Below are 144,179 nucleotides of genomic sequence, written 5' to 3'. Positions count from 1 at the left end.
CAATAAATAACTGAGTGTATAGGCCGTCTTTTTCTGACAACACTTATCTATAGTTTACTGTGAAAATCGTCTGTTTATAGGAGATTATGAGGGAAAACATGTGTAATTTAGCGGTGCACCTACCAAACATTATTCAACTGACTATTACACAAATTAAGCCTGGGTAATTCTACAACTGCAAGGGTTCTATGAGTGTATCACTTCATAACACCATGAGTACTACCCGTGTGATTACAGAACCAATAAGGCACTGCCTAGGACCACTGAGGCTTCAGTGACTGCCGAGGCCCACCCTGCATATTTAAGTAAAGCCCCGGAGGGTGGCGATCCCCGGACTTCAGTTGGCCTGGAACCCCCCCCCCTCCCCCCGGAACAACTAGTAAACAATGCCCTGAAGGTGGCGGTCCCATAGGCTGCGAAATGTCTCTGTGCCCTCCTGTGCCTAATTTAAATGTAACATTAAGATCCCCAGTCCTACAGAGACCCCGCAGTATAATAACAGGATTGGCCACAGAACATTACCCACCAGGGGCCATATTTAAATGAACGGGTGAGACTCCGCATTTTTACCATCTGGATCCGCTCTATTAAAGCGATACAAGGTTTTCCTCCTCTCGCTTCAACTAGTCAAACAAGAATTTGCTATCACAGGGTGGAAGCCATGCACCTGCCCTCTAATAGCAAAAACACATGTCCTGAGGATGCACACCCCGGGACATTGTATGAGCTGCGCCTTGGAAGTCGCGCTTCCTAGGACCATGATGCATTGGTTAGTATAAACGCATACTAACACTACTTACACACGTGTAGTACAGTGGCCAGGGTGTAGTGAAAAGGCAGAGGAAGCGCAAAATCTAAAAAATTAAATCTTACCTGGGATTGGATGACATAGTTCAATGAGCCGTCGACCGTGGGATGAGTAGAAACAGCTACACGGAGAAAACAGGTCTTCAGCACAAGGCAAGCAATTTTGAAATATTGGTGAGTGCTGCCTTCTTTTTCCCCTTCTCCTGCTCGTCGCCAAATTTATGTAGTGAAGAGGCAGAGAGCAGTGGATCTGATAAGTAGATTTATTACAGGAAAACAAGACACCTTAATCAGCCACCAACAGGAGCAGACAGCAAGGCAACCATCTTCTCCAGCACCGTGTACAAACTCCCCAAGGTTCCCCTCATGACAGCCCTACATTCTAACATTACATATTTACGGGGGCGCTAGAGGGCGCACTGCAGCATGGCCGCACTGCCGTGAGGCTCCTGCAGCCCGGAGCTTTCATCCGGCCAGTTATCCTTCGGATCATCGCCGACCCCAGATCTGACCCGAGATTCTGCCTTGGGGGACTGTAATCTACACTCGGCTCGATTTTCACGCCGATCGGTGGTTCCGATCCGGAGTTCGTGGCCCCTGAGGAATCACCGCCTGTTGCTTTGGAGACCTGGCGCTCCGCTGTCCGGCGTCCCGGACTACTCCAGCCCGCTGCTTGTCACGTGGGGAGAAGGCCTGTCCCCTCCCCCCTCGGGGACTTTCCTTTGCTGCCTGCATGGCCGCGACCGGCGGCGGCGCCTGTGGCTGGCGATCGTGAGCAGGGGTGAAGCGGCGACATCGCGGGGGTCCGCTGGGCTGTCCCTGTGAAGATCTGACGGGAGCGTGGATATCGCCCCTGAGTGGACTACCGGCCATCACACGGAGGGGAGTGGCGGGGCATGCATGCCTGCTCGTGCCCCCTTCTATGGTCTACCCCTGGGCGCCTGCGGACGGCGTGCTGTGCACTGAGGTGATCTGCTGCTGGTGAGAGGACTTTATCTGATTGCTCTACGGGGGGGCTGTTTGCTCGCTCATTTGGCACCATTGTGTTTGGCATACTTGTGGAGCCTGCTATACTCGTCTGTTGGCGGCGTGCCCCCGCGGACTACATGGTCGCTCCCTGCTGTGTTACAACACTCGCTTTGGCGTAAGGTCTGTGGGCGCTATTAACGCAGGTACCACAGCGGACCTAGACTTTTGCTTCTTGGCGCCCTTTTCCACCGCAGCGGCCGTTGTATTGCGGAGCCGGCCGTGTTAGGCTACGCGGCGAGCCCCTTCCGATGGTTTGCACGGCGCTAGCGCCATTCACATACCACAGCCCATGGCTGTCCCCTGCTGTGCCTGATCTGCCCCGTGGTCCTGGTTTGCACCACTCTGGCCCCTGCGGAACACAGTTGGGGCTGACTCCTACACGCAGTCACTGTTTGCGGACTGTGAGTGGCACAGCCCTCTCTCCTTCGAGGTGTGGTGGACAGGGTCATCGCTGGACCCCTCTGGACTACATCCTGCTATCCTTACAGTGGCTGCTCTTTTGGCAGTATCGACCTGGTGAGTCTGTACTGTGACTACTGGTGGTTTTGTACGGCGGTGTGCACTCTCCGACCCACTTTTGACATTGTTTACGTGGCGTCCCCTGCTGAGTGCATCGCTGGGTTGACCGTGGCCTTGCTTTCGAGATTCAGCCCTCAGGCCTCCCTGCTTACGACATTGGTGCGTGTGTTGTGTGTACCACCATGGGCAAACCTGATAATAAGCAACCTAAGCTCTCCTTTGACTCGGCGACCTCCAGAAGGGGCACCCGCCTGGTACAGGAGGCTGGAACCTCGCGATCTCCTCCTCCGACTGCCGCTGATGCTGTTATGCAACCGGCCACCCCTGATTTCCAGCAGATGATGCAGGAGATGCGGCAAGGCTTCGCCACCATTGTGGACAAGGTGGACAAACTATCCTCCCGCATGGACGCGGTGGTACAGAAACTTGATGTCCATGAGGAGCGCCTGACCACGGCGGAACAGCGTATCTCCGATCACGACGACACTGCGGCCACTCATACCACTCAGTTGGCGCGGATGGACAATATCCTACGTGTAATAGCCGCTAAGAACGAGGAGTTGGAGGCGAGAAGTCGGCGCAACAACATTCGCGTAGTAGGTGTGCCGGAGTCTACGAATGTTGGAAAGATGGAAACGTATGTGGAGAGGCTCTTGGTTGGGTCGGTTGGGGCCGAATCCTTTTCGACCCAGTTTATTGTGGAACGGGCGCACCGCTCGCTTGGACCGCGACCGGCCCCTGGTGCGGCCCCACGCCCTATCATTGCTCGCCTCCTGAACTATCGGGATCGTGATGCTGCTCTTCATGCGGCCCGCACTTCCCGCTCACTTTCCTTCGAGGGGGTCAATTTCACGATATACCCTGACTTCACTCCGATGGTGCAGGAACAACGGCGAAAATTCTTGGCGGTTACGAAGAAGCTTCGGGACCTCCAGGTGGACTACGCTTTGCTCTACCCGGCGAAATTAAGGATCACTCATCAGGCGAAGCAGACTTTTTTCACGAATCCGCAGCAGGCGGAAGACTTTGTGAAGTGGCTGCAGAGGGAACGTGCTGCTGCTGACCGCCAGGATGGGATGGGACAGAATGATCGTCAATCGGCGGGGGAGGAGGAAGACCCCTGATCAGGTTTTTGATGGCATGATGACTGTGTTGAACGCTTCCTATTGACATTGTTTCACCTGCCGCTGCCTGCTGCTTCTCCGAAGCGTGTGAAATTGTGGGTTGATGGGCGGTCCTCTGTGCCTTTCCGAGAGGCTGAATGGTGTGACTGTTGGGTTGGCGTTGGCTGAGGTTGTGTTTCTATTCTTGCTCCGGGCACCCACCCTACCACTGTGCCTGCCTTGTATCTTTGCCTCATCGGCTGGGAGGGCGGCATAGTGTGAGGGGGTGGTGAAGTGCACCTCTGGTGGGCACCCCCAACGGGAATTCCCCTACTATGTTCACACTTAACCTTGTTGTGCGGATGGTGTTTTGGATGTATGGATGGATGCCTGGGGTGTGGGGAGGGGGGGTGGCAGGGGGTCCTGACAGGTTGGGGTTGGTCAGGTGGGCGGTGGGAGGTAGGGACTTTTTGGTGCCTGTACGTTCACTTGTTGGATGCGATGCGCTCTGGATGTTCTCGTATGGCGCTGCATGCCTGTTGCACGGTTGTGCGTTGTCCGGTTTTGGGAGGGGGGGATTGGTTCTGGGGTTGGAAGACGGCGTGGCTGATTGTGTTTTTCATGTTACATGGTGGGGTAAGGGTGTGGCGGCTACAGCCTCCTATGATGGCTCGTGTGGTGTGCCTGTGGCGGGTGTGCGGGGTTCTTTGACACGTATACCCTATGAGTAATGGCGGTCGCAGTGTTGGATAAGATATCGATTCTTTCTTGGAATGTGCGTGGGCTCAATGATGCCAGGAAATGCCGAAATGTGTTGCAGTATCTTGACCGACATGTCATACAGGTGGCACTTTTACAGGAAACGCATCTGGGCCGGTCACCGACATATGCGTTTGGTGGGAGGTGGGCCACTGTGAGGAAGTTCTCATCGTACTCCTCTTATGCAAGGGGAGTTGCAATATTGATTAAAAAATCACTTGCCTTCCAGGAGTTGGGATCACACTTGGACTCTGATGGACGATATGTACTGTTGTGGGGGAGGATTGGACAGCTCACTGTGCTTTTTGTGAATTGTTATGCACCGAATGTTGATAATCCAGCTTTTTTTCTTACACTGTGGGGTCATGTGCTGGCTGTTGATGCTTCTCATATTGTGTGGGGGGGGATTTTAATTTGGCAATGGTGGCTCTTGAGGACAGATCGGAGGGGAGTCATCAGTACAATATACAAGCCAGGGATGTCTTGCGGGGCATTGTGGAAGAGGCAGGGCTGGTGGACAGCTGGCGATATGTACACCCCACTGTTAAGGAGGGCACTCATTTCACGACACAGGCCCGTACCTGGGCGAGGCTGGATTATATCTTCCTTTCCAGGGGGCTAGTGGCAGGATTGCATGGGGTGACGCACCTCCCCAGGACCTTCTCTGATCACTGTCCGGTTCGGGTTGTGGTGTCGGTACCTGGACTACACCGACCGCGTCCGCCTTGGAGGCTATTCCCATCGGCCCTACTGGACCCCATCTTTAAGGCGGAGTTGGGTGAGGAGATAGAGGCTTTCTTTCCGAGGAATAAGGGGTCTGTGGACAGTGTGGAGGTAATATGGGAGGCATTCAAGGTTACGATTCGGGGGCTCACTATCTCCAAGAGCTGTGGGGTACTCAGGACTATTGTCCGTACACTTGCTGATTTAGAAGCCGACCTAAAACGACTAGAGAATGGTCTACTTGCTAGCCCTGACCCTGATCTCATGCGCCAGTTTAGGAGTAAACTATCGGAATACGAGGAAGAAGCGGCCAGGGAAGCGAAACATAGGGGAAAATACTGGGTAGCTAGACGGTATTGTGAGGGTGAGAGGCCGGGGAAGGTCCTGGCGGCCTTACGAGACACCAGAGGCATAGCTCAGATGTCTTGGAACTGGGCTTGGCTGATGGCACTCGCTGCACGGACTCGGAGACTATACGGGACACATTTCTGCAACACTATACACACTTATACACTTCCCAGCACTCCGGAGATGTGAGATATGGGGGATTTTTGGATGAGCTGTCGCTTTGCTGGCTCTCTGATGATCACAGGGCTTTTCTGGGTAGGCCCCTGGAGGTCGACGAGGTCAGGAGTGCCATCATGTCGCTTAATAATGGCAAGGCTACAGGCCTAGATGGTCTCCCCGCCGAATTTTATAAGTGTTACGTAGATATTATGGCTCCGGTGTTGCGGGAGGTTTTCGAGGAATCCCTTGAAGTGGGGCGCCTGCCAGGGTCTATGAGGGAAGTTGCTATCATCTCTTTACTCAAACCCGGAAAGGATCCTCTTGATGTGGGCTCCTATAGGCCTCTTTCACTGCTTAACTGCGATGTTAAAATCTTGGCCAAGGTATTGGCGGTGCGTCTCTCTGAACTCATGCCCATTATAGTGCTGCCTGACCAGTCAGGTTTTGTGCCTGGACGGGCGACCTCCCATAATCTGTGTACATTATTCTCCTTGATCCCGACCATTTCCCCGGAGCTCCCGGTGGCTGCTGTTTTTCTAGACGCGACAAAGGCGTTCGATTCGGTAGAATGGGGTTATTTAATTGACGTCCTGTGCAGGATGGGCTTCCCCAGAATATTTATCTCGTGGGTTAAATTACTCTACACTGACCCTATGGCCAGAGTGATTGTAAATGGTGTGTTGTCCTCCCCTTTCCCGATCACGAGAGGGACCAGGCAGGGGTGTCCACTCTCCCCCCTCTTGTTCGCTATTGCTATAGAGCCTCTTGCATGTAGGATACGGCAATTGCATCAACAGAGTGCGTTTAATTGCCTTCAGCTGCAGATTGGCATATCCATGTACGCTGATGATGTTACCCTCTATGTGAAAGACCCACAGTCGAATCTTAATGCGTTATTACGTGAGTTTGTTGTCTTTGGTGGTGTATCTGGGGTTCATATCAATTGGCAGAAATACCAATTCTTTCCACTCACTGCAGCGGTCCACCGGTTCCCACTTGACTACCCCCTGGAATGGTGCGACTCCGACCTGCGATATTTGGGTATTGTTGTGTCACTGCTCAAGGAGGAGACACTACGGCTTAATTACGGTGTGGCTATAACTAACTTGGCAGATAGCATCACGAGGTGGAGTTCTTTGCCATTATCTATGGCGGGCAGGGCATCTCTCATCAAGATGGTGGTGTTACCTCGCTTCCTGTATTTGTTTCAAAACATTCCGTATTATCCTGGGGCTTTTTTTTTCTCACGTCTCCGCTCAGAGTTGCTTCGGTTGTTCTGGGGGGTAAACAGCCACGAGTGGCGTGGTCTACGCTGACGCTGCCTTACGTCGATGGGGGCTTTGACGTCCCTGAGTTTGAACTTTATTATGTCAGCGCTCAAGCGCACTTCGCCTACCACTGGATGCGCCCCACGCCGTTCATGCCTCAGGTGGCCGCCGAACAGTGGGTCGCTCACCCTCTCCCATTGGAGGGCATGGTCCTGGGTCGTGTTGAGGACATTGACACACACCAAACGACGGTCACCTGCACTGTTGATGCCTGGAAGCGCATCGCAAAGGTGCTGGATGTTGCTTTTCTTTACTCACCTGCGTTGCCTTTGATGTATCACCCTGCCCTGTCTCTTCTGCAGGAAGCTGGTTTCCGACGCCTGTGCAGTCGTCTTGCGATTCACACCTGGGGTGACCTGTTTCGTGAGGGCACCTTCCGTACCCTGGAGCAATTCTTCGGGGATGGGGCGTACTCCCCACTTGATATGTTTTACTATGTCCGGCTGCGCCAGGGCCTGAGATCACTGTTGCCTGAGTTCCCCGGAGAGCCGGGGGTGACCCTGCCACTTCATGAGTTGTTGCTTTCTGATGGACGTCACTTGGTGTCTCGATTGTATAGTGCCATCAGGAGACAACGTGCTGTCTCGCCTGGGCGAGCGCGGACCCAGTGGGATGCTGAGCTAGGCATTTCCATTTCTGATGACCAATGGAAGTATTGTTGTGGTGTAACCGCCAACATCTCCTCTAGTTGCCGCCTAAAGATCATACACTACAAATTCATACAGCGTTTTTACTACACCCCGGCTAGGAAGCTCAGGTTCCGACTAGCGGAGGATGACAGGTGCACTCGTTGTCATGCGACGGGTGCTGATTTTCTCCACTTGGCGTGGGTATGTGGGGTGATTTCGGAGTACTGGGTGCGGGTTCATGATGCTCTTCAGACTATGACCGACAATGGAGTGCCATTTGACCCTCTGGTCCTGTTGTTGGGTTATACCAGGGCGGTGCCGGCGATGTATCGTAGGTTTGTGGATGTCACTCTGCTGCTGGCGAAGAGGCGTGTGGCCTGCTGCTGGGGAAGGGGCAGGATACCGCAGTTCGATGACTGGCTGAGAGATGTCATTTATTGTCAGGACCAATATAATGTTTACGCAGAATTGATGCCTATGCGCTGCAGGCCCAGAGACTTTTGGAGTCCACTGCAGGTGTACCTTCTTACCAGGGCTGTGCAGGATTCTGATTCGGACAGTGCTGATCGGGTTGGGGTGGGTTAATGTGGATTAGTTTGTTGGAATTGTACGTTTTTCTGCCACTTGCCCAGTCCACGTGATGTGAAGGTCCCTATGTATGCACTGCGGCCTCTCTCGATGTGTGGAGTATGTTATGACCGTAGACGGGGGAACGGGGCTTTACTGCCCTTTCTCTTGGGATGCAGCTTATGATGCCTTGCCTCGGGGGCCACTGTGCTGTGCGTATGTGCCCGCGGCCCTGCCACTGCTCCCCCCTTTGGACCGATATTTGCTTGCTGTCCGTATTATTGGTATGTTTATATGCTCTGCAATGGTGTGTCACATACCAGGCCACTACTGTTGCCGTGTCCTTATCTCTGCCCACTGGACTTCCCCATCTGGATATGACACCTGGACACTTTCTGTATGCCGCTGCACTCCATCACACCTGTATCATTATATGCTTTGTATGTATGTCATTGATGATCTCATGCTTGTCTTCCACCACTTGTTACGAATAAAGGTTTAAAAAAAAAAAAAAAAAAAAAACTTAAAACATTACATATTTACATTCTAGTAGAATTACATACTAACATTATACTATGACTTACATTCGAATACTACACAGAGCACATGACTTTACAGCAGTGAGTTCACGATTTAGGATCACAGTTTAATCCCCGAGTCTTCAGACCAGTAGGGGTGACTACTTCGCTTCCCACACCCTATCTATACTGCTATTATAAAGGAAGAACTTTGAACCTTTGAGGTGGGTAAACTTGGGAACATCAGCGCCAATCCACACACCCGATACATCGTTGTAATCGTCAGGGTGTGCAGATGGACATAGGCTATATAAACGTCATAAATATACGTTATTTAAAAAATTTACCGAAAAAAAGAAAGTAGTCCCTTGGAAGAAGCGCCGGCCGCGACATGCGTGCCCGACGTGAGGAGCGCGGGGAGGAGCGGCGTCCAGGAGCGCGAGGAGGACCGGCAAACATGGCGCGGGGAGGAGCGGTGAGGAGCGGCGGACAGGCGGGGAGGAGCAGTGAGCGGCAGATGAGGTAGGTTATTTATTTATTTATTTAGGAGCGGTGAGCGGCAGAAAAATGAAGCAAAAATGAAAATCGTGAGCAAGAGGAAGCAAACGGAGCATTACAAAAGTGAGCCAAACGGTGCATTACAGGAGGAAAAAGTTACATGTGCAGGTTCCAAAAGCGTAAAGAAGTAAACATAGAGGTATAATTCTGCAATATATGGAGGAAGGCTCCGGGGGACCCACCGACAACGTCGGGGCGGGCGGGGGCCCTGAAGCCTAATTGCTCCCGGACAACGTCGGGATGGGCTGCTACAAAAGCGTACAAAGTAAACATAGAGGTATAATACTGCAATATATGGAGGAAGGCTCCGGGGGACCCACGGACAACGTTGGACCGGGCGGGGGCCCTGAAGCCTAAATGCTCCCGGACAACGTCGGGACGGGCTGCTAGTATACTATATACGCATACTACCACTACTTACACAGTTATACTACCGTGGCTAGTATCCTACAGCATCCAGAGCCCATCACTTTTTCTTCCCGACTCTTCACACCGGTAGGCGTGAGTACTTCGCTTCCCGCTTCCGGTATACTATAAACGCACGGTAGTGGCCAGTAGTTCGCTTCCCACTCCCTGTATGGTATAAACGCCTACCAACACTACTTGCACATGTATACTACAGTGCCCAGAGTCCATCCCTTTACACCAATTACCTCAGTTTCATCCCCAAGTCTTCACAACGTATGCTACAAAGACCAGACCACATCACTTTACAGCAATAAGCTCACGGTTTAGGCTCTCGGTTTCATACACAAGTGTTGCACCATATCATATCAGCATCATGTCACTCTGAGCAACAACGCACTTTCAGACCGGTAAGAGTGACTACTTCGCTTCGCACTCCTCCACCGAGATTACAGTGCTCCTACCCTCCTTTCCAACTTTTTTCGCCCTTTTTTACCCTTACTCACTTCAACTGAATCACAAAATGACGGCCAACACTTCCTAGTTGCAACCGCTCTCAGCCAATAAGCAGCAAGCTCGTGCTTATAACTCCTCAGCCAATCAGATGGCAGAATTCCCAAAAATCGATATCTGTAAATTTCAATATTTCTCAAAAACTACTGAACGAATTTACACCAAATAAACAAAAGCGTGCTTTTTAAACCCCTTTTTTCTCGGCCCCCTTGACGAATCAAAATTTCATGAAGATTCAACAAAGAACGCCAAAGTTATAAGCAACACAAAAAAAGTTTATCCTATTGAAACTCGGGCCTAACTATAACTACCTACTGGCGACCACCAGTAGGTAATATATATATATATATATATATATATATATATATATCAAAGAAGTTGCCTCCAAGATGAAGCCACAAACTAATCCTTTTATTCGTGAAATGCAGGACAAACATACATGTATGTAAATGTAAATGTAAATGTATAGGCATTTATATAGCGCACTACTTACCCGTAGGGTCCCAAGGCGCTTGGACCGCTGCGAAACCCTTCCTGGCTTCCCTGAGAGATGGTCCCTTAATGGGTATCTCCAGGGTGAGACCAGGCATCCCCGGCGGTCTGGTGGGGCCGTTAGTGAAGATGAGGCAAGCTAATGCCCAGAGTTGCCGAGTGTGATCGCTGATCAGAGTGGGCACCGAGGCGAGAGAATTATCGAGTCCGCTGACCCTGGTCCAGAAACCTGCCGCGCCGGGAATCGAACCCTGGTCCCGGGCCGTCCTCTGCTCTCGGGTCTGCCGCCTCTAACCAGTGAGCCACACTACCTTCTTCTTGCTTCTTTTGCAAATGTCTCGAGCCAAAAAGCGTTTCGAGCGTAATACCGCAGCTGTTTGTCCTGCATTTCACTAATAAAAGGACTAACTTACCGTGGTTGTGGCTTCATCTTGGAGGCAACTTCTTTGTTCTGTGTTAAGCGGCGTGCCATGCCGCGATGGAGCCCCACTGCTATCATGGCAGGCCTACAGTGACGAGAATCAAAGACACTATGGGGGTGGTGAGTCAGCTTCGTGGGTGGTGTATGGGCAGGATAAAATTCCAGACAACTTCAATGCAGCCCACTTGGGTATTTATTTTTTAACATTTCGGGGTAAGTCATGCAACCCACTTGGGACAATATCCTGTTATGCACCACAACTACCAGCATTCCTAGTGCAGACGCCCACTGAGGCGGTACATTTAAGTTGCACTGTAGGTGTGTATGCTGCCTTTCCCCTTCTGCCTGTGAATAAGAGTGGTGTTACGCTCAAAACGCGTTTGGCTCGAGAAATTCGCAAAAGAAACAGCCGGTCTGTTTGTCCTGCATTTCACGAATATAAGAATTAACTTACTGTGGTTGTGTCTTCATCTTGGAGGTAACTTCTTTGCTCTGTGTTAAGCGGCGTGCCCTGCCGCGATGGAGCCCCACTGCTATCATGGCTGGCCTACAGCGACGAGAATCAAATACGCTGTGGGGGCGGTGAGTCCTCTTATTGGATGGTATATGGGCAGGATGAAATTCCAGACAACTTCAATGCAGCCCACTTGGGTATTTATTTTTGAACATTTCGGGGCAGGGCATGCAACCCACTTGGGACAATATCCTGTTATGCACCACAACTACCAGCATTCCTAGCGCAGACGCCCACTGAGGCGGGGCATTTAAGTTGCGCTGTTGGTGCGCACGCTGCCTTTCCCCTTCTGCCAGAGAACTATAACAGTGTTACGCTCGAAACGCGTTTGGCTCGAGACAGTTGCAAAAGAAGCAACTGGTCTGTTTGTCCTGCATTTCACGAATAAAAGGATTAACTTACCGTGGTTGTGGCTTCATCTTGGAGGCAACTTCTTTGTTTTAGATATATGTATATATATATATATATATATATATATATACTAGCTTAACCGTCGCGCGTTGCTGCGATCTCAGAAGAAAGGAAAATAAAGGAAACTCGTTATGATAACAATAAATGTACATTGTGTCATTGTTATTGAAACGTATTCATTTTATTTTTGAAAACATTTCTAAGTGTGGCTTGAGCAGTGCGTCCTCGATTGGCTTCCAATCTTGATTCTGGTTGCTCTCCTGTTTCATTCGAGCGGGCTTGAGCAGTGCGTAATTGATTGTTTTCCAATCTTGATTCTCGTTGCTATCCAGTTTCATTCGAGCGGGCTTGAGCAGTGCATAAGCGATCTGTTTCCAATCTTGATTCTCGTTGCTTGTTCGTTTGAGAAGATCGGGCTTGAGCAGTGCGTACTCGATCGGCTTCCAATCTTGATTCTCGTTGCTCGTTTGTTTGAGAATTACAGGCTTGAGCAGTGTGTATTCGAACAGCTTCTAATCTTGCTTCCCGTTGCTCGTCTGTTTCTGAAGCTCATAATGCCTTTTTCTTTCGTGCTTCTGATGTAAATTGACCAATTAATTTCCGTTTGGGGCTCATAACTGCCGACGATGTTCGCAAATTTGCTGTCTATTTCAGTATTCGAAAGATTATGAGGGCCCGGGGGCCGATTTTTGAAAATAATTTTGGACAGAAACCTTCACGGGAGTGTACCCAACAACTTCCCAAAGTTTCATGGCGATCGGATGAATGGTGTAGTAATGCATAAAGGACAAACAGACATACTTTCGTATATATATATATATATATTTATTTATATACCAATAACATAAAATCTAATAAAAGAAACACCCCATTAAAGTGAGTGTAACAGTAGGGAAAGTGTTGGATAGCAGAGGGGTAAAATTACTATTCCCACTACAGTGAGTGCAGCAGTAGGGAAAGTGTTGGATAGCGGAGGAGTAAAAATTACTATTCCCACTCCAATAAGTGCAAGAGTAGGGAAAGTGTTGGATATCGAAGGGGTAAAAATTACCATTAACACTCCAGTGAGTGCAACAATAGGGAAAGTGTTGGATAGCGGAGGGAAAACATTTACTAATCCCACTCCAGTCAGTGCAACAGTAGGGAAAGTGTTGCATAGCGGAGGGGTAAAAATTACTACTCTCACTTTAGTGAGTGCAACAATAGGAAAAGTGTTGGATAGCGGAGGGGTAAAAATGTATTATTCCCACTCGAGTCAATTCAAAATTAAAAACAAACAAAATATTTCAAAAAATAAAAAACAAAATAAGGAAAATATAAATATGTTAAAATGTCAATACAAATATATTTTATATGAATAAAAAAAACATATATTAATGTTAAATACATATGACAAATACCTACAAATATTTAGAAACAAAACATTAATTATTACATACATTTAGTATTTTTATTTCCTACCTTATAACACCACACAATTCACAACTCACTCCTAAATTATTTTTAAAATGTAATTCCATAATTAACATAATTAATTACCAATGAATATTATTAATTAATAAAAAATAAACTTCCCACACTTTATACCTATAATCATCACAACCCCCAGCTAAAATTAAACTGTAAAAATATTAATTACAGAATTAAAACTTATTTTCAATTAAAAACCTAATAGTATTTAATTACAAAGTAAGTAAAGTTAATTTACGTCCTACCCTTATAAAAGTAAAACCCACATACACAAAAATAAACAATTACCCGAATTAAATATCAATTAATTAAGATTAATGATTAACTAATTATTCATTATTTACACATAAATTTCTTCCCACCCTTCACCCCTATGAACCCTACAACCTGCACCTAAAATTAATTACACAATTACCATAATTAATTGTCAAGTAATTAATGTTAATTAACAACTAATTATTAATTAATTAAAAATAAATTACTTGCCACCCTTTACATGCACCTAAAATATACCTCAAAAATGTAAAAACACAATTAACATTATACAATCTCAATTAAATAGATAATAATACATTGAAAATATTCCTTAATTTATTATAATTAAATTACTCCCTACCCTATATCTGTATACACCTGCAACGGAACTGAAAAACACAAAAGTTAATAAAAATAAAATTAATAACTGCAATAAATTTGACTTATTCAAAAACATAAACAATACTTATAGCTAAAATACATCACATACATTTAACCCCTTCCACACTCATGACGAGCTGGGCTCGTCATGGTGTAGCCTCCTCGTACACTCATGACGAGCCCAGCTCGTCATGAAACAATGTAAAACAACAAATTCCAGCACAGATGGGGAAAACGCATAGCAGCCATGGAGTTAAAATATATACTAAAATACATAACACTAATAAAAATATCGATATTTTAAACTATATTTTTGCAAATGATATTAATAACTTATATTTTTTAAATCGATATTACTTACCTTTAAATCGATATTCTTGACAAAGATATTCTTGCACTCAATATTTCCATTCCATTCAATATTCTTTCTCATTACTGTCAATGACCTTGTAGCAAACTCTCATACTTCCTCTGGTTCTCAGAAATGGGCCTGAGGTCCAGCTACCATCCGATCCTCCTGGCATTCAATTTCCATCATGTAAGAACATTCTCCTCCCACGTCCGACTGAGACGATACAAGTGTCTCAACTTCGGCCTCTCTAGCGCTATCGGAGTGATCCAGGATTTCATCAGACGAGTGTTGGCCTGACTCCAGGAAATCCTAAATGTCAGTGATAACATATTGGTCCAAGCGCCCACCCTTGAGGAACCTCCACAGACTGAGAACTGTATTCATCCACCTCCAGGACTGCAGGCTCACTCTGAATCAAAGGGAATATGAGTTTGTCAAAGCAGAGAAGTGCTTCTTCGGCTACCACTTCTTCACCAAAGGGGTAATCGCTGACCCAGCCAAGATTCACAACATCTAGTCTGCACCATTGTTGACTACCGTCACTAGTGTCAGGCGTTTTGTAGGCATGGTCACCTACTGCGGCTGTTTCATGCCGAACCGAACCCTGCCCAAGGGTCGCTCTGTGAACTCAAAAAGATGTCGACCCCCTGGTAATGGCGTGATGGGCAAGAACAATCCTTTCAGGCCGCTGTCAGAGAATGCCACCCTTGCATATTTTGATCCGAGCAGAGACACTGAGTTATCAGTAGATGCCAGTCCGACTGGCCTAGGAGCTGTTCTGTCCCAGAAGCAGCAATGTAGGGAGTGGGCCCCATTGCCTACGCTAGCCGCGCACTAACCCCTAGCGAGCAAAGATACATCCAAATCAAAGAAGAGTCCATTGCAATCCATTGGGTTTGTCGCACTTTCCACATATACCTGTACAGCTAGCCGTTCACATTAAAACACCAACCACAAACCACTGATTCCACTGTTCAAGGGGTCTGCGTCAAAGCTTCCACTCCGAATTAAAAAGTGGATCCTCCAGCTACAAGAATACCACTGCAAGATCACTCCGCGCTGGCCCCAAGTCCATGGGGAAGTCGAGAGGTTCATGAGGACCATCACTAATGCAATGCAGAAAGGCAAAAACCCCAAACGCATTGTAGAGTAGTGGGTGCTAGTAAAGGACCAGCACCAGAGAGCCATCCGGGACACGGTAACCAGAGTCCCGCGGATGAGTACTAGCATCAGAACTTCAATAGCCCAGATGAAGAGACCAAGGTATCATTATTTCATCCAGGGAGCTCGGAAGCCTCCTAGTGCTCCAGTTCTGGTCCCGGGCTTCCAACACAGTCGTTCACTGCTGAAGCCGAAAGGGGAAAAGAAGGGACACCAGGCAAAAGGAGCCACTAGAGACCCCTCACACCGGCACTAGAGTTGCGGGCGTGGCCTACCCAGGTATAATCTACAGAGGAACCCCACTCTGTACCTGAAATTCCAGGACCATCTGATGGACCCGTAATAGAAGAAAACAGATTGAAGCTCCCAACAATGTTACAGCCAGTATCCTTTGTCCTAGATGGGCATGTATACCATTTGCATCTTAATGTTTGTATTACAGTTTTTATTTTGCTCTGGGTAAAAAGAGTAATGTAATGTTGCAGGCTGAGGAGTGTTCCTATTTGTAACCTCAGCCTCAGAGCAAGTTGAGCCTAAGGTCATGCTACCAGAGGGTTTAAATAAATGGGATGGACAGTTTATCAGCAGTAAATAACGAGAATGTATGCATGGCCCTTCTTCCTGCGCTCCACTCCTGTTCACATTGTCCAAGCATGGGCTACAGGCACTACCGCACCCTTGGACATAACAAGTGCCACCTGACTTGTATTTTATTGGAACTGTCAGTAACTACACATTGCTAGCTGGTACTAAGTAATATTCACTGTTCTCTCCTAGACAGAGTCTGTTCCACCCAGTACTCACCTTTAAGCCCGACCCCGGTGTCAAGGCTGTCTGGCACTGGATGCTGTACAATTGAGTAGTAGGAGTACAATGTGGTTATTCAACAACAAGGAAACACTGACTGTCACTTGAGTCACTTTTACTTTGTATATTAACTACATCCAATGCAATGCATGGCATCATTCATTAATCATATATCTGTCTTGCTCTTCTCTTTGGCTGTCGGATCAGAGATGCAGAGCCTTCTGAAATTGATGCCGAGTTTACTTTACTTTTGGATGCCTGCTCAAGTTCTGACAGTGAAGAGTTGTGGGTGCCTGCAGACAGAGGCGGTAGCCTTAGGACAGTGATGAGTTTCATCTTGGAAACAAAACAGAAGATGGCTATAGTCATGTACGTTTAACTTTTTATGGAGGGACTGTTAGAGGATACATTATTGTACTATTATCCATCTCCATCCAATGTCTGGCTTGATGGAAATGTATTTAGGGCGAGTCGAGAAGATGGAGCAGGACTCTGAGGAGTGGAGTGGACAGTTAAATGCACAGACGTGCAACTTCAATAGATACATAAAAATAGGCGACGGTGGTGATGGATTTGTTGTGGTTTGATTTGAACCAGAAAGGCAGATATACCCATGCATACAAATAAAGGAAGGAAGAAAGTAACAATTTGAAACCCTAGTTGTCAGGGAAGAGGAGCTCGTCATCAAACTCTGGTGGTTCGGACAGAAGTAGGTCATGTAACCCACTACTTATGTCTTCGCAGTCGCTCTCCTCTTCCTGCTGTGATGCACGTATTTTATAGTCCGGTGGTATGAAGTGCTGATTCATTTTGATCATGGTTAACCTCTCCACGCTTTTGGGCGAGAGACTGGTCCTTTTCACAGTTACAATGGCACCAGCAGCACTGAAAACACGCTCAGAAGAGACACTTGCGACAGGGCAAGCCAGATACTTTATCGCCAGCCTGCTGAGCACTGGCCATTGGCTTCTTTTCCCATACCAATACACCAATGGGCTATGCTCCATGAAGACCTCTATTGTGTCATTCAGATAGGCCTGGAACATCCACTCAATGTTCAGGGGTGCTCTGATTTGCTTGGCCTCTTTTGACTTTGCATCAGCAACGGACTTAGCCATCCCTCTCCGTAGAAACCAATCAGTTATCATTTGGTTTGCTGTGACTGATGGATCTGATCATGTTGGTGCTGTTGTTGTTGTTATTGTTATTGGTAGTGTTTGTGACTGCTGTAAAGCAAACGCACTGCTGTCATGCTCTGAAGTAGAACTTGACTGTACTTGCTCTGGCCTGGGGTGGCACTGGCAGGCGTCTAATTGAGAGCTGTTCATTTTCTAAATCAGTGCCTTCCTCAGCTATTAAAGTTTTGTACTTGGCAACATCCACTTCTGAAAAAGGAATTACTGCATTGCTGTTCAGAAATGATTTGTACCGTGGATCCAAAATTGTGGCAGTAATGTAATGTCGATGTGACACAATCTTATTTTGAATCCTTGTATTTTCAGATAAGCGAACGGCTAAGGCGTTCGCCAAATAACATGCGTCTACTTTGTCTTCCACACCTTCGTACGTTTCAGACACCTCCTTCAGCTATTGCTCTAGCATGTACAATAATGGGTTAGCTTGGCCCATAGTACAGTCCTCCCTTCTGACTGCATGTGTGAAGACCTCAAAAGGAAGTAGCATCTCTGTCAGGCATTTAATGAGGTTGCATTGCCCCATCTCAACGGTCATGGCTTTCACAGTAGGATCCCCTAATCTTCTTGCCATGACATAAGCATTAAGTGGTATGTACTGCTCAAACAGACGATCAAGCATGTAATAAGTTGAGTTCCAATGTGTTGGCACCTCCTGGATGAGTGCTTTGACTGGCATTTTATGCTTACGTTGAATGACCCTCAGCTGCTTCCGGGCTTTAAAAGAATGGTTGAAATGTGTGCATATTCTTCTGCAGGTAGTCAATAAATTGCTGACTTTGCTTTCATATTTTAGGAAGTCTTGAACAACAATGTTATTGCAGTGTGCCAAACATGGGACCCTGAAATAGCTTCCATCTTTCATGGCCTTAACTACATTACTGCCATTGTCCGTGGCAACAAAACCAATTTTAAGCCTTCTTGGTCGCAGTCACTCAAAGACTGTTAAACTCATCCAAAATGTTTCCAGCAGTATGAGATTTCTCCATAGCAAACATGGCTACAGTTGCATGTTTGCGAGTGTCATAAGAAATCTCAGCAGTGTCAACGCCTGCAGATATCTTTTCTCTAACACCCGAAAAAGAGATACAGTGTGCAGTATGCAGTGATGCACATGTAATCAGTGGCTTGGCAACTGGTCCACATGTCTGTTGTCAGAAGGATACTCTGAACAGCACTCTGTTTTAAGGCTTTTCCAAGCAATTCCAGCACGTCGTGATTTAGTGCTGGAACAACAAATCTGGCGAAATAGTAGCGGCTGGGAACTTTCCATTTTGGGCAGATGGTTGTCACAAATTCCAGAAAACCCACCCTTTCAACCAAAGGAAAAGGGAGTAGGTCCAGCGCTAACATTTTAGCCAGCTTTGCATTATACAAATGTGCTATTGGGTGGTTGCGTTCGTACTGTCCCTCCTGTCTAGTAAACATGCTAAGAATGGTACGCTGCATGGTCTTTCTTTCTGTTCGGCTCGACGCTGCACTTTTTTGCATCGCAGTACTCCTTGGTGTCTCAGGCTGACTCTTACTCATGTGCCACTGAGATGTTGCTTATGCTGAGAATGTGGGCGGTACCACTGCAGTCCTGGGGACAGGGCTACTTTGTGTACCACTACCAGAGAGAATGTATCCCTCCTCTTCTTCGTCCTGTTCCACCGTAGGACCTTCTACTCCTTTATCCCCACCAACAGCAATGGTTCCAGTTTTTATGCGACAAAGGTGGTCCTCCCAGATGATTGCGTGGTGTTTTTTCAGATGGGTCATTTGGTCTCCGGTACCATAGTTTGTACCAAGCTTACCAAGCTTACCACGGCTAACAGAGGTATGACAAATGGAGCATATAGCACTGTTCTCCTCCTTTACGCTAACCGTAAAGAAGTCCCACACTGGGGACTTAACTTTTGTCTCCTGCTAGAGGTGCCACTTCCAATGCTGGATGAGCTGGAGGGTGTCTGTTGAATTTGACTCTGTGGCTGTGCAGTACAACTACCTACTTCTGCTGAGGTGGTGCTTGTGCTGGCTATTGGACGCTGCCGGTCCTTTGCTAATGTAAATATGGAAGCTGGAGGTCGTGTTGGTGTTGCCTGTGTTGGAGGTTTGTGTGCTACAGCCCTAGTTTCACTCGCAGTCGCAGCCATTCTGAATAGGTTAATGATGTTGGTCTCCATGTCCTTGTGCCGGGAGAGATCTTCATGATAACTGGATCTTCATCATCATTATCATTATCCTGCTGTTCTACATCATCCTCCATAAGTCTAAGGCTTTCTGGAACCTTCCTTTTCCCTAGCCTGGTCTTGGGATGTGTCTCCCTCTCATGCTCAGATTGTTGTCGCTCCCAAGTGAGCTCTAGATCATCAGAAGGGATGCTTGGCGAAGAACTCATTTTCTAACCCTCCTTTTCCTTGCTGGGGATTTGGGAGACAATGGATCTCCTGAATGAGTGGCTTTCTCTTCTTCTTCCTCTGCATGAGGCTCAATTTCCTGAACTGCCCCTACTTCGGGAGGAACAACAACTACTATTGCGGGTGGTGGTTGCGGTTGTTGGTGTTCACCACTTATCTGCTGTGTTCCTTCATGCGTTGATTGTGTACTACTTTGAGATAGGCCAGGCTCAGCAACCCTGCTTTCGACCATTAGATTGGCAACCTCTTCCACACTCACCTGCTTGGGCCTGGGTTGGTGGGTTGGGCCCACTGATGCGGAGGTGCTGCCCCCAGCTTGCCCCCCGGACACCGCTGCTGCAGGCATACTTTTTGGTTTTCCAAAAAAGGTTTTGGGGTCAACACCAGACTTAAGTGTCACTTCCTTCTTCTGTTCTTCCTGCTTCTCAGCAACGTTCTTGATCTTGGAGGACCAGGTACCTGCTTTCTTTGGGCCCATCTTCTACAGATGTCAGCAGCACTCAGTTGCACAAGTTGCAGAGATGTCTGGGTACAACAGCAGGACGTCTGTCTGGCAGTACAACGGGCGATGATGACAGACATCTCCTCCTCAGGCTTTTGTGCACCTACAAGCAAAGAAGGCAGAAGAACATCAGTCAAACGTGGAATTTGTTGTGATTAATTTTAATTACTACTAGTGTACACTTAGTAAGAGTAAGAATAGCGAAGAACTAAAATACAAATGTAGTGGAAGTGGAACCTGTTTGTCCTTAATTTGTGCATCATGTGGGATGGATGTAGCATCAGGGACCTGCAGCTGGCAATGGGGATGGAAGCAGTAAGCCAAGAGGAACAATGGAAAGACACACAGGCCTATGTGACAAAAACAAAACAGCACACTACTATTACCACCACAAAATGGCCCCCAGTCACATGGTCACTCATCATCACAGGCACAAGGGTAAGGCCCGGAAAACAATGATCTCAAGCAGGCCTATATCCCTATATGGCCAGACAAAGGAGGATGCCTGTTACACATCACAGCTTTAATGCAAAAGAGAAAATACACATGGCTAAAAAGGTTAGAAAGGACACAACAACACATACACACGCAACAAAGGCATTTATTAACACACATCCAAAAAGTTAACTACACCCCAAAAACCACATTTTGGAAATCAGTCCAATGCCATCCATGCCCTATGTCATGGCACCAGGTTCTCCTCGGGGTCAGATCGATGCTTTGTGTGGTCCATCTCTCGACAGCCCCAGGTCCAGATAGTATAAATCCTCTCAGACTAGTGGGATGGTCAAGTGAGGGAAGGAAAGGGTAGGAACAGCAGGGAGGGAGACCTAAGAGTAAATGAGAGAGAAAAACAGTTTTACCATAAGGTTCAGTTCCTCCTTATTCTGAACAATCATAGACTATTAAATTAATAGGTAGGTGTCTATAGATGTTTTATAACTACCTATAAAATAAGATAAGGATAGCTGAATATGGGATGAGACCAGAGGGTAAACACCAGGTATCAGCATGAACCTATATCGTGGAGATAAATAAAAAATGCAAAGATTCGACTGTGATTCATAGGTTAGGTAGTGTGACATGTAAGGAGTATACCTGACTTAGACTCATGCTAGTCCTTCTCTAAACTTTGACAGCTTAGCCCAGGATACCCTCCAAGATCTCCCCTAGAAATAAGAGTTAACACAAGTCCTGTGTTACTAAGAAATCCGAAAAGTCAGACTTTTGTATTCAGATGAAATGATAATACTGGACATATAAAGCTTGAGCTCTCTTCTGTAGTCACTTGAATGATGAAGCAATATTACCCCTGGATTCATGAAGCTAGGAGAGGAGAAATAAATCCTGAATAGACAATTCCCACTATTACTTCATGGCAGAATGAGCTGTTAACATAACTCAAGAGTCTTAGTGCATTGATTCAGACCGGCTATGTTGACCTTTGGGAATCCCAAAAAAAACAGGTTACAACAATCCGCTTCTGTATCGTGGTTTATAACCACCAGTGATTCCTCCCGCAGGAGAACACACAATGAATGAGTCTCGCCAACAGGAGGAAGGGAAAACAGAACCCTCTTGCGTTTCCTCCTGCAAGAGACCGCCAGAGAAAAGCGTGTCTCGCCAACGGGGGAAAGCAGAGTTAGTAATATCCCGGCAACTTCCGAGATACTGGCAATGAACAAAGTACAAGGCAGGAGCTGGTGCATGTGCACCCTTACCGCCAGGAACCTTCAGGGTTAACTAACGGCTGGAATAATCGGCGTCTTCTCTAAAGCGCCCTCCATTCATGTACCGGTCTGATGAAAGCATGTCTCGGACCGTGATGACATCAGTGGGCTCGTCATTTGCCTGATGGGAGTGACGGGAAATGTAGTCTTTCCCCGGAATACCGTTTAATACACACGATCCGCTCTAAACAGACCGATGAGCCCTGATACCTTAAATGATGTTTAACTTCAACAGACAACATAGAAACAGTGACATCAAGCACCCCGGTGAGTACCTCTGGGAGTCTGGGACCCCTGTCAGAATAGGCCACAAGTTTGGAGGCCTATGGCAAAAGCACAGTGGAAGGTCGCACAAAATGTCCGCCACCACATGGCCTGGCCGCCCACAACAACATGAAAAGAAAGAGAAGACAGACAATGCAGGCCTATGGCATAAGCACAATGCTTGGCTTCACAAAATGGCCGCCACCCACATGGTCAGCCCACCCAAAACAAGAAAGTACATACAAAGGACAGGAACAGGAAGTTGGAGTCTCTGGGGATCTTCCTTCCTCTTTTAAAAAAAATTTGAAAACAGAAAAATGACTTCATGCTCCAAAAACTACAGCCAAATGACAACCCGAGGAGTTTTTTTTAGTAAATTGAACACAATCATCATTTTCGAGAAGGTTTTATGAAGCTCGAGACATATTGCTCGCCAGATTGCAAATTCGGCGTGTTCGGCATCGCGAACTGTAAAAAAAGTCGTTATCGCGTGCGCAAACACGCAGATTGTGGGCGCAAAGAATACAAAAATTGTAAGTTTGCATCGTCGAGCCGTGCAAAGTTACCAAAAGTATGCGAGCTGAACTCCTAGGGTTACCTACTGGCAGAAAAGCCCTATTTATTTAACAAACATCCAAAAACTGAGATTCCACCCCAACAAACACATTTTGCAAATCAATCCAAAGCCATCCATGCCATACATGATGTTAAAAATTAAACAAACACCACAAAAACAGTTGTTTACTTTCATGCACCCATGATGACTGATGATGAGTACCTCTGGGCCTCCTGACAGAGTAGGCCACAAGCTTCAAGGCCTATGGCAAAAGCACAGTGGCTGGTCCCACAAAATGGCCGCCACCACATGGCCAGGCCACCCACAGAAAGTACATACAATGAACTCAAGCAGGCCTACACTAAGTATATGAACTCCTAGGGTTGCCTATTGGCTGAAAAGCTCCTATTTAATTAACACACACCCAAAAAGTGAAATTCCACTCTAAAAAACAGTTTGAATTTCAATCCAATACCATCCATGATGTTTAAAAACTTGAGATTCAACAGGCACCACAGAAACATGGTGGGACCCATGGGTACCTCTGGTCCTACTGGCTGAAATTTTAAAGAAATACAACTTGGCCCCTCATGAAAGTACAGGCTTCCCACAACAATCATCTTTAAAAAGGATGAAAAGCCCAGAAAACTGTAGATAAAAAAAACTCTGTCAAACAAACATGTACACCAATTCTCCAACTTACTTGTAAAATAAAATTTCAAATCCAAAAGTCCTCAATAAATCCAATCCAATGATATGATGCAGCAGACATACACAAAAAGTCATCCTTCCAGCTACAAATCTAAATGAAAGTGAAGAGCACATGGACAAAGCACTGGGAGGAGCCTGCTGGACAGGAACAGGAACTTGGAGACTCAGGGGCACTTCCTTCCTTTTGAAAAAAAAAAGATTAGAAAACAAGAGGACTACAGCCAAATCACAATCTGAGGGGTTTTTCTGAGCAAAATGATCATTTTCGAGAAGGTTTTATCGTGCTCGAGAGATATTCTGTGCCAGGTTGTAGTTTCTGCATGTTTGGAAACGCGATCTACCAACATTGCGCTGGAAGGAAGATAGCGCATCCGAATGACGTGTTTGCGCGTCCGAATGATGTGGTCGCGTTCGCACAGATCGTGGATTGTGCGGCCGGATTCCAAACCTCGTGGCGCATGTGACCGCAAGAGAAAATCGAGTCGGCGAACGCAGAATCACAGTAAGCCGTTACCGCGCACGCGAGAACGCATATTGAGCATGCGAGGAAGAAAAACAACTACCTACGCGGTAGCTTGCGAAGTATTCGACAACTTTGCGCTCTATGCGAAGCGCGAAGTTGCCGAAACTTCGCAAACTCCGCGAACGGAGCGTAGTTCACCGCCCAGGCCTAGTTGGAACCTCTTGGATAGTAGCCAGATTTGGTCGTCTGCTACATCTTTGGAGTCCACTCGGCCTACTACTTATGATTGGCCACATGATGTGGTTTTACTAGGTCGATGGACATGAACCTGTTCTCCTTTCTTCCTGCAAGGGGCGGCAGTAACACTCTTCTTGATCCGTGGATTGCTAAGACAGGTACTGGTTGTCTGTATGAAGGCCCAGATTCCTTCTTATCCGCAATCTTTTCTCTGACTAGATCCCCAATCTTTGGAATCCAGGCATGCCTTGCTGGGACGTGTGGTTGGCTTTCAGTGGTCGTTGGCTTCTGTAATGTGTTGCTTTGACTTCTCCTTGTTTCATTTAAGTCCTGCAAAACAGCCAAACGGTCTTTGATATCCAAAGGTTTTTGTTCTACCACTGAAGTATGACGATCAAGGTCCTGGACAATCATTCTAGTACCAAAAAGTATTTCATATGGAGTGATTCCACCCAGAGAACTTCTTGGCAGATTATTTAGACTACGTTGGACACTTATTAGATGTTTGACCCACCCGTCACCCGAGCCTAATACCCTGGCTGTTATCGATTGCTTTATGTCCTGTTTTTTTCTCTCCACTACAGAATTTCCCTCAGTCGGAATGGACTACAATACCGCAATGCAAGGCCCAGATTGGCCATGGCCTCCTTGTAAGCTTTGGAGCTAAACGCAGGACCCTGGTCAGAATGTAGAGTGCCGACTGCGTATGTGCCGATAAAGACTCGCAAATCTTTTATAACAGTTCGGGGGTCAGCCGAGCGCTGAGGTCACATCCAAATGAATCTTGAGCATGAATCCACTGCGACCACGATATATTTATAGTTGTCATCCCTCTGTAAGGGACCGCAGTGGTCCAGGTAAACGCAGGCTAATGGTTTATCTGATATTAACAGGAGTGTGCATGCAGGACGTTTCACAGTAGAAAATGTCATCTTGTGGCAGATTTCACATTCCAAAACATAGTTTCTGGTCTGTTTCCTCATGCGCAGCCACCAGTATCTTTGTTTTAATAACGACACTGTGGCAGAAACACCTGCGTGTGCAGAGGCGAGCCCTTCGTGTGCTGCTAAGATTAGTCCTAATCTATATTCCATGTTTGGAATTACTCTATCAAAAACTCCAGGGATTCGAGCAAAAGGAACATTATTTGCATCAGTTATATACGAGTATTTGAGTGGAAAGCCTTTTGGTAATGTTTTACCGCTGTCTTTGTTGGAAGCAACGACAGCCTGCATTATTTCGCTGTCTATTTTTGTTTTTGAATGAGTGATTGCAGCTACGGAAGCCGTTTGCACAGCTGCCTTCGCGGCTACATCAGCCAATGAATTCCCTGCAACGTGAACGCCATTACGTTGATGACTCAGTGTATGGCTCACATGAGTCTTTTGTAGTTCTTTTTGTAGCTGAACTTCATGTTCCCAAAGCAATTTATGCTTGATTGTGCCACCTTTTGCATCTTTGAAACTGTTTTGAATCCAGTTCTGGAAGTATTCATTGTAAGATTGAACGCAGTAATAAGAATCGCACACTATGAGTGTGGGGAATTCGGGATCGGTATTTTCAAGCGCCATCTTGAATGCTTATAGTTCAGCTCACTGAGCTGTACAGTCTCCAAGAGACTGCGTTTTTGAGTCCATAGGTCGGAATTTACCATTGCGCCAGCAACCTTTAACGATCGCACACGCAGCACTATAAGCTTGTTTACCCCCAATTGCGGGCTGTGCTGATCCGTCTGTATAATTTATACATTTGTATTGTTCCAGAGGCAGAATCTTAGTGGGCAGAGGGCATTCTTGTTCGTATTGTACAAATTCTTGAGTTTTCAAGTAGTGGTCAAAAACGTACTCAACGTCTGTTGCAGCAGGAGAATTAACCCATTGTATCCATCTTGGAGTTAAAGCTTTTGCATTCGGGATGCTTGCTTTTGTTACTGCCTCTAAGGCAGGTACATGAGTAACAACCATAATGCGTTTTCCCTGTGCGAGGGCTCTCACTTTTGCTACTGCAGTTTGAACCGCTGTCTGAATTTTTTCTGTAGAAGTGAATTTCATTTCAGCTTGTGTGTACAAGTGTGATTTATAAGCTATTGGTACTTTTTCTCCCTCATTAAAGGTTAAGTACGTGAATCCGCATCTTCCTGGAATGATTCGGATTACAAGGTTGCGTAGGTTTACGCGTGTTTGTAAATGTGTTGTTGCTAACATGTCTGTTTGCACTGAACGCAACATTTCTGTGTGTTTTTGAGTCCAATTAGTTGTTTTGAAATCAGGTTTGATTAATTCGTAGAGAGGTTTAACCCTTTCAGCGTAATTTAGAATGTGTGTTCTCCCGAAATTTAGGAAACCTAGAATTGACTAAGTTTTTCAGCATTTTTTGAGGTTGGAGCAGTGCACACTTTTCTAAAAAGTTGGCTGCCAGATTTTTGCCTTCACTTGATAATTCGTATCCTAGAAAAAGGATATTGAGGTGGGCAATTCTTGATTTCTTAAAGTTGAATTTATACCCTTCAGAGGCGAATCCAAGTATAATGGTATTCACTCTGTTCAAGTGCCTGTCCAAGTCATCGTCTGTTTGATAGATGTCATTGACATAAGATAATGCCTCATCATTATACGTTTGCAGTAACTCTGTTACTCTAGCTGAAAAAAACCCCGGGCTATTCTTGAATCCCTGGGGGAGACAACAGAAGTGACGCTGTGTCCCCACAATTGAGAAAGCTGATCCTTCAATATTTTGCGAGCTATGGCAACCTCCGCTGCGCTGTCCAGCATTGTCTGGGCCCACTCCCCGTTCTTGAGTTGTGTCCTCAAGATCCTCGGCATGTCTGATTTTCAGACCTGCTACCTTCTTTTTTGTGAATTGGGTTTTCTTATTTTTTGGAACGTGTTGATCATCTTTGGACTTCATGCGTTCTTCCTTGTCTTTTGACCGTCCTCTTCTTTACGATTTCTGTGAGGACGTCTGAAAGGTACGAGAGGAACGTGTATCAGTTTCTTGATATCTATCAGGTTTTTTCAAATTCTCCCTGTTCCTGAGGTTATACCTCTTTTCAGAGGGCTCCTTTTGAGGAGACCTTCCTTGGGACTGAGAACGCTTCTCTTTAGAAGTTTGTTTAGTATTCTCCCGCTTCTTTTTGGGAACAGTGAGAGTGTTTTTAATAAAGACCTTTACAGGACACTCTGTTAGTTGGGGCTTAACTGGTTTCCCACCCAAACTATCTCTACCTAGTTCTTCATAGGATTTTTCAATTATTCTGGTCAGTTCATATGGTTGCTCAGTTACATCAAATTCTCTTAATTTTTAGCGGATTGCCACGGATGCTACCTCACCTTTAATATTAGCTAATATTATAGCTGAGACCTGTTTAAAATCTCTCAGTAGTTTCATACCCAGATTTAAAGCAGGCTCTGCCCCGTATTCATTTTGAATCTGTTTCAGGACATCTGGTATTACCGCCATAGACGGAACACCATGTGTTTTTGTGTAGATTGCAGCAAAGACTGTACCCCAAGTGTCACAATCCTCCAGGTGTGGTGTGATCCCCATTGGTAAACATATTGTTAAAATCCTGTGTTTCTCATGAGGTGTAGTATCGGGAAATACTGCCTCGATTTGAGTAATGTTTTTAGCTATCCAGAATGGAATTTGTTCCCTTTTTGCGAGCAGCCTATGGTGTGATTTTATTTGTGTTCTCCTGGTAAGGGGTTTGTTGTGGAATCCTTATAAGAGGTTGGACTGTTAGAGTCCGTATGACATATTGAACCAGTTGTCTATGCATTTTGATTAGTTGAACTAATAGTTCTGCGTCTGACATTTCTTCAATGCCAGGATGTGGTGTATAGCTGGCTAGTACCGGCCATGTTGCTCCTGGTCGACCTAGTGGACCGAGCCTGGTAATGTGATTTTGATGTTGTAGGGCGCCTTTAAAGCAGGTAAGTTAGTGGAATTTCAACATCCTCAAAAAAGAGTTTATTCCGTTGAATGTTCCTCTACTTTGTAGAAGTGAAACACATATGATACTGGATTTGCTAGTGGAGAAGTGTGGCTCACTGGTTAGAGGAGGCAGACCTGGAAGCAGAGGTCAGCCCGGGACCAGGGTTCAATTCCCGGCTCGGCGCAGTCTTGAGTCCTAAAATGTCCATGGACTCGACAATTCTCGCTCCAGTGCCTACTCGATTCACGGGTTCACACTCTGCGACTCTGGGCAATAGCTTGCTTAATCTCCACAACGGCCCCTCGCGGCGGGATGCCTGTCTTTCACCTTGCGGATACCCTGCTGGGGTTATCTCACAGGGGAATACCAGGACGGGTTCCCTAAGCAAGCGCTTAGAAACCGCTCGGTGATTTGCGCTATATAAATTCCTGTACATTTACATTTACATCTGCTTCAGGGAAGAAAATCCATGAAAAAATACCTCTGTCCATGTGCCTCTATGACAAAAATTACCCTGCCACCACTTGGTGATAGCGGTACAAAAGGGTGGTGATGGACGGAGCATCTGAACCAATCAAAAACTCACACCAAGTCAACAGATCTGGGTTTAATCCATCACCGTTCTTTAGCCCACTCTGCCACCCCAGTTCAGACATGGCCATATGCAAACCACTTGGTGATAGGCCATTTGTTATAAGCTTTATAGTGATGGTTTTCCTTAAGTTTTATGGGATGATTATAGCATCCGGGTCGTCTTGTTGAAAACCTGTAACGTCTAAGTCCGGTTGGGTTGCAGTTGCTGCAGCTCCACCAGTTACGTTAGTGCCGTCGTTATTCGACATTGTTTAATGAAAGTTTGCAGAGCAAGTTTCAAGGAAACAAAGATAAGGTGCACAATATTTTGGAACACTGTATCCTTCAATGTTGAACAAACCAAAAACTAATACATAGGATTTTCGTCCTACTCAGTTATGGCGGATATTATCCCTTTACCCACTCCAGACGTCCATTGAAGTATTTTAAGGGAGAAAGGGGTCTCTGTGGAAAGCACGACTGAGTTACTCTAGTATCTAGCGTTAAATTAGTGCCTTACCAAACGTTGGGCGCCATGTAGTGTAGTTCCTATATTCCCAATAGGCTCTGCGCATTGGAATAATATATCCTATAGATTTGACGTAGGACTTATGTCTACTAGGTCTCTATCGAATATATTAAACTTAATTGTGAGTGCCAGCTAGCTCAGAGGTCATTAGAAACGTTCTCAAATTCACAAGAAGGGATTAGTTTCTGACAAACGCATAAACATGACAACTTTGTTTCCCCAAGAATAAACATATCTTCAGAGTTGTGGAAACAATAGATAGATATTTCACTCATGCATGCTTCGTTTCATCAGAGGTGTAGAAAAATAGAGAGACAGGCGTTTTCAATAAAAAAGGTTTTACTGAACAGTCTTCTTTCTCATGCAAGATAAGTGAACTCCTACAATCGTAATGCAGACTGCAAAGTATAATGCGTACAGCGAGGATAGTATTATAAAATAATGCTGTAAAAGCAGTGTATGGTTTCTAAGCCATAACCATTTTAACAATGGTTAAAAGACTTCAACAGGTGCTTCTAAAATACGCCTACCCCAATGTACCTAACCTGAGTCTAGTACGCGGGAAGAAATAAGTGTGGTGTAGCATAGGTTTAGTTTCTTTGCCAAGAATCTATCCAAGATTTCTCTTAGGGTCTAATCAGCTCCATACCTTAGTTTAGAATAAAGGAGGTCTGGTATCTCTGTCTCGGTACTCGATTTCCTAACACCCCACAAGGGGAGCTTGAAAACACTGGAGCTGGATTCTCGGCAAGAGAAAGGACAGCTTCTCGGTCAGTGCGTCAGCTGGAGGGTCGGCTTCGTCGGCACTTGCTGTAGTGAGCTGTGTCGGGCAAGTAGATAGTTGAACTGCTCCGAACCACTGTGTCCTTGCTAGAGCAAGTGAAGGCATATTTATACCTTAAAGGTGCCTAGTTTGACGTAAAGTCAGGTATAATAACGTCAGTGAAGAACCCCAAGGGAATGGTAGTTCTTTGTAAACACCATGAGTTCTTGGGCAAATCAATACTCAAGCAAGGGGATGTCCCTGGCTGCTTAAGCCGATTTTCCAAGAAATCATTGTGACTTTTTGGTATGGTTGGAAGTAGCCATGCCTGTATTTGGACTGCGTGGGCTATGTCTAAATATGGGTATGATTTCTATGCCTATATTAGGGCAATGTGAATTGTAGATTTATAAGGGCATGAATCTGGAAAATTCACTAGGTGCCTAAAACGCCACACAACAGGACTCTACCCTCATCTGCGTGAGTGCCCGGTGCGAGGGAAGTAATGCTCGTTGTCTGGAAAATTCAACCACTACTCAAAGGTGTGCCCATCCACACCCCCATGTCGGGGCATAAATTAAATGCAGTCAATGTGGTGAGAGCCATTTAAGGCCCACTTCTGATAATATTGCAGTTGAGGTCTCTGGCTCACGGTGGCTCTTCAAGATGGACTTAAAAGCTGGATACCATCAAACCATGCCTGCCTGGGTCCAGGCAAATCTCCACTTTATCCAACCATGTAGGCCTCTGACAATACAAGCATATATGTTTTGGCATATGCAGCGTAATGGAGCTATTCCAAGATGTCATTAGGGGTGAATTAGCAGGGGTTCCAGGCATGCTCAATGTAAGTGGTGACATATTGGTTCATGCACACTCCATCGAGGAACATCTAACCCATCTGCGAGCAATATTTTGCTGCCTGCAGGACAATGGGCTCACTCTAAACTGCGACAAATATGAGTTCCTGCAGACTGAAATCAGTTCCTTTGGGTACTGTTTTTCTGAACACTGGGTCATGCATGTAGGAGAGTAGGATCCGCTTACTATGGTTACCCCCAATTTATGCTGGTGTTTCACTGTTTTTCGACTTTAGTATGGCTGGGGTCCTGCTAACCAGGACCCCAGCCTAGCTGCTTCCTCTCTAAATTGATTGCATGTACATTAGGTACACTCCAGATTGGTTACTGGGTTACCCTTGTGAGTCCCTAGAATATGGTACCTTAGCTACTAAGGGCATAGGTACCCCAGAGGCCTACAAGGGGCTGAAGCATGCACTATGCCACCCCTGGGAAGCCTTCCAAAATGACACCACAGGTCTTCTACAGCCTGGGTAAGGTGGTGCATGCACCCCTTACTAAGATATAGGCTACCTAGATCTACCTTAAATAACAGACACATATAAACCTATAAGTCACTCCTATGGCAGGCCTTAACAATCCTGAAGGCAGAGTGCTTGCTTTTGTGTGAGAGGGTGCCCAAGCATGAGCTGAGCCCCTCTGCAGCTTTCGGAATCACTTCTCTGTAGCTGTTCTGTGATACAGCCATACCATATACTCTTAAGTGCATTATAACCTCGCGGTAAATGCTAATGGCTGCATCAAAACATGTCGTGTTTGGTGTCAAACACTTTGGAATCCTACCCCAACCGCCAGTCCTGGCGGCGGGGGTAGATTTCCACCCTTCTAGAGGGAGAAGACATGTGCACACTTACTTAAAAGGTAATAGTTTAAAAGAGCCCTGGCATCACAAAATGTATGCCACAGACACGGGTCTGACCTCCTGCTGCTGGATGAAACTCCAGCAGGGGAGGCTTGGACAATAGGTTTCTTGTCACAGGGAGGTGTAACCACCTCCCAGACAGGCTTTAGTGTATTGGGGCTGGGTGGGTGCATTCACAGAATGCTTTTTCAGACAGTGCTGGGGGCACACTTGGTGTCCCTGTGCATACCCCAGTTCAAACCGGTTGCAGGGGCACTCAGCCACTGCTCTGGCGCTAAACTGGACAAAGGGAAAGGAGTGTAACCACCCCTACCCTGGGTCCTCCCATAGGTGGGACCCTGGAGTAAGTCCAACCCCTAAACTTAGTATAAGTATAGGAACCCAGTCCTTAGGACTTCAGATTACCCTGGACGAAACTCTGCAACATATATCCTGGAACTTCGACATTCTATTTCGACTAGAAGACAGAAGAATCTCCCTTTGGGTCAAGGAGTGACTACCCTGTTAAAACAGGCACCAATGAAGCATCTTGCTGATCTGCATTTCCAAGGCTCCCGCTGCAACCCGAAGGTTTTGCGACACATGACATGGACTTCCAGACATCTCAGGCCGACACGAGATCCCAGCAAAGCTGAGACCTAAAGCCATCACAAGAGACGTGGGACCGGAACTCCTGGACACTGTGCACATTTGCTTGTGCATTGACTTCCCGAGCTTTCCCGAAGTTGTGCATTGGGCTTCTCGTAGTCCAAGCCCTGAGCACCTTCTCCACCGAAGATTCTGGGCCTACACTCCACGAGTGTTCCATGGGCCCGCTTCTAGCATTTCTGCTTGATGCCCCTTCGCAGTCCCTGGTCTATCGACTGGTCGGACTAAGTGTAATCTGTCGAGAGTATCGCAAACCGCCGGTTTGCGATACTCTCGACAGATTACACTTTGTCCGAGATCTGATATAAATTGTGAACTCTTCACGACACTGAAGTACCTATATTGACATAGTGAACATATTATATTCACTCTTTTAAATCTTGGCGACACTATCGAATATATATGGTATATTTTGCTTGGACAGACTATCAGCAACCTAGCATTTGCCCTGTAGAAGTCTGTGGTCTATACCACTATAGACGAAACACGTGTTGGCGGCTAGTCCTTATGAGAAGATTACTATTGAAATAAAATGAAGAAATGAAGGGATCACTGAAATAATATCGAGGGACAAAATATCGACTTGCCAAAATATCGTGGACAAAATATCGACAGTCAAAATATCGAGTTTGTATCTACAAACAGGTAAGTACAAAAATATCGAGTACAAAATATCGTTAACAATAATATAGATGTAAAAAATATCGACTTTATTAAAAACAGTGTTAAATTAAATTAATATTAAATTGTAATTACTAAAATATACTTAAAACTACTTAAATTAAATTATAATAATTAAATAATAAATGAAAATAATAAAAATAATTTTTTACAATCTTATTTGTTGACCCTGAACCCTAAAAATACCCCTTTACCCAAAAACCCCAAACTGACCCTGAACCCTAAAAATACCCCTTTACCCAAAAACCCAAAACTGACCCTGAACCCTAAAAATACCCCTTTACCCAAAAACTGAAAACTGACCCTGAACCCTAAAAATGCCCCTTTACCCAAAAACTGAAAACTGACCCTGAACCCTAAAAATACCCCTTTACCCAAGAACTGAAAACTGACCCTGAACCCTAAAAATAGCCCTTTACCCATGAACTAAAAACTGACCCTGAACCCTAAAAATACCCCTTTACCCATGAACTGAAAACTGACCCTGAACCCTAAAAATACCCCTTTACCCTAAAACTGAAAACTGACCCTGAACCCTAAAAATGCCCCTTTACCCAAAAACTGAAAACTGACCCTGAACCCCAAAAATACCCCTTTACCCTAAAACTGAAAACTGACTCTGAACCCTAAAAATGCTCCTTTACCCAAAATGTATCAATATTATTTAATTACCAATTAATTATTAATTAACAATAACAATAAAGTAAATATATTAGAACATTAGCTGTAATTATTTTAATAATTAATATTATTTTTTCCAAATTAATTACTTAAAAATAACACAAAATTATATATATTAAAAATTTACTCTAATTAATGTAATTAACTAATTACAATTAATTAATTAACAATTAATTACTAATACAAAATATGTTCAGAATTATATTAATTAATTAACTAATTAATATTAATTAATTATCAATTAATTATTAATTAAAAATATTAACAAACATATATTAATTAATTAATTATTATTAAATTACTTCCCACCCTATTCCCCTATAAACCCACAACCCGCTACAGAATTACATTACGCAATTATTATAAAACCAAAATTCATTTAATAAAATATTTTATAACATTAACACACACTTCACACATATTATTACATAAAAATACACTATAAAATATTATATATTATTAAAAATTCGATATTTTTGCTATCTATATTTTATACAGTCGATATTACTTCACTTACCTAAAAAACGATATTTTTGTAGTCGATATTATGTCCAGTCGATATTTTGTCCAGTCTATATTTAAAACTCGATATTATGTCCAGTCGATATTTTGGAGTCGATATTTTGTCTGTACACCGAAATGAAGATCACTCTACTTATGAATTTTTGAAGACACCTCATTGATTGTGTTTTATTAGCTCAGGATATAGTTTGTTTGTTAATGGAGATTTGCGGCTCTGTTTAGACACTGCACATGTCCCCTGAGGGTCCCCTGTGTCACTACCTTGGGTGGTTCCTGGTGGCATCAGCGGTTCTAAAAGCTCTAGGCCTTGTATCTATGTCAGACGAGGTTTTAATACCACTTTCTTAGTATATGGTTTGTGATGCCTCTAGGGCTAATCATATATTGTGCTAATTTACTGTGTGTTGAATACGTTTATTTGTATACTTTTGCCACTAGAGACTAGGGGGATGTGTTTAGAATAAATACATATATTTTATATATACCTGGTGTGCTTTTACTTTTATTTGGTCCTGTCATGAGATTATAGACTGGTAAAACAAGCTGCTTCCCATTCCTTCAAGACGTAACCTGAAGGCTGCTCTCCACAGCTAGAAAAACAAAGAGAGGAGTACCATCATGGGAAAGTCAGAATGAGATTCCTAATGTGGTGATAGGATGACAAAAGGAAAGGATTTATCCTTTTGTTAAAAACCCCTCACTCACCAACCTAGTGGTGACATGCTTCATCATCGGGGTCCACCCTAGCGGCCTAACGTCAAGTACTATACTACATGGGACAATACTAAAAGAGTATGTAACACGTAACATGGCACCGAAAGGGTTTATTAGTTACCAACGCTCCCCGCATCTTTCTGGATGACCCTGAGTTCAGAAAAGATTGGGCCCTCATAGCATGGCACTGTACACACGACTGGATCATGCGGTGGTTTGCACGGCTCTGTCGGCAGTCATGACTACGGCTGCCCGCGACCTCCGCAGGGGGCCACCCTAAACGGGCGGCCCCTTTAGTGCCATTTGGCACTTCCCCACCCCCACTAATAATGCAGGACTCGAGAAGGAGTCCCCTTACCAGACGCGTCACTTCCGGCACGCAGAGGAGGTGGGGAGGTATTTATGCCTCTATGTTGAGTAACAGGTAACAATGTGATCCCTGCCGAGCAAACCAAGGTTCTTATGGTCAGAGGTACAACATACATCCGTTCACTCCAGCCTCACTGAAAATATTCTGTTATTCTGTTAGCAGAGGTATAGAATGGGACGTCTTGCGCCAGGGTGTGGACATTGCACGGGCGACACAGCAGATAGTCTGCTGTCAGACGAGGGTGCTTGCGGGCTATAAGGCCAGGCAATGTAGCAGAACCAATTTTAAAGACCCCTCTCCCCCACCGGACTGCCAGAGAATGTGAGTGCAGTACAATTTGCAATGTTACAGGGTAGATACAGGCCCATAAAGGGGCAGAAGGGTACATTGCAGGTAGCTCCATAAATTAGAGTGGGGGCAAGACCTATAGACGATGTGCACCGGTAGACGCAATAGGATGGTGTTAAGATCAAAAATCTTGCAGCAGCAAGTTTGCCAGGTGGCATGCGTCAGTTGGTTAGGCCAGAATGTGTGGAGTGGCTCCAAGAGCGGCTGGAAATGTGTTTGGAGCACCATCGCTGACAATTCCTGAGCACACACTGCACCTCGGCCCTGTAGGTAAGGCCATATGCTCACATTCGGCTTATCTTGTGGGAGGCAATTTTCCCTGGAATAACCAAGTACTAGGTCATTATCTGTGATGAGGATACAGGATCACCGCTGGTTAGAAGGTATGTGTGTATCTGTGTTCGAGCGTTAGTTAAGCAAGCCTGGTAGGTGGCGTACGTTGTCACTACAAATGTTTGCTGTGACTGCAATAGCATGCGCTATGCGAACAGTCTTGTTCGCCAGGTTTATTAATCGCAAAGGGCTGTGCACATTTCTTGTCAACGTCAACAAAGTAGGTGCACTCTGCTTCCAGGGAGGGTTACGGGTCGCTTCAGTGATGCACAAAATGCCCCATCCGCATAGCCAGAGTATATAGGCTGGTTGTGGAAGCAGTCTTCTAAGCAGTGTGCTGCTGTTCCATAAATTAGGGAAGCAGGTGTTAGGAAGCACAAAATGCTAGAAGAACTTCAACTACAGGTTGCAGGAGGTGGGAGCCACATCAGCTTGAAGGAATATAGCGATGTTTAAGAGTAGAGCTCCCTCCTGGGAGGCCATCACATCCTTGCAGGTCATACGAGGCACTGGTACATTCCCAGAGAAGGATAAACCACTCCATGCACAAGTTTGCAGAGCAAGGGGCTTTGGCTGCATCAGGCATGAGCTATGCCGGGCAAACATCAAAGGTTATTTTGACAAAATTGGGGTGCATTTGGCACAGGTGGGCTTGTATCTGTTCCTACTGGACATGAAGGAGGCCTGGGAAATTGCAGGTTGCAGTGAGAAAGGAAATGTTTTGGTGGGGGGCTCTTTAGGCGACGGTGACCGCCTCCAGAGCTGTGGGGGAGTTACAGGGCGATCTGGAAGCATATCGTTATAAAAGGGTACCTCTGTAAGAGCACAATAGGGGTGCCAGAGCCAAATCCCAGGAGCCTCAGGGGAGAGTCCTGGAGTAATTACGTTGGCGCCCCGTTAGTCCTTCGGGCGGTTGTGGGCCTGAGCAACCAGGGGCTTGCCTTGCTACGCTCCGCCCTGAAAGGGGCGTGAGTAATAAGGGACCAATGTGTCACTTGATCCAGTAAGGGGATCACCCCCATAAAGGTAGCGCTGATTGGTTTCTCCACTGTGCTTGGCTCATCAGGCGGGCGGGGCAGCATAGGTTGCTACAGCTGCCTGCCCTTGGTTCGCCCATAAGATAACCTACCATATTTCATACTTTTGTATGGAATAAGCCTGCAGCAATATTTTTCCCAAACAAAAGTTATGTTGTGTATTTATTTATGCATGCATACTCTGTTGTGGTGTGGGTGGGGTGTATTGCCATAATGGGACTATTTAAAGATACAAGTATTTTTAACTTCAAAATTAAAAAGACCTGATCGTTTGCATCGTCGGACCTCCAAATAAAAGAGCTAAAAATATTTATGCAGTTTTGTAAAAATCTTGTTTTTCAGACTGAATACAACCTGCCTGGATGGAAAGTTTGGCGATCGGGTGAGTTGTAATGGAACACTCAACTTGGTATATCGCAACAATGGCAAAATAAGCAGAACAAGCATTTGCAATGCAATGGGTCTTGCATTTGCGACAGTTTTAGTATTGCGAATGACAATGCCTTTTATTTATGTTTTAAAAAGCAAGACGTAAATAAAAGGCATTGCCATTTACAATGCCAATAGCCCAAACTCTCACAACTGCGAGACCTATTGTATTGCCAATGCTTGTTTACATAACTGCTGGCAATCATGCACTGAAGGGATCATGGCTGATAATCTTGCATAGGGCGGCTACTAATGCAATTTTGCCTTACGTTTGCTACAAAAATAACAATGGTAGCTTTGCATCATTTTCTTTGAACATAAGTAGCTTTTAACGAAAGGGTTGAAGACTCCCGTCCCGATGTATTGCATACATAATTGTATGAATGTTCGGGTTAAGAGTTACCCCATTGGACCTAATACCACCCCAGGAACTGGGGTTATTACAATTTACAAAGGTGAAATTTGGATATCCCACAAACCCTTAAGAGCCTAAAAGAAAGATGTACATATTTTACAACTGTAAATACTTTAAATCACAAGAAGAAGAACAATATCAACGTCTCATCAAAAGACAACTTGGAAAGGCCATATTTTCAGATGGGGAATTTAAAAAATATAGCCATGCTTTACTAGAATGTCCTATTTTTCAGCGCACGCTAAGAAGAGATTAAATTGTTCATCAACAGCAGGAAAACGTGCATCGTACAAACATGGGTCCATAATGAAGACAGAAAACAAACATTTATTTATTGATTGTAGGCTGATTTTGCTCTTAAACGCTCGGAAAATTCAGGAGTCCCTTTCTGAGCATGCGCAGGGGACCTCTATTCCTGCTGCGGTCATGCGTAATAGGAAATATCTGGAGTTCCCTTTTGTTCTTGCGGGGCCTTGTCGCAGGAAGAGAGCTGTGCTATAGGGACTGAGCCATACTCCTCCTCACCGACTTCATAGTCACAGCTCAGACACTGCTATTACACTTGGTCAAGATAAATATAGCGAGGCGACTAGACGAGAGATGTTCCAGCAAACCCTAGTGAAGGTAAGTTGCGCCTTGTACGTAGTAATATCCCGCGGCTGGTGCTCGGGTTCCAAAAATTGGTGTTGTTAGTAGTTGTTGAAAGGAAACAGGTGGAACAAGAATTTGTTTCAGTTTTACACATTCTTCCTATATAATTGAATACAGCAAGCGTCACAGCAAACTTTTCTTTAGCCCACTGGCATTCGGTGGCATAGCACGGTACAGCTCCAAAGCATGGCAGATACGAAACGGGAACCGGCTACGAAGGAGTTTAAGAAATAGAACCAGGAGCATTTAATTTCAAGAGGCCAGTTGATAATCCTTCCCAATAAACACAAAATAAAACACCCGCTCCCTCCAAAACCCCAAAGTAAACCACCCCTCCCCCCAAAGGTCAAAAATAAAATACCCCTCCCTCCAAAACGTCCAAATAAAAACAACACTAACCACAAAATAAAACACAACCCCTACACTTACATGCATTACACATATCCAATAAAATAAAATAAACCAGCACTTGCCCACGAGCTGCACATCCTCCTTGATGTTCAACTCCGATGCATGAAGAGCTCACCTACTCAATCCAGACGCTGCTCTCATGCTGCTAACTAGCACGAGAGAAGCGCCTGGATTGGATGGAGCGGGCTGGCATGAAGAGCTCCCCATCTCAAGTCCAGAAGCTGCCCTCATGCTGCTAACCAGCGTGAGAGAAGCGCCTGGATTGGATGGAGCGGGCTGGCATGAAGAGCTCCCCATCTCAAGTCCAGAAGCTGCCCTCATGCTGCTAACCAGCGTGAGAGAAGCGCCTGGATTGGATGGAGCGGGCTGGCCGGACACTCCTTCAGGCCTTGAAGGCATGTGCCTTGGTCTCCACATAGCTGTCTTTAGACAGCTGGGTGGAGAGCTTCACAGTGTGCATGTCACTTTGGCTGGTGCAAAACAACCGGCAGAAGTTACATGCGTCCTTTGGAGCGTCCAGTCCGCCCTGCTGCAGTCCTCCATGCCCAGCATGTCTCTGGGCTGGCACTACGCAGTGCCTACTGCGCCGGTAAAAATAAAATGGCAATTCAATTTTTTCATAGCCATTTTATTTATTCCTGCTTGGCTTGCAGCTGAAGTGGGGGTGATGCTCCCCTGCTCTCAAGAAGAAACCGCCTCTGTTTAATTTTCTAGTTAACTATCATTGAAGTGGAGGGAGGTTTAAAGAGGAGAGAACTGTCAAAGCCATATTTTGCTTTACAAACCGCCTTCTGACTATATAACATATGTTTAATTTAAATGTTAGATATTACTTTATTTATAGTTTTCAAACTATATATAACTATAACAAGCATTGGCAAAACCAGTAGGACTGGCTTGCATTTTCATTTGTAAGCCGGACCTGTTGGCCTTGTCGGTGCTTGTTAGAAATACATTTGAATTGACAAATTAACAAAAGGTGCGTGTGCTGTAACAGAAGTGCATTTTGATTGGCCATGTATAGCACAATAAGCAACAAAGTTGTTATTGGTATTGTGAGGCTATGGTACCAATAAGTTTTGCTTCAACTGTGTGGTGCTGCTGTATGCAAATGAAGGCATTCTCAAATGCGCTCAATCACTAGGATTATATAATTCCTTTTGATTGATTTATTAAAGGTAATGTAGATTATCACTCATTTGTTTAGGATTACACCATTAGTCAGCATAAGTTTGTGAATGCCTCGCCTCAAGCCAAGTTCCAGCGTTTATGTCTGCTCTCCACACCTCTCATTCTCTAATAAATGTTTCATTATGAATTTCCATCATTCTGAGGTTTTTTATTTGAATGTATCTTAGTAGTGGTTGTGTAGAAAAATGGTTTCTTACATAATGCATAACCATGCTTATATAAGTAGTGTCAATTGCAATTTTATCCAGTTTCCTAAATGCATGAAGCAAAACATACAGATCTACTGCAAAACTAAAACTCATTTAGGTAGCCAAAGTTGCCCTGGTCCACTCACAAGAACACCAGGCAGTGTTGGCGTGTGCATTGTATTTAACCACATGCCACCCCCACCAAAATACTTCAAGAAAATATGCTGAATCAAAAATAGAAAAACCAATTAGAGTTTGTGAATCCAGATGCTCAGTTTGCGATTATCTCTATGAGCCTATTTGTAATATCCACATCTTGTCATTATTTTTACAAAGTGAAGATATCAGCACAGCTGTATTTATTGATTGACTTTTAAATAGCACTTGACATCACCTGCTTAAAGTAGCACTGGTAGGTACACAATGCTGAATGGTATATCCTGGTACGACAAGATGAGTGATATCCTACGCTACTGCCTAGATAAAGGTGGAGAATCAGTGGTGCTCAGTTGATTATTGGTACTACCAGAAATCACGTATGGGATGGAACCAGTGGTCTCTCTAGTTTCTTGCCTCTGTGTACAGCAATAAAGGTGCTTCGTACACACAACTTAATATGCAAGCACTTGCGGTGTGCAGGCTACTAAAATCACTGGCATAGTAAGTGTACCGTAGGGCATAATGCAAACAAGAATCAAATGATTACCGCGCCGCCCACAGCTCTGGGTTGGTATTTAAAAGACACCCATTTTTGGGGCACAAAGAGCTCTTTTCACTCCTGTGCATGGATGCCCCTGCATCTGGTGCCATAATAATTCTACCTCCCTACCTCGAGACCTTTGGTCCCGACCCCTACGCACAATTGCTACTGGGATTTACCCATGACTACCATCAACATTATATACACATTAATGCAACAAATGATTTACTTGAGGTTGAACATTTATTTCGACATCAAGGCAGATAAAATCTTTATATTGGAAATATTGCACTTTTGTTTGTTCCATAGCTATTTTCTGTGGAACAATCAATTTTTTCTACAGCAGAAAGGCACTTCAATGGGCTTTGCCGGGCCCCCGGCGTATGCCAATACCTACATGGCAAAATTTGAGTTTGACAACATTTTCAAAGACCAAGAATGGATTACTTGCATTAGATTGTTTTGCAGGTTTATAGATGATATTTTCATCATATGGACAGGCGACAGACAGAATCTTGAGAGAAAACCCGTACAGTTGAACACGTATGATGAAAACATACAATTTACTCATGACATAAGTGACTCCCAAATATCGTTTTTGGATGTTCTAGTAAAGATCAAAGATCAAATAATAATTACATCTCTCTACAGAAAGGAGACTGATGTTAATAATGCTCTTAAATATCAAAGCTTTCATCCTCCAAGCTTGAAGAAAAATCTTCCTTTTTCCCAATTCATGAGATTGAAGCGTATATGTTCTGACAAAGATGATTTGGAAGCTCAATTGAACATTCAAGCACAAATGTATGAGGAAAGAGGTTATCCTATCAACATCATTGAACAGGCAAACAAACGAATTCACGCCATGGAACGGAAAAACCTGTTAATTCAGAAACCAAAGGAAAAGAAAGAAAGGCATGTATTTGTATCCAAATTCAATACTAGCACCCAAAAAATTAAGAACATAATCAATCGTCACTGGGTTCTTTTGGAAAAAGAATCAGATTTTGTAGGTTTATTCAATGTTAAACCCTTGTTCGCTTTCACAAGGTCTAAGAATCTCAAAGAGATCTTGACATTTTCCACTCACAAAAAAGGAACTACAGTCAGTAGAGGAATGAAAACATGTGTAAATTGTCTGCATTGCAGCAATGTCATCATTGGAAACATCATACATCATCCCTTGTCAGGCAAAGAAATTGTACTACATCACAATTCAGATTGTAACTCCATGAACCTGATTTATTACATAAAATGTCCCTGCGGGAAAGTCTACGTAGGTAAGACAGAGAGAAAATTAAAAGTGCGCATTTCAGAACACAAGAGTACCATAAGGAATAAAAATAAGAAGAGTAGTATAGCGTCCCATTGGACACAAGAAAGACATAGTATATCCCAATTACAGTTCTCAGTGTTAGAACAGGTAGTTCTCCCTGAGGGTGTGGATCGCACCAGATCCCTCCTTCAGCGAGAAATATTTTGGATAAAAAAACTGGGTACCCAAGAGCCGAAAGGATTAAATGAACGGATTGATTTATCCTGCTTCTTGTAAATTAGCTCATTATTGTGGTTATCTGTTGATCAGTACTCATGTATATACACTGTACACTTAGTTGATATGCTGTATTGAGAACTTTGAAAATTTTCAACCAACATGCAAGTTCATCACCATTTCCCCACACTTTCACGTTTTTATGGTGTTAGCATAGTGTTTTAGTAGCATTCAGGTGCAAGGTCATTGTTCTCGAGTTGGTCGATGACGGCCGGGCACGTCAGAATTTTTAATTTATGGATTGCAACCTGCAGTGTGGTTTAGAAAGTGACGTTTATTATATACAGCATTTAAATGTGTCTCGAGTGTTTAGCAGCTCGTACTTTAGCCTTCTAATACCATTTAATAATGGCGGCCGTTGGTAAGCCTGAAGAGTAGTCCGTCGTTCCTGTCAGCACTTAACCCCCGGCAGTAGTTCTAACGCACACGCGGAGTTCGCGGAGTAATCTCAAACGGAGGCACGGGCCGGCGGAGTTGTGTAGTTTGCTCTTGAAAGACACAGTAAGAGTGTTTGATTGTAGATGCCGTGTGCGTTCGAACCGGTGCTTAGAGCGGATGTCTGATTTTACAGTCTGCTCGATATTGTCGTTATAGGGTTCACGATTGTTGATTCCCTTCGGGTGGTGTTAAACACGGATCTCCAGCAACAGGCACTGAATTATACAAGTCCTTCGGTAAGTTCTGAAGGCATAGCCACTACATGTTTGTTGCATCATAAAACTAGAGGCACTTTTTCAATGTAGGGTCTTTTTTACAGAATTGGCTCCTATTTTACAGGTCACAAGAGTACTATATAGGATGGAACAAGTAAGCTGACATTAGGATATTTGGTTTGTTTTGAGCACAGAGGTGAAGGGTATTTTCACGGGTTAAGTACACACTACAGAGTCATAACACACTCCATAAAAGCATGTTCTCCTTTTGAAAAAAGTAGATACATTGTATGCTCCAGTTGGTATATAATGCTCATTGCCGTGTGATATTGTTGTTTTTTAGATGGCACTTGCTCCTGATGAAGGGTCCTGTGAGACCCGAAATGCATAGAGCATCTTTAAGAAAACACTGAAGAAACTGTCAGAAAAAAAATATTTTTTTATGTACAAATGACTTTATGACACGTATTGCATTTAATTTGTGCTTCATGATTTAACAATAATTTAAACTAGCGAATATTTATGGTGTCGAAATAAATGTTCAACCTCAAGTAAATCATTTGTTGCATTAATGTGTATATAATGTTGATGGTAGTCATGGGTAAATCCCATTAGCAATTGTGCGTAGGGGTTGGGACCGAAGGTCTCGAGGTAGGGAGGTTAGGTTTTGGACATGGAAAGGACAAACGTGTCACCCTTGCAGCACGCTGAATGAGTAAAGTTTAAATTGTGTGAATATACAAAGCTTAAAGCATAAAGCAAAATAGAAGGTAGTGCATCTCTAATACTTAAATAAAGCCATAATAATTCTACCCATAATTCCTCTCTATTTGTTATCTCCATTCCACTCTTATCTCCTCCTTGCACCTTTTCATATCCCTGTCTAATTCCGCTCACTCTCCTAGATTGCTCTTATCGCCTTTCTCCCTTTTTAAAATAATTTTTTTATCTCCGTGTTCTTCCTTACACCCCCACTGTTCTTTCTCTTATTCCGCTCTGCCCCACTTTTCCCTCATTCTGTCTCCTCTCTTCAATCCACATCTATTCTTCTCTCTCCAACAACGTTTCTCTAATCTCCCTGTCCTCTCTCGTTCCACTGTTACTCTATTAAATCTATATCTTGACTATGCTCCTCTCTCATCTTGTTCCTCTCCTTGGCTCTGACCTCCTTGTTTCTTACCTCTTGGTGTACCTATCTCCTTTTGGTTTTATCATCTTTTCTTTCTTTCTCTCCCTATTTCCTCTAATTCCCTTCACTCCCATTTTGTTTCTTTTCCTCTCCCTTTCTTGCTTATTCACTTCTTCCTTTTCCTGTCTCACTTCCATAGCCCATCCTCTCCATACATCCCTCCTTTTTTTGTCTCTACCCTGAAATCTTCCCTCTCTCTCACACTCCCAAAGTGTCCTTTCTCTACATCTTTCTATTGTCTGTCCTTCCTACTGTTATACTCTCCCATCACCTTTGTGTGTTTGATGTAATGCACTAAGTGGCCAAGAGTATGCCCAGATGTGGGCCCCTTGCTCACTGTGCCACTGGAACCATGCTGTACCTGAATAAACAGCCCCATTCAGTTCGAAACCGGTCATGGATTGCTCATGTTCTGGTTCATGGAGGGCCTGGAGTGGGCTGTTCCTCTTGGAACATGTTTAAGACTGAATTGCATATGGCTGGTTCCAAACTGATGGTCCATGATGGGCAAAAGAAGAATAGGTTAGAATGCGGCCCCAAGTGACTGCCAGTAGTTAAACGTAATGCAGGCATTTCTCCTATCACCTTTTGTGTTTCTGATGTTATAGAATCTGCAGCCAGTGCAGAGAAAACTTGGCCTCTCTAATGTCTGGGCCGTGGAGCCTTTGCACTGGATGCAGTAAAAATAGCTACGCCCCTGACTAAAATCACATGCTACATTACAGGTGGCACTCACTGTCTCCTCTGCCCCGTTTGTCTAACCTCCTCTAGAATCCTCAAAAGGTAATGGGGCAGGCAGCCTTGGCCGGGCCAGGGGCCACCACCATTGCTACCAATTACGTGGCCCGCATCCACACCTCACCACTTGTGATGGCTGTAGGACAGGAACACTGGTGTGGTTATTTGGTCCTCTTGTGTGTATATATATGGTGCTTAATACTCTTTCCTTCTGATTCTGGGCACCCATTTGGACTGCATGTTTGATAAGGTTATTGGATGTAGTGTATCCTATGTGGGAGATGTTGGGTGAGGGGCATGAAGTTCAAAGAAATGATTCAAACATGCTTCTGTGAACATTGCTGCAGATAAATACGAGGTGCATAGGAGAGAGTAAAAATTGACCTACCATTTTGATAAAACATTAATGTGTAGTTAAGTAAATTGGCACAGCAAAATTTGTAGTCAACCCCATAAATTTTAGATGTTTGCAAATTTTATGGTTTAGCATCCTTAAAGAACCATAACTAAATGATAGCTGTTGGAGTAAGTTTAGACCTTATTTACAGTCTGGATCATGTCCACAGAAGTCTGGTATTCTCAATGCGAGGCTCAAACCATTTTTCTCTCATGCTTCAGGGGCCCCTTCCTTCTCATTGGCATCTTCATTGCCTTCTGATTTTATACACATTATAGCAACATTTGCTCTGCATTGGTCATATGCTTACATTACTTGCAGTAAGAACACAAATCATCCTCATGATATTGACAAGTACCCGTTTAGAGAATCTGATCCAGATTTCTTAATACTTTGTGGTGAGTTTGCATCACAAAAGGGACCCAAACCCAGCACACAGTGTTGTGGTGGGATTTACTTTCCAACACAAATCATGATTTGTGTAGGAGAGTTGCCCACTGTAACGCAAAGTAGCACCATGCCCTAAATTGTGCTACTTTGCATCAAGGGGTGCATATGTGGCAAATGGGCAATCCCATGCAACCACCCATGGGTTTTGAGGCAAATCCCCATCTAATAATATTTGTAGACTGGGATTTGAGCCCAAAATTGATTTCTCCTGAAGGCAACAGTGGAGTAACTTTTAAAAGTCTCTATATTTGTCAAACTTTGCAAGTGTGATAAACTATACAGCACACATACAGTGGGAAAAGGCTTAAAGGATATTTTTTGTACTGGAAGGATTCCATTCCAGTACAAAAACTATACTTGACAGAACCCTTACATCTTTATACTAAGGTAAAGACCACAGGAATTATAACATTTGCCGCTGTGGCCTTTTCTGCATGAGTATTGTATGGGGTTGCCCCATGTGCCACATAATCCACCGTCTGCTGTATAATTTGCATATTTTAACCCCAAAAAATGGTTTCGCAAAGGTTGAAAGGTCACCTTTCTGTTGCTTATTGTTGTATTTGGGTGGTAAATTAGTGCTACTGAGGTGAAACATTTGCTCAGTTAGTGTGAAATGTCAAAATAATAAAGTAATACAATCACAAAATGTGCAGCATTACGCCTCATAACTTGGCTTTTCTTGAGGCATAATTCAACCCTGATGCATAATTTGGTCCTCTCCTATCGCATAATTCCATTGTCCCTGACTATGGTGGGAGGCAGAGGTGGGTGAACCAACAAATTAACTGGGACAGCTGAGCCATGAGTAATCTCTGGCTTTAAGAACCCGTACACGAGAATGAAAATATATGGCATGTCAATCATGCAGCACAGATTATGTTAGAATATAGTAAAATATCTTCAAGATTCTAAAAAGTAAAATGTGGAAGCACCTCACCTTGGTACATCAGATTATGAGTGAAGTATTTATTAAAAGTAGGAGTTTTTAAACATGAACTGAAAAACGTTCCCCCCTAATGACAATACTATTAGTGAACTAAAAGGCAAGTCAGGGATCATGTGTACCCTATATGTGTCCTAGGTTATAATTATGAGGGAGCAAGTACATAGGCCATTAAATCAAGCAAAAGGGTTGTTTTGTACAGTGCAAAGGAGAATTGGTGTAAAGTATTTGCCTATTCCTTAAGGTGAAAGTTTCATTTTTACCCAGTTTTTTTAGCAACGTCCACCATAAAGTATTGGGGTGCTTTACTTGAGCATAAAGACTGGAACCTGTTTCCCCTGTTCCAGTCAGCAGCTCTGGCCATTTTCCCACATCCACAACTTCGCATTTCAGTGTGAAACACAATCACACGTTTTTTTCACAATGCCTGCTATGGGCCTTTTGAAACACTGCTCTTAAAAGAAGAAGCCCCTTTTTTATTTAATTAATTTACTGGGCCTCTTGATGAGCCGCCTGACACAGAAATGGAAGGTTTCACGCTTTCCTTTGTTATGTATCTTGGTCCTCGAGGGGAGAGATTGCTCCCAGAGAGTTTATGGGCACAAGAAGAAGCAAGGCTGCACGTGTCAGCTTAGAGGGAACATAAGATGGAACGTGTTGTGACTAGTCTTGGTTACTATACATCCTCCCCAGAGTTCCAAGTCCCTGCTGCTCAGTCAGTGAGTGAGGTCCTTGGATGGTTGCAATGTTAAGAGTGTTTGTGCTTGGATGAGTGGACAGTTGGATTGAGAAGGGCTGAGCAGCAGGACGCTGCTCCTGGTGGGGCTTTACCTGATTTACTTGTAACCTGATCTGAACCTAATAAACCTACATCTTTTGTAACCTACAAGACTACATATTTGATTGTAACAGAACATGTAGTTAAGTAGAAGAGATGTTGAGATTTTATTATGTTAGTTATGTTATATTTGCTAGATCATCGACTGTTAATAGATATTGAGCTGCATGGAAGGCTGGCCTGCTCGGTGTATGGAATAAAGAAACAACACATTTTTAGAGGAACTAACCAAATACACTTTGCTTCCCATATGTCCTTGCTTTAATACTGAAGTTAAAAAAAAGAACACACTCAATCATGAAAATGCATTTTGGAAAAGTAATGTAATCTGAGTACTCTTCATTGAGACACCATAGGTCATATTTTTTATTATGTGGGTTCAAAATAGGAGTGGGTGAAGTTTTAATTTTCACCGTTGAGATATGGTAAATTTGACAAACTTTGCACTTCATATAGCTTGCGTTGTTTGATAAGTTCCTGTGGTCTACGCAGCTTAATTTTGTGGTTGAAGTCTCCTCCTAAAATATATTTTTAGAGCATTCTCCCATGATAAGTGGGGACTTTCCTCCACAATTCGTATTTATTTTAAAAACTGTTTGAAGTGCCCATTGATTAACTTCAACATGTTGCAGAGTAAACCCCCTCACAACTTCCCACTTCCTTAATTTAAACAAAAATAACATCTTGATCAGACTTGGAGTTAGGAATCTTGTAGGTCTAAGCAAAGTGAACATGTGCTGTCCCCACATCCTCCTTTTGGATTATATTTTATCTTTTTGTACATTAACTAGTGATTGTCTGTCAGAATATCTGCATTAGAAATATCGACTGACAGGTCTATCTTGTCCCAGATATTGTTCACCAAATTTGGCTCCCTTGGGTTAGATTTTGTATTATTAATTTGATTACGGAGAAATGTTTGTAAACTATACCTATCACACAATCAAGGGTCAACAAGCTTTGCAAATGCAATAGGTCTCGCATTAGGAAAGTTTGAGCTATTGGTCTTATAAATGACTATTTTTTTATTTATGTGTTGTTTTTTAAAATAGCTAAGTTAATAGCCTTGTCATTTACAATGCCAATAGTTATAACTTTTGCAAATGTGACACCTATAGCATTTGTAATGCAACATGTTTTGTATTTACGTGACTTAGATGTATCGATATTAAAAATAACAATGGCTTTTAATTTTTTTAAATAATTAATACTTAAATAATTTATTTAATTAGTAATGTCAATAGCTTAAACTTTTCTAAATAACTTTTGTGAAGATTATGTTCAGTGTTTTTTATTGTGACGAAAATCCAAGAACAGAAGTGAAATATTAACATCGTAATAAAGCTTGAAAACAGCTTGAAACATTGAAAGACCATATTTGAACCAGTGATGCGGTGGTGGTGCTGAGTGGGAGATGGGGAGAGGGAGAAAAAGGAGAGCAGGGAGAGGGAGAGGGTAAAGAGAGGGAGAGAGGAGAGAGAGAGGAGAGAGAGAGGGGAGAGAGGAGAGAGAGAGGGGGAGAGAGGAGAGAGAGAGACGTAGACGGGGAGAGAGGCGGAGACGTGGAGAGAGGAGAGGGAAGAGAAGAGAGGGAAAGGGAGAGAGGGAGAGGGAAGTGAGGGAAAGGGAGAGAGGGAAAGGGAGGGCCAGCAGTGCCAGCCTAACTACAAAGTGGCTGCTGCACTTCTTAGCATCAGACATTCTGCCTTAATTTCCATTTCTTCTGCACTCTGGAAATTACGCAGAAATTGTCAATCTTAATGAACGTTCCAAAATATCTAAAAATCTGCTGTAAATTTCCCTAAAAATAAAACACTTATATATAATTCAAAAACACCCAAAATCTGCAGAAACTAAAAAAATCGGCATTGTACTCAATTTTAGCTGCAGATTTAGACTGCCAGGTTCATCTAGCGGGGAATTTCACCTGCCCGAGCGACTAGTGTAGGCCTTCTATTTCCAACATGGCATAGGCACTAATTATGTGTTCTGGATGGATCAATTTTGACCTCTCTAATGTAAAGACGTTCCTGCAGTGGCCTTCTAATTCAATTACACAATTATGTTTATAAATATCCAAACCAGGTGACAAAAGATAGATAAAATACTGAAATTATTCAAAACATATACAAATTTATTTTTTCTCTTTTTATCTTTTAGTTCATATAAGTTCTGTTATCAATCAGAAATCACAAGACAAACATTTTTCAATTCATATCAAAAATTTCAAGACAGGTACAGTTGAGTCATAAATATCTGCAACAAAAAAATATAAAACATACAACATACAGAATTATTTAGTAATACCCCTTGGTAACACCCATATCTCTCAACACACTCACGTGCTAACAATCATACCACACTCAAACTACAAACTAAGATGGTGAAAGGAACTGAATTAATATTTAGCAAGATGGCAATGCTAAAAAATGGGCCAAGATGTGACTTAAGGCTCCCGCAGCAGGTCTACGCGCGTTTCGGCAGCTTTAAGCCGCCTTCATCAGGACCTTTTTCATCATGACTGTGCAGATACCAAGGGATCTGAAAAAAATATATATATATATTTACAAAAAATAATAACCATATTGTCACCACCAAAACGTTTAGACAAGTTAATTTTGTAGCAAAACAGCAGGAGCTCAACAACATGACCACAGCGGGAAGGGATCTAAATTCAACAAGACCTAAGTCTACTAGAGAATGAGACCAAGCCTAATACATTTACCTAAAGTCCTAGAAGTGTTGGTATATCTAGGACTGAGCATTTGGTACAATACTAATTGTTATGTTAATCAAGGAGGTAAGTCAATGATCCTAAATTATCATTCAGTAAAAGTAAGAAGAGAGAGTCTCGAACCTCAAACTTTGCCCTCAATTAATCACCTTAGTTCAACCATAGGACATAGCCCTTGAGCTTACCAGTCGCATCACACAGCAATAGAATCACCAAAGACGTCTTCAGTGTATATAAGGGGACAGGACGTCCTATGCCGCCAGTAAGTAACTGCAGGGAAGAGATATCTCATATTTTATCTTAGATCAACATTAGGGGTAAAGCTCATTACAACCACTAGAGTGGAATCCATATCTACTGAAGCTCAGAAGCTACCAAAGGTAAATACCTTTTTTTTAACGTTTGAGAAACTTGTTAAATATTTGTGAAGAGCACAGATTCGCAGCTTATTCACAGAAGGTTGTGGTCAGGGGGAGGCTTAGGGCTTCGACGGTCAGCTGGCATGTTTTACACCATTGTCTGTAATAATAAAAGAAATTTATAGTAAATGATCTATTTAGACTCTCTACCATACAGTGGCCCTGTCTAAACTGGCACAGATTCGACAAGTACATCCTAGTGTAAAGCATAGTCTTACTTCAATGTACGAGGGGAGTCCTTTATATATAGGGCCACTGTATGGTAGAGAGTCTAAATAGATAATTTTTTATTATATAATTTTTGTGCACTCTGCCCCTCATTGACACTCATTGAGGTTAAAATAACCAACGTGCTTATCAAAAACACTCCCGCTCCTTCCCGGCTGGAAAGTTGTAGCCCACATTGGGTACCTTGCGGTCCCTTTGTGCTTGGCGGAACCCGATGAAGAAGCATGTAACCCTTGGGTGAGTGAGGGTTTTCGTCCAAATAAAAGATATGCCCACCTTTATATGGTATTTATAGTTGTCCTACATGTGTGAGTTAGATGTAAACTATACTTGTCATACATTTTTTTGTCAAATTTTGAGCACAGGTGTTTTGTACTACCACAAAATAGGGACATGTCCAACTTCCGGTAAGAACAAGCATTTCCAATGCAGCGGTTTCGCCTTTGCAAAAGTTAGAGCTATTGGCATTGTAAATGACAATTTTTTTATTTATGTGTTGGTTTTGAAAACTGATAAATAAATGACATTGTCATTTACAATGGCAATAGCTGAGCATTGATGTGCGCGTGCTCACACTGCTCACTTCTCACTAGTGGAGAAGTTACGGCATGAGGTCATGCCAGGTAAGCGTTGTAGGGTAAGGGGAATCCTTTAAAGAGAGTCATTTTCTCTCTGGATTTCCCTTCTTTTTTTTAAACTAAGGAGCAGCAACATTGTCTTGGTCATTTTCTTGGTGTCACCAGGGCTTTAAGTCGAAGTTTTTCCAATATTATATGCAACCCATAGTTGCTGCTTATTTATATTACGACTATTGACAAAGTCAATAGTCTCAACTTGTTGTAGATATGTTACTTTTATCATATATCTGGATGTAATGACAGAAACCGCAAAATACAGGCCGGGCGGCACAATATACTATTAAGCACAGACTTTTAGTTTACATGTTTTTAAGCCACGCCCATAATTCTATTGGCCACGCCCTTTTGAGCGACCCCTAGTTTTTTTAATCCCACTTATAGACTAGCCTACATGATTTACTTCTTGCCCCCACCCCCACAAAGCAAACACTTAACATCTAACTTTAGGGACCTCTAATAAAAAAGTGTAAGGTTCTGCACCCTTCATCAGAAAAGTGCAGATTGCAGCAATCCGATCTCTTAGCTTTCTCAATGGCTGTTTTACACTTACTATCAGTTAGCTTCTGCACATGTGCCACATGTACTCAAAAATAGTATGCCCAGGTGTCTCATATGTACTGAGTGACTTTGTCCACAGGTCTGCAGTGTATCTGTAATCAGCATGTTCACAACTGTTGCTTGTGGAGGTAGAGACCATGTCCATATAGGTCACAGGTGGGCAGTGACTCAGTGATCTATGGTGACAGCGAACTGTTGAAATTTACCAGTGTGTATAAATGACCTGCCACACATGTGCTGTGCTTACACTGGCCATGTGCATTGGTTCTGCAGAGTCAGTGTACCTGCTTATCTCCATTCTTGGCTGAAACCCTAGCACACAAGTCCTGTGTATACACAAAGCCTGGTGTTAACATACACTCCATATAGAGAAATAGCCCCTAATGCATGTGACCTTTGTAGAGAGAGTGAACCTATGTGTGCGTGTCCTATGATGAGGGAGTGCCTGCGTGTGCTTTGCAGGTGCCTTTTTATCTAGAACATGGGGACAGTGTGGAAAGATGAGCTGCATACTTTATATTCAGTAACACTAAGCTACTCTGCCCCAACAATCTGTGCCCATGTTCACTCATACCCAGGTGTTAGCAGTGGCTTCATTTGCACATCTTATGTAGGCAGTGACCCAATATACATGGCATATGTATAATCAGTAATCCTTTGCAAATATGTCCGACATACAATCATCAGTCCTGTACACTTGCGTCCTGTATAGAAATTGATCATGTGACAGTGATGCTGTGCATAAGTGCCACATACAGAAACCGTGACCTTGTGCACATGTCCCCATACAGTACAGATGACTCCCAATCCTGAGGCAGCCTTGAAAGCTCCTAGGATGTCTGCGATGTCACTCAAGGCAAATGTTTGTCTGATATATACCGAAACATCATCTGCATAAAGAGGGACTCACCTTTCTTTAAGCATATGCCGAAGGTTCTTCTTGATTGACAAAGGGGATACGCGAGGAGCTCTATCTCCAGCACAAAAATGTAATAGCAAAACAGGGCACCCCTGGCGCGTGCCAAGGCAGACAGGGAAGGAGTCCGAGATCAAATTACAAATTTTAAAACCCTAGCTGGCGGCTAAGAATTTCGAAATTTGTGAAATTCAACATCTTACCTTCTAGGTCCATCATATGAAGGACAGTAAATAGGTATTCCAAGTCCATCTTGTTGAAAACCATTCATAGGTCTAATACTAAACAGGCCAAATAGGACCAGAATGTGGGTTCCTCTGCTAGAAGACTTTGTAGTCTTCGTAGGTTAAGGGACGTGGATTGGATATGCTGGGTATGAAACCATTTGGGTCGTGGTGAACAAGAACAGGCATAAGTTCCAGTAGTTGTGTCAAAGGTTCAAATCTAAAAACAACAGTTGATAGACAGAATGCAGAACAATGTCATACATTCACCCCAGTACAGAGATCTGGGCCTAAATCCATCGTTTTTTTGCTCACCACACCACCCCAGTTCAGACATGGCCATATGCAAATCAGCCTTGACCCTGTGCCTCATGGGAACAGTCCAGCCCGAACTGCCAAGCCATGTCTTCCATGGGGCCGGAATCAATGCAAAAACAACAGTTGATGGACAGAATGCAGAACAGGCCTCTGGAGTCCAGCTAGCCTGGTTGAAGATGGCTGATAGCCAGAAACCGGTTCTAGGATGCTTGATTCCGGTCCAGGGAAGACATGGCTTTTATTTACAACAGTCGATACTGCAGACATCGAGAAGGCAGTCTGTCCTCACTGTTCTCGAATATATGTTTGCCTGACCTAAGATGGCGCTTATGTAAATACTACCGGATATGCAGGATATATCCAATGACGAGAGTAAAAAGGTTTGATCATCAGGAAGTAGTCCGTCCTCTTTGCTTCACATTATGTGTTTGACTTACTCAAGATGGCGCCCATGAAAGCACCTTTGGCAGCCACTTATGTTCTAATTAATTGGCGTGCACACACAAAATTTCCAAATAAATAAAGTGTTTTTGGAAGCCGAGTGTTCCCAGTATGACTGAACACCGCTAAATCGATGGTTCCGCTTGAGGTCTCCGTATCGAATAGCAAAGGTATGGCTATATATATAGGGCACACACTACTATGACTACACTTGCGAGATTTTTAGAGAGACAAACAACTCTGAAGATGAATTTGTTAAGCACATATTCTTTGAACTCACTCTCGTTATAGAGACCATATATGAATTTTGGAATCTCTGAAAGTATGGAGTGAATATTCGCGAATTTGAGCAGCACACTGTTTAACAACTTTTAACACTTTCTCAAGTAAGCGGTATTCATACTATCGTTTCTTTAGTTGCATAAGACACTTATTTAGAAAACCTAAAGTATTTCTCACATATACAACAAGTAACTGATTCTCTTTCATCAATAGAGTACCTGCATTGAACAACAACAGGTGCTTGTGCAATATAAGACCACCTTTGTGTTTTTTAAGTAAGTGTTTGCCTTCTAATATATATCGTTATTATTAGGTTAAGTAAGATATATCGCACTGCATATATGTTACGGCTATGTATATTGTTTGCCTATAGGAAGCAATTTACTATCTATATGGCAAGTCGTCATCAAGAATAATCCTTCGATACTGGTAGCTGTTGACCACCCTTATTATCTTTAGTAATTTTATTTTGTACTCCCTGTAGTATAAACTGTTAAGGTGATATTGTCAAGTAGTATTTTTGTTAGAAGCCCCCTTTTTTTTTTTTTTTGTGTTCAAAGGTTTTTTATTTGGAGCTGCAAGAAATACAACAGTACAAAAGACCAGTTCGTGAACTTACATACATTGCTATAATGAAATCATAAATAAAAAAGAATTAAGAAGCCCCTTTTTTTATCCTATAGTTACGCATTCTGTTTGTCCACAGAAAATAATTTATTATCTACGAGGCATCAAACCATTTGATAGGTGTAGTCGTCCTGCGAGTCTCTCACTATCAAGTACCTTATAAGGAATGCCCATATATTTCAGAATTTTGCAGTAAGTATAGTTCTATATATAAGTAATCTTGCAATTTTAGATTCAATAGGATAGAGCTAACAGAATTCTAAAAAGAGGTTTCTTTATTTATTATTATCTTTGCAGCTGTCCTAAAATTCTTCAAATATCTTAAACAGTCCTAATCAAGCTGAGGGATGCTCTGCACGTGAATGTAAGTTAGATTACATAGACATGTACATAATGCCTAATCCAATCCATAAAAATGAAGGATTGTTATTGACATTTAATTTAAGATATAGAAGGAGGATTTGTTCACATATGATTATATGCAGTACTAGCAGCCCGTCCGACGTTGTCCGGGTATGAATTGCTGCCGGCCAGTAGAATATTGTTTTGTAGGATTGCGTTTAGATAGCATTTCTTATCTGTGACAGGCCTGTGAAACGCTCCGATTCACAGTGCACTGCTGATGCACTTAAGAGTGCGCGTTCAGTAGTGTGGGAACTCGAGTTTCCCTACTTTATTTTTCCTTGCAATATTATATAGCGCGAACTCGACAACATGGCATGAGCTCAATTTACATTACAGAAGAACACATTAATTTGTGGTAGGCACGGGTGACGAAGCAATTTGCCTGGAATCACAGTATATGTTGAGCTGATGCCGAGATTTGAACATAGCTCCCCAGCTTTAAAGTTCACAATTCTAGAACTTGTAGCGGGAGGTGTGTCTAAAAGTGTATGTCGGTGCTGGCCATCAATGAGAGAGACCTGTGCATTTTTCAAATGGGTGGTGAAAAAATATGAGTATGTTGCTGGAGATGTGGGCCGCCGTGCCACCAATGTACTTACCGGGGGAGGGTAAACGCCCATTATTCTGCAACTTTCTTTCCGCATACCATCACTCCGCATACTTTCATTACGAAAGTACCATGACTCCGCAATGGCATTATAACGCATGGCATTACATTTTATATGCTTTTACCACGCATACATTTGCATGAATGGTAAAAGCATGTTTTTTTTTATGTTTGGATATGGTAAGTATGGGTATAGGGGTATATGTTTTGGGGTACTGAGGTATATGTTTTGGGGTTTTTGAGTATTTTAAAGGTTCAGATATAGTTTTGGGTTATGGGGTACAGGGGTAGTTTTAGGGTTTAGGGATAGGTATGTGTTTTGGGGTACAGGGGTATTTTTAGGGTTCTGGGCTAGGTTTGCGTTTTGGGGTACAGGGTTATTTTTCGGGTTCAGGCGTAGGTTTGGGTTTTAGGGTACAGGGGTATTTTTAGGGTTCAGGGCCAGGTTTGGGTTTTGGGGCACAGGGGTATTTTAGGGTTCAGGGGTAGGTTTGGGTTTTTGGGTACAGGGTTATTTTTAGGGTTCAGGGGTAGGTTTGCGTTTTGAGGTACAGGGGTATTTATAGGGTTCAGGGCTAGGTTTGGGTTTTGGGGTACAGGGGTATTAGGGCTTAGGGAAAGGTTTGGGTTTTGGGGTACAGGGTATATTTATAAGGTTAAAATAGGTTAGTGTTTAAGGGTGTTGGGGTATTTTAAGGAGTAAGGGTGGGTTATTATGATTATGGGGTGCAGAGGTATTTAAAGGGAGCAGGGTGGGATTAGCACACGATATGAGACATGGCACGAAGGGCGGAACGTACCACACGCCCCCAGCGTTTGTCACGCCCCAGCACACGCCCACAGCACAAGGCAGACACGCCCACAAGGGACTACTTTGCTGGCACGGTTCTTTTACCTTTTAAATGTATATGGTGGGCGTTTGCATAGCCTATGTCCTTCTGCTGCAACTGCCCTTTCCAACGCTGTATTGGGTGTTGTGATTGGTGCTGTGGTTCCTGAGATTACCCGCCTCAAAGGTTTGGGCTAACTCTTTATTATATTAGCATGGACTGGGCCGTTATGATCACTATTATTCTTATTGTTTTAATTTTACAGTCTATTGATCTCTTGCATGTTTTCTGCTAACAAATGTTTCCTATACTTTTTCTTTACTTCTTTATAGTTTTTAGGCTTTGTGACACCGATAAGTAAGATTGTATTATGGTTTAAAGACTGTTCTTGTATATATTATAGATGGATTGAATATGTAAAGGTTGTTCTTTGCTGTATTTGCTGCACTATACATACCTGTTTATGAATTGTCACCATATTACCTTTTTTCTTTAATCTGTAGATATTCTATGAAATGTATTCTATAGTTGCTATAATCATGCTTACTTTCTGACATTGGAATTAGCCGTTACTATTTATATTTAGGTGAAATTGCTGAAAATTCAATTGTTGACCAAAATTCCAGGTGTATATATATGTATATAGTGCCCGATTCACAGAACTAACTTAAGACAAAATCCTAAACTTACTACCATTTTGGTATTCACAGAAGGCACTTACTCATTTTGGTATTCAAAGAAGACACTTACTCATTTCGGTATTCACTGAAGTTAACTTTAGGATTCCTAAATGACTTCTGTGAATACCGAAAGTCTTAAAATTAGGATTGATTGTGGGAGTGTGGTTCGGCCTTCGGGGCTCGGGGCTCGAGCTAATGGGGGAGGAGGGCTCAGGGATATCATTCGCCACAACACACAGTATGACATAATAGAGATCAGGCATGTCTGAAAAAAACTACCCAACTCCCACACTCAGGGCAGCAGAGTAGGGTCTGGCTGCTCAAACCGTATACCTGCTGAGTTTATGCCTCCTTAATTACCTATACTTTGTGTTTGGATTTCTCTGCCCTGACTTCTGAGTCCCTGTGCAGTTAAGTATACATTTCACTGTGGGTGTGACACAGGGGAGCGGCTTTTAAAAGTATCAGGCTTACTCCAAAAAGGATTGGATTAGGGAGAAGTACTGGGGTTTAGGAAGAGAAGGCGAGGGGTTTAGGGATGGACGTCACCTACCACGTAAGAGTAAACCAATTGCTTTATTTCACTGGTGGAGACGTACATTCAGAGTTTGTGAGTCCCAAAAAGTGGTAAACTTATTTCAAAGTGTAAATTACTCAAAACTGTAAGATACCTTTGTGAACAGGCCCAGGTTTAAGATTATCTTGGACACTTTTTCATTGTCTACATTTACATTTTTTTATCTGTTGTATGCTTTATTTCCCATTGCCCAAGCGTTCTTATGTGACAGAATCTGAATCTTATGAAGAGATTTTTGTAGACTGGTTTAATATTCATCACAGATAATTTCCATGTAGCAATGCAATGCGCAATGTTGTGCATAAATACACTTTTCCTTCCTTTAGCAAAAATAAGTATGCCAACTTTGAGCAGTTTGATTGTGCGTCTTTGCAGCTCGCTTAGAAAATCTCAAGTATTGTGCTATATTAAAAAAATTAGTCCCTCCATTTTAAAATACCAAGCCACACCATTAAGAAAGTTGATGCACAGCTATGTGCTTGTGCAGTAGGTCTGGCTTTGGCAAGCTGCTGTGATAGTTATTGTTTAGGTCTCGCTGAATCAATGCGTGAGCATTGTTCGGCGAGATTTTAGTAGGCTTCCAAAAAGTTTCCCCAAACTGCGGATTCGGTACAGTTCATGTGAGCCAGGCGCGTGCACATCAAACATCATCGGCCTCGTCATCATACTTCAAAGGAATGTGCTCCCCCGCCCCACTTCAAACTTCAAAGGAAAGCGCACCCTGCCCTCCGCTTCAGACTTCAAAGTAATGCACTCCCCCGCCACAGCAATGCCGAGAGCTTGTTGCTTTATTGCTCTCACTTGAGGCCTTGTTCTGGCAAGTTTAAAACGTCTTTAAGAAAATACAATACATTTTCTCCATTTGCGTCCCGTCCATGATAAAGACGCAATTTTATTTTTGCTAATTAAACGTTCTCCGCAGCCATATGCAAATCTGTATTGGTCCTGCTTCAGTATGAACAGCATAACATGAATTGTCAGGCCATGCCCACCCTGAGCTAGAAAACACCCATGGAATGGCTGATTTCACCCTCACTGGGCCGCCTTAGTGAGGTAATGTAACATCTTAGTCACTCCTTCCTCTCTTCATGCTCTCTCATTTGTTCTCACATCCTTTCTCTCTCTCTCTCCCCTCCCCTTCCTCCCCTTCCTCCCTCTAACCTTCACTTAATTTCTTACTCACTTGATAGGTGCTTAACTCTGATCATGAATTTCCACTCTAGAGTTTCCAATTACTGAGGTTTGAGGTGGTTTGGGCAAGCATATTATGCCTCTAATCAACATCAAATACCTGCCTCCGTGCAAGTACCAACCCTCTCATCACTTAACTACTTATTAATCCGGGATGGATGGAAACATTGTGCTTAATACGTTTCTTTTGCACTGCACAATTAATTATGATTATATTGAGAAAGTTAGTCCACTGGCCCAAACCTTTTGATATTCTCAAAAGTTGACCACTTAAAAAGTAGTAAGGCTTGAGCTCACAGGTATTCAATGAATAATAGCCTGTCACCATAAACCTTATTGTGAGGTACACTGCATGGATGTTAGAACTTTCCATCGGAGATTAATTAAAAAAAAGTGAATACTGTTAACTTTCATCACGTTGGTTTATTGGTACAGACCTTTTCCAAAGAATGAGATCCCCCTACATGAAACATTTAGCAGGGTACAATATAAAGGGACTTCCCACAAGTCCTCCTCAAAACTCGATATCTGGCACAGAAGTGAATCCCTTCCCTTAAAGTACATTTAAAACGATAACAGCAAGAAAAGTGCAAGGAGTTGAACCGAAAATACATGGAAAGATTCAACCTAATGTTGCTATGGTTCCCGTACGAAAGATTGTGCCATCGGGTTTCAATGCCCTTTGTTTTTACTTATTTCCACTGTATAATTTGCCTTTCATGCCGAGGTATTCCGAAGTCATGGTAATTATAACAATTTAAAGGATTCCTAACAGTCCTGCTGCTTTATACAGTAAATATTTATTGTCGCTATCCTGCTCAGTGGTACCTGTTTTAGCGAGCCTGGCAGGATGAAAGTCTTCACTACGCCCTCCAGGATTGAGACCTGTGACCCCTCGTGCACACACATGACTGTCACAGATTCCGTAGTCTGCTGTCATTCTGCACGTGTTTTATCTACCGCCGGAAACTGCCAAAGGCTTCCAGCCTGCACAGCTATAAACTTGAAATACTAATAAAACGAGTTACCCTTCCAGGAACCATGGCTCAGTTTTAATTTTCCAAACATTGGAGTCCACTAAATCTTCATTAGACAATTAAGCACGCTCGGAGATGGGTAGGTGCACGTTGAAGCTGATTATGCTGTCACTCATCTGTAGTCTTTCCATTTAGGATTGTGTCTTGGTCTGTTATGTTATGCTAAGTGTGTAGTGCATTGTCACAATTTGTACGGTCCCAAAGCACTTTAGAACCTAGGCGTCTTTTACGTTTCCGGGGTTCTTGACGAGCAACGTTAGTAGTCTGGTGATTGTTGTTTGGTTGGTAGTTGTATTTAGCAATGCTGTAAGATTGTGCTCGATTAACATATTCTTTAGGTAAGCAATATACTCGGTGTCAAACTTTAACAAACTGGTTCCTTCTTTACTGGACCGTTAAAACATACCTAGTTAATTTGAAATTGCACTAAAGGTTTCTATACTGTACGTTAGTTCTATTGATGGGGAAGATATGGGACTTTTAAAAAATCTTAATTGTTTGCAGAGGTGCAAAAGTGTTTATTTTCTCTCACTCAAAAATTACGCAAAATATGGTTTGCCAGTATCTTGAATGAAAACTGCTTATGAGGGCGTACCTTAAATACAAAAGACACAGAATCTACAGGCATGCGACTGATTTAAGCAGAAAATGTCTTTGGCGCGGTTTACCGGTCGTGGTCACGTTTTCTGAGTGAACCAATCTGCTGCAGGGTGAAAAACATGCAACATTGCATAATGCGAATTGTTCCAATTTTGTTTATTTAACCACAGCTATAAACAATTGTGCACAGGCCACATTTTTGCCTACTTTATAGTGAGTTGATGGCATAATAAGACTTTGGTTTAGTGCTTTAAATATATTTCATAATGGAGTATTCTGTTCCATTTGTTTTGAATATAAGATAATTGTCCAATATTTAATAAGAAATACGATTGTTTTAAATGTACTTCAGTTTACAGTAACATGCTAATAAAGGCACACATATCACTCGATCATCTAGTGTTACCGCCATTTCTGATTTGAAAGAACAGTATTCATTTACTGCTTTCTGTTCTGTCTGAAGGAGAGAAGAGCCACAATTACACTTTATCCATGTGTTTCGTCTCTCCTAGATTCTTTCCCAATTCTAGCACCCATATCTTATCAACTAGATTCTGTAATTTTCATTTTTCTAGTGCTAGTTATTTAAAAATTGGAACATTGCATTTTATTTTGACTTCTTTCTGTCAGCATTAAAGAAATGGCTGTAGAATTAAGCTACAAGCATTGCCTCTAAAATGTTACTCAAGCTAGCATTTCATTCATTTGAAAAAAATAAGTTAGATACTTATATTGGTATGACAAATAGTACAACATATTGTACATATATATCTTCGTTACCAGAGATGCTTGGGGAGACCAGGGCATTTGTTCCTTCCAAATACTGACTCAAAAATATTGTGTGACGAAAATCCTGTGGACAGAATATCTTGACTGAAAAATTTCATAGCCAAAAATATTGAAGTTTAAGAAATGGTTTACTGTTTCGGTTATTATATTGTTTTATTGCATTGTATTATGTTATGTTTCATTTTTCTTTATTATAACAGCACTTTATTACTTTTATTAAAGGCTCGTAATACACCCGACACAAGTTCCAGCAGAAAATCCATTATACATTGCTAGTATTTACCCCAGTTCAACCTATTTTGCCCCTTGGATCACCCACAGATGCAGCCTCCAGCCCCTTAAGTGAATTCGTGTACATGGGGAGTGATTTACCTGGGTTCTGAAGATCTTTGAGATGCCTCCCTAGCTAATGGGCCCATAAGTAGCTGAGCCTCCAGAAGGATATATTCTGGAGGTTCAGCTAGCGCCTCCATGTACCATGAGAGCACATGACAGAGTTGGAGGTATTGATGAAATTGTGCTTTGTGGAGGGAGAAGTCTGTTTGAAGGTCTTGAAAGGATTTCATGTGGTCACCCACCTAAATGTCACCCAATTGGAAAATGCCGTTGTTGTCCCAACCTATGAACCCTTGAGACGTGTCACACAATCCAGCTATCTGCCAATCCATAGGGGGTCTTCTGCGTCACTCGCTGGTCCCATCCTGTCCATCGTGAGGCAGCTCTCCATGTCATGTGCCTTAAAGCATGCCCACAAGATTATCGAAGCTGATCAATGAAACCTTTACTCTAAAGCCGGGATCTGCTCACCCCAGCAAAGACAAAGTTATTTACCTCTAAGGTGTGCGGTGCCCAGTAATAGAGAATTCTAGCTATCGCTAGACCCCTTGATAAGTGAATCAGACATACTTATCAAAGGAGATCCTAGGTGGTTAATTGGCCCAAAAGCAATTTCCGAGTCAGAGAAGTTATTTTTACTTCAGAAATATTCCTTTGTATGCTGTTTAAACTATTACTTTATGTACTGTTTTGGATTATGTGGTGTGTTCGGATTTGGGTGTGTTTTGTGATTTTTATTTGTACAGTGTATATAGGTGTTGCTTATGTTAAATCTTTAATGCTTGATATTATTTTTATTTTTTACTTGTTTTATTATTATTCTCGGTTTATTGTGAAATGTGTTTTGTTTAGTTTTGTTTTAAAAATAGTTTAATTATAATTTAGTAAATATTGCTTTTTATGGCTGTTTTTTTTAAAATATATAAATCGTTTGTTTTTAGTATAATACCCCAGCTGATTATTTTTACCATTTATTCCTAGAAGTAGTCACAGACTTTTCTTGTGTCACTAGATGGGCCTATACTGTACTTCCGTTACAGCCCCTTGGCAGATTACCATTTGCAAACACATCTAAATGATGTCATGAAAATGTGTAGTATTCTTTCGTGAATAAAATGTATTTGTTTTGTAAAACATTAGGATATGCTTGGTGAAAGTCTAAGTGTGATAAGATATGGGGCCGTATTATACAAGTGCCACAAGGGCACAACGGTTGTTTGCACCTGCTTTGCACACCGCCAGGGGTGCTTTGGTATCACAGAAGGGGTCGCAGATGCTTGTGCTGCCCCTCCTGAAATTCCGAGACCACTGGTGCACATAAAGCTCCAGCGCTATCTTCAGAGGGCATTCCCTCAATTGAATGGGGGCGTGCCCTAGGCAAATGAGGGAACCTCTCTGCCTCTGCTCCCGCACCGTATTACAGACAGGCGCAGAGGCAAATAAGGTCTCACTGACAGTGCACCATCTGAAAGGTGGCGCACTGTCAATGCGCACTCTGCAGCGGGTAAAGAGGGTCCTACTGACCCCCCAGACATCCCCTTGCAGGCAGGCAGTAACTCTCTGCACCTGCCTGCAAGGGGATCTTTAATCCCAGTTCAAAGTGCAGGCGGGTAGTCACCTGCACTGTGAAAACACGGAGCGGCTTTAAAGCAGCTGCTCTGTTTTTCACCTAAATACTCTTCCTCAGGGGCAGCGCGAGTTATTTTCATCATAATACGGCAAATTTTCATTGTTTGCTACGGACACACCTTTTTTAAAGGTGCACCCAGCACAAGTAATGAAAATGCATTTTTTGTGTAATATGGCCCATGATGTATGATAAGTATACCACAGAATGTGTTGCACAATCTTCCCACACCCTCCTCACTCCTGTAGCTATAAGAGCTGTGTTTATATGTTCTTATCCACTAAAGACTGTTCTTGAAAAAAGGAAGAGCAGAAGAAAAAGCAGGAAAGAAAATTTAAAAATATTGAAATTTAAATGAACATATCCTATCTGATGTATCACTAAATGATATTGATGACTACATTGTACACCTTTGTGTTTCAGGCACCGGTGAGGTTCCGTGATGTTGTTGCCTGTTTCTCTGAAGAGGAGTGGAAGCTTTTACATGAATGGCAGAATGAACTTTATAATAATGTGATGAAGGAGATTCATCAAGTCCTGATTTCTCTTGGTAAAAGGATCTCTTTTATGATTGTAAACTGAGATTTCTCCAGTTTGCCTACAGGTTTGCTTTGTTAGACAGTATGAGATAGTATAGTTTGTTTAATTAACTTTTCAGTTAACCAGTAAAAGTTAAGTAGTAAAAATGTTATACAGTTATCTCTGCCTTTTCCGGTGTCTGTCAGGGGTGTGGGATTTTATAAATTATCTACTTGTCCAGGGGACGGGAGGCTTAATGTAATTATTCTGTCAAAAATGTGCTTCCCCAATTTGGTGCCATGCAGAGAGGTGACAAAATATGGTTGCATTCTCATTATATGAAAGCTCTTTAAATATCTTCTTTGAGTATGCTGGTTCTCATGTTATATCAGGGTTTGAAGTCCAGCAAAGGTTTGACTTTGCCAACTTTCTGTGGAATATATTGGCCCCTAGTGAGAGAAGCAGAATTCCTATATGGAATTACAGTCAATCATGTGTGGGCTGTTGTTCCTGAACCTGGATTTAGCTGGTGTGAGAAAAATGGACCTAAGTGTAGCAGCCAGTAAAAGCACTTTGGGTACTGGCTGCAGGCAACCTGGATCCATGTTCCTGGCCCATGAAACATAGAGTACATGTAATGCTACTCCATGCCAGATTACATTTTTCCCTGTCCTCCCCACCCACTCCACCATTTGCCCAACCCACTCCACTATCCTCCCCCTGCCTTGCAGCAGCCCCCATTCATGTTTATGGCCTGCCCACAGAAAGCGGTAAACGAGCGATAATACCCACAGAAAAGAAAATACGGTGCGGAATTCTACCCAGTAAAGCAAGGGCTACATGGTTATGTCCCATTACATGGGGATAAACTCGTAATTGTGTGGTACTGATACAGTGTAACTGCACCGTGCCAATTGTTATGGGTGAGGGTGTGGATTTACTTCTAAGCCATTACCTTGCAACTTGTATTCGGTGCCATACATAGGCTTAAAGTGGTAGTTCCAGGATTGAAACTCGCTATAAGTATGTGCATATCCACTAACGTATATGTTTAAGGGTGTTTATCGGCTACTCCTGCCTCTTCCACAGTGGAAAAATTTAGACATTTACTCCTGACAAAGGCAGGAGTAAAATGTTTTTCGTGGTGGGCAAAAGGGGGTGTAGGGAAAGTAAATTTGCAATTGTTCAGCATTTTTTTTACATGAGCATAATTGCTCATGAGAAAATGTATCTCACAATGGGTTGCTAGGAATTTTGTATCCAGACCTGCTTTTATAAACATTGCGAATTCCCGAAAGTTGTAAATCTGCACAAAATGACTATACTTGCGTGCTCTTAACCCCTTCCATGCGGCCGCGATTCCCCTGGTGTGCTGTAAACAACACGAACAGGGCGGGCCGTGACGAACCCCAGCCGTCATCAGCACACGAGCACCGTAGTGCATGACGGCTGGGGTTCGTCATCAGCATGGAAGGGGTTAAGGTAGCTTTCTTTTTAAAAAATGAAAAAAAAAATTGGAATGCATCAAGGTTTTTACAGAATTATGTCTCAGAGAAATAATATGTTAAAGATTCACAATCATTGTGCAGGTTTTTTTTCAAGTTGCCTTTTGTGATTACATTTTATGTTTGAAACTAATCACCAATGTTGCTTTCATGTTTCAGCATGTATTTGTAAACAAGAGGGAGCAATCTAGGAGCATTATAAGTAGCTTCAAATAGTAACAAGCATTTGCAATGCAATAGGTCTCGCATTAGGAAAGTGTGAGCTATTGGTATTGTAAATGACAATTTTTTTAATGAAAATATATAAATTAATAGCATTGTTATTCACAAAGCCAATAGCTTACACTTTCCTAATGCAAGTCATATTGGCTATGGCAATGCTTGTTGGTAGCAAGCAAGGACAGTGCTGTTGTGGTGCGGAGTGATGATGTGGTTGGGCTGAGTGATGTGATGGTGTATTAGAGTGATGTGGTGGTGTAATAGAGTGATGTGATGGTGTATTAGAGTGATGTGGTGGTGTCCCCGAGTGATGTGGTGGTGTCCCCGAGTGATGTGGTGGTGTCCGCGAGTGATGTGGTGCTGTCCCCGAGTGATGTGGTGGTGTCCCGAGTGATGTGGTGGTGTCCCGAGTGATGTGGTGGTGTCCCGAAGTGATGTGGTGGTGTTCCTGAGTGATGTGGTGGTGTTCCTGAGTGATGTGGTGGTGTCCCCGAGTGATGTGGTGTCCCCGAGTGATGTGGTGGTGTCACTGAGTGATGTGGTGGTGTCCCTGAGTGGTGCCCCTGAGTGATGTGGTGGTGTCCCTGAGTGATGTGGTGGTGTTCCTGAGTGATGATGTGGTGTTCCTGAGTGATGATGTGGTGTCCCTGAGTGATGTGGTGGTGTTCCTGAGTGATGTGGTGGTGTCCCTGAGTGATATGGTGGTGTCCCTGAGTGATGTGGTGGTCCCCCTGAGTGATGTGGTGGTGTCCCCGGGTGATGTGGTGGTGTCCCCGAGTGATGTGGTGGTGTCCCCGAGTGATGTGGTGGTGTCCCCGAGTGATGAGGTGGTGCCTCTGAGTGATGTGGTGGTGTCCCTGAGTGATGTGGTGGTGTTCCCGAGTGATGTGGTGGTGTTCCTGAGTGATGTGGTGGTGTCCCCGAGTGATGTGGTGGTGTCCCCGAGTGATGTGGTGGTGTCCCTGGGTGATGTGGTGGTGTCCCTGAGTGATGTGGTGGTGCTCCTGAGTGATGTGGTGGTGTTCCTGAGTGATGTGGTGGTGTCCCCGAGTGATGAGGTGGTGTCCCCGAGTGATGTGGTGGTGTTCCCGAGTGATGTAGCGGTGTCCCTGAGTGATGTGGCGGTGTCCCTGAGTGATGTGGTGGTGCCACTGAGTGGTGTCCCTGAGTGATGTGGTGGTGTCCCCGAGTGATGTGGTGGTGTCCCCGAGTGATGTGGTGGTATCCCCGAGTGATGTGGTGGTGTCCCCGAGTGATGTGGTGGTGTCCCTCAGTGATTTGGTGGTGTTCCTGAGTGATGTGGTGGTGTTACTGAGTGATGTGGTGGTGTCCCTGAGTGATGTGGTGGTGTCCCTAAGGGATGTGGTGGTGTCCCTGAATAATGTGGTGGTGTCCCTGAGTAATGTGGTGGTGTCCCTGAGTAATGTGGTGGTGTCCCTGAGTGATGTGGTGGTGTTCCTGAGTGATGATGTGGTGTGTGAGGTTGAGGGTGTGAGGGTGTGAGGGGTGTGGGGGTGAGTGAGGGTGTGTTAGGGTGAGTGAGAGTGTGTGAGGGTGAGGGAGGGTGACGGGGTGAGGGTGTTGGGGGTGAGGATGAGATTGTGTGAGGGTGAGGGTGTGTGAGGGTGTGTGAGGGTGAGGAGGTGTGAGGGGGTGTGAAGGTGAGAGAGGGTGAGAGGGTTGTGAGGGTGAGGGGGTGACGGTGAGTGAGGGTGTGTGGGGGTGTGAGGGTGAGTGAGGGTGAGAGGGTTGTGAGGGTGAGAGGGTGTGACGGTGTGAGGGTGAGAGGGTGTGTGAGGGTGAGGAGGTGTGAGGGTGAGGGTCCGAAGTAAATGGTGGCAGGGCAGACATCATAAGACAGAGAGAAGAGACAGTCTGGTGACTGCGTTGGTCAGTTTAAGAATCAGGAGGGGCAGAGTCAGCACAGTCTGCGAGGGATCAGCGTGTCTAGAGGCAAAGCAAAGCGGATGTAGCATTGTAGCTAGCAAGTCCTGTGTTTTCAAGCTGAGTGTCCCTAGAGAGATGGAAACACAGCAACAGCATTTGAGGAGCAAGGCTACTGTAAACAAGCACGGTAGGCTTTCACTTTAGTCTAGAAACAAGCTCTCGGCATTGCTGTGGCGGGGGAGCGGCAGCCTTTGAAGTCTGATGCTGAGGCACAGACAAATGGTGGTGTGTTATGTGGCTGGCGATGGTGTGCACGCGCATAGATCACATGAACTGTATGCGATCCGCACCCGTTTTGGTAGACTTTTCTTTTCCGCTTACTATAATCTCGCCGGAGCAATGCGCAAGCGCATTGGCTCAGGCGAGACCTACAAATTTGCAAACCTGTGTACTCAAACCACTGTCGGTGATGCAAGCTGAGCTCACAGTTCGCTGCATCTCCTTAGAGCACTCACCTCAATGGTAAAGGCATTTAAATTAATAAATCATACATACAAGTTTGAACAAATTAAGTTCAAGGATAGACATCTTGCCTTGGTGGCAGGCAGTCTTCTTTCACAGGCCACAAATTCGTACTGAGGAACTGTAAACTGGCAGCCAAAGGAGTTGTGCTACAGTATTTGGGCCTACCTATCCCATGGACAAAACAAAAATAAACATTTGTCCTTGACCCCAAACAGTATGTCCTGGGTGATACTAATTCCATGCCCTTGGTCTGCTCTCGCTGGAGGGTCCTGCCTAAAGCAGAATCCTGTGCCCGTCAAAATATTTCGGTGTGTTCCATGAAATGTAAACTAACAGATTTTATCTAATTTAAATATAGTACTTTCTATGGCTGAGATACCAATCCAAATGTTTTAAAGTGTTTACAAGCTAAACTCAATAACAACAAATGAAGAGGCAACCTAAGGCCATTGTTCAATAACAGGAAAACTTATACAAATGTTATTCAAAGTATGGGCTCTGGTTTGAAGGAGTTAGCTATAATATATGTTTAAAATGTCTTAGCCATTGGAGGAAGTCGCACTGCAAATGGCTGGCGAGGATATCTGCATCCATGTCCTTTGTCTGTGTATGGAAAACTGGACACCACAGTGGATCCTGCATTTTAGTTTCCACCAAAAAGAATCCAAAAACCCACCAACCTAACAGGACCAGGGTACTATGATAGATCAAAAGATGAAGGCGGGAGACCAAGACATGTCCTTTTGAGTTACTAGGCCTACTGGAACTTTGGTAGTCCATACCTTATTTATAACTCTTCACACACACATACAAGCCCACACACACAACCTCCCCACACACAACTACACACACACACACACACACACGCACACACACAACCACACACACACAACCAAACACACACACAACCAAACACACACACACCCACAACCTCACACCCACAACCTCACACCCACAACCACACACCCAGAACCACACCCAGAACCACACACACAACCACACACACACAACCACACTCAACCACACACACAACCCCAAACACAACACACAACCACACACACAACCCCACACAACTCCCAACACAACACACACAACCACACACAACACACACACAACCACAACACACACAAACCCACACACAGAACACCACACACACAACCCCACACACACAACCCCACACATACAACCCCACACACACAACCCCACACACAACAACACACACATCTATCTATCTATCTATCTATCTATCTATCTATCTATCTATCTATCTATCTATCTATCTATCTATCTATCTGTCTATCTATCTATCTGTCTATCTGTCTATCTGTCTATCTGTCTATCTGTCTATCTGTCTGTCTGTCTGTCTGGTCTGTCTGTCTGTCTGTCTGTCTGTCTGTCTATCTGTCTGTCTGTCTATCTGTCTGTCTGTCTGTCTGTCTGTCTGTCTGTCTGTCTGGTCTGTCTGGTCTGTCGGGTCTGTCTGGTCTGTCGGGTCTGTCTGGTCTGTCTGTCTGTCTGTCTGTCTGTCTGTCTGTCTGTCTGTCTGTCTGTCTGTCTGTCTGTCTGTCTGTCTGTCTGTCGCCCTCACTCATCTGTCTATCTATCTATCGCCCTCACTCTATTCATCTAGCTATCGCCTTCACTCTATTCATCTAGCTATCACCTTCACTCTATTCATCTAGCTATCACCTTCACTCTATTCATCTAGCTATCACCTTCACTCTATTCATCTAGCTATCACCTTCACTCTATTCATCTAGCTATCACCTTCACTCTATTCATCTAGCTATCACCTTCACTCTATTCATCTAGCTATCACCTTCACTCTATTCATCTAGCTATCACCTTCACTCTATTCATCTAGCTATCACCTTCACTCTATTCATCTAGCTATCACCTTCACTCCATCTGTCTATCGCACTCACTCTATCCATCTATCGCATCACCACAGCATCACTCAGCACCACCACAGAATGACTCAGGGGCACCACTGAATCAATCTGTGCAACCATTCAACAACAACTGGTTCAAATAAGTTCTCTCAATGTTTCAAGCTTTATTACAAATGTCACAAAAAGATGTTAATATTTCACTTCTGTTCTTGGATTTTCGTCACAATAAAATACACTGAACATAATGTTCACAAAAGTTATTTACAAAAGTTAAAGCTATTGCCATTATAAATTACAATAACTTTTATTTAAGTATTAATTATTTAAAAAAATTAAAAGCCATTGTTATTTGTAATATCAATACATCTAAGGCACGTAAATACAACACATATTGCATTACAAATGCTATAGGTGTCACATTTGCGAAAGTTAAAACTATTGGCATTGCAAATGACAAAGCTATTAATTTCGCTATTTTCAAAACCAACACATAAATAAAATATTTGTCATTTACAATACCAATAGCTCAAACTTTCCTAATGCGAGACCTATTGCATTGCAAATGCTTGTTTTTATTTCCACCCATTTTAAATCGATGATTCAGAGTGTGACGTACTGTTTGCAAATTATGCGTGCATAATGTTTGCCACCTTTAGTAAAACCGTGGTCTGCGTCCCAGCTCTGTCAAGAATTTCTGGCTAGATCACTTGTACCACTGCTGTTAGACTTTGCAATTGCAAGTTTTTGTATGTATAGGCCTTTTGGTGAGATTTGTATCTGACCTCTCAGGACTCTAATTCATGCATGTTTACGTGTTCTTGCCATATCATTAATTTAGTTACACACCATGTGGGAGTTGTATAATTATAATTACGGTTGGAGATGTACATAAATTACCAATTTCTGTTTCTTTTCAAAACAGGACCTCTTATTGCCAACTCCATCTTTTCATTAAAAGTGAAAGAAGAGGAAGATGTCTGTCCACTAAAGAATCGGAGTGCAAGGAGAAAGTCCACGGTCACTGTTCCCACAAGTGAGTGAGAAGTACTGACATGCTTAAGAAGAGAACTGAAAGAAAAGGTTGAGGCCTTCTCACCATGGTTTACATAGGCACACATACGTAGAACTGCATCAATACTTATATCAACACTCATATTCACAGTTCAGCTGTAAACTCACATGCAAAAATAGACACCATTAGCATTGACATGTACCATGACCCTTTAGTTTGATAACCTAGGTGAATCTGATGTCACCGCATAGTCTCAGCATAGCATCTGCATAGATTCAGTATGACGTTGTCAGTGCATTTGCATAGACTGTTTTGACATACTCCACATACTCAAAGCATGACTGAAGATTGTCCATGGCTTGGTCTTAGCAGGGTCTTAGCATGACTTCAGCATGACCTTATCATGGTGTTAGCTTGGTCTCAGCATGATGTTGGCATGGTCTTTACATCGGCTCTTGCATGAACTCTGCAGGGCCTCAGAGGGCACTGGCCAAAAGTTCAGCTACTGTGTGTCACTTTGGCTAGTGTCCTCCTATGGGAGGTGAGGGAATGGGAAAGTTATTCTCAAACACCAAATTATCTAATGATTAGATTTGAGTAGGGTCGTGACTATGCCTTTCTTCCATTGAGTGGGACGGAAACAGTAGAAAGAGGGAGATGGAAGAGGTCAGTAAGATAAGAAATATAGGCCAGGGCTTAGGAGTGAAAAACTAAGACTAGTCGGATGTCTAGTGAGCTGGACTTTACCTTCTGGATGATATCTGCTATCTCCACAATAGAGATAGTAGAGAAAGAATACCATTTGTGACCAATAGTTATTTGCAGTGCAGAATCAACTGTTGCAGGAAAGTCTGATTGATTGGTAAATATTTTCAGCTTTAGATATAAGAAGCTCTGCTCACTGATCCTAACATTCCTTTGAGACAGACGAGGTTTTTTAAAGCTAGTGATAGGCTGAATTTTTTTTTCGAATACAAACTGTTGTTTCAATTACCTTTGTTTGTTGTTGATTGAAAAGCATGTATCACACTTGGGGGAGTGAGAAGCTCTGATGATAGGGTACCCTCAGGCTCCCAAATAAAGTACAGTCTAAACAATCTCGGAGGGTTAACCTTATCCTCTATACTCTACCTGCTACTGGGGGTGGTTAGTGAATCTTGGCATCTCAAAGATTTATTTTTATCGGATCCTCCCCCAATGGTGCTACCCATGGCATGCTTCATCATTGTATCCTTATCCACTGCACCTAGTGTGAGTGGGTGGGCTCAACCCACTTTGTTAGCGGAGCACTTTTATAAGACAGTTTGTATTTGTTAAAATTGCCTGCTGGATCCTCTTGTCTATCAGCCTGATTCATCAACGGGCCGTTTTGCGAGCCCCTAATAGCGAATCATAGCGATTCGCTATTAAGGCCTCGCAAAACGGTAATCATGTAGGAATCGCATAATAAAATGCGATTCCTACTGATTCCTTATTTGTGATTAGCAAATTGCTAATCGCAAATAAGGAATAACTCGCCATTCATTCCTATGGGCCAAAAGGCCCATAGGAATGAATGGGGAGTATTCCTTATTTGCGATTAGCAATTAGCTAATGGCAAATAAGATTGCGATTTGAAGGGTGCCAGGGGTGTCCAAAGGACACCCTGTAGCACCCCTCAAATGAAATTTCACACAGGTGTTGCACACACACATGTCCAAAGGACATGTGTGTATGTAACATGCAACTCAGAAAAATGCATTTAAATGCATTTTTCTGACTTTTCGCAATTTACCGCGAGGTCTGACCTCGCGGTAAATTGCGGCAAGAAATTGCGAATTCGCAAATTTAAATTGGATGTTGAATTGCATTTAAGGAATCTCTAATAGAGATTCCTTAAATGTAATTCCAATTAGCGATTTTTGCATTTGGGATGCTGAATCCCAAATGCAAAAATCGCTCTCGCAAAGGGCCGGATTCTCAGAATCCGGCCCCTTGCGAGCGCAATTTAGGTTCATGAATCGGGCGGTATGTTTTTAATCTCAGAGCCTTTGGCAAGTTTAAAAACAGAATGGTGTAACTGGATATCATAGCCCAAAACATCAAATTGGGGTTGATATTTTTCAGCCTCTCTATGTGCCTCTAAGGGTCAAAGGGCTATCTTCAGGACCAAGACAAATCCAATCCCTACTTTTCTCTACTTGGTATGTCCAACTTTCTAGTCTCTTAGTGGCGTGACACCATCACACAGAAATAGAAGCATGCACGCCAATACAGACCAATCTGAAAATTTTCCTCTATATTATTTAAAATTCTAGAAGAAGAGATCACTTATCTCATATTTTCACACTGTTCATGTAATAATGCCCCTTTCATAGTGCAACATCATGCTATGTGTGTACGTCGAGGCATGCATACATGTGAGATTACCTCCGCTGTCAAGATCATAATTTGTCACACAAACATTTAGCAGCACTTAAAAACACGGCACATGTTGTAAAGAAAAATAAAGTAGTATAATGCGCACACACGTGCTCAAAACAGCCTTCACTGTGACTTACACTTAACGTAGATTGTGTTTAGCTCCATAAGACCTAGGAGGAGGGCGATTGCTGTAGTCACACTCTACGGAAACAAATACAGTAATGGTTATGTAGATGGTTCTCAGGTTAACCGCACTTGTTGGGCTCTGCAGTTAACGCTGCCTGCACCAGCGCTCCTAACCCCGCCCGAGATTGCCGACGGGAGCCCCTCCTGCTTAAGCAGATATAAGGGAGGGGGTCCGCAAGGGAAAAGCGATTTGCATTCCAACAGGGATCCCGCCAGGCCTCCTGTACTTCCTTGACCACTGACCTGCCATAACTTGATTCCATGCCGAATGGGAAACATTCCTGTTTTCTTCTCCTGTGCGTCTTTGAGGCGTTCTCCACTTCCGGGTTCTTAAGTTCTCTTCCGGGACTTCAAATATCTAGGAGCCCCCTTGCCGGCTGGCAACATTGTTTCTTTTGGGTTTCTGCTGCTCTTTGTAACCCTTCGTTTCCTGGCTGTCTGCCTCTGAAAAATAGAAAAAGGAAGGTGTAGTATTCTTGCATCTTGTTTATATGTTATACATGCTTTCTCCACTACCAGTCCAGCTTGTAGAATGTTGCAGCTATGATGTGCAAGAGAATATTGGGATTCTGTGGGCTGAGGTCTTCAGTTGACATTGGGCTGAGCATCATGCTGGATGCTCCTGGTGGGGTTATACCATCTTATCTGCATATCTTCAAATAAACATCTTTGCATCATCTTTGTGTGGGACCTGATTACTACATTATTTATGGCGACGATCGATCAACGAACCTACCACTTTTACTGATGAAGTGCAACTAGACTCAAGCAAGTAAGCAAAAGATACCTGTCAAGAAAGAAACCTATGGAAAAAAAGCGTAAATAAAGAAAGAATAACCTGACAAGCAAGAGAGAGGTCACAGCTGTATGCCCCACCAGAGTCCACTACACCGGACAGCTCAAGAACAGGCGTGCTACATCATCTGGCAATTAGTCAACAAGCTACAAAAAGAAACGTTTGCAGACTTAAAGAAAAGAAGGTAAACAGGGGCTGTGTGTGTGATTTTGCCACCTGTTAAGGGTTAAAAAGTAGTTTTTGGGCGGAAGGCATCCACTTTACAAATTGTGACTGTACATTTAAATAGACTGTCAACCCATGATCAAAGAATAAATGGAAGCGTGTGAAGTAAGGAAAAAGATGTAACTAAAGAACCTGAGCATAACTAAAGGCGAGTGCTTTATCCTGGCTGAAACAGTTAAAATTTATCACAGATAAATACTACAATAGCTCGAGCAGCCAAGTGTAAAGAGAATGAGCAAGCTCAGTGGCAAGGAAACTGTCATTGTATACATATCTCGAGCAAACAAGCGTGAAAGAAATGAGAGGCTAACCTGAAAGGGAACTCGAGCTATCAAGCATGAAAGTAATGGCTATGTGGAAAGGAAATTTTCATTTCATGTTTTTCACTATTTATAAACAATCCTCATGCTGCAAGTAATGAAGTGATGATTCTACTTAGTTTTTGCCGTTACTGAACAAAGGGGTGAGTTATTTGTCTTACGACACACAAACTGTTACATATGCCGGATTCCAGAATTTCAGCTTAACTTTGTGGAAAAAATATTTAGCAAATTTGAGTCCGGATTTCTTTATTTGATATTTTTCCTTAAGCCCAATTGGAAATAACAGTTACTCTTTGGATTCAAATATGAAATTGGCTCGCGCACCTCACCTTGTCAGTTGCTTCAGCCCTGAGTCTCTCATGACGTCTTCGTGTTTTCACGAGTAGTATTCTTGCATCTTGTTTATATGTTATACATGCTTTCTCCACTACCAGTCCAGGTTGTAGAATGTTGCAGCTATGATGCTCAAGAGAATGTTGGGATTCTGTGGGATAAGGTCTTCAGTTGACATTGGGCTGAGCATCATGCTGGATGCTCCTGGTGGGGTTATACCATCTTATCTGCATATCTTCAAATAAACATCTTTACATCATCTTTGTGTGGGACCTGATTACTACAGAAGGTATTTAAATCATTCTAGTTTAGTTTGTCTGCAGAGTACTCTTTTGTTTTGTTGCAGCACTCTCACACTTATCTGATTGCTGTGTTCCTTTGTTTGATTGAGAGGAGTGGTTCTTGTTCTCCTCTTGTTGTGTCAAGTCTCTTCCTGCTACAAAATAAAGATACTTGTGGGAGGGCAGGCTTGATAAACAGGCGAGGAGGCTGAAGAATAGGTTTAAAGGAAGGTTTATTAATAAGTGGTAAAGAAGTTGAAGGTTGTTGAGTTATTGGTTTTGGATGTTTTACAGCGTCATCCGAGTCCGACGAGGATGAGGAAGTCCGGTCTTCGGTTTGTCCTTGATTGTGGTGTGTTCCCCGGAGGCTCATAGAAAAACAAAGAAATGAAAGGAGCCGTTAGAATAATGTATTGCTGTTTCAAAAAAAATCGTAACGCTATAACATCATAGCATACAAGTGTCCCTAAGCGTTTGGAGACCAGTCCCACCACTTAAAGTAAAGGTTGAAAAAGAGGACAAGAATAGGTGTTTCTACCACACCCAAAATGGTATCATAACTGTTATCAGCTAGTGTTCGATTAAAAAAGAAGGGTATAGGAGCGGACCGTTCCTACGGTAACATGGGATTTAAACTAAGGCAGCGTTTCCTTCACAAAGAACTCAGAGATATCACTTTGTTGGACGCTACCCACACCCGTTCGTTTACCACCCTCTCCCGTCTATTCCCAGTTTACAATCACTAACCTGGCTCCGCCGTAACTCTCCTGAGTCACGGCCGCTCTCCAGCCACCTCCGGACACCACCAATCTTCGGACCACGTCTCGTCTTCGTCCTCGGTGGTTCCTGATGTCCAGGTCTTCTTTTGGTCGAGTTCTGCGTCTTTTTCCTGCTTTAAACTGGGTCCCGCGTTTTCCTGCTTGCACTCGGGTCCCGCGTCTTCCCGCTTGAAACCGGGTCCCGCGTCTTCCTGCTTGTGTTCGGGTCCCGTGTCTTCCCGCTTGAAACCGGGTCCCGTGTCTTCCTGCTTGTGTTCGGGTCCCGCGTCTTCCTTCCACGCTGTCCTGGTTCCACCGACTTCCTCCCCGTAACAGTTATTCCACTCCTCTCTTATTGGCCCTGGGTAACTGCTTCCGGTGTTCGAGGGAGGGACTTCCGGGTTGTGTCCCCGTTCGTATCCCTGCGAAGACAGATGAGAAGAGCCTGGATACCGTAGTTGAAAGGGTCTGGTAGGCAATCTCTCACATCCCCTTTCCCTTGCTGTCTTTCTTCTAAGGGGAAGCCTTTCTTGTGGATATCTGGACAAATTGTCTGCATTTCCTTGCTCTTGTCCTTTCCTATGTCGAGTCTGAAATCTGTATGGTTGCAAAGAGAGAAACCACCTCAGCACTCTCTCGTTGTGTCCTTTGTTTCGAGCTAACCATTCTAATGGTGCGTGGTCTGTGAACAGAGTGAATTCTCTTCCTTCTAAATAATACCGTAATGTCTCGATAGCCCATTTGATGGCGAGGGCTTCTTTTTCGATTGTGGCATAGTTCTTTTCTCGAGGAAAAAGCTTGCAGCTAATATATAAAATAGGCTTCTCTCCTTGTGGTGTTTCTTGCGATAGTACAGCACCTATTCCTTGATCAGAAGCGTCCGTTTGTAATATAAACGGTCGTGAGTAGTCGGGACTAATCAGAACAGTGTCTGACGTTAAAGATTGTTTTAGAGCTTCAAAGGACTGTTGGACAGGCCTAGGGGGGCATTGCAGAACTTGTTCGGTGTTACACTGTTTTTGTAACAAATCAGTCAGTGGAGCTGCCAACTGTGAAAATCGTGGAATGAACCTTCTATAAAAACCTAGTAAACCCAAGAACGCTCGTAAATCTTTCTTTGTCTTGGGGAAAGGAATGTGGGAAATGGCCGACGATTTTGAGGGTTGTGGTCGTATGACTCCTTCTCCCAACAGATAACCCAAATACTTAACAGTTTGAGCTGCCAAGTGACTTTTGGCCGGGTTAATCTTTAAACCTTGTGACCCTAGGGTTTGTACAACTGTAGCGAGATGTTCTAAATGCTGTTCCCACGTATCACTATATATGATGATGTCATCAATATATGCTCCAGCAAATCCATCATATGGTCTTAGAATTGTGTTCATGGCCCGCTGAAACGTGGCAGGGGCTCCATGTAAGCCAAAAGGTAACATCCTAAATTGGTACAACCCATCTGGTGTGGAAAAGGCTGTTTTTTCCCTGTCTTCTCTTTTCAATGGTATCTGCCAATACCCTTTGCACAAGTCCAAAGTGCTGATGTATTTAGCTCTTCCTATTCTTTCGACCATTTCATCCACTCGAGGAAGTGGGTAGGTATCGAATTCGGAGATTTTATTCACTTCTCTAAAGTCAATGCAAAATCTAATGGAGCCATCAGGTTTTGGCACAAGTACAATGGGAGAATTCCATTCACTTTTGGATGGTTCTATAATTCCCATTTGCAACATCTTTTGTACCTCCTCTCTTATCGTCTGTCTCCTCGCTTCAGGTATCCGATAGGGTCGTAATCTAACTTTCTTGCCTGGGGCTGTTCTTATGGCATGTTCAATTAGATTGGTCATGCCTGGAGTATTGGAAAAGACGGATTCATGAGACTGCAACGCCTCCACTAACTCCTCGGATAAAGATCCTGGTAAGTCTGGATCGATACACTGTTTGAAAAGAGGCTTTTGAATATCAACGGAATGAACTGCTACCGGTGCTGGACCTTCCCATTTCTTAAGCAAGTTCACATGATATATCTGAGAGATTTTTTTGTTACTGTCTACCTCTATACGATATGTTACGGGTGTAACCTGTTGTAATACGGGATAGGGACCCTGCCATTGTCCTAAAAATTTCTGATCGGAGGAGGACATCATGAGTAATACCAGGTCTCCAACCTGGAAAGTTCTTAGTTTGGCTTTTTTGTCATATTGTGTCTTTTGCGCGTTCTGTGCCTCCTCTAAATTGTTTCGGACAATTTCTCGCATTTGACTCAAATGTGTTTTTAGATTCGCTACATATTCGGGTAAGGGCTTAGTATTGTCATGTTCAGTCTCCCATTGCTCTCGAGCCATATCCAAGAAAGTGCGAGGTTTATGGCCGTAGAGTAACTCAAAGGGAGAGTACCCGGTACTCTTTTGTTCCTTACACCTGATGGCAAAAAGAGCCAAAGGAAGAATGTCTTCCCATTTTCTGCTTTCTAGGTCTAACAGCTTCTTCAGAGTTGTTTTAATAGTAGCATTATATCTTTCTACCAAACCGTCTGTCTGTGGATGGTAGGCAGATGTTCGGATTTGATGTATCCCTAACTGTTTGCACACGTCTTTCATCAGTTTGGAAACAAAAGGAGTTCCCTGATCCGTTAGGATCTCTTTGGGAAACCCTACTCGGGGAAAAAACTCCAATCATGGCTTTAGCTACATTAGTTGTGTCAGGACGACGGAGAGGTATAGCCTCAGGGAATCTAGTGGCATAGTCAACAATCACTAGTACATATCTGTAACCACTTCGAGAAGGTAATAGAGGACCGATTATATCCATGCCCACCCGACTGAATGGATCATTGATAATGGGCAGTGGTAATAATGGTGCCCGAGGAGGATGATATCGACTATGTCGTTGACAAATGGGACATTCTCTACAGTATTTTTTTACATGCTGATAAATTCCTGGCCAGTAAAAATTGTCCAAAATGGTTTTCTCTGTCTTATCTGCCCCAAAATGTCCTCCCAATAAGTGACTATGGGCTAAGTATAGCACTTTTTCTCGAAAAGGTTCTGGTACTAACAACTGCGATCTTTGTTCATGACCCTTCCTATATAATAATCCCTTTTTATTAAAAAAAAGGACCTACATGTGTTGGATCCTCTTCATCGAGGGCGTTCTTCCACGCTTCTTGCAGTACAGGATCCTCTCGTTGTGCAGCATGAAAATTGCGATCTGTTTCCCAGGGATTTTCCACGGGAATGGTTGGCATTACCAGGGGTGGCTTTCCTTTTTCCGCCCTTCTCTGATTTCGGCTTTTTCGGGGTTTGGAAGGTGGCCATTCTTTTTCAGCATCTGTGGAAAAAGGAGCTGTAGCCAGCCACTCTCTTGTTTCTTCCGCACCTGTTTCTTGTAATAACTGGGGTAGTTTTTCGTAATCGTTGCCAAGAATAGCCTGTTCTGGAAGTCGTGGTATTAAACCCACGGTCAAAGACGTACCCTGATCTTGGGGATGCTGAATTAAGACCTTGGCAGTCGGATACGGTTTGGTGTCTCCATGTACACACTTGATAGCCACCATGCCGTCAATGGGTCCTATGCGGTCTCCCAAGTCTTGTGGTCGGAACACACTATGTAAGCAGCCTGTATCAGCTAAAGCGGTAAGGGGTTGTCCGTTAACTGAGACCGTACATTTGTATGGAGGCAATTTCTTATGGGGAGGGGAACAATAATAATTGCGTGCTAACCCGATTTCCATGGGTTCTTCTCTTTGAGGACAAAACCGGGCTATATGGCCCATTCCTCCACATTGGAAACATTGAGGCCCGGTCTGAGGAGGTCTGTTGAGAGGAATACTGGGTATGGGTATTGTAGGCGTACCTGGAACAAGAGCAAGAGGTTCAGGTTTCTTGGGTAAAAGGGGTCTGGCCGGTCTGTGAAGTGAATGTCCCACCGGTTTCCCTGCGTCCTCTTTCCCTTTCTGAAAGTCCTGAGCCCTACTATATGCACTGGCTATTTCAACTGCGGTTTCTAGAGTGAGGTTTGCCTGTTGCCGAACCCATCGCTGGATGGGAGGATGCAGAGAAGTTAAGTATTGTTCTAAATATATCTTTGCCATAATCCCATCCTTATCTGTAGTGGTTGGCTTCAACCAACGATCTGCCATGTCCTTCACCCTAAAATAGAGTGCACGAGGAGTTTCTTGTGGTCCCTCTTTCATTTGCCGTAGCTTGATTAGATATGTTTCGTCATCAATTCCCAGTCTTTCCAAAATACATTTTTTTATATCTGCATAGGGAACCGTTCCCTGAAGTGTGGCAGCTTGATAAACGGCCTGTAAGTCACCTGACAGCAGGGGACCCAAATATTGTCCCCATTTATCCGGGGGCCATGAGGCTGCGTTGGCCATGCGCTCGAAGTTACTAAAGAAAAAATCTGGGTCCTCTCCTGCTACATACCGCTGGAGTACTACCGAGGGTAAGGTTGTAGGACCTCTTTGTTGACTAAGTTCCGCGGTCAACTTGTCCACAACGGTTCCCTGTGTTTGTTCCTGGTCAGCGAGTACTTTTTGTAACTTCCCTCAATCTTCCTCTACGACCGTTAGGAATCGTTCCATTACTTTTCCCAAATGTTCTTGGTTTTCAGCCATTTTGGCTAAGGCGGCCTCCATTTCGCCTTCAAATCCCACTTCTGACACCACTTATGGGAGGGCAGGCTTGATAAACAGGCGAGGAGGCTGAAGAATAGGTTTAAAGGAAGGTTTATTAATAAGTGGTAAAGAAGTTGAAGGTTGTTGAGTTATTGGTTTTGGATGTTTTACAGCGTCATCCGAGTCCGACGAGGATGATGAAGTCCGGTCTTCGGTTTGTCCTTGATTGTGGTGTGTTCCCCGGAGGCTCATAGAAAAACAAAGAAATGAAAGGAGCCGTTAGAATAATGTATTGCTGTTTCAAAAAAAATCGTAACGCTATAACATCATAGCATACAAGTGTACCTAAGCGTTTGGAGACCAGTCCCACCACTTAAAGTAAAGGTTGAAAAAGAGGACAAGAATAGGTGTTTCTACCACACCCAAAATGGTATCATAACTGTTATCAGCTAGTGTTCGATTAGAAAAGAAGGGTATAGGAGCGGACCGTTCCTACGGTAACATGGGATTTAAACTAAGGCAGCGTTTCCTTCACAAAGAACTCAGAGATATCACTTTGTTGGACGCTACCCACACCCGTTCGTTTACCACCCTCTCCCGTCTATTCCCAGTTTACAATCACTAACCTGGCTCCGCCGTAACTCTCCTGAGTCACGGCCGCTCTCCAGCCACCTCCGGACACCACCAATCTTCGGACCACGTCTCGTCTTCGTCCTCGGTGGTTCCTGATGTCCAGGTCTTCTTTTGGTCGAGTTCTGCGTCTTTTTCCTGCTTTAAACTGGGTCCCGCGTTTTCCTGCTTGCACTCGGGTCCCGCGTCTTCCCGCTTGAAACCGGGTCCCGCGTCTTCCTGCTTGTGTTCGGGTCCCGCGTCTTCCCGCTTGAAACCGGGTCCCGCGTCTTCCTGCTTGTGTTCGGGTCCGGCGTCTTCCTTCCACGCTGTCCTGGTTCCACCGACTTCCTCCCCGTAACGGTTATTCCACTCCTCTCTTATTGGCCCTGGGTAACTGCTTCCGGTGTTCGAGGGAGGGACTTCCGGGTTGTGTCCCCGTTCGTATCCCTGCGAAGACAGATGAGAGGAGCCTGGATACCGAAGTAGAAGGGGTCTGGTAGGCAATCTCTCACAATACTGTATTAGAACCACATATAGTTCATGTACTTAGTTAGACCCTGCACCTTTTGCTATATTTTTTATCCTTGTTTTCTCCTGACTAGGGAAATTATTTTTTTGGTTTTTCCCTAACTCAGGCGTACTGGATGATTTTTTCTAAGGGTCTCTTGATCTCCGAAGATGATTCTTATTTAGGTTGGCATGCTTTATATTCCATCCTTGTTTGTGGTTAAACTCCTGCAGTCATTATAGATAATATGTTTGTATTTATGTACTAGATATCTTATGTGTATCCTACATTCTAGTTGAGAATTTTCTCTGCATATGAATAACACATCATTTAACAGGTATACTATCAGAGTAGTTGATTGAGATATATATATATATATATATATATATATATATATATATATATATATATATATATATATATATATATATATACATATACAGCCAGTAACTTGTATAACAGGAAAGACCTTACCTTGTGTCTTTTCCATTAGGAGCTTTGGTGACACCACAGTGGACAATCCAGTGGATTCTACCCCTTCTTCCTTTCCTAGTTTTGCCTCCCCTTCTTCCCCACCTTCTCTCTTTTGCTTTGACCTGGTTGGGCGAAGGTGGTGGGTGAGGGAAGCTGAGATCTCTCAGTACCATTCTTAATGGCCCCTCTTCACATATGTGCCAGAGACTTATTTCGTCAAAGGAAATCGTCCTGCCATTAACCTACTTGGGGTTCTTGAGCCTTGAATCTGTCCGGCTCCGTGCCAAAGGATCTTTAAGTACCTTGCATGTTGCCGAGGAGGTCTTGATGTGTTTCTCTGTTTCAGGACCTAGCGTGTACAGCGCATTACGTCACGCTCTTTCTGCGTCTGCTGAGGGTCGTGGTTCTGTCTTTCAGTGTGTAGCAGGTTGGGAGGTGTAGTCCTTACCTGGGTACTTTTTTTTATTCATTATAATATGTTAGTGATGTCTGGAGTGCGCTTTTTTCTCAGGGGAGTGCTCATTGATCAGAAACAATGAATATTACAAGCTGAATTATTTTATTTGAAGTACCTATCGTGGAGTCATACACGTAAGTGGTGTTTTGGTAATAAATGCAGTGCGCTGTGTTTCATCAAAGGGTTCACCTCTCCAGGTTGTAGACAGAGCCCTGCCACACTTGGGGCCAAATTACTCCCCATAGACGTGCAATGTGTTTGTAGGACGAGTGCTCTCTCAAATTCAAATGCATTTTTCATAAAGGTCATTCTGGCACACTTAACTACAATCTTCCAGGGGCTGGAGTATGTCCATGCTGTGCTTTCCCAAGGAGCCTTCTTTTATGCGTATTAGTGGGTCTTTGTTGTCTCTAATGTATGTCTCTATTTCCTGCACCAGTGGTTTTAGTAAAAAAGTCACAACATGTGGACAGATGTTCAGGTTCAAATACAGATCCTGTGCCTGCCTGCATTGGCCTGCCTGGAGGAGGATCGTGTTTTTTGTGAATTTTGGGAGACTGGATGTGCATGTCTTGCCCATTGTTGATTCCCCCTGCCTTGGCCCACCATGCCTTACATGGCAGACCAAGGCAGGGCTAATCAGTGGCTGTAGCCATCGCCTAAATAGCAATGAGATACCATTACTGCTCCTTAGGGAGGTGATATGCTGATCTAGATCCAGTCGGGGCTCCACAGACAGAAACCTGGGGATTCCTCCACCTCAAAATAGGGCAGTGAATCTGCAATATCAAGGACAAGAGTCCACCAATTTATGGCAGAGCTCCCACTCCACTAAACACTAAATCACCCTCTAGTTCTTAAGTCAGAGTGGTAACGGGTGACCTCCAAATTATATCTATAGTGAGGCTTAAGTAATGGTGATGGTTGAACACCCTACTTCCTGCATACAGAGGACCCATTCAAAATGTTTATGCGTGGACCTCATCCTCCCTTCAGAATGAGGCATGATTGAAAATGGTACTGTGTGATCACCACACTCAGTCAGTACAGAGGCCTAAGTCAGAGAAGCAATTATCTGGCACCATGACACAGAGCCCTAAGTTACATAACTGTAAGCTGTCACGGTTAGTCTTTCAAACCAAGGCCCAATTGAAAATGGTGATTGTTTGGCCCATGCTTTCTGCATAGATCTACTTCAGAATGGTAAATGGTTTGTGCCAAGCTCCATCCGTGCAAGGTTCTAAGTCCGATTGGAATGAATGGCCATGCGGATAGCTTGCCACAAAGATTAAGCCCAAATCTGCCTGGTTAAAGATGCGCTCTCTGTATTCTGTCATATACGGATGTTTATGTCCGGATTGGTGATGGGTATGCTGTATGCTCCCCCACATACTGAGGTTTAAGTCCGAATGGTGATGGGTATTCTATGTGCCCTCATCCTCACTCACCAATTAAATTAGATTGTTCCTTAAAAGCAATTGAAGGAAAACTTCTGCATTGGCCAGTACAGTCAGTCAGCTGCAAAAACAGGCCAACCTTCTAAGAATAGATTGCAGAATTAAACATACACTATATTTACTCTCAATGACTTTAACAAATCTTCGTATGGTTCATGTGAAATCACTGCTAAGCAGAGTCCATAAGTGTAGCATGTTTACTATGGAAATAAAAAGATAGTATTAATTATATCATATAATATTCTAAATTGTGGTTATGTGTCTTTATTTGCAGGTGATATACATTCGAATTCAGATGTGTCATTAGGACTAAACCACGATAAAACCCAATACCAGCTGGGACCTGTGGACTCGGGCAAAAGGGAAAGCAACAATTGTCTCATCATAGGTCAGAAAGCATAGAAGGGAGACCTGTTTACTTTTAAAACAATGTCTAACTTTGAGACTTATCATGTGCTTTACTCGGAAATCTTTCATGACATGTAAAGAAAAACGGTGGCGTTCTGGAGAGTATGGGGCCAAGAATAGTTTGTAAAATAAAAAAAAACATGTTATGAATATGTTTAGTTCTGCAAGATGGAAGAAATGATGTATGTCATACCTGAATCAAAAGCTTTTGAGATCGAGACGCTAGATTAGTCCAAAATAATGAATCCTCTAATGTATGTGGAGGTGAACTAATGTACCCAAAAGGACAACTACATCTTTTGAAATTGCTGTCTGATAGAATTCTGAAAGTTTTTAATTCTTGTCCATAAGTGTAGCATGTTTACTATGGAAATAAAAATATAGTATTAATTATGTCCTATAATATTCTAAATTGTGGTTATTTGTCTCTATTTGCAGGTGATATAAATTCGAATTCAGATGTGTCATTAGGACTAAACCACGATAAAACCCAATACCAGCTGGGACCTGTGGACTCGGGCAGAAGGGAAAGCAACAATTGTCTCATCACAGGTCAGAAAGCATAGAAGGGAGACCTGTTTACTTTTAAAACAATGTCTAACTTTGAGACTTATCATGTGCTTTACTCGGAAATCTTTCATGACATGTAAAGAACAAGCATTTACAATGCAATAGGTCTCGCATTAGGAAAGTTTGAGCAATTGGTATTGTTAATGACACATTTTGTATTTATGTGTTGGTTTTGAACACAGCTAAATTAATAGCTTTGTTATTTACAGTGCCAATAGTTTTAACTTTCGCAAATGTGACCCCTATACCATTTGAAATGCAATATGTGTTGTATTTACGGGACTTAGATGTATTGATATTAGAAATAACAATGGCTTTTATTTTTTTAATAATTAATATTTAATAAAAGTTATTGTAATTTATAATGGCACTAGCTTAAACTTTTGTAAATAACGTTTGTGAAGATTATGTTCAGTGAATTTTATTGTGACGAAAATCCAAGAACAGAAGTGAAATATTAACATCTTTTTGTGACATTTGTAATAAAGGTTGAAACATTGAGAGAACATATTTGAACCAGTTGTTGTTGAATGGTTGCACATATTGATGCTGTGGTGGCCCTGAGTGATATTGTGGTGGCGACGAGTGGTGCTGTGGCATTCAGTGATGCTGTGGTAGCCCATGGTGATGTTGTGGTGACCCTGAGTGATGCTGTGGTGGTGCCGAGTGATGCTGAGTTGATGCGATAGATACAGTGAGTGCGATAGAGTGAGTGCGATAGAGTGAGGGCGTTAAAGTGAGGGCGATAAAGTGAGGCCGATAGAGTAAGGGCGATAGAGTAAGGGCGATAGAGTAAGGGCGATAGAGTAAGGGCGATAGAGTAAGGGCGATAGAGTAAGGGCGATAGCGTGAGGGCGATAGAGTGAGGGCGATAGAGTGAGGGCGATAGAGTGAGGGCGATAGAGTGAGGGCGATAGAGTGAGTGCGATAGATAGATAGATAGAGTGAGGGCGATAGATAGATAGAGTGAGGGCGATAGATAGATAGATAGAGTGAGGGCGATAGATAGATAGAGTGAGGGCGATAGATAGAGTGAGGGCGATAGATAGATAGAGTGAGGGCGATAGATAGAGTGAGGGCGATAGAGTGAGGGCGATAGAGTGAGGGCGATAGAGTGAGGGCGATAGAGTGAGGGGTGTAGAGTGAGGGGTGTAGAGTGAGGGGTGTAGAGTGAGGGGTGTAGAGTGAGGGGTGTAGAGTGAGGGGTGTAGAGAGATGGGTGTAGAGAGAGGGGTGTAGAGTGAGGGGTGTAGAGAGATGGGTGTAGAGTGAGGGGTGTAGAGAGATGGGTGTAGAGAGATGGGTGTAGAGAGATGGGTGTAGAGAGATGGGTGTAGAGAGATGGGGTGTGGAGTGAGGGGGGCGTAGAGTGAGGGGGGTGTAGAGGGGTGTAGAGGGCGTAGAGAGAGGGGGAGTAGAGCGAGGGGGGTGTAGAGCGAGGGGGGTGTAGAGCGAGGGGGTGTAGAGCGAGGGGGTGTAGAGAGAGGGGGGTGTCGAGAGAGGGCGGTGTAGAGAGAGAGGGGGGTGTAGAGAGAGAGAGGGGTGTAGAGAGAGAGAGGGGTGTAGAGAGAGAGGGGGGTAGAGAGGGGGGTGTAGAGATGGGGGTGTAGAGAGAGAGGTGTAGAGAGACAGAAATATCGCCAAATTTCACATACGAAATCCACATAGATTTCATGAATGATATTGGAAATGTGTTAGTCTTGGGTATTCAATTGCTGAGGCCTTAGGCAGAACATATTTTAGGGATCTCTGAACAAAATTAAATGTATTGTTGTTGCATCTGTGTGTGTGTGCATGCATGAGTGTGGCCGATTGTGAGTGGCTTGCTGGGAATGTGGGACTTGAGATGTGCACCGCGCAGGGCTGTACGTGCACGTCCACGAGGTGAAATCACCGAGGGCTTGCGCGTGCACATCCCCTGTCTCAGATTCCCAGGAAGCGGGCAACATTAGATACTTCGCTGGACGCAATGCTACACATTGCTTTCTCCAGCTCGACCTAAAGAGGATGGCGTTCTGGAGAGTATGGGGCCAAGAATAGTTTGTAAAATAAAAAAAACATGTAATGAATATGTTTAATTCTGCAAGATGGAAGAGATTAATTATGTCATACCTGAATCAAAAGCTTTTGAGATCGAGACGCTAGATTAGTCCAAAATAATTAATCCTCCAATGTATGTGGAGGTGAACTAATGTACCCAAAAGGACAACTACATCTTTTGCTACTGCTGTCTGATAGAATTCTGAAAGTTTGTAACGCTTGTCCAGAAGTGTAGCATGTTTACTATGGAAATAAAAAGATAGTATTAATTATATCTTATAATAATCTAAATTGTGGTTATGTGTCTTTATTTGCAGATGATATACATTCAAATTCAGATGTGCCAATCGGACTAAACCACGATAAAACCCAATACCTGCTGGGACCTGTGGGCTCGGGCAGAAGGGAAAGCAACAATTGTCTCATCACAGGTCAGAAAGCATAGAAGGGAGACCTGTTTACTTTTTTTTGTGGTCAAAAGGTTTAATGTTATTAAAAAGGCATATGAAGAAAACCAATGTCTAACTTTGAGACTTATCATGTGCTTTACTCGGAAATCTTTCATGACATGTAAAGAAAAAGGATGGCGTTCTGGAGAGTATGGGGCCAAGAATAGTTTGTAAAACAAAAAAAACATGTTATGAATATTTTTTTTAATACTGCAAGATGGAAGAAATTATGTATGTCATACCTGAATCAAAAGCTTTTGAGATCGAGACGCTAGATTAGTCCAAAATAATGAATCCTCTAATGCAGGGGTCCCCAAATCGGTCCTGGAGGGCCGGATCCATGCCAGATTTTTTGGATATCCCCATTGAGATACATGTAGTAATTTAAAAAATCTGGCATGGATCCGGCCCTCCAGACCGGTTTGGAGACCCCTGCTCTAATGTATGTGGACGTGAACTAATGTACCCAAAAGGACAACTACACCTTTTTATATTGCTGTCTGATAGAATTCTGAAAGTTTTTAATTATTTTCCAGGACTTTTGGAATTGTATAAAACATCTACCATCTTGCCAAAGGGACTACATGTTTCAGAAATCGTTTTCTCTATTCCATTGCCACATTTGGTGCCATGCAATGAGTACACGGGTTCTGGCAACCATCTCATTGTATCAGGGCTATGATAACAGCCTCTCCGAATATGACAGCTCTCATATTAGCTCAGGGTTTAGGTTCTAGTAAGGTTGTGATTATACACCTTTCTGATTGTACTGCGCTCTCGACCTTTGTCCTTTGTTTTTTAAATTGCAAATATTTGTGGGGTATGTTGTTTGCTTTCAAATTAAAATCACCAGTATGCTTACATCCTTCTGCGTGTATTTTAATATAATGATGGAGCATTCTTTTAGTGTCATAAATTACCAGAATTTGAAAATGTAGTGCCATGCTGCATGCATGTAACGATTACCTAGCCAACTTGACTACACAAGAAGTCTACTGTTAAATTTCAGGAGCCACTGTGTAACTGGCATCAGCGTTATTGGTATCTCTTCTCTTGTAAAAGTTGAGAAGACACAGGGTCTAAAGACTCTCTGTTGGGTCATTATTATGCTCAAATCTTTGACTATTCCAGGCTCTGCATATGCAACGGCTGTGTTTTTGAAGGGGCTCAGTTTTGACTAATGTTTCATGCTCTGAGTATAGTATGCTGGAATTTTTATTGTTTTGGAGTTCTTATTGCATAATTCAGGATATATCATTGCTCCATCTTAGTTTAGATTGTGAGGAAATTCTTGTTTATTGCTTTGGCAATTTCTTTTTAGATAATACCATGGTTTCACAAAATGTTACTGTAAAGAAACTCAGATTCTACCTGTGTTCCAGTTCGGTTGTCAACTAAGGCTCAAGGTGATCACCCCCAGTGTGACATTCCTCATTTGACATTGTATAATTCTTTGACAGAACACTTCATTTTACAGTGCCACAATAACTTTGTGTCATAGCTGTGAGCACATATAGCCGTCCCATGTGAGATCTTCCCCTTTATGAATAATATTTGATGGCCTCCGGAGGGAGGAGTCAGTTGTCCAGCTCACCTACCTACTCACTTCAGAAAGTTCCCAAACAGGAAGCATTTCTTTTTAAAGAACAACCTGCTCATTTGATGGACACTGGCTGCTTAAAAAAAATCCATATGGGAAAGCAAAAGAGAGGATAGCCGTCTGCTTGCCAGTCGTCATCCCTGCAGTCAGAGCAGTTCACAGGGGTTCCTAAAATGCAGCTGGTGTGAAAACATGCAAATGGACAAGTTGCGATGTAACATATGATATAGGTTGCACTGCCAATTAAACACCATTCGAAAACCTTGTGGTGTGCCATATACACATCCCTGAGTTATACACAAGGGAGAGTATGTCAAACCACACTCTCCAGTATGTCACAAGTATGTGAGGTGTGGTGCAGCTGCCAGGGCAGCTGACTTCGTATAACAGGGTTCACGGTTTGATGCCCGGCTCCGGCAGCGCTCAGCTCAGCAGCACCATGTGACTCTGGCCAATAGCTCACTTAATTACCATGACAGCTCCCAGCGCCTTGAGACCCGTAAGGGTGAGTAGTTTGCGCTTTACAAATACGGATTGACATTTATATTGGCATTTAACACACATCATAGTACTATGTAAGCATAGCAGACGGAGCGCTGAAACTTTGTAGACACTCCCCCTCAGTCACTAATAGATCTGGGTAATATCCATCATCGTACCTTAACTCACTTCACCATCCCAGTTCAGACCCAGCCATACGCAAATCAGTAATACGGAAGTGGATATGCTAAGCAGAAAAGCCAGTACCGTGCACTAGTGGGAGCTCAAACAAGAAGTGCTGATGCATATCTTTAAAATATGGGGGACACAGCAAATAGGCCGATTCACAACACACAATAACGTGAAAAGCCAAAACTCTGCATCCAGGTTCTACAAGCCACAGCCACTGGGGAATGTCCTGTCGATAAGATGTTCAGGGAGATTTGCTTACCCCTCTCCATCAATTCCAATGATAACAAAGGTAATCCAGAAGTGCAGGCAGGAGCATTTCATTCTATTCCTGATAGCCCCATAGTGGGCTCTACACGCCTGTTTTTTAGGCCTGATGGAGAAGCCCAAGGACAGTACATCACACTCCCAGCACACCGAGACCTACTGATGATGCAGGTTGGGCAGGCATGGCACCGGAACCAAATTCACTCAGTTTGGCAGCATAGCTCCTGAGGATGTAGAGTTTAGTCACCTCAGTTGTTTAAGGAGAGTAATGGAGATTTTGAAAGAAGCAAGGTGACCAACAACAAGGATATCGTGAAGACAACTGATGCTGTGCCTTTGGAAACCCTGCCTTTCTGCTAACTTTGAATAAGGAGGGAGAACCGAAAGGTGGGTGGAACAGGATATCTGACTTTATTCGGTGAATGTCCTGTTGCCCCACTTTTAAAAGACACTATAGCTGTTAAAACCGTCACAATTTGTATCAAGAGCTGAATTTTATTTGCCACCTGCTAAAGCTATCTTATTGACAAAAAGAACTCTATAAAAGGATCAATGTCTAGTTGAGATCTATTGTTGTGACGTTCCTAGAACGTTGCCTTCTTCTCTGCCTCTGACATCACCTGCTCCTACATAGAGTATGTTCTTCGCCACAATCAACTGCATAACCAACAAAAGGTTGTAAAATTGTCTTTAGATATACCTGGAGCCAGAAGCGAGGGAGGGGATCTGTGCTTTAGAAAACAGAGACCAAATGGAGGCATCAAGCTAATCAAACTTTGAAAAAACCAGCTGCCGCTTTTGTAAAAGTTGTTTCAGTCCTATCAAATCAGCTTTTTTACAAATCAGTCTGATACTTAGCTCCATGTTGCATAGTCCACTACCAGCAGAGCTTGCCTCTGGGGGCCGGTTCCTCTCAGAAGTGCCTAAGACACTTTTGTGTTTTCTTAAATTTGTCTTGTTATTATTAGGACAAGATTGCTATGGACTTTCACTGAAGCATCTTGGAATAAACATACCATAGACCTTCATTGGAAGCACAATTTGAATCTTCTTTTGGCTCTTATTTAATGACATTGAGTATACTAATTGCTGCACCTCGGCGACTTCTAAAGAGAAGGTTTTGAGCTTGAGCTGCACTGTCTAAAGATGAGATAAATTAATCAGCCATGATACAACAAGGAGGTCGTTGCATTGCCGTTGTCCATAAACTTCAGTATTTTTCTTGGATCAATGCTAAAGAATTTGAAGCTTCTAACCACTCTCACTATTCCATTTAAAGTGTTTCAAATAAGATTATTTGAATGCAGTACATATCACCCAGCATTTTGACTGCTGCTTCTGATTGTCGGAAAAATGAAAAGTATCAGGCCTTTTGATTGGCTGATGTAGGGCAGCTAACTTCTTATTCTTTGTTAATGCCTCATCTGAACATGTAGCACATAATAGAATATTTATTTCAATAGCTAGCTGTTGCAGTTGTCCATTGCTTGATAATTATTTTCTTTTATTCAGTAGGTCCGATCGATTCTAGTCCTGATGTGTTATTTGGAATACATCAAGAGAATAAACAAGAGAGTAAACAATACTTGCATGAGCCGCCGCACTCAGACCCAAGAGAAAGCAGTAATTGTCTCACCACAGGTCAGTAGGCTTTGACTGAAAATTGCAAATATTTAATTTATAACAATATGTAGTCTTCACGTCTGCTCCTGTTCATGTATGACTGTATTTGTTTTAAAGACAGATTGTGCTCGGGTGTCTGAGAGTATGAAGTGAAGCACTCTTCTTTTTTTAAAATTACATTTTATTGTAAACAACAAAGATCTGCATGTACAATTTATCATCTGCAAAACACTTCATCACAGTCATTTCATTACGTTTAGAAACGTACGACTTCACAACTACCCTCTCCATTATTACACTTCATCATCCGAGGCACTTTCCTCCTCGGGGGGGGTGGGGGGGTGGGTTGGGGGGGGGGTGCATATAGCTCCTCTATACATATTCCATTTTCCCCATATTCTACTCCATTTTATGGGACATGTCCTGTTAATAAATGTGGCCTTCTCCGCCACCATGACAACATCCATATCATTACTCCATTGCACCGCACTTTTGCGCAGTGTTCCTCTTGGCTATCATCATTCCTGTGTGAAGCACTGTTCTTCATTAAAACACGCACCAACGTGTCAAGCATGGCATACATCAGTCACTCTTTTGCAGTCGGAGTGAAAGGATCATTAATTGAGGAGTACTTTTATATATATATATTCACTGAAAAAAACATAGGTTTCAGGCCTTATATAGTTAGGAATTAGCTTTAAAAAAAACTTTGAAATTCACTCAAAAAAAGTTTTAGGGGTGTTATAGTTTGCTGGACATTTCACTCATACAAAACCATTGAAATTGCTCCTATATAGTTAGTTGGACTAACTATATTTCGCTCACCCGCAATGCACTGCTGATGATGTCACATATTAGATCATTCATGAAATTGTTGCTACATTTCTGTATTATGTGTATTATGATAAATGTTGTATGAAGCGTATTTTATGGTTCATCTCTTTGTATGGTTTTTAAATAAGCCGAATAAAGATATTTTGACTGACTGTCACAGATCATTCATGACATCGAATAAATATCGCCAGTAGGTAATATATATATATATCTATCCATACTAATATAATAAAGAGCGAGCCCAAACCTTTGAGGCGGGTAATCTCAGGAACCACAGCACCAATCACAACACCCAATACAGCGTTGGAAAGGGCAGTTGCAGCAGAAGGACATAGGCTATGCAGACACCCACCATATACATTTAAAAGGTAAAAGAACCGTGCTAGCAAAGTAGTCCCTTGTGGGCGTGTCTGCGTTGTGCTGTGGGCGTGTGCTGGGGGCGTGACAAACGCTGGGGGCGTGTGGTACGTTCCGCCCTTCATGCCATGTCTCATATTGTGTGCTAATCCCACCCTGCTTCCTTTAAATACCCCTGCACCCCATAATTATAACCCACCCTTACTCTAACCCATCTTAACCCTATAAATTTACCCTGTACCCCAAAACCCAAACCTAACCCGAAACCCTAAAAATACCCCTGTACCCCAAAACCCAAACCTAGCCCTGAACCCCAAATATACCCCTGTGCCTCAAAACTCAAACCTACCCCTGAACCCTAAAAATACCCCTGTACCCCAAAACCCAAACCTAGCCCTGACCCCTTAAAATACCCCTGTACCCCTAAACCCAAAACCCAAACCTACCCTGAACCCTAAAAATACCCCTGTACCCCAAAACCCACCGAACCTTTATTTCAAATTGAGGTGACAGCACAGGAAACCATGGTAATTTTGGAGGTGATTACACAGACTGGGGCCCACTGGAGGGCTGTGAACAAAATGAATTTGATACAGGCGAACTAAAATCAATTGCAAATATCGGACCCCACCAGAGGGGAAGAACTGGGACTGCCGCGCCCAGCATGCATTTCCCTGGGGAAAAGCATGCGACAGATGGGAGAAATACTTGTGACAGTCCAGCCCGGATTTTGCAGTGTGCCTACCCCATGATTAAGGTGCAGGTGTGCACAGAAACGCGTCGGGGACTTTAATTTACCAGCCTGTATAGTCACCTCAATTTGAAATAAAGGTTCGGTGAACAGTTTCTTGTGGAGTGCTGCTTTAAAGCTTGGAGGCTTTGTGGGAACATATATATATATATATATATACATATATATATATATATATATATATATATATATATATATACATATATATATATATATATATATATATATACGTTCAAATTTTCCTCCCCTCCAAGGAAGGGAAGGCTGCACTCGCGTGGTCGTTTTGATTCAAATTAATTTTTATTCAGCAAACAGTTCGCACAGGACGCGTTTCGGCGTGCGCGCCTTCTTCCTGCGGTGTTTTTGTGAAAAGTAAATAGGCGCCATTTTATGTACAAACATCGCATTATTTCCAGCGCCACCATTAACATGGAAAGTGGACTACAACTTCACCTTCATTTTAGGCGCCATGTTGGAATGCATATATATATACAATATTCCTCGTATTTAGCATAATTAATTCAAGGAAGAATTCATCTTGGTATGACAATTAAAACCACATTTTTGCACTGTTTTTAGAAAAAACAAACAAAATTGATATATATATTTTTTAATGTGTAACAGTTTGTTGTGTACAGAGAAACTTCTCACATAGCATTACATCTGATATGCATTTACACATAGTCAATTGGAAGACATCAACGAATAACAACAAGTATCAATCGCTAGGGTCTTCAATCGAATGCAGGTCAGTTGTGCTGCAAGATAATATTTTAAAGTTGGGCCCCCTATCCCGCCTTCTCGCAATAGAGGCATCATCTTTTTTATAGCCTGTCTTTTCCTTTCCCCCACTCAGCTCAGATCAGAAAGCAGACTGTTTATTTCTCTGAAGAAGGTTTTAAAATCATTGGTATTTCTTTGAAAAAAGTACAGTAGCCATGGTAGTATTATTATGATAGTTATAGCGACTCTGCATAGAGGGGATAATGGCAATTTTTGCCAGAATAGCTGAGTGTCTCACACTGATGCCACCACTCTGCTCGAGTTACCCTTAACCAACTGTGCATCGTCACAATACAACCAAAGCCCTAAATACTTGATGGTGGCATGTTCAACAACTGTTCGTGGTTCTTAGCCCAAACCAAAGTCACAGAGCCCTTCACGCCCAGGGGATATAAGAAAGACTTATCCCAGTTGATTCGTCCAGTCTTGAACCTAGCGCATGGGTCTGAATTACTAGACCCTGCTTCTGGAGGACTTCAACTAAATAAGGACATAAGAGAGTGTCAGATGCCTTCTCTATGTCTAGGTATGCCAATATAGCACTTTCTGGTAGACAGTGTGATCAATTTAAGATGTGAAAAAGGCAGCTAAAATTCCTATCAGTGTTGCTATCGGGAATAAATCTGTTTTGATCCACTTTCCCTAGCAAATACATCAGTGGGGCCAATCTGTTTGCCAGCACCTTGCCCAATGTTTTATTTTCCGAGTTCAAAAACGAGAGGACGGTACTGTAAGATCTTTAAATGTTTTAAAAAGTTTTTTATTGTAACGTAAGTAGCCAGCATCAGAACTACAAACGAAAGATGCATCAACTCGTCCAGCAGTATGAGAGTCCAGGGATCTTGTATTATAATTTTTTATGATATTAAACGCTTAATTAATCATTCCTAACAGCCTGGATCAGAACCATTGTCTATGGAATAATAGAGTAATTTATGCTTAGCAAATATCGCCAGTAATATCATGAGGGGATGTTGACATTTGATCAGGGTATGTGGTTGGTGGCAGCGAGGACAGGTGTGTTATTTGGTGGCATCTACGCCATGTCATTTTGCTGGGGTACAGTGTGTGCAAGAATCGAAATTTGCCTAGCATTGTAACAGTAAGTTTCAATTCTATTAGGGACACGGAGGCGAGGATTATGCTTTTCTCTCTACACTGTTTATTCAAAAGTAACCGCATAGCAGCCAGAAAAGCAATAAACATGGAAAAAATATCACATATGCCCAACATCGGGCTAATAAGATTAACAGAAAAAAATCAGAACACATTTAGGGAACTACATATCCCATCAGTCCATGCTCATAGTCCTTCTACAGTGTCCACAGTCCTTAAGGTAGGAGGTCCATCTTGTGGTCTCTTCTTCTTTCTTCGCGCGAGACACGCCACATCATCAACTGTCTTGCTTTGCGCCATCATTACCTAGCAGGAAAAACACAACAGCGTGAGCCTTGCCATTCCGCCAGAGGAAAAAAGACCAAACCCGTAAGACAAACTCGTCATCAGAACAATTCTTCATGATTGCATTTAAAGATAAACTGATTACTTACACCAATACGGGGAGGGATCTCCGCAGGGAGTGTGGGTGGGATAATCCTCGCCTCCGTGTCCTTAATAGAATTGAAACTTACCGTTACAATGCTAGGCAAATTTCGATTCTATGTCAGGACCGGCGGCTTCAGATTATGCTTGTTCAAAGCTTATTAACCACCAAACTTGCAATATCCACCACAGGCTTGAAATAAAACCGCTTGAAAGTGGAATCCGAGGACCAATCCGCCGCACGCATCAGGTCCTCCAAACGTGCTCCCAAGGAGAAAGCCTTCGAGGCCATGGCACCTCTAGCAGAATGAGCTCCAAATTGTTTAGTATCAATGCCAGCTTCTTGGAGTACCCACCGCACCCAACGTGCGATAGTGGGGGAAGACACCGCCTTGTGCGGTTTTCCAAGAGCAATTAAAAGTTGCCTCTCGCCCGGAGGGCGAAATTCCACTGTAACGTCCTCGTATGTCTGCAAACACTGCACCACACAAAGCTTGGGAACGTCCACAAAGGCCGGGTACGAGATAGACCTCGTAGCGGACTTTGTACGGCGACCCACAGTAAACGTAACCCCCTCAGGGGAAAACCGTGCAGAAATATCGAAGGCACGCACATCAGAAACCCTGCGACAGGACACTAAACACAAAAGCATAGCCAACTTTGCCCATAACTCTTTCAGAGAAAGATACTGGTTGTGCTGCCAGGAAAGAAAAAGGTTTAGAACCACAGTCACTTCCCAAAAGACTGAATACCTCGGCTCCGGGGGTAAAGAAAGACGTACACCCAAAGAAGCCTGCAAACCAAGGGATGTTCCCCGACAGGGGGCCCCATCCAACGGTTCATGCGCTGCCTAGATCGCCGAACGCATTGCGTTGATGGTCCTGTAGGCCAGCCCATCTGCCGCCAGCTCCGCTAGGACATTTAAGATGCGAACGACACCTGCGACCAGGGGATCCAGGTCCCGTCGAAGACACCAACGAACCCACCTGGACCAAGCCGAGCGGTACCTCTTTGTGGTACTGTCGGCCCACGATTTAGACAAGGACTCAGCCGAGCCCGAAAGGCCTGGGAGCAACCAACGTCTCCGGAAAGCCGCCACGCCATGAGGCGGAGAGAATCCTGCATGATGAGGTGATGAGGCTCCCCGTCCGGATTGAGAAGGAGACGAGGAAACCGGGGGAGTAGGATTGTAGAATCCCAAGGAAGTTCCAGAAGAACCGGAAACCAAACTTGCGACCTCCACCAGGGCGTCACCATCACCACATCCGCTCTTTGGCGGCGAAGATGGGCCGCTCACCTCACCACCATCGAAAACGGGGGGGAAAGCATAGGGCTTTTCCCGACTCCAGTGTTGGAGGAACGCATCGGTTGCCTCCGCCAGGGGATCTGGTCTCCAACTGAAAAACCTCGGCAACTGGAAATCGAGGCGGGACGCAAACAGATCCACTGAGAATGGGCCCCACATGGTCTCTAACCAGTTAAACACCCGCGCGTCCAACTTCCTGAGACTCGAATCCCGCAGGTACCTCGAATGCCAATCCGCCACCTGATTGGCCTGGCCCGGAAGGTACTCCGCCTTCACCAAGACCTGATGGGCTAGGCAGTAATCCCAAAAGTCTTTTGCCAGATCTGCCAAGGCCCGCGACCGAGGGCCGCCCAGGTGGTTGTAAATTGATACTTGTATAGCGCACGACTCACCCACAAGGGTCTCAAGGCGCTTGTACGAATACCGCTGTGGAACCCATCCTGGCTTTCCCTGTGAGGCGTCCACTCCTGGGCACCCCCAAGGTGGAGGCCAGGCATCGTTAGCGTTGTGGGGGCCATTGTGGAGATTAAGCAAGCTATTGCCCAGAGTTGCAGAGTGGGACTCCATGATTGGAATAGGCACCGAGGCGAGAATTATCAGGTCCGTGGAATTTTGAGCCCAAGACCCGCCGAGGCGGGGAATTGAACCCTGGTCCTGGGCTAGACCTCTGCATCAGGGTCTGCCGCTCTAACCATTGAGCCACACTTCTCCGACCACCCCAAGGCGCACGTAAGCTCCCGTTCCACCCCCCCTCAAAAACTGTGCCAGTCTAGGGCAGAGTTGGGAAAGGTCTATAGCCAAGTGACAGACAATGATTAGATAATTTAGTTTATGGTTTTTAGTAAATGAAAACCTGGAATGAACGGTATATTAAGTCCACTTGTGTACAGAAACCAATAAACAAATTATTTCTGATAAAGCTTTATTGTTTATTATTATTGATTATTTTTTCTTTGTTTTCTACTGTTTTTTATATATGGTTTTTATAAATGATTGTGTGTTTAAATTTATATAGTCTTGAATTAAAAAATACAAAAGGAAAAATACAAAATCAATAGACATGAAACATATATACAGTGATGAAGGCAAAGCGGTAGACACCACTAAGCGCGTTTCGGCTCTTGAGCCTTCTTCAGGTGAACGTCTATTGTTAGAATTTCAAAGAGTCCGGGACTCACAGTTAGGTGTGGCGTGGATAGAAAAGGTCAGTCAGTGAAAGCAGCTTCTCAAAGTCTTAAAATGTGGAAGGATGTAGTCCTATAGCGTGTCATATGATGTTATGACATCAGAAAAAAGGAAGGGGTGGAACAATATAGTGGAGGTAGCTTTAATTCAGATTGTTACTTGTATTAATATTTGTAGAACCTCCACAAGGATAACTTCCTGCGAATAGATGGTGAGGTGATGAGAGCGATAGAGAAGGAAACGAGTATTTTATCTCCACAAGTAGATAAAATATCCGGAGGTGAGCAATAGTGATGTCTGATTGTTAGCACGAATATTTTGTATCCATCTAAAAATAAAGTGGAAAAGATGTCCCAGGAGCAAGAGATTCTATGGAGGATGATCTGGTCATAGCATTGTCCGTGAGTTTTGATAAAAGTAGTAACGCTCCTGGTATAGAAGGACTCGTAACAGGAACCGACCACCAAAAGACCGCACACCGGTATGCTGGATGCAAGCAACCTAGGGCAGAGCCATAGCACATGGTAAAAGTCCGCTGGTGCGAAGCCACATCTTGCGCACTCTGGAGTGGGCCGCAGGCGGGCTCGGTAGAGGCGGTCGGGAGAGGTAGGCCGCATGGAGATAGTAAGTCTGGACCAGCCGGAGTTTGGCTGAGGTGGTCAGGGTCCTGGGCGCCATAAGGGCATATCTCCAGTCCACCACCCACCCCTCCCAGCGAGTGCGCAGCGTGTTTAGGGACGCGGAGCCATTATTAAGTAGGGAGCGGTAGATACGGGACAACCCTCCCCTCCCCAGATCCCCATCATTACCTGGGCTTCTAGCGGACTGAATTCCGGAAGGGGGGTTGGAGGGGAGGTGGGTCTGGAGCGCGTGTCGCAGCTGCAGGTACCTAAAGTGTTGGGTGTGGGGAAGGGCATGGTTTCGCTGTAGGTCCACGAAGGCCCGGATGTGGTCCCCCACCCAGACGTCCCCCAAGACTGAGATGCCCACCAGGTCCCACCGCCAGAAGCCGTTCAGTGCAGCCACTTCCCGGAGCCAGGTGCCATGCCACAGGGGTGTTTGCCTAGTGAGCTTGCGGTCCCAATCCGTGAAGCGCAGGGCAGCTCGCCACGCCGTAAAGACCGATCTTGTGACGGGTGCCATGGATTGCGGCACAGGACTGCCATATAGGAGGGCCTGGATCTGTGGGAAGTCCATCTCCCCGAGCTCCACCCGGTAAGCTAGGCCGGGCCAGCCGCCAAAATACCAGTCATGGATGACAAGGAGCTTAGAGGCAATGTAGTAGAGGAAGAGATGGGTCACCCCCAGGCCCCCGTCATAAGGGGGAATGTGGGTGCGTGCCAGCGACATGCGCGGCAGGCCGCTTCCCCATAGAAAGCAGGTCAGGTGCCCGTCCAGCTCACGAAACCAGGCGCGGGAGATGGGGACAGAGGTGTTCTGCAGGACGTAGAGAAGGCGCGGGAGGACCATCATTTTAAACAACGCACTTCTGCCTAGGGGATTAAGTGGGAGCGTCTGCCACCGCTTGAGGTCGGCCTTCATCCGGGTAACCAGGGGGGCGATGTTCAGTGCCCACTCAAGCTCAGGCAGTAGGGTCACCCATATCCCATTTGACTGAGTGGCGCCCTAGAGGAATGTCTGCCTGCCAGTCAAAGCAGTCTCTGGACGGGTGCAGCGGGACCAGTGTGGACTTGGCGGCGTTCAGCCGGAGGCCTGAGACCCGGTGGAATGCCGCAAGGGATAACAGGCTCCTGGGGTTAAGGTCGCTGGATCAGCCAGGTAGAGAACCACGTCATCAGCGTAGAGGGCAATTTTATCGACGTGGCTCTCATTCCACGCCCAGCCGCGGATAAGGGGGTCATGGCAAATAATGACGGCCAGGGGCTTCATCGCAAGCGCGAATAAAAGGGGCGAAAGGGGACACCCCTGGCGTGTGCCTCTACGAATCGGGAAGGCCTCGGAGAGCACCCCGTTCACTAGCACCCGGGCGCGGGGACTGGCGTAGAGAACTCCGACAAAACGGCGGAAGACGGGGCCGAAGCCCATTTCCGCCAGGGCGTCCTGCAGGTAGTCCCATCCCACCGTGTCAAAGGCCTTCTCAAAGTCCAAGAAGAGGAGGGCCAGATAGGGGGGGAGTCGAGCACGGTGAGCCAAGGCCAAATGAAGGCGCCTGATGCAGTGACGGGTGCCCCTGTGGGGCATGAAGCCACACTGGTCTGGATGAACCAGGTCCGACAAGAGGGGTTTAAGTGTCTGGGCTAAAACGGTGGCGTAAAGTTTGATCTCTGAATTGATGAGAGAGATCTGGCGGTAGTCTGCACAGGTCGTCAAGGGTGGATGGGATTTGGGAATGACCACAATCGTGGCCAGGTCGGATTCGGAGGGGAAGGAGCCAGAATCTGCCACAAGACGGAAGAGGGCCAAGGGTGTCTCGAAAGGTGGCATAGTATTCTTGCGGGAATCCGTCAGGGCCGGGCGTCTTGCCAGAATGCAGGAGGGGAATGGCATCAAGCACCTCCTCTAGGGTGAAGGGGCGATCTAGGGACTCCCTGGACTCCTGCGGAAGAGAGGGTAACCGGGCACCCGTCTCCTCCAGCAGGGAGGCCAGGGAGGCCCCGGCCGGTTGCCTCGCTTGGAGGGTCGTGTAGAAGTGGGCGAAAACCCCTGCTACAGCCTTCGAAGTCATCTGGAGGGAACCATCCGCCGCCCGGATCTCCGGGATGACACGGCAAATCCTGGGGTAGGAGACTAGATTGTGAAGACCCGTAAACCAGCGCCACAGCATCTGGGCAGAGTCCAGGGAAATCTGTCGGATTTCCTCACGGATCAGCGCGAGTTGCCTAGTGGGGTCCTCGTGGTCGATGAGCGCTTGCTCCTCCTCCATCTGCCTCGCCTTAGACTCCAGCTCGACGAGACGGGCCAGTCAGTCCGCACGCTTAGCATGCAAAAACCCCCTCGCCACCTCGCGGATCACAGCCTTGCCGGCCTCCCACAGGGTGCCAGGCGACGGGACTGATCCCTCATTAGCCGAAAAATAGTGTGTCAGTTCCTGCTCCAGCCAGTCCACCAGCTCCGGGTCTTGCAGAAACCAGGCGTTGAGGCGCCACACCACCGTGGGGCGCACTTGGGGCGAACCAAGGCGGAGGGAGACTGGAGAATGGTCGGATAGCCCTTGGGGTAAGATAGCTACTCCGGAGACCAAGTGGCAGTCAGTGGCCGGGAGGAAGAGAAGGTCTATACGGGACTGGGTATGGTGGGCGGCCGATGTATGGGTGAATGCACCCTGCGGGGGTTCCAAACACGCCATGCATCCCCAGGGCAGAGGCCCATCCCGACAGGGCCGAGGCCACTCGAGTGACAGAGGGGTTCCTGGTCGCATCGCAAGAGGGGTTTAGCACGGCGTTAAAGTCTCCCCCCACCACCGTCAAGCCCCACGGAAGGGTGGAAGCCCATTTCCGCCAGGGCGTCCTGCAGGTAGTCCCATCCCACCGTGTCAAAGGCCTTCTCAAAGTCCAAGAAGAGGAGGGCCAGATAGGGGGGGAGTCGAGCACGGTGAGCCAAGGCCAAATGAAGGCGCCTGATGCAGTGACGGGTGCCCCTGTGGGGCATGAAGCCACACTGGTCTGGATGAACCAGGTCCGACAAGAGGGGTTTAAGTGTCTGGGCTAAAACGGTGGCGTAAAGTTTGATCTCTGAATTGATGAGAGAGATCTGGCGGTAGTCTGCACAGGTCGTCAAGGGTGGATGGGATTTGGGAATGACCACAATCGTGGCCAGGTCGGATTCGGAGGGGAAGGAGCCAGAATCTGCCACAAGACGGAAGAGGGCCAAGGGTGTCTCGAAAGGTGGCATAGTATTCTTGCGGGAATCCGTCAGGGCCGGGCGTCTTGCCAGAATGCAGGAGGGGAATGGCATCAAGCACCTCCTCTAGGGTGAAGGGGCGATCTAGGGACTCCCTAGACTCCTGCGGAAGAGAGGGTAACCGGGCACCCGTCTCCTCCAGCAGGGAGGCCAGGGAGGCCCCGGCCGGTTGCCTCGCTTGGAGGGTCGTGTAGAAGTGGGCGAAAACCCCTGCTACAGCCTTCGAAGTCATCTGGAGGGAACCATCCGCCGCCCGGATCTCCGGGATGACATGGCAAATCCTGGGGTAGGAGACTAGATTGTGAAGACCCGTAAACCAGCGCCACAGCATCTGGGCAGAGTCCAGGGAAATCTGTCGGATTTCCTCACGGATCAGCGCGAGTTGCCTAGTGGGGTCCTCGTGGTCGATGAGCGCTTGCTCCTCCTCCATCTGCCTCGCCTTAGACTCCAGCTCGACGAGACGGGCCAGTCCGGGACTCACAGTCCGGGACTCACAGTTAGGTGTGGCGTGGATAGAAAAGGTCAGTCAGTGAAAGCAGCTTCTCAAAGTCTTAAAATGTGGAAGGATGTAGTCCTATAGCGTGTCATATGATGTTATGACATCAGAAAAAAGGAAGGGGTGGAACAATATAGTGGAGGTAGCTTTAATTCAGATTGTTACTTGTATTAATATTTGTAGAACCTCCACAAGGATAACTTCCTGCGAATAGATGGTGAGGTGATGAGAGCGATAGAGAAGGAAACGAGTATTTTATCTCCACAAGTAGATAAAATATCCGGAGGTGAGCAATAGTGATGTCTGATTGTTAGCACGAATATTTTGTATCCATCTAAAAATAAAGTGGAAAAGATGTCCCAGGAGCAAGAGATTCTATGGAGGATGATCTGGTCATAGCATTGTCCGTGAGTTTTGATAAAAGTAGTAACGCTCCTGGTATAGAAGGACTCGTAACAGGAACCGACCACCAAAAGAACGCACACCGGTATGCTGGATGCAAGCAACCTAGGGCAGAGCCATAGCACATGGTAAAAGTCCGCTGGTGCGAAGCCACATCTTGCGCACTCTGGAGTGGGCCGCAGGCGGGCTCGGTAGAGGCGGTCGGGAGAGGTAGGCCGCATGGAGATAGTAAGTCTGGACCAGCCGGAGTTTGGCTGAGGTGGTCAGGGTCCTGGGCGCCATAAGGGCATATCTCCAGTCCACCACCCACCCCTCCCAGCGAGTGCGCAGCGTGTTTAGGGACGCGGAGCCATTATTAAGTAGGGAGCGGTAGATACGGGACAACCCTCCCCTCCCCAGATCCCCATCATTACCTGGGCTTCTAGCGGACTGAATTCCGGAAGGGGGGTTGGAGGGGAGGTGGGTCTGGAGCGCGTGTCGCAGCTGCAGGTACCTAAAGTGTTGGGTGTGGGGAAGGGCATGGTTTCGCTGTAGGTCCACGAAGGCCCGGATGTGGTCCCCCACCCAGACGTCCCCCAAGACTGAGATGCCCACCAGGTCCCACCGCCAGAAGCCGTTCAGTGCAGCCACTTCCCGGAGCCAGGTGCCATGCCACAGGGGTGTTTGCCTAGTGAGCTTGCGGTCCCAATCCGTGAAGCGCAGGGCAGCTCGCCACGCCGTAAAGACCGATCTTGTGACGGGTGCCATGGATTGCGGCACAGGACTGCCATATAGGAGGGCCTGGATCTGTGGGAAGTCCATCTCCCCGAGCTCCACCCGGTAAGCTAGGCCGGGCCAGCCGCCAAAATACCAGTCATGGATGACAAGGAGCTTAGAGGCAATGTAGTAGAGGAAGAGATGGGTCACCCCCAGGCCCCCGTCATAAGGGGGAATGTGGGTGCGTGCCAGCGACATGCGCGGCAGGCCGCTTCCCCATAGAAAGCAGGTCAGGTGCCCGTCCAGCTCACGAAACCAGGCGCGGGAGATGGGGACAGAGGTGTTCTGCAGGACGTAGAGAAGGCGCGGGAGGACCATCATTTTAAACAACGCACTTCTGCCTAGGGGATTAAGTGGGAGCGTCTGCCACCGCTTGAGGTCGGCCTTCATCCGGGTAACCAGGGGGGCGATGTTCAGTGCCCACTCAAGCTCAGGCAGTAGGGTCACCCATATCCCATTTGACTGAGTGGCGCCCTAGAGGAATGTCTGCCTGCCAGTCAAAGCAGTCTCTGGACGGGTGCAGCGGGACCAGTGTGGACTTGGCGGCGTTCAGCCGGAGGCCTGAGACCCGGTGGAATGCCGCAAGGGATAACAGGCTCCTGGGGTTAAGGTCGCTGGATCAGCCAGGTAGAGAACCACGTCATCAGCGTAGAGGGCAATTTTATCGACGTGGCTCTCATTCCACGCCCAGCCGCGGATAAGGGGGTCATGGCAAATAATGACGGCCAGGGGCTTCATCGCAAGCGCGAATAAAAGGGGCGAAAGGGGACACCCCTGGCGTGTGCCTCTACGAATCGGGAAGGCCTCGGAGAGCACCCCGTTCACTAGCACCCGGGCGCGGGGACTGGCGTAGAGAACTCCGACAAAACGGCGGAAGACGGGGCCGAAGCCCATTTCCGCCAGGGCGTCCTGCAGGTAGTCCCATCCCACCGTGTCAAAGGCCTTCTCAAAGTCCAAGAAGAGGAGGGCCAGATAGGGGGGGAGTCGAGCACGGTGAGCCAAGGCCAAATGAAGGCGCCTGATGCAGTGACGGGTGCCCCTGTGGGGCATGAAGCCACACTGGTCTGGATGAACCAGGTCCGACAAGAGGGGTTTAAGTGTCTGGGCTAAAACGGTGGCGTAAAGTTTGATCTCTGAATTGATGAGAGAGATCTGGCGGTAGTCTGCACAGGTCGTCAAGGGTGGATGGGATTTGGGAATGACCACAATCGTGGCCAGGTCGGATTCGGAGGGGAAGGAGCCAGAATCTGCCACAAGACGGAAGAGGGCCAAGGGTGTCTCGAAAGGTGGCATAGTATTCTTGCGGGAATCCGTCAGGGCCGGGCGTCTTGCCAGAATGCAGGAGGGGAATGGCATCAAGCACCTCCTCTAGGGTGAAGGGGCGATCTAGGGACTCCCTGGACTCCTGCGGAAGAGAGGGTAACCGGGCACCCGTCTCCTCCAGCAGGGAGGCCAGGGAGGCCCCGGCCGGTTGCCTCGCTTGGAGGGTCGTGTAGAAGTGGGCGAAAACCCCTGCTACAGCCTTCGAAGTCATCTGGAGGGAACCATCCGCCGCCCGGATCTCCGGGATGACACGGCAAATCCTGGGGTAGGAGACTAGATTGTGAAGACCCGTAAACCAGCGCCACAGCATCTGGGCAGAGTCCAGGGAAATCTGTCGGATTTCCTCACGGATCAGCGCGAGTTGCCTAGTGGGGTCCTCGTGGTCGATGAGCGCTTGCTCCTCCTCCATCTGCCTCGCCTTAGACTCCAGCTCGACGAGACGGGCCAGTCAGTCCGCACGCTTAGCATGCAAAAACCCCCTCGCCACCTCGCGGATCACAGCCTTGCCGGCCTCCCACAGGGTGCCAGGCGACGGGACTGATCCCTCATTAGCCGAAAAATAGTGTGTCAGTTCCTGCTCCAGCCAGTCCACCAGCTCCGGGTCTTGCAGAAACCAGGCGTTGAGGCGCCACACCACCGTGGGGCGCACTTGGGGCGAACCAAGGCGGAGGGAGACTGGAGAATGGTCGGATAGCCCTTGGGGTAAGATAGCTACTCCGGAGACCAAGTGGCAGTCAGTGGCCGGGAGGAAGAGAAGGTCTATACGGGACTGGGTATGGTGGGCGGCCGATGTATGGGTGAATGCACCCTGCGGGGGTTCCAAACACGCCATGCATCCCCAGGGCAGAGGCCCATCCCGACAGGGCCGAGGCCACTCGAGTGACAGAGGGGTTCCTGGTCGCATCGCAAGAGGGGTTTAGCACGGCGTTAAAGTCTCCCCCCACCACCGTCAAGCCCCACGGAAGGGTGGAAGCCCATTTCCGCCAGGGCGTCCTGCAGGTAGTCCCATCCCACCGTGTCAAAGGCCTTCTCAAAGTCCAAGAAGAGGAGGGCCAGATAGGGGGGGAGTCGAGCACGGTGAGCCAAGGCCAAATGAAGGCGCCTGATGCAGTGACGGGTGCCCCTGTGGGGCATGAAGCCACACTGGTCTGGATGAACCAGGTCCGACAAGAGGGGTTTAAGTGTCTGGGCTAAAACGGTGGCGTAAAGTTTGATCTCTGAATTGATGAGAGAGATCTGGCGGTAGTCTGCACAGGTCGTCAAGGGTGGATGGGATTTGGGAATGACCACAATCGTGGCCAGGTCGGATTCGGAGGGGAAGGAGCCAGAATCTGCCACAAGACGGAAGAGGGCCAAGGGTGTCTCGAAAGGTGGCATAGTATTCTTGCGGGAATCCGTCAGGGCCGGGCGTCTTGCCAGAATGCAGGAGGGGAATGGCATCAAGCACCTCCTCTAGGGTGAAGGGGCGATCTAGGGACTCCCTGGACTCCTGCGGAAGAGAGGGTAACCGGGCACCCGTCTCCTCCAGCAGGGAGGCCAGGGAGGCCCCGGCCGGTTGCCTCGCTTGGAGGGTCGTGTAGAAGTGGGCGAAAACCCCTGCTACAGCCTTCGAAGTCATCTGGAGGGAACCATCCGCCGCCCGGATCTCCGGGATGACACAGCAAATCCTGGGGTAGGAGACTAGATTGTGAAGACCCGTAAACCAGCGCCACAGCATCTGGGCAGAGTCCAGGGAAATCTGTCGGATTTCCTCACGGATCAGCGCGAGTTGCCTAGTGGGGTCCTCGTGGTCGATGAGCGCTTGCTCCTCCTCCATCTGCCTCGCCTTAGACTCCAGCTCGACGAGACGGGCCAGTCAGTCCGCACGCTTAGCATGCAAAAACCCCCTCGCCACCTCGCGGATCACAGCCTTGCCGGCCTCCCACAGGGTGCCAGGCGACGGGACTGATCCCTCATTAGCCGAAAAATAGTGTCAGTTCCTGCTCCAGCCAGTCCACCAGCTCCGGGTCTTGCAGAAACCAGGCGTTGAGGCGCCACACCACCGTGGGGCGCACTTGGGGCGAACCAAGGCGGAGGGAGACTGGAGAATGGTCGGATAGCCCTTGGGGTAAGATAGCTACTCCGGAGACCAAGTGGCAGTCAGTGGCCGGGAGGAAGAGAAGGTCTATATGGGACTGGGTATGGTGGGCGGCCGATGTATGGGTGAATGCACCCTGCGGGGGTTCCAAACACGCCATGCATCCCCAGGGCAGAGGCCCATCCCGACAGGGCCGAGGCCACTCGAGTGACAGAGGGGTTCCTGGTCGCATCGCAAGAGGGGTTTAGCACGGCGTTAAAGTCTCCCCCCACCACCGTCAAGCCCCACGGAAGGGTGGAAATAATGCCCGTAAGGCAGCAGAGCGTCGGTAGGTGAAGAGCGGATGGGACATACAGGCTAAGGATATTTAAGAGGCAGCCGTCTAACACACCCAACACTACCACGAAACGGCCTTGGGGATCAGTGGTGGCCCGGGTCAGGGTGAACGGCAAGCTTTTCCGGTGAAGAATCGCCACCCCTCGGGACCCGCGTAGAAACCCAGAGTGCCAGACCATCGCGAATCCACAGCGGGCCAGAAAGTTGCATTGCGTGCCTAGGAGGTGGGTCTCCTGAAGGAGGAGGGCGTCCGCCGCGTAGCGGTGAGCCGCCCGGAGGATGGCCGCTTGTTTATTACGGTCTAGGAGACCGTTAACGTTCCAGGAGAGAACGTGGAGGGGTCTAGTCAGCGCACAGGCCATCGGGGGGGCGGGGGTCATGAAGCAGCTGAGGGCCTCCAAAGGAGAGCTCCAGGAGGGGAAGAGGGGCCACATCTCGCAGAGCCAGGGGGAGCCAGGCCAAGTGCAGCACAGCAGCAGTGACGCCAGGGGCCAGTGTGGGTGGGGGAGGTGAGAGGGAAGGGGGTCGCTGCCCACAACGACCCCCGTGACGGCCCGTAGGCGGCCAAAAATAACCAATCGGGGGAGGAGGAGGGCTAGCAGGGAAATAGAGATCATGCAACTGCAGTGGATTCGGAAGGAGAGCTACAACCCGCCACTTGTGAGTGGCAACAACACAGGCCGAACGACGGCAAGCTAGAGTCAGTATAGAGGGCGGCCCGTAGGCGGCCAAAAACAACAAAAACCAACTAAGGTGAGTCAAAGGACCCTCCGCCCACCCACACCCCCCAACACCCCCAACCCTACACTTCAAAACAGGAAGCATCTGTCGCCCAAAATACAATCCACAACAGAAAACACCCACTCAGGGGATGGGTGCTAATCTAAAACGGTTAGCTAGGGGCAGGAACTATGGTCAAGGTACCAATAGGGAGGACCTGTCAAACCTAGTCAGATGAGCGCTGGCGCAAAAACCACCGAAGTAGACGATGCTCCAAATGCCTCACCACCCCAGTCACCGCCCGAAAGACTTCAAGGCAATAACTGAAGCAGGGGGAAGTGGAGTGAAAAAGAGAGACAGCCTTGTTCGAGTATTGAAGTCCTCGAGGTCTTGGAGTCTGCTAGTCTGTGCACCACAGTTTCTCTGGTTGAGATACACTCAGCTCCTGCATAGGAGACAAAACTGATAAAAACTTCACCCTAACATGAGATTTCTTAACAATAATTGACTTTTACATAGTGTTTACCATTTCGACCATGGCTATAGCTTCTCTCTGGTAATTAGTCGTGTAGATAGGCTGAATAACTACTTCTCATATGTGTTACAGCACCTGCAAGGGTAAATAACGTTATTCTTTTGATCTAAACTATACTTGCACTATCAAGCTGCTGCTAACACTAGCTTACCTGTTATTGTCTCTTATTAAATGGTGAACCTATTTTAGTAACAGTACAAGGATTGTGTAGGTTTCTCAAACTGGACATAACTGAAGCCTTCAGTTTTTTCTCTGTAAAGTTCGTCACACCTTAAAGGAATATAACTCAGATAGTTTGTATGCTTTGTCTTCGCTTTTCTGACAGCAAACTCGACTCTTCCTGGGTTTACATATTATATTGAACGGTACCTTAGGAAGATGCTCTGACTGGCAACACTGTAGCAAACCTGACGGCTCTGCAGCAAACACCTTCACTTCTCGGTTGACTCCCACGTTGCACATGCGTTATATTGGTATCTTTGCCATCACTAAATACTCGGGAAACTGTAATTTTATTTCAAGCTGCTGCTAACACTAGCTTACCTGTTATTGTCTCTTATTAAATGGTGAACCTATTTTAGTAACAGTACAAGGATTGTGTAGGTTTCTCAAACTGGAAATAACTGAAGCCTTCAGTTTTTTCTCTGTAAAGTTCGTCACACCTTAAAGGAATATAACTCAGATAGTTTGTATGCTTTGTCTTCGCTTTTCTGACAGCAAACTCGACTCTTCCTGGGTTTACATATTATATTGAACGGTACCTTAGGAAGATGCTCTGACTGGCAACACTGTAGCAAACCTGACGGCTCTGCAGCAAACACCTTCACTTCTCGGTTGACTCCCACGTTGCACATGCGTTATATTGGTATCTTTGCCATCACTAAATACTCGGGAAACTGTAATTTTATTTCTGAAGAACTGAAAGTCAAAGTCTAACAAAATGACCTACGAACGCAAGGAAAGCCACTTTGCCTCCTCACGAAGTCAGTTGAAGTGCGTAGTTCAAACGGAACACGCAAGCATTGAGCGTTTCCGAAGTCGCGAGGCTTCGGACACTAGACTGCTCGCTCCTATGCGTGTCGAGTCCACTGCTGCGGCCATCTTTAGTGGAGGGTCTCGTAATAACTGAATACACTGCTTGAGCATAATCATAGAGATAATGTGTCTTTTCTTCCAACGGGAATATGTCTTCACCTTAGCAACACTACTCTTAGTTGTCAAACTACGCTGGCTCCTACTACTGCAATCATAGTCCTGACAGGACCCCCCTCCATGGTGCAGGATACAGATAAACTGTACCAAACAAGAAATATCACAGTGCAGAATAATGAGCAAGACGGATGACAATTCTATGAACAGGCCTACGCCTCCAGGGTGCAGCAGGAAAGAGCACATGCCCCAGGTCGCCAGGTCAAGGGAGCCAGAGCAGGTGCAGGTCACAAGTTCTGGTTGTATTCGGTTGAAGTCCCTTCAGACATGGGCACAGGCCACGGGGCTCAAATCAAGACAGTGGAAGGCAGAGTCGGCGTCAGAGCCACGGAGCATCGGGCTTCTAGATAGGCCAGTGTCTGAGATTGCACGCCGAAGCGTGTCCGCGGGTCCAGGGGCACTGCACAAGTCAATCAAGGATGGAGGCAAGGAAGGCAGGTCAGGGTCATGTTGCCTTGCGGGGGAGGTCTGCTGGACTCGCAAGCCCGGTGACCGAGATCCCCCTCCTCCGCGTGCCCCCCTCCTGCGGGATCCAGTCCGGCGCCGCCTAGGCTTGGGTGCAGCACTACTTTGATGGTCCGTGGGTGGCCCTGTGAGGCGAGGAGTGGGCCGATCGCACATGGAGGGGACGTTCCTCCGTCACCCAAGTCCACGCCGCCTGCGGGGGGTCAAAGAAAAGGCTTCCCCCCTGGAAGAACACCTTGAGTCGGGCCGGGAAGAGGAGCCCGTATCGGAGATTCATCGCCCTAAGCTTTTGCTTCACCTCATCGTATGAACGGCGCTGGGACTGAACCTCTCTTGAGTAATCAGGAAAAATCAGTATCTTGGAGTCCCGATGATGTATCTGTCCCAACTCCCTTGCCGTTCTCAGGATGGCATCATGGTCACGGAAGTTAAGGAGCCGGAGGATGAAGGGCCGAGCTGGGGCGCCTGGTGGTGGTTTGGGAGCCAGAGAGCGGTGGGCGCGTTCAATCGCAAACCACGAGGAAAGCGTCACCTTGGGCATCCAGGTGCGGTACCAGTCTTCCAGGAAGGTCGCCGCGTCGGTCTGTTCAATCCCCTCCGGGAAACCCAGGAGGCATAGATTATTCCGGCGCGCTCTGTTCTCAGCATCCTCGGCCCTGCGATGGAGGTCAGCGGTCAGCGACTGCAGGCGGGCCACGTGCGTTTTAATGGTGGACACATCATCCTCCACAGTAGAGATCCGGGACTCAGCTTCCGTTAGGTATTCCGTGGCTTTGAGGAGATCCTGGCGAATAAGGGATACGTCCACTCTCACTTCTCCTATCTTGGTCTCAACTGAGGCCTGGGAGGTCGAAATGGCCTGCAGGATGGTTGCCAGGTCTCCCCCAACTGGGGCAGGGCCGGACGCCGGGTCGACTCCAGCTCCACGGTCCACTTTGGCAAACCGGTCGAGGGTCGTCTGAGCCGCAGAGCTCGAGGCCGGGGGCGCACGGGGTTTACCCATGGCGCGGAGGATCCCTGGTCCCAGTGTAGGGAGGGAGGTTCAGAGACAGGCTTCTCGGCCGCACAGTAGCGTAGAGTAGGTGGTCGCAAGCCCCTGCCTCGCACCCCCTCGGCACCACCAAACGCAGAATAGACGTGGCGGTGGAGAAGAGGCCAAGTGGAGATCCCGAGGACGGAGCTTTGGGGGCCCAGAAGGCCCGGTTCCTTGGTGCAGGGAAGCAGGAAGGCAGGCGGATCCTCGCAAACCCCGCCAGAGGGGGCTCGAAAAGGGGCAAGGGGGCCACCCGGCACCCCGCACACCACTACGCACGCCACCCAACTAGGAGGCCGAACCCCGCGCCTCACCGCACCTCCCGGTCCCCAGCCGCCAACTCACCAGGTGTCCAGCAGCGGACAGGGCGCAGGGGCGCAGTCTTGTCGTCTCTTCAGGCAGGAGCCGGGCCGGGGAGGATCTGCGGCAGTGGTCTCGCTCAGCACGACCCCGGTGGGCACCAGGCGTAGGAGGTCCGCTCGTGGGTGTAGGCCAGTTGCAGGCGCACTCAGCGGCCCGAGGCAGCCAGAGAGGGGGCGCGGATAGCGGCGGGGCGTCCGGGCGCCGGCCGTCAGGTGAGCTGCCGGGTCAGCTGGCAGTCTGGGGCCAGGCGTGGCTCAAGGCCGGCCCCCGTCAGCAAAGGCCATCCACAGCCCAGTCCAAAGGCCACACCACACACCAGGAGTGAAGCCGGTGAACAGAGAGCCGCAACGCTGTGGCCGTCGCAGGAGGTGGGGCCCCGTCCATCTTGTTCCCCCAAGGGCCCCTCACCAGGCGGCCAGGGGCCAAGGACAGGCGTAGGCAGGCTCACCGCGACGTTGATGGGGCATCAGCTCGCCGGCCGATCACATTGGCCCAGGCAGGACAGGAAATCCAGCAGCGGAGCGGTGGAGCCCCAGACCGCCGTCACCTCGGGGCTCCTAGGTGCTGGAGGGGGGGGAGGTGCTCGGGCCCCCGGGACCAGCGCAGAGTCCAACCCCCGTTGCCTCCTCACCAGCCGCGGTCCACAGGAAGACTCCCCCGGCAAGGCAGTCGTGGGCCTAGGCAGGGAGAGCCGGCTGGGATCCTCCGCAGAGCGGGAGGCACAGGCAGTCAGTCTAGGCGCATCAGGGGGCCACCATATTGAGCTGCCCTCAGACAGGTCGTCGTCGCATCAGGAGACAGGAGCGATGCCGGCTCTGTCAGCCCCGCCGCCCCAAGGGTTCACACGGAGTCTCCGCCGCGGGAGTCCGCAGGAGCCGCCGCGGAACAGCCAGAGAAGAGGGCAGCAACCACCAGGTCGCCTAGCAGGGGGCCGCCATTTTGCCGCGCCACCGATCCTCTGGGCCGAGAGGAGCCACGGGGACCTCAGGAGCGGCCGTCGGTGCCCAGCGGTGTAATCGTCGGGAGCCCCGGTAACAGAAGATGCAGGCAGGTAGGCGAGAGGCAATAAGGGGCACTGTGTCGGCAGGATCAAGGCGGATGACGGACGGGGGGTCAGGAGCACTCTCATAGTGCGACCGCCATCGTGACGCCTTGGCCACGCCCCCGTGATTTGTATTGTTATCAACATTTTGGCAATCACTAACTGCATATAGCTAATACCAGGAGGCTCACTGTAAATTACACCCAGTGGGACCACTGTCCAGCTCCTGTACAAGGCAGTTCTGCTACCTTTTTGAAGAGGTTCACTTACTTTACAGATTTCAATCAATCTAATCCTAATGCCTTTTATTTTAAAAAGGGTGAAAAGTAAATTTCCAAAGTTAGACTTACCGATACTGAATGACTGTATTCGAAGTCCTTTCTAGACCAGTTGGCTGTTGGGGGCTACGAGTTGTGGAAGGATACAATTGACCTTAAATCAGTTTGGGGTTCTAAAAGTTGGCAAGTGCAAGGCACAGAGGCTTTGCACCGAGCATGCCTCATCCCGAACCATATGTTGTTTTTGAATTCTACTATTTCTCAAACAACATGCTTTGGATTGGCTACTCCTAAAAGATTAAATGCTCCTTCCTTTCCTGACTTGGAGGAATATTCCCATTGGGGTAAGTTTACTAAATTTTCAATAAGAGAGTTACAAACTCTATTATTAAATTCCTCCTTTAACATATCCAGTTTGGATCCCGAAGGCTGGTTGCTCTGGCACAGAAGTGCTGATTCATGCAAGCGCTGTTTTCTGGGTTTAGCTCCCGGCTATACACAGGTCAGGGTGGATCCCCGTTTTGAAAGTGGCCATTCTGTAACTACCTATTCTGTAGGCAAATTGTGTCAGAACTGGCTCAGACATTCTACCTTGGCGTCAGTTAAACTGCATTTATCTAAACTGACTGATGATGTTGACCTGAATGATTTTATTAAAGGCCCAGCTAAAGGTAGATCAAAAAGATGGATATATGCTGTTTATAATGAAATTTGGAAAGCTTCCCAGATATAGGCGGCTACCCGCCTTAGGGCTATAGATCAAGCTAATATAGAGAAAGTGCTAGCAGTTGTAGATAACAGCATTAACACACTCTCTTCTCGCATTTACACATTAGATAATATTGTGTCATCTGTTGTAGATATCGTGCAAGATGAGGTGTCTGCCCTGTACCACGGTCAGAATCAATTACGTTCCATTATGCAGTTTGCATGGACATTGCAGACACTTAAAGCCTCTAAAGTGCAATGGCATTACTTGAATACCTCTGCCTTGTATGCCCCCTTTAATTTGACTGACAAGCAACGCTTACTATCAATGAAGGAAACTTCTTTTTCCATGTTGCACATTGAGAAGTTAGAACCTTTACTGTTTTCTGTGGCTGAAGCCAATGCTTCTACCTGGCTTATTTATGGTTTGATTACTCTTCCATTTCCTTTATTTGCATTTACGAATTGTGTGAAGTACTTTGCCATTGGCAGATACGAGCCTCTAGGAAGTTCTTATCTCCATGAAGCCTGGTCGCTTCCTTTTCCATACAGATGTCTTAGGGAAGGAAGAGAAGTTTATTTAAATGGTGAAGAATGCACTGAAGCACCGGATCATTCCTTAATGTGTCGACATATCCAAATACATGGCTCTTGCAACCAGACCTTGCCTAATTTAGCCTGTGTTTAAAAGGTATGCCCGTGCCTGCTATAGTTACCACATTCACATTGCTGGCAAACGGGAGTTATTTACTTTTAAACAATGAGGATTGCTGTGGGTTAATTAAAGGGATTGCTTATGTCGTTACAGTCAGTGAATGTGTTAGCTGCTGCAAGAATATAATGTATCCACCCCCGCATGGGAAACTTGATGTTTCCATCTGGCCTAAGATTCTGACCTTGAAGACAGAGTTCAATAAGATGAGTCTCATAAGAGCTCTATTGTCCCAGAAAGAAGTTGCTCTCACATCTGCTCGTGAAACATTTGTCCTTCAAGTGGCTAACACCTGCACAGAAGTACATGCCATATTAAATACTGATCTGCCCTTGCACTTCGGTGAATTAATTCATACGATCTTCAATGCGTCCTCCACTTCGGGGTTGGCTGACTTTTTTAAAGTTGTAAGCAGTGGCTTAGTGACTTCCTTCCAAAATATTTTTGGAGTCATTCCAGCGTTCTTCCATTCTATTTTCTCCAGCCTCTTTAGTGGATTTCCCTTGCTACTGGCTCTTGCTGCTGGTGTACTATTGCTGTTCTGTCTATTTCAAAATGGAGGCACATCCTATGTTGCAAGACGGGCTGTCTCGGCTAGGGCTTCTTCGCGCCCTGATGCGTGAGTACTATGGTGCGCTGATGAATATCCGTATGCAGAGTGTTGGTGTAGGAGATGATGTGATCCATTTCCACTGAACCTAAAGGTATGGGCCCGCCCTTCTAAACCCAAAGAGACCTTCAGTAAATATAATATAATATACTAGCTAGGGAGGGTAAATTGAGGTTCTTTTTAGACCTGTTTCCTTTAGCATTTTAATATGCTTTCACCCTTTGTATTCTATGGAATAGTAACTATGCTTATAACCTTGATCTTTATAATATGTTTGCTTGTATTAGCTAAGATACTGCGTTTCAGAACACTGCATTAGAAATAAACATTTCAAACTCGCACGTGTCCTCATTGACTCCTCGTTCTGGATTGATATGTCAGTATATCGAAAGAGTGTTCATGTGTTCCAAGTTACCGGAGGTGTTCTAAGTCCATGTTCTTGGTTCTCTAAATCATTGGGGTTTTGTTAGTACCAATGAGTCACTGATTGCTAGTCTGGTAGGGGATTTTGGATACTAAGGTGAGTTTTGGCACACCCTAATTCACTGAGGTTCTAAGTCTCTATGCACAGTTCTGTGTAGGAGCAGAATCCCTGCTACAAAATATCATCTTATTTTTCTGAAACTTTAGACACTAAAGAAAACAAAATTCACCAGAGGGTTCAGGAGATATGCATTTTTAAGTAAATCGTAGCCCACTGCTTTTCACTCAAAAGACAACTCTGTCAGGTGGTTAGCAGTTACTTAAAAACTGTTTATAAAATTGTGCTTGACCACTCCATCCTAATTTGGGCGACCAACTCCAGCAGGGAGCAAAGTCTCAGGTTGGACAGTAAAACAAGCACCTTGACTCTACTGTTATTAATTTCAAAACTGCTACCAAACTCTCAGAATCACAAAATCATATCAGCACCAAACATGTTCTCTGCCCTTGCCAATCCCGCTCTATACAAAAAAGCAGCTTAAAGACTATAACCTTTCAGGTGATCGTAAAAGTTCTTACCATTCTTATTCGATGCATGGTCTGTTAGTGACATTTACCAATAAACCATCCAGCATGAGTTGTCAGAGGAAGTGACCATCGTTGGTCTATTGATACTTACCAGTTTGCCCTTCGGGATGAGTTATCAGGCGAAGTGACAAAAGTGATCTTATTTCTTTCTAGTGGTGAGACCATCATTTGTACACATTGGATTCTCCAGATTTCCTCTCCTACCCGTTGCTGCAGACCTGTTTACTTGGAGTTGCTGAGTGTGTGGGCATCTAAGCTGAAAATCATGATTCAATATTTGCTGAAGTGAAATAACTATGTTAATTGATCTCCTCAAGTGATGACAGCAGTGTTCATTCTTTGGCAACAAACTTAATTTTATCTATTGCACCTTCAAGAAATAAGAGATGCTTCTTGGATCTGTACATTATCCCCTTATATCAGATGGTTAGGTTTTCCATCCAAACTTTCTTACAGCCTTCTTGAGTCTTGTAGTTTCCCTTGTAGGGGGAGGGTCCACTGTACTCCATGGAATGCGTAACTTTGCTCCATGCCCCGCTAAAGAGCCTTTACAAGCAGCAGTATGTCTTATGGTGGGAACAACAACATATGGGGCTGTATCATGATGGACTGCGCTAGCACATCGCAGAGCTGAGCTCCTGTGTTTATGTGCTTGCAGTACTTTGGCTGAATTACATTTAACCTGATGTTTATCAGAGATACATTGTGATCAACCAGTGCTGCCATTCATGATATGGCCCCTGATTGCATCTGCCACCTATTTTGCCTCTACACTGGCTACTGTTTGAGGAACACACTAAGTTCAAGATTTGCTGTCTTTTTTACAAATTGATAAATCTCAAATATCAATCTTATGTCTATTTTTGTTTATTTTCAGGGATTACAAGTTCACCACTGTATCGCCTAGTCGTCCTTAAAAATAAGATTTAAACTCTTAAACTAATAGTGCACCTGTGCAGTCACCAGAGCCGTGAACATTGCACCTGACCTCACTTGACACGCTTGCAGCCTTCTGGCATTCAAAAATTAGAAAAAAATGAGAAATCCACCCTAGCTAAATATTCAAGGATAGGAGGGGACCCATCGGAGACTGCTCAGGGTGCTATTGCTGCTTCTCCCTTTCCCTAACACTTTGGAAGTTAATCATATGTATAATACAAAGGAACTACTGAATCTTGTATAAAGGCAAAGTGAGCTATCAATCTGGTTTTTGACCAGGTTGTGGAACAGAATCAGCTTTGGTCATTGTGTGCAATGACCTGCTTACTTTTGTAGACTCAGATTCCCAGTCTGTTGTATTGTATTGTAGAATGTATGTAGTACTTCAGAATTTTAATGAGTTTCTGAAGTATTCGAGCTGCATTGGGTTCCTGATAGCTTTTCTATAGTGAATGTCAACAGGGTGTTGATCATAGTTTAGCCTTAATGAAAGATGTTGGATATGGTTTGTGTTGATCAGAAATGCTTTCAATCATGGTATAGTGAATTGGTAGCTGTGCATAAGCATTAGGCGCTGTGTAGCGTCAGAAAAGAAACAGTTGTCGGCTAAACGGCTGTGTTTATTTACCATCGATGTGCAGACTACCGCCGGCCCCTGGGATGTAGGCGTATAACTGTGTCTTTTGAAACTGCATAATAAAGGTCTTTTAAAAAAAAGAAAAGAAACATTGTTGCAGACCAGTAAAACCTAGTATGTTCTCCATTTAGTCCACCCGGAGCCAAGGAGCAGTGACTCTTAGGAAGATGCAGCTTCAAATTACTGAAGTATAAAATATATGGATTCCTCGGAGGAACGATTAGAGTCCAATCCACACAACTTTCTGCAGATCTTGGACAGGTGTCGATTTGAGGGGAATGCATAGCACAACAGACTCACTCTCTGCTGATTGCCTCCAACTATAGGCAATGTCCCCTGCATTGGATGACCAATTGCAATATCTTTTCTACTTGGTAGAAGTAGAGGAGACCGCTACGGATGGTGATAGTGGTTTGCTCAAGCTGTCCAAAAACTTCAGCACTTTTCAATGTATTATTCGGCCGAATCAGCTAAAGATGAAAGGTGTGTTAGGGGATGAATGAATGAGAACAAAACCGGGAAGCTCTGCATCTCTAAAAGGGTCGGTTCTTCAAGGCATTTCTCAGGGATTCCCTTTGTCACCTCCCTTGTTTTACATTTGTCATGGATCTGCCCCAGAGCCATGATATCAGCATCTGCAGCATACCCTGGCAGGTTTGAAACAAACCAATGTGGAGGTGTTGTAATTTACTTTGGATAATTGTTACCTGCGAGAGGTCGCGTGAGGAAATTCCCAGATGAGATTGCACTGCACGCGTGTTTTAACACCCAAAACGTAATAAAAGCTTGAAATCCTCAGTACAATACTGCTGTGCGGGAGAGGTGTGGCTCCGCGGCCAGGGGGACTGACTCCGGAATCTGGGGATCACGGTTCGATCCCCAGGGCCGGCGGCAGATTAGCCCAGCACCATGTGACTCTGGGTAATAGCTTGCTTAATCTTCCCAACGGCCCCCAGCGCCTAGAGACCCTTACGGGTGATTGTGCGCTTTACAAATGTGGATTATTATTATTATTATTATTATTGAATCATAGAGAAAAGTATGTGCTGCTAGTTGGTATTTCTGACAAATTTTTAATGTTATGCCAATATATTTTATGCTGTGCAACTTAGAAGCTAATGCATGTCCATATGGAAAGCAATTGTCTTGTTGCTAGGCTAAGAAAATCTTTACTTCAAGGTGTAAACAGACTACATTTTAATGTTTAATGCAAGAGTGACATGTTAGAGTTTGTGTCTTAGATTTCTGTTCCTTTATGGTTTCACTTGTCAGTATTTGGAGGAAAAATGTCATATGTTCCATGCTATTAAGCTGTCCATGAACAGATATGTACAGAAAGGTGTTGATACTCGTTCTTACTACCACACTAAAACATAAGTCGTCTCTTCAACTATGCGATTAAACAACATTGTTGTAGTTTTAGAAAAGAATAACGTTTTTTTAACCTGCTGTGTCTGTTTTTTTATGCTTGTTGCCTCTTTATTTTAATCCATTTAGCTGATATTCAATTACAAATGCAGATAAGCAATATATTTTATTATTGCATTTTGTAAGGAAAATAAGTCTACAGATGGTCTTGCCGTTTACAACCTTTGTGATCGGTTAAACGTTTAATTAATTGCAGAACCTGAGTCTACTGAACCCATTGTCTCGATCGTCATCAAAGAAGAGAGAGACACTGAGTATATTGGCCAGGATGAGCCCATGGAACACATTAGTGAGCCTAGAGGTGAGTAGTCAGTTGATGTAAGTTGTAGTTTTCCAAGTGCATTCTTACTCCCCTACACATACTTCTTGGGATTGCTCACCATGCCACAAATCCACAAGATATATGAAAAAGGTGCAAGTGAATATTTTACCTTGTTTCCCTACACACCTGAAATATTGGGGTGATATGAACAACATTCCCACCGTGTTTGCACACTTAATGCAACTTTTTTCAGGACTAGAGTTAGTTATGCAAGTATGGTGAGAAAAGTTGTATAGCTATTGGTGCTAAGTGATTTAGTTGTTTGGAACCTTATTATCTATCTCTGTCCTATATGTTTTAGCAAATGTCTTGCAGCACTCATGTATAGGAAGCAAAACGGTGCCTACTGCAGAGACGTAGAAAACAAAATACTGCTGCTGTTTCCTAGTAATGACCACAGTGGAGATAACACTGGTGTTGAGATGAGATGAGAAGACAGGATTAGGTTTGTGATGCAGCTCCCACTGTCATAGCTATCAAGGTTTCAAATTGCTTATGTGTGGCACTCATAATGTCAGTGTAATTATGAGTTCCATTCATCGACTATGAGAGACACTTTATGTCGGGAGCAAAATCAAGCAACGAAGACGAGGGAAAATAATTACATCCATTTTAGCAGCAGGAAACTCTTAAGAAGATATTAAAACTGCTGCAAAGCACCAGAAATGGAAGGTGACCTCGGTGCCTGCTATTTCGGGCCATGAGATACTGCAGGGCACAGTGTTTGCCAGAAAATAACAACAGCAATGTGCTGCCATCACGATATACATAAGGGTACTGCCTCTGCCGGTGCCACGGGTCCAGATAAATATTTATTTTATTCATAACTACTAAGTGTTAATTGTGCTTATGTGTGACATTTGTGTGTCTTCAGTGTGATTGTGTTTGACATTTCAGTGCCATAGGTGTGATACTTTGACTGACATTTGATTGAGTGGAGCAAAGAACTCATTTCCATATAATTAGTTAAATTTCAGGAATGATTTTTTGTTTCCACGGTAGCAATCTAAGAGCAGTCTTGAAAAAGAAGCAACACTCCCGAGGTTTTTATCATCTGAACGTTTTTTGGGGATCACATAACTAGTGGTAAAGCAATTACTTTATGATGGAAAACATTGAGGTGTGGGGTGACAGTTTGAAAAGAAATCATCAGCGTTTAGAAATGGAAGGCATGTGCTAGAAATCACTAAACAACAAGCATTTGCAATGCAATAGTTCTCGCATTTGCGAGAGTTTAAGCTATTGGCATTGTAAATTACAATGCCTTTTATTTACTAGTTTTTCTAATTAATACATAAATAAAAGACATTGTCATTTACAATGCCAATAGCTCAAACTCTTGTGAGCGAAGATGAAGCCAACCAGCAGTAAGTAATGGGTGGAGATCTAAGCCCCTTTTAAGCTAATAAAATGTCTTACAAGCCCCAGGCAAGACCTAAAAAGGGATCAAACAGAAGACTTTTTGCCCCTAGTGATACAGATTACATTTCCAAAAGTGATAACATTTGAAGAGACTACAAAATCGTCATTGGAAGACGGCTGCGTACCAATATCAAAGTCCATTTTCTGTCAGACTCAAAAATAAGTGTGCTGCTATAGTGCACAATATGTGCATGATATTTAAAAAAAGACTTATTATTTGTTTTCTTGAATGAAATTCAAGAAAACAAATAATAAGTATTTTTTGAAATATAACCTTTTTTTAAATATAACCTCTTGTGTTGCTTCTCATTTTGCATTTTTTGCTTCCCTAGAGCTAGTGTGGTAGCTCTTTTGGTTCCCTCACTAAGAACAAGGTGAGATTAAACAATTTCAGCAGCTGATGTTCTCAGTCTAAGAGTCTTAGTAATATAGATCTTAGTCGCTGTAATTATTCAACAAAAGTAAAACCCTTGCTGGTATCTTTATCTATACATATTGTTTGCCCGAGTCCGCAAGGGTATATTGGGTTACCCACCCATCTTTGCTATAGTGCACATGCACACTCACCTATCTTCTGCCTTTATCATTTCAAGGTTGAACTCAATTTGGTTATGAGAATTCCTGCTATTTATAGCGCTTAGTGGCACACACCCACATCCGCCTTTCTCTACCTCATAGGCTGTGGTTAGTGCTAGAAATTCGGCTTTCTTCCTGTGACATGGTATGAATGGAGCTAGTGGGGTATTGAGCGAACACCTATGTATTTTAAACCACATTGCTCAAGGGTGGTGCTTCTGTCGAGGTGCTTTATATTATAAAAAAACAAAAAACAAACATCTGCAGCCATACTTCTAAAATAAAATACAAGAGGGACCCTATTCAGATTCTGCAAGTGATGGAGCAATTTTAAGAAACGCCCCAGAGACAAAATCACTTGGTGACATGGAGACAACGTGGCCTCGGACACCTGGTGATCAATGCAGAAAATGCGTAAAATGTACATATGATGAAGCCAGCTCTTCACGTTGTCTGTGGTAAGCTCCTGTTGATTGAAGACATCATACTATGAACTCAGACACTTCATGTGCTGCTGTGTGTCTATACCGGGGCACACACCTGCATGGCCTGTGGCAGCAGACACCCTTTGTCACCCCACCTTCACTGTGTGTGCAAGGCAGGCGCCACAAGGCACTTTACCTAAAGCAACATGTGTTAGCAAAACATTCTATAAATTCTTAAACTCGTCCAAACATTTCAAGTACAGAAAGAAAGTGACAAAGCTAAATTATTCACAAAAAAGCCCACAAAGCTCCCTTGAACAGCTGAAAAGGAAAGGAGTGTGTTTATAGCGCCGTAATAAATACATGCTCCCAAACATGCTTTCTAGAAACTATGTAGAAGTTTCAAAACTTCATATTTTAGTGACGTCGAAGTCAGGGGGACAGTGTGTTTAATCTTTTCTTACTGTGTAATCCCAATCCATCTTCCGACAGTCCACACAGAGAGGAAAGTTGTGGCAGCTCTGTTTACCTGTAGCGAGCAAGAGGCAGGGGGTTGTAAAACAAACCAGTGCCTTGGTGTGGGTTGATTATAAAGGTGAAACCAAAATCATCCTAAAGGTGACTACAGTGAGACCAGCAAATGAAAACAACTTCCACTGCCCAATAAGAAAGAAAACAAGAAAGAGCCTAGGCGATCGATGTTATGTATTTGGAGTCTGGACATACTTTGAAATGCTTCAGCGGGGTGGATACCGTGGAAGGGCGTTGCATCATCAAGTGCGGACGGAACCACAGGCTGCTCCTTCCTCCTCTCTGCAAGAGGCCTGTGATACAATGTGACCCTGCCAACAATATTGGAGCACCCCTGCTTAAAAGCAGTTAAAAAGCATTTATCTTGCGATACAAATGCTTCTTGAGTTGGTCGTAGGAAAACGCTTCAACGAGGTTAGCCTCGTAACAAAAACTGCAGTTTACTAACGATTTACTTTTAAAGAGGGACATGCTAATATTTATTACACATGCGCTCGCCAAACACCTCTTTTCTTCATTCTGTTTTTTGCCCTACACTCCCGCTTTTGTACTGCGCTCAGCTTACAATTAGTGATTTATAAACAGAACCTCAAACCTGGACCACACCGAAAGTTCAATGCCACACAGGCCAAACTCTTCCGGTGTCCCGGCTACTGCGCAGTGCACTGTACTCCTCTCATGTCGTCCCTTGTGTGGCGAAGCTAGTCACATTGCGCATGGCAGTTGCAAAAAGGAAATCTGAGCCTGTATGACACTGGGAGCCATAGTGCACGCAGGCAAAAAGGATTAATGCTCCTGTGCGTTGCCGACTGCATCAGATAATAAACTAGCCCAATCTTCCTTAGAATAAAACCCCAAACCAAACTAACAACCTACTGAAAATAGCCCAAATGACATCAAAAATTGCTAATAGCCTAAACAATACAAGCACCGTTTCTCCCCTACCTCCTCCACCGCCGAGGAACACTCAGGAATGACGGCACAAACAAAACAAACAAAAAAAAAACGGGGCGGAAATGGATACTGAATCCCACCCCTCCAGGACTCCCTGACCTGCCTCATGGTTGCCAAGGCAATATTTCTGAAAATATTGTCGTGCTACCGTAAGGAAGGTCATGGAGTCCTCGAGAGGCGGGATCCAGAGCAGACAAATCTGCTAAACAGGAGCTTTTTCCAATGGCAGGCCTCCGTTTCGAGAGGCCTGCCAATGGACAAAAAGGGGCGTGGCTTCATGCCATACTGAAATCCCCTGCTCAGAATATCTCTTTGCCTGCAGCAGGGCCATGCCCTGCAATGCAGGCTTCGACCTAAAAAATTAGTTATAAAGTGTGAGTCATTTTCCACATTGCAGAGTACGTCAGTTTATGGTTTTGAGATTAAATACACAGCCTAATGCGCCATCGATTGAAAGTTTATATGGCAAAGCCAAGTATGACACACCTACTTGCGACAGCTGCAGCTATAAAAGAGGGACGGGCTTAACATTATTATTTCTTCTCAGATACTTTGTTTACACAACTGTGAGTGAACTTCCTGGCCTGTATTTAAATCTCAGCCAATCGTGTCATATTCAACAAAGACTAAGCAGTGTGATTGAAAAAATAAGTGTAATAACGTAAGGTGAACATTTCATGTTGTAGGAACATATTCACTGCTGGAGAAATCTTGAACTTTGAAAAGAGTTCATAACCGGAAATGCAAATTCGGATCAATGTATGCTTAGCAGGTCACAGGCTTCTGTAGCAGCATGGAAAACAAGTTAATTACTGTTCCAGCCTGTCTTTAAATATTTGGTGTACTTTACTTTTTTAGGTCGAGCATTCGAAACCTCTTGTATATACTTTAATATATACTTATGTGTATGTACTTTGTGGGCTCGAGATCAGTTCTAGGACTTGTCTGCTTCCTCTTAGGGACTTTTTTTCTGTTGAACTGCCTCCATTTAACTGTCTTGTTCCAGAGCGACCAGTAGAGGTCAGTAAAATACCAAAATTGTGTTCTACTGAGGGACTTTTTTAATTTTCTGCCAACTGCCTCTATTTAGCTTTCTTGATAGAAAACGACCAGCAGAGGTCAGTAACATAGGAGAATCACTTCAGCATTCTCTAGGTTCCAGTCCATAGAAATTTTCTTCCACGAGCACCTGTAGACAATAATATTTTTTTAAATCTTGTTTATTAAGTAATATGACCACCGAAGGCCCTGATTTTATATTAAAACTGAGCTTTGGAATATACCATTTCCTGCTGAAAGGCAATATTTCTCTCCATGTGTTCCCATACCTAGCGTGTCACACAGTCTGGTGCTTACTTTCCCTCCATGTTAGAGAACAGTAGATGTTTCAGCACCGAGGTTAATGTGCTGCATAGCTAAATACAGCCAAGGTCCCAAAGGCAAGACCGATTGCATTGCAAATGCTTGTTTCTAGTAGCATTCTCTGAGTTCACCCAAAAGGATTGTCCCACGCACACTGTGTGCTGCTCTTCGCTTCGACCCTGTGAAGCTTGGGGAGGAGCAAGCAGCATGCACAGCACACCTGGCCACATACCATCCAATTACACACTGTCTGCGGATGTCAGAGCTTGGTCTGCTCACCCTCCATCATGAACAACTGCAGGCACCAAGAGTAGAGAGCATTCGCGAGCCTTATCAGCTCAGCCTGTGACATTAATGATGACTTATCATACAAATCATACAAATGATCAATTCATTATCCATTACCTCGGCCCCAGGAGTAAGAAGCATGCTGGCAATTTAACTGGAGGATATGGGAAGTGCCTCAGTTTGTACTGCCCTGTATTTTCTGTATCTATATGCTGCTTTCTGTGAGTGAAATACAACATGTGAAATCCCAGATTAGCCCTTAAATATCACATTTTCTCCATAATTGGCATCCATTGAGAGAGCGAGGCTGAGATAAGAGGTAGCATTGCAGCTTATGCTCCTTTAGGGGTTTAAATTCTGCTTTTTCTCTTGGCACGTCACCTGCACTGACCGAGTTAATACACAGGTCAGGCAGTGCCTTCGGCTCCGGAGGCCAACTCCAGGGCTGCTCACAATCATACTTCTGTCAGAGCCACCTGCCACATGAGCCGGATGTGCAGCCCCAACGGCAGCCCTTGCCCTGGGGCCCTCATTCAGCACTTGGACGCAGCATTGCTGAAAATGCAGCCAGCTCTGGTCCGATGGTCGCTGTCACTTTACCTGATTGCAGCTTGACCCTCACAGCTCGCAAGTGGTCAAGGTGCTTAAAAAGGCATGATAAATGCATTGTAATGCAGCCCACCATATTAAAATGCTTTAATCTAACGCCTGATGTTTGTGGTACTTGGCAGGGCTGCACTGTAGCACGTGAAGTTATTTTGATCTTATCCAACAGGAAATGCATTTAGTCAGTACAAAGTTGGAGACAAGTTTGGTTGATCATATTCTTTCAAAAGAAAGAAAAAGCAGCATCACTATCATGGCGGGTAACGGTTTTACCCTTGTTCTGCAGTTACAATTCATTAGTGATTGTCATCTCATTTAAATGATATCCTATACTGGTTACTGAAGATGTATGGCCTGTAGGTGTCCACTTCTCCTTTCTGGTTTTTTACTAATGTGTAAAGTTATTTTCCTTCTGATTGAAGTTTGTGTAATTGACAGTTTTCACTATGACATTAAATTGCAGAGATTTAGAAAGGATTTAAATAGCTACTAAATGTATATGGGTGCTTAGAAAATGTGGGGTTTTAAAAAAAGTTAAGATTTTTATGAAGTTTAAATTTGTGAAGATTTATTGAAAGGCTTTGGTCTCATGACGTTTATAAATACTCAAACTAAATGATGGAAAAAGATGCAGAGCATATGAATTCCTTTCAGAGCATTGTGTTTGAATTCAGAAGTGGGAATATTGGCTCCGGTCTCAGAACTTTGTAAATAGTTTGCAGAAAGAGAGTTAGTACATCAAGAATAAATCTTTATTTATCCTAATCCAGAAAAGGTACTTTCACTGGCCTAGAAAGAGCCCTTTCCTCTCACAGCTAGTCCTAACATTATCGATAATATTTTATCTGTGCAAGGTCTCCTCTCTCATGACCACGTAAACATGATCTCATCAGTCACTCCCTTTTCTGGTATTACTCTAGTTTGTTTTTCTCTAAACTTCACTAGAAATTCTTATTGACATCCAACAGCCGGAGGACCCACGCAGCTATGGGCTGGGTGGGGCCACATCCAGCAAGAGGCAATGGGCAGTAGCGCTGCCCCCTATAGATGCAGAATGAGATACCAGGTGCCAAGGTCATGTCCTTCAGCCTGCCAGGGCGAATGCCCAGGAGTGCCAGGGATGGGGTAGCAGGGACCGGGAAACCCAAAACCTCCTTGAAATGACTGAGGACCTCCTTCAAGAACATTGTGAGTTCCGAGCAAGACCACCAAATGTGCAGGAAGTCCCCTCTATCAGCCTGGCACCGCCAACAATTTGTAGGAGTGTTCGGGAACATCTGGTGGAGATGAGCAGGAGTATAATACTATCGAGTCATTAGTTTATAGGCAGATTTGCGATGGGGAATGCTACGGTACACCTTGGGAATGTCCTTCCACAAGCGATCCCATTCCTTCGGGGAGATGTCAGCAGCCAGATCAGATGACAGCACGCTGAAGGAGGGATGGATCGTCGACGCCGGAGACGCCCAGGACGAAAGAGAAGAGTGGTGCGAAGATTGGTGGATCCCCTCTTTCCCCAGGAGGTGAGAAAAAGCCGCCGCAACTCAGGAGAGTTGCAGCCAGGACGGTGAGTAAACCGGGCCAGGAGAGTGGACCCTAAATCAAAAAGGAGGGTGCCTAGAGGGTGCAGGGAGTGTGAAACAGTAACAGTGAAGGTGCAGGGAGGGAAGCAAGGGGTAGTGGGAGTGTTCCCCTGCATGTGTGTAAACTGTATCTTGTCCTTCGTACACCAGGTGAAACCCCCCCCCCCCAAGTGTACCTGCCTATTTGGTTGGTGTGTTCATTTCGCATTGTGCCTGGACGGTAATGCACCTAACTCATGTGTGTGTGGGTCTAATTTAAGAAGCTTGTGTTCTGTTGGTCAGATCACTTCTTAGAAACATATTGGCACATTCTGTGGAGTGGCCTTTACTAACAACTTAATAGGTCCCAAGTTAATATTCAGCCCACTTGTACCAACAAGTGTTCATTCTTCACTTCTCAGGGCACAGAAAGGGAAAAGACAAGAAAGGGATGGGTGAAGCACCGGGGTGTCTAGAGGGGCAATGGCCGAAGATTCCGGCTCCATCAACCCCGCAGACCTGCAGAAATCGGCGTGACGCCATCAGGCCTGCCTGAAACTCGTGACTGGGACTTGCCGTGGTGAGAGTGGGGGCGTGGCGAAGTCCTGATCCGGCTCCCGTCCGGCACAAGGCCGTGGTCAAGGCCTGCATTGGCGCCGGAGGGCACCGTAAGAGACGACGTGTTTGGAGTGCCCGACGCTTTAGGTGGGGCTGCTCGACAGTCATTGATGAGGATTCCGGCGGCCGTGAGGCGCTGACTGCGCTTTGCGGCGCTGAAGAAACAGACCGTTGAAGGCCCAAGTGATTCTGTCTCGGCCGCCGGAGGACCCACATCGGCACACCCAGCAGGCATGGCATTGCTGCAGCGAGAGTCCTCGCTAATATCCAGACACAGTGCTTGACGATTGGCCCCCCTCCACAGGCAAACCAGGGCTGAGGGTGGTGGGGGCGTCGGAGGCCCAAGGAGCACCACTACAGGAGTGGTGCGGTGCATATAAGACCCAGCTATAACAGATAATCTGGGTATTACCGGCCCACCGCTCTGGTAATTGCGGTACCGCTTGCCCCTCAGTATCGACCCCCGCAGCATTGAACCACAACAGTCCTTAACTAAAGGAGCCCTGGAGCCACTTGGCCAGTTATCAATAGAGTAAATTTACACGTAAGGAGCGCTGTGGAGTGATGGTGTTGGAAGTAGCCCTCACACTGGCATGGCTCCAGTCCATAACAGCTTAAAATCCTGGGCCCAGTGATATTACCACCTATCAGCGCACTGTTCAAACTCTACTATCTGACTTTGGCCTAGGAGCCTGTGAGTAGCTGCCACCTCTTGTGTTGCGGGTGGATTGTATGGGCCACACATCAGCCTTCTCCGGTGCCTGAGCTGTATCCTGAGATCCCACTCAGCATGCCCTCCAGCTATCAGCCGCAGTGAACTTATCTGGGAACACTCCAGTTGGGAACGAGTGGTCATATGTGCAGTTCAGGAGTAGACCTAACAGTCAGAGAAATGTCCTGCCCGAAAAGAGCAACAGTTGCCCAGCAAACAAAACTTGATAAATTTGCATTGCCAAAACCAGTGGATTCTGAGCTTAACCACAAGGGTAAAATGGCAGCAGGGCCAAGAGCGAGCACCGTGAACTAACTCTTAAGGATGTGATGGAGGCTATTTCGGGGGTCCGGTCATCCCTGGAACAAAGAATGGACACCATCACTACAGAAGTCACTTTTATCAGGGCAGACGTGACAATGATTAGAGAGAAGGTGAAGTAAATGGAGGTTGTTACTTCTAGTGTCCTGGGCGACACGTGGAAGCTGCAACAAGACGTCAAGGACTTTCGTAAATTTGCAGAAGACAAGCTCGACAATTATGAAGGTCGCACCAGGAGGAACAATGTCCGAATTATTGGGGTGCCCGAGAAGGCGGAGGGGCCAGCAGCAGACCTATTCGTTGAGGAACTCATCCTCAATCACCTGCAGCCGGAGGGACTCTCCAAGTTCTTTGTGGTAGAAAGGGCGCACAGAATTCCTGGTGGACGACTGAGGCAAGACTGCTGAACTTCAGAGACAAGGACGTGATACTACAGAATGCCAGAGTGGCTCCCCTCTTCGTTACCAGAGATCTGCTTCTTCCCGGACTTCACCCTGAAGGTACAAAAACAACGGAGATTCTTTCTCAAAGTAAAGAAAAAACTGCAAGACAAAGGCGTGAAGTACGGCATGCTATTCCCAGCTCGGCTTAGGGTGGAGGCAGAGGGCAAAGCGTGGTTCTTTGAGTGCCCTGAAGAGGCTGCTGACTGGTTGGAGGGTTGGAGGGGGCGAAAGACCACAATGACAGATAAGGGGAAGTCCGCCACAAGTCTACAGTTGAGGCATTATGCTTAAGAATCCCTCCCGCTGTCCATACAACACACATGGACAGACGAAATGGGTCGGTATGCAGCCATCCCTGGGCAGTGGGAAGGAAAAGACACTGACACTAATGTCCATATATGTATCACCGGGCCTACTTGGTTGTACTTTTAAGGATCTAGGGGCTATCATGCTTTAGTTTCTAGAGGGAAATCTCATAGCAGGCGGAGACTTTAATGCAGTAGTATCTGGAACACTTGACCGCCATCCCCCACAAAACATTGGCCCTTCACAACAATGGCTCCCTGAATTTGTGGAAGCAATGGGCCTGACAGATGTGTGGAGCATTACACCCACAGGGTCTCCAATACGCTTTTCACTCAAGGGCACATATAGTCTTTCCCGCATCGACTGCCTCCTTGTCTGACCTCTCTCCCATCTGGGTGGAATCACTCCTAAACGAAAAAAGAGTAGGGACAATCGCTCGGATTAACCCCTGGTATCTTCAGAACCCAGTGGTCAAGAAAGCTCTGCATCTGGCCATGGATCGCTATTTCGTGGAAAAAGAAAAAAAGAAAAGGATGGTGCTTTATATGCGGTTCCGCTCTGTCACTTCCAGTGTTTGTGTGGAGTCAGCGCTGTGCTAGCTTACCGTACACAGGAGCTTTGCGAAGGAGAAAGTTAGTCCAGATGCAGTCTGGCTCCTGGGGAGTATTCTAAGGTGAGGAATCTGCAGTTAGCTAGCGGATGCATCAGAAAAATAGTGACCAAAGTAATTTGTTTACCATGGCTGTATGGGTGTGCGCTTGCACAGCAACCACCTTGTAACGTGTTCACATTTTTATTTTTAGAAGACATATTACAAGGTGGCTGTCTTGTGTGCCCACTCATATCATCCATTTTGTGACTTTTTTTCCTAAAGATAAATCAAAACATGTTATAATAATAGCCACTGTTCCTGTGAGTGCATGTTCGGTAACCAATATCTTTTAGTTCATTTTAAAACAGCATATTGCAAGATGGTTACTGTGTATACTTGTGTGTGCATCCAGGCTTCTGTGTAAAACACATTAGAAGATGTCTGCCTTATGTATGCCTGCATGGCAACCATCTTAAAATTGTTAGAAAATGCATTCAAATGAACCATTATGGTTGGGGCTGATTAACTTTTAAATTGCATGTTTATTATTTTTATTTTAGTCATCCTTGTGTGCCTAAATTGTTTTCCGTGACAGTAATTCAAAACTGATAGAACAGCTAGTTAATAGTTCCTCAAGAGACTCATATTGTGCCTAATTATTAGCCAATTTTTTTAATATTAACTAAGCTTTACATCATTTGTAACTTTAGCTTTTTCTAATTGTTTAAACATTCCACCATTAGTATCTTGTTATGTTACTGGAATGTACTCTGGAATGATGCGCAGACACATACACCCCATTTATGGTACATTTCACATATAACTCCCCAGAGTGACCAATTGTAAGCTTCTGATTCTCCCTAAGATAAGGGACTTCCCAAATATGCATAAGCTTTTAGTTTGTTAGAATAAAACGTGTTCACTTGTTTAAAATATCTTATTCTTTGTCTTTGTGATACAGCCCTCTCTTAATAAAACAGTTTCTAAGAAATACAAAAGTATAAAGTACACCAAACACATATATTATTTATCGGTTCATAGTCGTTAAAAATGGATTATAAATGCCCTTTTGTGGGGCCCACAAGGTTCCCGCAAAACGGGCATTTTCAGTTAGGATACCTTATGTCAAGAAGGGTTATACAAAAAGTACAAGGCATGGGACCTTTTCCATCTTTGCAGGCAGTCAGTGGAACAACATCCCTTTATCTGCCAGGACCTCCACAATCCTGATGCAATTCAGAAAAAGGTTGAAGACACACCTTTTTAAAGAACACTACATCACGCTGCAGTACCTTTTCACAAACCAGATACCTCTCACTGGAATCACTTAACTGTATGCATACCTTTCACCCTGTGCAGTGCTGCATTTCCTTTGGCTAGTTGTGTGCCAAAGAAATACCACATACATAAGTACTTAAAAAACATCTCCATATATCACATATGGGATTTGGGAGCTCGCCAGCATAGTGGAGTGTATCTGCACGGCCATGTGGGAAAATCTTCAGTGATTAACTTAATTGAGATGCTACATGTGAGAACATATGAGTAACTTCACCACATCCACTGATCGACTCTGTGCACACTGTCATCATCACACTTTGTATATGGCTTCTTAGAGGGCACTTGTGGCCCAGCATAATGGCGTGTTGTTCTACTGAAAGCCCCCTTTCCCCTATACACATTACCACGGTCTTTGTGATTTAAACATATGTCAATTTCAAATAAACTAATGGGTTACATCCCATGACCTTTCCTCTTTCCAACATCCTTTAACTGATTTTTCTTTGGTACAATACTACCATGTTCCCTCCATTGCTCAGGGGTAGGGGTGGAGTCTTAAGTTCTCTTGTTGATCAGCCTAGAGTAAGGACCAGTGTTCTGACCCATGAGGGTGGAGCACACATAGTTCATAGCAGTGTACTTCTTCATGGCAAGGCAGAAAATTAATATCCAACAGATCCTAACATGATGTCACATTATTGAACATTAAACATGTAAAAAGCTAACTATGTATTTAATTATGATCTAACAGATGCTGGAAGCGTGAACATAAATAAGAGCTTTGGACAATCAGTCAAATGTGATGACAAGTCATCTCCATGCAAATCTTCGACGGGAAAGGTCAAAGCAAAGCTGATCTACAACTTTGTTGAGAAATCACATTATACAAGACAAATATGGTCAGGAAATTACCAGGATCCCAGCAGAGGTAAAAGTAAACGAAGACATGGTCAGAGTGGCTTCTATCATCCTGCACCCTCAATGTCTTATCACCGAACACCAAACCTACAGAGAACAGGCCCATTCAACGAATGTCAAAGCGTAATGGCGAATTTGAACATCATGGCACATGACACGAACACACTACAGTACTGGCGGATAGATGCTGGCAATGAGCAGCCCCGTCTTCCATATGAAAGTCCTATTGAACATCAGACACCACCTACAGAAAATGTAAGAGATGCATACTTTGAGCAGGAGAAAAACATTTCTGCAGTATCAAAACCTCTTGAACTTGAAAGAACACGTAACCAAGAAAGACCATATTCTTGTACTGTATGTGGGAAAAGCTTTAATAACAAACAAATCTATTTACGACACCAGAAAATACATACAGGAGAGAGACCCTATAAGTGTACTGTATGTGGAAACAGCTTCAGGCTAAAGGAGTTTCTTAATCAGCACCTAAGTATACATACGGGAGAGAGACCATATGGATGTGCTGTGTGTGGAAAAAGCTTCAGTCGAAAAGGAACACTTGCTAGACACCAAACTATACATAGGAAATAGTGCATTTTTTATTCATAGTCTTGTCATAGTAAACCCAAAGGTATTGAATGTAAGTCCATGCTCATAAGCCCAGTTAATATGAAAACATTAGGCCATATCAAGATCACAGAACGGAAAAAGTGCGCACCATTTTGAGAAATGTATTATATTACCAGGTCTACCACCTCGGATCTAAGTTCCCTCCTAGCAACATTCAAGTACCCCTATCTTTATGTGGTATTGCACAATAGAGAATCAGAAATACAAAAATACATCCATCAACAAAGTTTACATTTTATCCTTGAGTGCGAGTGTCAGTATATGCCTTCTGGTTCTCATTTTGAAAATTACAGGATTGAAATATGAGTTTTTGGCTGACTCATGGTCATGACCTCCTAGACACGTTTAGGGAATAGATAGACTAGTCTAGATTCAGAGAAAAGGTGTTACAAATCGAGTACAGCCATGAGTGTAGTAATTTTACATGGTGTGACGTGCAAAACATCAGTCATAATGGTATTTTAAACATTTAGAGGCATCTTATGTTTAAATAATCTATCTTTAATGAAGTTAACCTGTGATGAGAGACCTTCTAAGACAATACCGCTCTCAATAACTTCAGCTTATATTCTGTTTTACAGTATTCAGTGTTCAGGTAGTTTAACTGGTAGTTTTTAGGTAACTGGGAATAGCACAGATTTTGCTAAGTCCTTCTAAAAAAACAAGTTTGGTGCTACCGAGTTGTCAACAGATAATCACTGAATATGCATAGATATATATGGCACAACTTAATACAAATGTGTGTACTTTCCAAAATGTGTCGATTGACATCTTTGCAGTATGAATTTAATTATACCAAATCTTGTCATGTACCATTTTTATATTGTATATCTTTGTCAACCTGAAAATGAACCTTCAGGGAAGAAAAATGAAATCAAGAGAACACGTCGGAAGTGGCTGATCCTGAGGTTTCCATCGACTTTCCATGTAGACTTTCTTTGGAAGAAGAAAGCTCTAGATATATATTGAAAGAATTGAACCATGATGCAGCGGTTGGGCTGGGGGGTTAAAGCATGACTGATGATGTGCAAACTGCAACAGAATGAACCTGAGCACGAGCAGGCTTTAAACCTACCCTGCTGAGGTAATTGTGATGAACATTTTCCTTTGTATAGACTTTTCTTGAAGACATAGCAAGTCTAGACTCTTCTTACACGATATTGCTTGGCTATGCCTACTGTTAGTAGACAAGGGCATGTGCAGCTGTACAGTGACAAGAAAATCAATGCTTGAACACATGCAGATAATCTTGTAAAAAATGTAAATTGATACTTGTATAGCGCACTACTCACCCGCAAGGGTCTCAAGGCGCTGTACGAATACCGCTTTGGAACCCATCCTGGCTTTCCCTGTGAGGCGTCCACTCCTGGGCACCCCCAAGTTGGAGGCGAGGCATCCTTAGCATTGTGGGGGCCGTTGTGGAGATTAAGCAAGCTATTGACCAGAGTTGCAGAGTGGGACTCCATGATTGGAATAGGCACCGAGGCAAGAATTATCAGGTCCGTGGAATTTTGAGCCCAAGACCCGCCGAGGAATTGAACCGTGGTCCCGGGCTAGACCTCTGCATCAGGGTCTGCCGCTCTAACCAATGAGCCACACTTCTCCACAGAGAACTGTGCTTCCACATTCACAATGTCTGTTGGGAAGTTAAGATGCCACAAAGCCTGTAGGCATGCCAGTGAATAGACACCTGTAAGCTCCATATTTCCCTCTTGACTCAACAGAATGTGGGATACTTGCATTTCCAAAGATCTTTCTCTCGCCCCATGAATATCTTCAGGATTGTTTGCTTCTTGTCTTTCTAAGGCAATGTTATGTTGATTATTTTATAGAGCACGGCATATACCCGAAGGGTGTCCTGGTGCTAAAGCAAAAGATTCCCAACAATAGACATGGCTACAATCAGAGCCTGGAGCGACTAAAAGTTCTTGTCACTACAGAGATACTTTTATCAAAAAAGGCATAATGCAAACCACTTGACACCGAAGAGCCAAGTAAAGAGGCAATTTTCCGCAGATGAGCAGGAAGTTCATTCCACAGTTTTGCTGTTTTGCAGCTGAGGAAAGCCTTGCCTCTTTTACGCCATTGAGTGACCTGCGGTAGAACCAGCATATGTGTGTCAAAGGAGGGCAGCAAACTACAGGATGCCTCTTGAATTTATTAGCCAGATTAGACCTGGTGGCCTATTTCACAAACTGCTTTGTATAGGAGGCAGTTATTTAAGCCTCACTTGCTTTTCAACTGCAAGCCATTTCAGATGTTTTATGACCTCTGAAGAGGATTACTAATGAGGAAGGCCAGGTATCATCTTGGCAGCTGCATTCTGAATGCCTAGCGATTCCCATAGCAGACACTTGCCAGCCCCCAAATTGCAGTAATCCAGGCAGCTGTGAATAGTTGCCTGGATAGCCACCTGATCGACCTACTTATATAGGAAGAGAAGGATTTTCTTCAAGACCTTAAGTAAAAAAGTACAAGTTGAAACTACATTATTGGCCTGAGCCTTCAATGTGAGGTTGGGTTCAAGAGAGATGCGTAGATTCTTTACAACCTTTACAGCACCAGTGTGTACCGTCCAGTAATTTCCTTAATCAGCTCAAGCCCCCAATAGAATTCTGAAACAAGAGTAACGGCAAAAAATAACTTATGGCAGCCTAACCATATTTATGGGAATGGATGCTTGACAGATTAGTCAAGGAAATTGGATCAACTTCTTAAAGCAAAACGGTGTGATGCTTTTGTTTCATGAACGTTTTATCTGAATACAATGTTTCACTTTAGTGAATGTGTGTCTGTGGCTGTTTTTTTTCTTTGATTACTGCTTAGACTTAATTTGCACTGTGTACTTGTTGAGTCCAACCAGAATTGTTGATGTGATCTGAAAAGACCTATTGATGTTTTCCTGACTGTAATGTTGAGCCTAAAAGAAGATGTATTACGTATGGTTAAAAAGGTAGGAGATTATTGTTGTTCAGCACATGTAGAGAATACTTTCAACATTCCTGGAAAACAACATCTTTTCATCAATGCAGTTGCCACTATTTGATGCCCTTAAGAGATTAATTTGTGAACAATGCGCACATGTTGGATTGTGAAGGGAAGTTTTCTTTTGCTTAACTGACATTTTTAATCCTTAGCAAAAATAATTTTACAATGTACAACTAAGCTAGTTTATAAAAAAATATCTTCTTCAGGCATTGTCTATTGCCAAAGTCGAACATTAGTTTTAAGGTAAGGAATTATTTTACAGAACCCCAAGAAGGAAAACCAGAAACTGCTAGAAGCAAGAGGCAGTTCTTCAAACTACTTAAATGTTCAAGGTTTATTAACTGTGCTTAGAAACCCGAAGTTCATTGAGTATGGTTTTAAAGTCACATGGAAGGTAATATTTAATGGCACAGGTAGGATTTTCTTTATTAGCTATGTTATTCTGAATTTTTGGTTATTTGTGCAATACGTTTATTGAAAACCTCATATTTTAAAATAGCTAAATGCGAGCTTTAACCACTGTAGCAAGACAGTGCTCATGTTCCATAGCTTTTTAAAAGAATCATAGGGATGGTTTAACTGTACTAGATCAAGCTAAAGCTCATATTTTCGTAGCTGTTTCAGACAAATCATCGGGATGGTTTAAAAACGCTAAAATATTGGAAAACATCTTGTAAATCTGTCAGAAGTAGCAAATTCTTATATCGCTGCGTACCGCCATGTTAACTAGTGGTGCTAGCACATTGCTGCTGGAGCCACTCTCTCCTCAGTGCACTTAGCTCCTGATTGGAAAGAGACAACATGGAGGATGACTTTAGAGTCTATGAAGTCCCCAAAGGAGTGAGGATATGCCAACATTACATTTGTTATATGGACACTCCAAAGATTAACCAAAGCACAATTCATAATCTACAATGAACAAAAGAGGTTTCCAACAGTTCCTCTGCATAGGCCTCTATTTTACCCTGAGTCAAACATCTAAAGATACGGACACAGTCAGTGGTAGTTTGGGGGCTAAATGCTACCCCTGAGACATGTGTGTGTTCTATGAGCATTAATAATTGGTGGATGCTGAAGGGAGATGTGTTTGCAGGCACATTGTAGGAGAGAAACAGGGTGGGGTACGCTGAGCATGAGCTAGATCTTCTCTCATCTGTTTAGCTTCCCTACTTCACAGGAGACTATAAATATTGTATTTCCCTTGTAATAAAGGTGTTTCTTCTGGCCTATTGTTCCCAGAATGTTAACAATGCGCCTCCTCTCGGTCATAAAGGACTAACAGTACCACACCACCTTTTTCTCTCCAGTTAAGAGACCTAGATGAGAAGGAAAGCGGCCTACTGAAAGTCCAGTAACGGGCTTTAAAGCCCCATTTGAAATAACACTTTGCTGTCAACCAGGACTCGCAGAGTTCTTGGTTTGGAGGCATATGCTCTATTCTCTAGGAATTGCATTTTTCCCCTACGTGGCATATTGTGGTCACAGCACAATTATGAAACACCGAAATGTTCTGTATCTACTTAATTTTCCAGAATTCTTACTGTAATGGCTACATTCTTTGTAGTCCCTTTGCTTCATATTCTACACCACTCATTTGGGTCTGCAGCCCCTTAACTTGTTTAACTTGTTTAAAGGAAGCCAGAAACACTGTTGCATGGATTTTTCAGAGTCACAGAACTGTGCTTGAGATCATAGAACCTTAATAGTGATCCTGCCACCTGAGTACCCATGAGCCCGGGACCGAATAGCTGTATCGTGTCACTTGCCCTCCTACTCACTCCCTACTCACTCCCAGAGGAACAAGTGGTAAGACACCTTAGAGCACAACACTCCCGACCCTCTCAGAAATCGCAGTTGCAGGACACCCCCTCTCACACTCGTACTTTCCACAATAAGTTCTGACAAACGTGAGAAAGTTTAAAATGTTTATTTTAACTATCGTGCTCTAGTATGTAGTAAACGTGCCACAATAAAAAAGAAAATGCCTAATACAAATACAATCAGCATATTAAGTAGTCCTTAAATCATAAAAGGAGCTGTCATTCTATAAGACAGGGTAGCCTAACTCCCCTCCCTTTCAACAAAAGCAAAATGATTATACATCAGAAGATCTCTGGGTGTTAGCAGCAGACCTCGTACCTTAGCATACACAGATGAAAGTTCTACATGTCCGGTGTTGTCACGGTCTCTTCCCTGGAAAGATCCCTCTCTGAGGGCCAGATATAGGTAAATCCTGTTTACCGACTCTTAAATACCGACTCATACCGAATCGGTAATTAAGAATCGGGAAAGGGGATGTAGGTAAAAAGTTATAAAAAATTGCCGATTCGGTAACACTCGGAAAATGGAATCGGTATTTACCGATTCGGTATTCTCCGAATCAGTAAATACCGAATCGGTAATACCCATTCATTCCTATGGTCCTCCTGGCCCATAGGAATAAACGGGAGTTACCGATTCGGTATTTACCGATTCGGAGAATACCGAATCGGTAAATACAGAATCGGTAATTTCAAAAAGAACTCATGTGAGCCTGTGAACTAATCAGGAACACCCACCACACCCCACAACAAAGCTACAGAGGATCCAACCAATCAGATGCAACCACCCCTCCCCAGTACCTGGGAGTGGCCACACCCATGCAGGTGCAGAGCAACTGAACTGTTTGCAGAGCAGGAGGAAACAGAGAGGAGCAGGCTTCCCTGAGCATACCTGATCATCAGAATGGAGTCCCAGGATGGCAAGAAGGATGCAGCAGAGCGCAGGAGGAAAATTAAATTCAGCTCAGCAGAACTGCAAGTGCTTGTTGAAGAGGTGGTCAAGCACCACACCAAAATTTTCAGAAAACAGTCTCTGCATGTTGCAGAGTCTGTCAAACATAATACCTGGCTTGACATCCAGACCAAGGTCAATGCCATTGGGGTCACACACAGGGAGATAGATGACCTCAAAAAAAGATGGTACGATCTGCGGTTCATCACAAAGAAGAAACTTGCAGCAAAGAGAAAGGAAGCTGGAGCCACAGGTGGAGGAAAAAACAGCACCAAGACTGACAGGCCTTGAGGAGCTTGTTGAATCCACCCTGGAGCCAGAAAATATCCATGGGATTGGGGACGCTGACAGCTCTGCCAGAGCTGCAAAGAAGCAAGGTAAGATGCATGGACAGTAATCCCCACCCATTTTCCTGTCCCCCTTCCCCACTGTGTGTGTAAGCATAACACTCCAGAACAAGTTTTACTTATGTCCAGCAATGCATCATGGGAGACGTAGTCATAGGTACATACATTCAATGCAGTCACCATAGTATACAGCAAGGCATGCCACACACTACTTCCAGAAGCTGATGAAGACTAGGCAATTGTGTGATAGAAATGTAATTTAATAATGACACACAGGTGACCTGCATCACTGACCCAATGCCCATATCTGTCCACAGGAGAGTCATCACGCAGTACAGCACCAGAAAGGGAGGAGAGGGCACCGACAACTGAGAGGAGGGAAAAGAAAAAAGAAAGAGCAGGTCACAGAGCTGTTCAGAAAAACAATACCACAGCGCAGTAAGCCACAACACCTGAGCGGCCCACCACACCACAGCCTCAGTCACCTCTGTTGTTTGGGACACAAGAGTCGGAACCAGCAGCACTTTCCCCAACACCAACATCACAGTCATCTGTGCAGGGAAGGGCAAGGAGGCTTGATGTGCCCCCTCTGAGGATCTTGCAAACGTCAGATGAGGAGAGTGAAAGTCAAAGAAATCCACCTGTGGCTGACAACGCAGGGCAGCAGAGTATTGCAGGCGCTGTGCGGGCCAGTGTCCTTGGCCGAAGGGCACGGGAGAGAGGTGAAGGCCAGGAAGGAGAGGGGGTCTTTTGTGGACTAGAGGCCACCATGGTAAAGGCCCAGCGCCTGCAGGCTAAAGCAATGTTAGCAGTGCACAGGCAGGTGCACAGTATCAACTGCAAAATGTCAAACATGGACCATGGTATTGGCAAAATGGCAGAGAGCATTCAGTCCATTGCAAAGGGGATGATAGACATGACACAGTACATGAGTGCTCTCTGTGAGAAATTTGATAGAGACCACTCACAGCGGCGCAGGGAGCGCCAGTGTATGCAGCAGCAGTCCAAAGCCCTGAACCGCTTTGCCCCAGCAACCTCATTGCTGTGCCGGCGTTCTGTCGCCATGCAAGATGCAATTGTGCACTGCTGCACGGATTTGTCAAGGGGGATGGGGAGAGTCACCTCTGCCATAGAGCAGATGCTCACAAACCAGGCAGGCACTGCTGGAGACACAGGTGTCGAGGAAACAGAAGACTCCACCAGCAGGAGTGGCTCCAGCACTCCTGTCCCTGACATGCGTAGGAGCAGCAGGCGCCAAGTTTCTGACCCAGGCACAACCCAAAGTGTTGAGACCCAGCCTCCTGCGTCCAGCACTGTAGTGCGTGGGCGTAAACGTAAAAAACTGCCTTCAACCCACAGGACAGGTCACAGTGAGGTGAACTGTGACCACCCAGTCATGGAAACAGACATTGTAGTACCATGGTTTGTTATCTTTTACATTCTGTAGTGACAATTAAACTAAATACTTCACAAACTACGCCTGTCTGTGTCTCCTTACTTACTTAGAAATATCGGCGTGTGATCTCAGCCCGTCGCAATCTCCCATCTGTTGCTGCTGCTCCTGTTGCATCGTGCTCTGCCAGTTCTGTGTCATCATCAATATCCTCATGATGTGTGATCTCCACCTCTGTGCCTTCCTTGGTGGCAAGATTGTGCAACATGGCACAGGTCGCTATCATTTTGCAGCACAGGATGGAAGTATACTGACGTGCACCTCCGCTCTTGTGGAGGCAGCGGAACCTGCTTTTGAGGAGTCCAAATGTGAGTTCCACTACGTTGCGAGTAGATCTGTGAGCCACATTATACCGCCTCTCACTCCTGGTAGATGGATTGAGGTAGGGTGTGAGCACAAAGGACCGTAGGGCATGTGCACTATCGCCTAGGTGGAAAAGAGAGTGCCATTAGTTACATACTCATGAAACATTCATCTGCAATGATTCTCAGGGTGTGTCACAGTACTTTACCTAGCAGGTATCCGTCCCCAAACTCTCCAGCAACAAGGCGTGTGTAGATCCCACTGTTCTGGAATATGTACGAGTCGTGGGTACTACCAGGGAATTTAGCCACATTGTCTGTAATGATGTTGCCAGCGTGCCATATCACCTGCACATTGATGGAGTGCGTTGACTTACGGTTCCTGTATATATGTTCAGTGGCTACAGGTCGGCAGAGTGGGATGTGGGTGCAATCTATGCAGCCTATCACGTGAGGGAAGTGTGCCAGTTGATAAAAATCAATTTTGGTCTTGGCAAGTTCCGCTGGTGTAAAACAACTGTTGTTTCTGCATTTGTCACCCCGAGTGGGATGGGTATGCTCAGATGTGAGTCCCATTTGGGACCTTCTTTTATGGCCTGCACCTGGTTACCACCTGCTTTCAATCCATGGTAAATACTGACCCTTAAATACCGAATTTCATGAAATTCGGTATTTTTTGGGTTTCCTACATCTCGATTGACATTTTTTACCATTTCTTATTTACAGATTCAGTAAATAAGAACTCGGTAAATAGGGATTCGGTAAATTCCGAATTGGTAGAATACCGACTCATATTTACTGATTCAGAAAATGTTTGCTTCCTACATCTCATTTTCCAAATACTGGTCGGTAACGGCCGAAATTACCGAATTTTGGCCGTTACCGACTGTTATTTGGCTACCTACATCTGGCCCTAAGGGTTTTATTACCTATCCATGCATACCTATATGATAAAAGTACGTGTTTCCAAACCACAGCTACATTTGCCTCTTTTGTCTGGGTGCTGGGGCTTGACCAAAACCAAATAACAAGGGGAATTGTTGTTTGACCTTGTCTACAGTTTTCAGACTAAATTCCATGAAAGAACAGAACGCGAAAACAACCTCAGGTTCTCTGTGAAAGTACAGTGTGGCACAAAGCAAATTGATGTTTGTATAGTAATGTGCACAAAGCAGAGGGCAGTCTGCAACGTGCTCATGCTAACATAGGGAACACGACAATGACCTGCACTGGTTATATGACACCCTCCCCTTGGGCAAGATGGTAGCACCAAAATGGCAAGAGGAATCTGTTGATAAGCAGAAACAAAGCATATAAAACATTTTGTAGTCGGTGTTTTAGACAGGGGCTATGGTCAAAGAAGGCAAAGGAATTTAATTTCTAAATGTAGCCAATTACAGTGTGTCTCTTGGACCCAGGATGTAGAATGCCAAGTGAAAAGATGATGATTCCAGTAGGAAATCAAACCTTCCGAAATGGAAATGTCAGCCATTCAGTTGAGCTGGTCAAAGGAACCAACATGCTCCTCATATCCAGTTGCCGACAAGACCATCCAAGGACAACCTGTGTTGATTTTGATGAAACTGAGACCCAAAAGATGCTGCAAAGTTGCACAGGGATGGATCATCTCTAACCACTGGCCACACCGCTGGGTTGTACACAAGCCGCATACCCAAGGAACAGTCCAGGTTATAGGCCACTAAGGGACCCATCAACAATTTGAAATTTAGCGCAGAGCGAGGTGGTGTAGCCAGGCAAATATCCAAGGTCCATTGAAAAGTGCACCGGAGGCAATGAAACACCGGTTGCACACAGGTAAAGTAGGCATATCGGAAGGTTAGTCAAAATTTGGCACCAAAAATTCAAAGGGAACCATTCTAAAAAGTTGGAGCATTTGCTCACTGTATAGCTGTAGCAATGCCTGTCCTGGAAGGACCACAAATGGAGCAGCCATTGTGGAATATCAGGGAACATCACAATGATGCCACAAATTAAGATGAGCATCAATGGGAACCCATCAGACACGCTGGAAAAAATATAATGTATAAAAGCTGAAATTACTCCAAAAATAGTCTGAAAAGATGTCACAAGGCAGGAGCCCACAGTTGAATTTTTTTTTGCAAGTCCCAGGGTATCGGATGCTTTGAATATTTGATGTTTCAATTCCCCGAAATGTAGTGGG

General features: G+C 44.8%; 2 protein-coding genes across 5 annotated transcripts; one reads left to right on the top strand and one right to left on the bottom strand.

The window, feature by feature from the left end:
• Nucleotides 1-38,419: 38,419 nt before the first annotated feature.
• On the top strand, nt 38,420-136,920 carry LOC147712283 (uncharacterized). 4 transcript variants are annotated; one of them, XM_086923011.1, is made up of 9 exons: nt 38,443-38,607; nt 64,375-64,501; nt 71,421-71,531; nt 85,216-85,329; nt 85,788-85,901; nt 88,277-88,390; nt 92,460-92,585; nt 120,463-120,567; nt 133,339-136,920. In XM_086923011.1, the coding sequence occupies exons 1-9, from the start codon at nt 38,584-38,586 to the stop codon at nt 134,094-134,096; spliced, it is 1,593 nt and encodes a 530-aa protein (XP_086779137.1). In that variant the 5' UTR covers nt 38,443-38,583; the 3' UTR covers nt 134,097-136,920. The 4 variants fall into 4 exon arrangements, with proteins under 4 accessions (XP_086779139.1, XP_086779137.1, XP_086779136.1 ...); XM_086923010.1 differs by having other exon boundaries at nt 92,457-92,585; nt 133,339-134,947; XM_086923013.1 differs by lacking the exon at nt 85,216-85,329 and having other exon boundaries at nt 38,420-38,607.
• Nucleotides 78,999-82,500, bottom strand: LOC147712284 (uncharacterized). The gene is made up of 2 exons (XM_086923014.1): nt 82,267-82,500; nt 78,999-82,211 (listed from the first exon to the last, which is right to left on the bottom strand). The coding sequence occupies exon 2, from the start codon at nt 81,191-81,193 to the stop codon at nt 79,916-79,918; it is 1,278 nt and encodes a 425-aa protein (XP_086779140.1). The 5' UTR covers nt 81,194-82,211; nt 82,267-82,500; the 3' UTR covers nt 78,999-79,915.
• Nucleotides 136,921-144,179: the final 7,259 nt, after the last annotated feature.

The sequence above is a fragment of the Lissotriton vulgaris genome, chromosome 5, assembly GCF_964263255.1.
Source record: "Lissotriton vulgaris chromosome 5, aLisVul1.2, whole genome shotgun sequence".
Taxonomy (NCBI): domain Eukaryota; kingdom Metazoa; phylum Chordata; class Amphibia; order Caudata; family Salamandridae; genus Lissotriton; species Lissotriton vulgaris.
The sequence above is the reverse complement of the archived record's forward strand: the minus strand, read 5'-3'. Positions and strand labels throughout refer to the sequence as shown.

Excerpts from the sequence above, each read along its gene's own strand:
- LOC147712284 (XM_086923014.1), bottom strand. The coding sequence starts at position 81,193 with ATGGCCAACGCAGCCTCATGGCCCCCGGATAAATGGGGACAATATTTG.
- LOC147712283 (XM_086923010.1), top strand. The coding sequence starts at position 38,584 with ATGTTCCAGCAAACCCTAGTGAAG. Across the intron at positions 71,532-85,215 it reads CACGGTCACTGTTCCCACAA|GTGATATACATTCGAATTCA; the intron begins GTGAGTGAGAAG and ends CTTTATTTGCAG. Across the intron at positions 85,330-85,787 it reads CAACAATTGTCTCATCATAG|GTGATATAAATTCGAATTCA; the intron begins GTCAGAAAGCAT and ends CTCTATTTGCAG.